Here is a 102,465-nt window from a genome sequence, read left to right as displayed (position 1 = left end):
TCTTGCAGAAATTTTCCTGACAAAAAACAGACATTTCTGCCAGAAATCCGCATGCGTTTTTTTCGCGTTTTTTCATGCGTTTCTGACACGTTTTTGGTGCGTTTTTTATGCGCTTTTTTCCAAATGCATAGAATAGCGGGAAAAACGCAGAAAATCCGCAAAATTAATGAACATGCTGCTTTTTTTTACCGCCATGCGTTTTTTGTGTGGAAAAAAACGCATCATGTGCACAAAAATTGCAGAATGCATTCTAAATGATAGGATGCATATGTCTGCGGCTTCTAATGCGGTTTTATCGCGTTTTTATCGTGAACAAACGCAAAAAAAATGTGAAAAACCTGAACGTGTGCACATACCCTAAAGCTTTGAGACTCCAGCAAACCACAGTGAGAGCGAATATCCACAAACGGAGAAAACATGGAACAGTGGTGAACCTTCCCGGGAGCGGTCAGCCGACAAAAATTGCCCCAAGAGCACAGCGATGACTAATCCAAGAGGTCACAAAAGACCCCACAACAACATCCAAAGAACTCCAGGCCTCCTTTGGTTCAGTTAAGCTCAGTGATCAAGACTTCACAATAAGAAAGAGACTTGGAAAATGGCCTGCATGGCAGAGATCCATGTCAAAAATCACTGCTGAGCAATTACAACTTACAAGCTTGTCTCAGTTTTGCTAAAAAACATCTTGATGATCCCCAAGACTTTTGGGAGAATACTTAGTGGACTGAAAAGACAAAGGTTGAACTTTTGAAGAATTCTGTTGTCTGCCAAAAAATCCTGAAGGAGAATATCTGTCCATCTGTTCATGACCTCAAGCTGAAGTGCACTTGAGTTATGTATCCGGACAATGATCCAAAACACACCAGCAAATCCACCTCTGAATGGCTTAAGAAAAAGAATATTAAGACTTTGGTGTGGCCTAGTAAAAGTCCTGACCTTAATCTGATTGAGATACTATGGCATGACCTTAAAGAGGCGGTTCATGCTCGGAAACCCTCCAATGTGGCTGAATTACAACAATTATGCAAAGATGAGTGGGCCAAAATTCCTCCAGAGCGTTGTAAAATACTCATTGGCAGTTATGCAAATACTTGACTGCAGTTGTTGCTGCTAAGGGTGACCCGACCAGTTATTATGTTTAGGGGGGAATCACTTTTTCCCACAGTCCCTGTAGGTTTGGATTTTCTTTTTCTCTTAATAATAAAGACCTTCATTTAAAAACGGCATTTTGTGATTACTTGTATTTTCTTTGTCTAATATTTAAATTTATTTGGTGATCAGAAACATTTAAGTGTGACAAACATGGAAAAGAATAGGAAATGAGCAAGGGGCAAACACTTTTTCACACACCAGGTTGGGGCCCAGGATAGAGGACATATATACCAGGATGGGGAAAATATATACCAGGACTGGGAACATACATATCAGGGGGAGGTCATATATACCAGGATGGGGAAAATATATACCAGGACTGGGAACATACATATTAGGCTGGAGGTCATATATACCAGGATGGGGAACATATATACCAGGAAGGACCAAGGATGGGGGACATATATACCAGGAAGAAGACCAGGATATACAGTGGATATGGAAAGTATTCAGATCCCATTACATTTTTCACTCTTTGTTTCATTGCAGCCATTTGGTAAATTCAAAAAAGTTAATTTTTTTCTCATTAATGTACACTCTGCACCCCATCTTGATTGAAGAAAAAAACAGAAATGTAGTAATTTTTGCAAATTTATGAAAAAAGAAAAACTTAAATATCACATGGTCATAAGTATTCAGACCCTTTGCTAAGCATTGAGTAGAAGCACCTTTTTAGCTAGTACAGCCATGGGTCTCCTTGGGAATTATGCAATTTCTTTTGTAACCTTGGCCAGATCTGTGCCTTGCCACAATTCTGTCTCTGAGCTCCTTGGCCAGTTCCTTTGACCTCATGATTCTCATTTGGTCTGACATGCACTGTGAGCTGTGAGGTCTTATATTGACAGGTGTGTGCTTTTCTAAATGAAGTCCAATCAGTTTAATTAAACACAGCTGGACTCCAATGAAGAAGTAGAACCGTCTCATGGAGGATCACAAGGAAATGGACAACATGTGACTTAAATATGAGCAAAGGGTCTGAAAACTTATGACCACGTGATATTTCAGTTTTTATTTTTTATTAAATTTGCAAACATTTCTACATTTCTGTTTTTTTTCAGTCAAGATGGAGTGCAGAGTGTATATTAACACTAGAAGTCCCAGAAATTTCGAGCTCCAAAGGTTCCAAAGGTAGAAATGTTAAATGACCCCTCTCTGGGACTTCTAGTGTTAATGAGAAAAAATTAACTTTTTTGAATTTATCAAATGGCTGCAATGAAACAAAGAGTGAAAAATTAAAAGGGGTCTAAGTACTTTCCGTACCAGCTATATATAATAGAATTGGGGACATATATACTACCGTAGGTCTAATAAAGGTCAAATACATTTTCTTATCTTAATAATTGTAATATAGCCATTATAAACATGTGAAATACGGATGGCAACTTGTATGTGATCCATTTTTTACCCAACCATTAAAATATAATGGGAGATTTTGATTCAAAATACGGATCACAGTAGTGCATGTTGCGGTTTTGTTTGTTCATGTGAACTACCATGTTGACTTGCATTCGTCAATGTGCTGTCCATATGTTATCAGTTTTGCATACGCACAGCACGAGGACTCATTCGTCTGAAGAGCCCATACTGTATAGGGCACAAAAGATGGCACATTTGAACTAGAAAAAATGATTTAAAAGGATTATCCGGGAACTTGAGGTTATTTTCTTGCTATGTGACTGACTACCTGCCTGTTCTGCCCTGCGCCCATACACATTAGATGGCTGCCGGCTCAGTGATCGATCAGATGTCAGCTATATATAAGTACACGGGAGCACTGATAGACTCTTCTCCTGGAGAACAAATGGATTGGTGGTTGGAAATGAAAATGCAGAATCCTTCTCTTTCCCAATGTCATCTGTCGTGGTAGAGTTGGGAAGCCCCCCCCCCACGCACTAGAGACTGAAGGACAATCCCACTATGTAGGAAGGTTCGGCTGATTGACGGCTAATGTGTATAGGTGCCTTTAAGGAGGTATTCCCATCTCAGACATTTATGGCATACCACAGGGTGTAGGGGAGGTCTATTGTCAGGATGATCTGTTAGTTCCCCTTAGGCCTCACTCATATGTCAGGTTTTCACGGATGAGTTCTATCTGTTTCTCACAAATAGAATTTGGACCTGTTATAGTCTATGGGGATGTTTACATTTCTGTGTATTTTGTGGTCCAAGTGGTCCGCACCAAAACTCAGATACATATCTGAGTCACTTATCAAACTCATCAATGGAAGTCAATGAGTCTGTGACAAAAAATTGGATCACAGTCGGATGCCATCTATGAGCTGTCCGATTTTCACTGACTATTTGATAAGAGAGGTTTGAGAAACTCTAATGGCAAATACTGACACCTTGATGGAAAACTGATCAAAATCACGGATGAAAATCAGCCAGTTTTTGTGTGTGAGTAAAATGACTGAAGTACTAGACGGAGCCTTCGAGTGTTGTATTCACATGGATTGTAATGGGCGAATACATATTCTTGTCAGTCACGATTGTGGCGTTTGGCCGGTTCCCAAACCTGATTTAAGGAACAGGTTGGATGAGATATTTTTTATGTTGTGTCAGCAATAAATGTTTATCTGGTGGCTGCAGAGCTGATTTCTATTTACATTTACAGCCATTTTTAAGCAAAATGTTAGGTTTAATAAAATTCCTTTATGGACAAGTGCTGGATTATCAAATATTCTGCTCCACATTATATTACGGTTCTGTGTTGGAAAGAAGGGCACTTCAGGTTACTTTATTAAACAGAACCTGGCTTGGACTTTTGCTGCTGATTCGCTCACTTTAAGCAGATACCTGTGTATTCTATCTAAAGGAACCCGTCAGGACGATTTTACTACTAAAACTAGTAGATTGTTCCCTTTCGGTAAATTTTTATCCTGAGTGGCAGGTAATTCTGAAAAAACTCTGCTGTACTCACCCTATGCGGCGACTTTTGCCGCAGCTCCCGAGTATCTGGATTTACAGCTTTGGGACTGCCTTCATGTCGGCAGCCTGACACCCAATCAGTGAGCTCAGCAGCTCTGCCCATGTAGATGGAACGCCCCTCTCAGAGCCGCTGAGTTCACTGTTTGCTTGACATCAGCGCCGCAACCAGTGCCGCCGACCGGGAGAAGCATCAAGACTTCCCAGTTGCCATATGGAAGATGAGTACAGTGCAGTTTGTTCCATGTAACCTGCAGCTAGGGATTAATATTTTATTAAAGGGAACAACCTAGGTGCAGACTGGGACTGATATTCAGCCCTGGCATTTGAAATCACACAGGCCCATGCTGTCACTGTCCCCAAGGACCAGATGGAATATATAACTAATATTACCCTGGATGGGGAAAAGCAAGATCTACTACAAGACCAATATTTCTAATGATACCGGTGGCCTGCTGGGGTAAGTGATGGAGTCAGCGACTTGGTGCTCAGTCACCGCTCTTAACAGCATGAGTGTCTTGAGAACACTGATTCTGTTTAATAATGTAGAATAGCAGGAACGCGGGATGCAGTGACGACCAGGAGGCGGAACAAGAGTTAAAGGGTTTATTACAAGGGATGCTCCTCACAGGGAGAGACGGGGTTAAGAGGGGAGTAAACCTGGGTATAGTGTCAGGGTGAGAACAAATGGTTATGAAACTGGTAAACTTATCAGTCTGATGGTTTGCGGGCTGTGGAAGCTTGAAATCCCACGGTGGCGCCGTAGGTGACGCGTGAAGTCTCTGGCCTGTTCCTGAAGGAAGTTGATGCCTGGCCCCAGAATGACGTATGTGGTGTGTAGCAGTCTCTGACACCACCAGAAAGCGTCTCCGTTCAGTGGTGGTGGCAGGAATAAAGCTACCCGACTCTAGATGATTCACCTGGACAGTTTTAGGCCGCACACTCACGGCAGTCAGCAGAACAATGCGGATCAGACCCTCAGGTGCAGGGGTGAGCGGACACACGAATCCACGTCCCTCACGGTCAGTGTGCGCAAAGGCTGAGGAGCTGCAGCACAGGCCTGTACTATCGCGTACTCCCACGGAGAGTGAGTCAACCTTCTCTTGCTGCACACTGTCTTCCCGCCAAGTGTCTCACTTTCCTGCGCTCTGTGCCTTTTATCCCTGACACTCCCCCTACAGTCGAGTGCAAAGGTCTGTCTGGGTCAGAAAGCTTTCCCCCCAGCAACAATGGTGACAGCCCCGATAGTTCCGGAATCGACATGAGAGAGGCATCACCGTCCTGGTCCATCTTCCTACAATAACATAGCAGACAAGGCATCCCACTACCAGACAGGCCTTTCAGGCATTTGCCAGAATTCCCAGAGGGCCAGTCCAGCCCTGGAACAACCTCTTTAATACTATCAACCAGTGCTGAGAATTTTAGCATTGAAGACACATGCAAATTAACCTGGGAGAGCATTGGGGGGCCTGTCAATACGTTCTGGATACATTTAATTGCCATTTACAGAGGTGTAAATATGCTGGTTGCAGGGTTTGCACTCACACCTGGTCCTCAGGGCCCAGTGAGGCGAGGTGGGGGAAAAAGTCCACTTGACATACGCGAGAAGACCAATACTGGAGACTCATAAAGCTATCTCTTCCAGCAGAGTTCAGACCAATGGCTCTACATTGGTCCAAATAGGCAATCATCAGCAGTTCTCCGCCCTTCAACAAGCAGGAGGCTGCAAGGCAGGGGAGCGGAGTGCTCCCGAAGATTGATCTTGAGAATACTCCAAACTCCTTTAACTTGTTCAGTCTGCATGGCAATGATGTGTGGGGTCAGTTGGTAGTGCTTGTCAGCTCAACTCTACAATATATGTTGCCAATATAATACAGAATAATACCCAGCTTCTTCTGTTTAATTCTTACAAATCCAGCAGAAAAAAACATGTAACATAATCCATTGCACGCTATAAGGCTATTGCACACCGGATAACCCCTTGTTAAAGGCCTTAGGTTGCTCCATAAATAAAAAAAATCTATACTTACCTCCCAGATGGGCACCACTGCTCCACTCTCAGCCCTCACACTTATGTCTGAGCAGAAAACCGTTTCTTCCTTTCAAACTGAAATGTGAACACTGTAGTTGACCAGCGGCCACTGATTGGCTGCAGTGGTCACGTGACATTGTTTATGTAAAGATACTGGCAGTAGACACATCGCTGACAGGAGGAGGGGTGACGGTCCAGAAAGCGAACATAAATTTATTCTCAATTTATGCAGCACCTTGGATTTATTATTAAGGGGTTTTGGACAATTCCTTTAAGATTAGTTAATTTGATGTATCCCTTTACTGCTAGCTTTAGATGAAGTTGTGTCATTCAAAACTACAGCTTATCCCGCAAAGGACAAGCCCTTATAGGGTTATGTTGATGGAAAATAAAAAAGTTATAGCTCTTGGAAGGGGGGAAATAACCCTGAAACCATAAAAATGCCCAGTTCTTCAGGGGTTAATTAGTCAAACGTAGTCTAAAGCATGAATATTTGGACTCTACTAGGTCTTCTTTCTTTTGGTGTCCATTTTTTAAGCCAGATACAGTTGTGAATCTGCGAGGCTTTGTTGATATTCGGACGTTCTAATGCAGAAAAATGCATCCGGTGTCTATGTAACATGTACCTATCTAACTATCCATCTAATCCAGGTGTGGGGAATCTCTGGCCTGTGAGCCATTTGTGGTCCATGATGTCATTGACTCTGACCCCCAGGGAGATTTCCAGCGACCACACTGCTTGGGCCGGCTGATCCCTTTTGCTGGGCCTTTAATTTCTCTTTGTAGTGAGAGCACTACTGCATGCTGCGGCGCATACAGTGAAGGATTAAGTTCTGATGCTGGCCAGTGCCAGTGTCAGAATGTACTTTTGCAGGTGGAGTTAGCACGCTCCTGTCCTGATGATGAAGACAGCTGCCGCAGTGTCTCCTAGGTAATGAATATGCACCAGCGTCGGTGAGTTCTCCTTCAATGGAAGTCTTCAGAGGCTGGACAGACATCTGTCTGAGATGGTTTAGTGAATGCTGCATTGTTCAGAGAGTTGGACACGATGACCTTTGAGATCCCTTAAAACTCTAACATTCTATAATCCTTGGTGATGTGTATACAGCAGCCCGAATGTATCCTATGTGATGTATACAGCAATATGAGTGTCTCCTGTGTGATATATATTCAGCAGTCTTGATGACTCCTATGTGATATATTCAGCTGTCTCAGTGTCTCCTATGTGGTGTGTATACAGGAGTTTCAATGTATTTTACATGATGTGTATACAGCAGCTCTAGTGTCTACTATGTGATGTGTATACAGCAGCCTCAGTATCTCCTATGAGATGTACACACAGTAGTCTTGGTGCCTCCTATATGATGTGTATACAGCTGTCTCTGTGTTTCCTATGTGATGTATACAGCTTGAGTTCTATAAATGTGATAAATTCCCCCTGTGAGGAGTCCTGCAGTGTAATATGCATCAGTGTTTGGAACTACTTACTAATGTGAGCCGTTCTTTACAAGACTTATTGAAAAGTGTCGACTGCGCTCCAGACCGACACAAACCTGGAAAAGAGGTTGCAAGCAGGAACATCAATAATATCAATGCACCAAAAAGTAGCTCCAGCTACTAGGGTGAGTTAAATGTTTGACAAAGTATAGAAGGATAAGTTTCAAGTTGATCATTTTGCAGGGCCCCGAATGATGGTATAAATATCCAAATGGCCCGTGGCAGAAAAAAGGTTCCTCACCTCTGATCTAATCTATAGTATTGAAAAAAATGGTAACTATGGACATATACTATGGTATCATTACTTAGTACCATTTCTTTTTTATTTGCTTGTTTTAACTTTTTCTTCAGGTTCTGTCGATGGCGTGAAAATGATAAAAAGATTTTGTATTTTGTGACTTTTCTGATTTTTCTATTTTTTAAATGATTTGTAAGAAATAGTGCACACATATCGCCATCTAGTGGCAAAAAGACAAATTACATCACAAAAAATATATTCCAAAATAGGTAAATCAAGTGTATAACAAACGAGGAATAATTATTCTGAGTGTTATGCGCATACCTCACTCATACACGGGTAACGAGAATAATATAGCCTACTGCAGAGAAGCCGCACCCACACCCTATTGGTCCTATTGGTCGCTGTAGAGATTAGACAATCTCTAGGCGCACAACTAAAAGCACCACTTCAGACCTGACTCTCTAAAAGATCATGGAGGAGTTTCTTGTTCCTGACGAACCAGAGGGGAGGCCGCTGTGCACAGCTAACCAGTAAAGGGAAAGTGTGCAGAGAGATATGAGGACCCAGGGTGAGAAAATTTAAAGGGGAAATAAGGAGAACTAAGGAAAATAATAAATGAAAGGAAAGGTACTGGGAAGGCAGGCAAACAAACACACAGCAGAAATGCTGACTAGCAGGGAAAATCCCTTCAATGAAGGACTGGAACTCCTTAGCACTAATCCACTTAGAAGTATAGCCAGCAAGGAAGTGTAGAGAAGGGAGAATATATATATATATATATATATATATATATATATATATATATATATATACAGTACATACCAAAAGTTTGGACACACCTTCTCATGCTTTTTTCTTGCCATAATACGAATTCTAACAGACTATTCAGTAGGACTATCAGCTGTGTACCCACCAGACTTCTGCTCAACACAACTGATGGTCCCAACCCCATTTATAAGGCATGAAATCCCACTTATTAAACCTGACAGGGCACACCTGTGAAGTGAAAACCATTCCTGGTGACTACCTCTTGAAGCTCATCAAGAGAATGCCAAGAGTGTGCAAAGCAGACATCAAAGCAAAAGGTGGATACTTTGAAGACCCTAGAATATAAGACATAATTTCAGTTGTTTCACACTTTTTTGTTAGGTATATAATTCCACATGTGATAATTCATAGTTCTGATGCCTTCAGTGTGAATGTACAATTTTCATAGTCATGAAAATACAGAAAAATCTTCAAATGAGAGGGCGTGTCCAAACTTTTGGTCTGTACTGTGTATATATATATATATATATATATATATATATATATATATATATATATATATATATTTAAGAACCATCAGCATAAGGATAGGGAAGAAAAGAGCAATTGCTCAGCAAACAAGATAACCGAGCACAAAGCCATGGTCACCAGATTGAATCCCCAAATCGAGCCATGACATAGATTAATAACTAGTGATGAGCGAATGTGCTCTGATAACGTCTCATCCGAACACGCTAGGGTGTTGTCCGAGCATCAGGAAGTGCTCGTATATTATGTGTGAGTCTCTGCGACTGCATAACAAACAGGCAATCCCTGCATGTGTTCAGGCTGTCTAACAGCCGCAAATCATCCAGCTGGCAGGTACTCGAAAATAATATACGAGCACCCCCAGATGCACGGATAACACGTGAACGTGCCTGGATAACATGTTATCCCAGCACGTTCGCTCATCACTAGTAGTAACTGATAGCTTTACCATTGGTATATTGTGATTTCAGGACCAAGACAGTTATGCACCTCGTTGCTGAAGTCATATTGAGTCACATTGAGTAGCTCGCCACTTCCTGGACAAGCGTAGATCATATTACAAGCCCAATGGGTCTCACATTTGCTCAGGTTTGCATGGGTAAATTTTGGATCTCATACACAGTGGCACATAAAGCCGCTTTAATGGGCCCTTGAGTCGTTTGGGTGGGTCCGGCGGGTGGGTCCGGCGCCCGCCCGGCATCACACTTTCAACCCGTATCTGCTACAGTTGTAAACAATGATGAAGCAGCGAGCCGTCAGCTCCCTCCTCCATCAATCTCCCTGTGAGTCTGATGCTCTGATATCTCAGTGCAACGGGCACAATGATGTCACTACTTCACACACCAGCTATGCAGAGCTGTTTGGAGCTTCAGACCACACACTACAGAGACTGGAGCAGCAGGAGAATGGGGAGAGGTTTTTTTTTTTTAAATCAATGAGTACACGGGGGCATTGTACTGGTAGGATGGCTATGTTGGGGCCTTTATACTGTTTGGAGGGCTGTGTGAGGGCCATTATGCTGTTCTGGGGGCTATGAGGGAGCCATTATAATATTTGGAGGGCTATGTGGGAGCCATTATAATATTTGGAGGGCTATGTGGGAGCCATTATGTTATGTTGTTTGTAGGGCTATAGGGGGGACATTATACTGTGTTAAGTGCCATAATACTGTGTGAAGATGTGTGGGGGTTATTATACTTTATGGAGCATCATTATACTATATGGAAGGCCATAATACTGTATCGAGGGCAGTGGGGGTCATCATACTGTTTGTGGGGGACAGTGGGGCCATCATACTGTGTTGGAGACACTGTGAGGGTATCATACTTTGCTGGGGGGTAATTTGGGGTCAACATACTGTGTGTATGGAAGGTAATGTGAGGAATTCACTGTGGGTGTATCATACCGTGTTTGGGGGAACACTATTGTTGGCATCATAATTTATGGGGGCCATTACAATGGGTATCTTAGTATGTGGAAACACTAAGGGGCTTCAGTGGGAGCAAAATTACTTTTGTGAGGACCGCAAAGTTGTGAGCGAGGGAGGCAATTGGGACTTCTGCTATGATTTTTATATACGCCCCTGATTGTACAGTTTAGTCTATTTTAAACCTAATCATAAGTCTAACCTCTGTAGATATTTCTCTAAAATTCTTAATTTTTGCTCAACATGGTAATGTCTATTAATATTATAATAACTACATTTGTATTGAGATGTGCATAGCTATAATAATAAGTCACTTTTGATTATCTGTTATATTTACAGTTTCTAAGTTACAGTATTGTAATAGATATAGGCACAATTATTGTGATTTCCTAAAAAAAGGAAGATATTCTGAGGATTATTATTTAACTATTAAATCACTAAATCCCCTGATTTTCATGTAATACATACCACCAGACCCTCGGTAGATTCTCAATAAAAATTATGCGTCTCATTTTCCTTATTGAACTACAGTATTAAAGTTCATAGTTACTCTTGAAATATATAGTTGTGCTCAAAAGTTTACATACCAGAATTTTTTGCTTTCTTGGCCTTTTTTCAGAAAATATGAACAATAACACCAAAACTTTTTCTCCACACAAACACAGTAGTTTGACAATAAATGGCTTCACCCAAGCACTAACCATGAGTGGAGAAAAAGTTTTGGTGTTATCATTCATATTCTCTGAATAAAAGGCCAAGAAAGCAAAAATTCTGCCGGGGTATGTAAACTTTTGAGCACAACTGTACTTGAAAAATAAAATGGTCCAGCACTGAAAACTTCTTGTTACCCTCCCATGTGCAGTATTGCTGGTGGTGCCCTTCACGGCTGCAGAATTATGTTTTCCTTCACATTTTGTGGTCATTGGCTTATATAAAATATTGGACGATATAGCAAAGTGGGGCTTCCATTATAGGGCTTTGTTTTGCCACTCAGCACAGATGTGCCAGGAGTCATTTTTCCCTCCCACCCTTTTGCATTGCTTTTTATCCAGTTCGTGGAGAGGTTCCATGTATAGTAGAAAAGAGCATGGTGCCCACCGAGTCAGGGCAGCATGTCTCCGAAGGCCCCATGTCGTGAATGAGCTGACAATAGTTATGTAAATCTTCCCCATGCTGTATCACTGAACACTACTGTGCTAGCAATCAACCAATTTGGATAGTGGTAATTGCTGACAAAACAGTGTGATATTGTGAATATCCCTTCTGTACATGTTAATGGAGGGTAACCTTGGAACCAGGAGGGGTCATGGGAAATTATGATAGGATTGTATCAGAGGATAAGGGAAAAGTTAGTGATTCCTTTGGGTAAGACTTAGGGCACCCACCAATCCCGAGAATGGAGTTACTCAACTGTCTCCGATAGTACCATAGACAATGAATGGCTATCCAGCAGACACACATCCAATGAATGGAGTCACGATGCAAATGTTTGGCCTCCATTTTTTTAAATTAGACTCTACAGGGTCCTAGTCTCAGATTCAGGGGTCAGATTCGCAGTGATCGGAAAGTTATCCAATATTCCATGGATACGGGATAATTTACAATCTTTTGATAATCCCTTTAATACCTTGTTTGCTGAAGAGTGACTAAGAAAGTATATGAGTTTATAAATTATTATTATGTTTGCACAACCACGGATATTGTTGAGAATTTCATTAAATGAAACAAAGTATTGCCAAAACTTAAACAGATCATGTAATGGTTACCACTAAATCGAAAGGTTCTATAACACACATTCATTGGAAATGTCGATCACATACAGCTATGTTTATTAAGCAAATGCAGAACATTTAGACACCACAATCATAAAGGAGACTCGTCAGAAACATTTTTGCTATGAGAAGAGATAGTGCACGGTAGGGCAGTGTGCAACAATGGCTGCCGTACTTATTTTTTACAATGCAATGATCCTTTTCATCAAAATGAAGTTGTCTAAACATCAGCAAATTTCACTACAAGTGCACTGGTGGGGGTGACGGTTCACCTCTTCACTCCCGCCTGCCCAAAGAGGCCTCTGCTGCTTGATTGGCATTGCCAATTTTTGTTTTGCCCATTCTGCCAATTCAGCGCGCCGATCTGGCATCAGTCGAACATGCCTTTGGCGGATATTAGCTACTCACAAATGGCACGCTTACAAAATCCGAGGATGACCCAGATCGGTGAGCTGAATTTGCAGAATGGGCAAACAAAAATTTGAACGGGACCCTCAGTTTACACAGAAGATTATGTTCAGTGATGAGGCAAACTTTTTTGGGTGGGCCATTTATATGGATACACCTAAATAACATGGGAATGGTGACAGTTTTCTTGCATAGGGTGTCTTGCATTGAAATCTGCAATGACCCGGGTACTGCGGTCACCAGACATCAACACAATTTCTATCTGCTCATCACATGTTAACCTGTGCGACATGTCAATGGCTGTTAACAAAGAGAAGCTTGTAAATAACTCATGAAAGAATAAAGTTACGTTAAAACCAAGCACACCATTGTTTTTCTTGTGAAATTCTCAATAAGTTTGATGTCACATGACCCTCTTCCCTTTGGAAAAAATAAAGTTGGATCCAAAATGGCCAACTTGAAAATGGCCGCCATGGTCACCACCCATCTTGAAAAGTTTTCCCCTCCCATATACTAATGTGCCTCAAACAGGAAGTTGATCTCACCAACCATTTCCATTTTATTTAGGTGTATCCATATATATGGCCCACCCTGTAGATTCTGTGATGGAACGTTAATACATGGAACACGTCTGGTTGCCGTATGTGGAGTCGGGAAGAAATTTTTCTCCTAGTGTGTGGCAAGTGGCATCTGCCTTATGGGGCTTTTGTCTTTCTCTTGATCAACATGTCAGGTTGATGGTGGAACTTGATGGTCTTCTCTCAACCTCAAACCTATAAAACTATGAACAGTTCCTCCTTACAAACATGTACGCCTTTGTATGATACGGACTCCTTCAACGGAGGTTCCTTGCTGTAAGCAGATATTTAGAGTACTACAGAGACTAACAAAATAGCAATGTTCAGCCTTTAGATTTTCTTCCAACCATGCTTTCCCCACATTGCCGTCTTTAAATACAATGAAAGATAACACATTCTCCTCCGTATTAAACATATTCTTTCTTATGTTCCAGATACTTGATCAAAACATAATTTGGAATTTTCAGTAATTTGATAAATGCAATATTATAAGAAAAATGCCTGAGTACTATAACCCTCAACATTGTGGATGAATAGACAGTTTACAGAATAGGGATGTAGTTATTAATTTTTGTTCTGTGCCTTTGAGAAATACACTCAGCAATCCACACGACATTACGGCATTCCTGCTCCTTCAACTTAATGTAGGCGTAAAAGACCCCGAAGTGGAACTGATTGTTAAATGCCAGCACGTTCATCTTCACCTGGGAACAAAGAACAAAACAAACTAATTACTCTGTGTGACATCTGATAATTAGAACTTGTCACTGATCAAGTAGATAGGTGATAAGTGCCTGGTCACCGAGGGTCCCATCTATTCTTGGCTACCTTCATCAGTCCCATCGTCAGTGAATGGAGCATCCGTGCACGGGTGCGACAGCTGCTTCAATCAAATGGGGGACGTATTGGGGTGGGATCCCTGCGATCACTTATACAGTGGATAGTTGATACATTGTAATTATGGTTTAACCACTTCAAATAAATGATTTTAAAGGGGTTTTAAATTAATGTCCATCTATTAAATATACAAACTGCTTTTTGTTCACCAGAATATTAGCTCTTTAGAGACATTAAAGGGAACTGGAGAGTTGCTACATGCTGCCTGAACCACGGGTAGCACGTAACAGACACTGACTGCATAATCTCAGCCACTAATGTTTTACTCTGCATAGTTTCAGAGAAAACATAGATGTAGGAGCCGGTGGCTTCAGTGACTGGTCCAAGAGGCCGGCTTCTATGTGTTAATCACCCCTTGAGTGACTGGTTTCTCTGCATGTCTATGTATAAGGAGAATTAACATAAGGATAATTGACCTCGGGGAGATCAAAACATCCAACAACGCGGAGACACCATCACGTGTTTCTCAACACAGAGATCCAGAACACTGCTCCCATCCCTTATGGGAAATATGCAAATGCATGTAGAAAAGCCGCGGAGACACTATCACGCGTTTCTCAACGCAAGCAATAAATAGCCTGGTCTTTCACCGGGAAGGAACAACCACGGGAAGGGCAGCATCCATAAAGGAAAACCACCTATGCAAAAACATGGTATCCATCCACAGACAGCTGTTTCGGGGTATTTGCCCCTCATCAGTGTGGAGTAGGAAACTTGCTATTAGGAGCAGTGCCTAGTAAAAGGACTATAAACATAAGGATGAATGACCTCGGGGAGATCAAAACATCCAACACCGCGGAGACACCATCACGTGTTTCTCAACGCAGTGATAATAATCTTTATTTTTAATAATCTTTATTTTTATATCCAGAACACTGCCCCCATCCCTTATGGGAAATATGCAAATGCATGTAGAAAAGCCGCGGAGACACCATCCTGCGTTTTTCAATGCAAGGAATAAATTGCCAGGTCTTTCACCGGGAAGGAACAACCACGGGAAGGGCAGCATCCATAAAGGAAAACCACCTATGCCAAAACATGGTATCCATCCACAGACAGCTGTTTCGGGGTATTTGCCCCTCATCAGTGTGGAGTAGGAAACTTGCTATTAGGAGCAGTGCCTAGTAAAAGGACTATAAACATAAGGATGAATGACCTCGGGGAGATCAAAACATCCAACACCGCGGAGACACCATCACGTGTTTCTCAACGCAGTGATAATAATCTTTATTTTTAATAATCTTTATTTTTATATCCAGAACACTGCCCCCATCCCTTATGGGAAATATGCAAATGCATGTAGAAAAGCCGCGGAGACACCATCCTGCGTTTTTCAATGCAAGGAATAAATTGCCAGGTCTTTCACCGGGAAGGAACAACCACGGGAAGGGCAGCATCCATAAAGGAAAACCACCTATGCCAAAACATGGTATCCATCCACAGACAGCTGTTTCGGGGTATTTGCCCCTCATCAGTGTGGAGTAGGAAACTGGCTATCAGGAGCAGTGCCTAGTAAAAGGACTATAAACATAAACATTTCCTTTTTGGATGCTGCCCTTCTCGTGGTTGTTCCTTCCCGGTGAAAGACCTGGCTATTTATTGCTTGCGTTGACAAACACGTGAAGGTGTCTCCGCGGCTTTTCTACATGCATTTGCATATTTCCCATAAGGGATGGGGGCAGTGTTCTGGATCACTGTGCTGAGAAACACGTGATGGTGTCTCCGCGGTGTTGGATGTTTTGATCTCCCCGAGGTCATTCATCCTTATGTTTATAGTCCTTTTACTAGGCAATGCTCCTAATAGCCAGTTTCCTACTCCACACTGATGAGGGGCAAATACCCCGAAACAGCTGTCTGTGGATGGATACCATGTTTTGGCATAGGTGGTTTTCCTTTATGGATGCTGCCCTTCCCGTGGTTGTTCCTTCCCGGTGAAAGACCTGGCTATTTATTGCTTGAGTTGAGAAACACATGATGGTGTCTCCGCGGCTTTTCTACATGCATATGTATAAGGAGAGACCTGTCACTCAAGGGGAGCAGGGCAGTAGACATCGCGGGAGACTATGATCTGGATCTGGTCACCTGGGCAGCTTATATCAACGGTCAGGTCCCATTTCACAGGATGCCAAATCTTGACTAAGAGCACATTTTTACTTTATGCCCTACCTCATGTTCAAAAAACTTGTCTTCTAAAGTCTTTTCTCCAGTTCCGCTTCCAACTCCTTCAAACAGTGCTCTGTACTCCTGCAAAAAGACAAACCAGACTGTAGTCAGATCAACTGCTCTACCATAACTGAACACTATTCAGGCCTGGCTACAAAGACAGGAGAGGTATGAGGTCTTTCTTAAAACTTTTCTTTTCTCATGTTGCCTTGACATAACCAAACCCCTTAGACTCAGGTCAGGATCATGTTATTTGCCCTTGTTCCACAGTTTTCCTATCTATAAACTCTACCGGCATATCATTATATGAGGTGGTACTTCTGTCTTGAGATTGGAAGTTCTTTGGAAAGAAGATCTTACACGATTACTGTAAGTGCACAATGACCGGCATTTGATCCTGAGTTTTCCATATTTTCTGATATTGATAATAAACCATCATTTTCATTATGTTTCTTTAAAACTATTTATAATATAGTATAAAAATATTCTCAATGTTTTGATAAAAAATGATGTCTATCTAAAGCCCGCACGCATGCTATTGAGATTGTACATACAGCGTAGAATTCTGCTGTGTTCTTCACTTGATCGTAGTCATCTGCGCTGGCAAGTAGTCGTAGTCCCTCTGGATACAGTTTGCCACATGTTGGGTACAAAGTCTCCCGGTCTTCTTTGTTAAGCTCAGTGCCAAATGAATTGATAGTGATGATAAATGCTCGTCTATCGGCTTCAAACTGCGAGAGAGAGAATTATATATGGCGGCCATTTATTTAAAGTGGTTTTCTTAAGAACAAAATTACATTTTAAACAATACATCTTTGAATAAAAATAAACTCCACAATTGGATGTGTTTTAAAAAAAATGTTCCTGTGCTGAGATAATCTTATAAATGTGTCCCTGCTGTGTTCTGGGCAATAGCTGTATCTGACTATGCAGGAACATGGTCTGATCATACCACAGCTCCTGGGCAGGGGAGGAAGCAAAAGAGTATACAGATATTACAGCATAGGATCACAGCGGATTCTTTTTGTGAGTAAAACATTTCCCTGCCTGTTTTTAAGCAATATTTTACTTAAGCAGCATAGGCCATCTATAACCGAGTACCACAGGGGTCATCATGAACATTTCCCTTATTCCTTTCAAACATTCCCTCCTCCCCTTTTGTTGAGTGCCCAGGGTCACGGACCAGGTCACTGCTGCCATGACTACCCCTTTAAGAACCGTCCAACCCGGTTCTGAGTACACCACGGCCCTAGCGGGTGTAGCACATACCTATTCAGTGCAGTTCGATGTGGGCTCCATTTGTTGACCTACACACATCAAAACGATAGTGAAGTTCTTGCCACACACGGGTAAGGACGTCTGGTCTAACAGAGTGAATAACATCTATGATTCTCTGTTTTAAGTGATTAATGTCGTTGATATGTTCAATGTACACATGTTGCTTCACATAACCCCAAAAGTAAAAGTCTAAGGTGTCAGATCCGGGGATCATGGTGGACATGGCTTGATAGAACCCCTGCCTATCCACCGCCGGGGGAATGTTCTATCTAGAAACTCATGAACAATGGTAGCGTAGTGTGGAGGAGCGCCATCCTGTTGAAAGATGATACCTTCTGGAAATTGTGACACTGCATACAGTTCCAACATGTCAAGATACGTGTTTGCCGTCACAGACTGCTTCGCGACAAAAAATGGGCCTATCACCTTATCATGCATCAGGCCACACCACACGTTCACTTTAGGGGTATTACGTTCGTACTTAACGTAATCATGAGGATGTTCAGCAGCCCATATTCGGACGCTATGTAGATGAACATGTCCACAGATATGGAAGGTCGCCTCATTGCTAAACACAATCTTCTGCAAAAATCTTGTATCATTGTCGATCTCATGAAGCATATCTGTAGCAAACGCGCATCGTTTGGGTCTATCCGCCGGTTTCATAGCGTGCAACAGACGCAACTTGTACCCCGTAAATAGAGTGGTTTCTTTAACACCTTAAGAAGGTAGTCTTGTCTAGTGTAATTGTTGAGCACACGCACGCACAGATTTCTTAGGGCTCTTTAGGTAGCCAGCCCGTATAGCCTCTACAGACTCGTCACTGACTGATGGCCTAACAGAACGGGGTTTCTCCACCAAACTGCCGGTTTCCTTCAACTGCTTATCCCACCGAGTAATGTTATTCTTATATGGTGGCGTTTCGTTATAAACACGCTGATATTCACGTAGCACTTTGGTCCCGGATTCAAATTTAGCGAGCCACAGAACACACTGAACTTTCCTCTGTACCATCCACATCTCAACTGGCATGGAAAATCACACAGCTGACGTAAGCTTGTGGCTGCATGATGTCACAGACCTGGCAGTGTATTAATCAGAGTTCAGTTTATCAGGGGCTAATCTGACTGGGGCTCAGCAACAGCCTAAATGAGTTTGTGTTGTTTGATTGGTTCTTGTTATCTCTCCTCATGAACAGGTCTGATATATAATAATATAATAATAATTTTTATTTATTTTTTAACGCCAACATATTCCGCAGCACTTTACAATTAAGCGGGGACATGTACAGACAATAAATTTAATACAAGTTAAGACAATTTAAACAGTGACATTAGGAGTGAGGTCCCTGCTCGCAAGCTTACAATCTACAAGGAAATTATGGCAATTATCTACTATATAATTGTCTTAGGGTCACTTCCGTCTGTCTGTCTTTCTGTCTGTCTGTCTTTCTGTCACGTATATTCATTGGTCGCGGCCGCTGTCTGTCATGGAAATCCAAGTCGCTGATTGGTCGCGTCAAAACAGCCACGACCAATCAACGACCGGCACAGTCCGGCAGAAAAATGGCCACTCCTTCCTCCCCGCAGTCAGTGCCCGCTCTGTACTCCCCTCCAGCACTCACACAGGGTTAATGCCAGCGTTAATGGATCGCGGTGTAATGCACTCCATTAATGCAGCTATTAACCCTGTGTGACCAACTTTTTACTATTGATGATGCGTATGCGGCATCAATAGTAAAAAGATCTAATGTTACAAATAATAATAATAATAATAATAATAAAAAAAGGTTATTCTCACCCTCCGTCGTCGCGTCCTCTCCTCGGCAGTGCAAGCGGCAGGTACCGGGGCCAAGGATGGTATGCGAGAAGGACCTTCAATGACGTCAAGGTCATGTGACCGCGACGTCATCATCACAGGTCCTGCGCTCATCCAACCCTGGGACCGGAAGCTTCCGCCTGCACCGCACACAGGCAACAGGACTACAAGGGCTCCCTCGGAAGGTGAGTATATGTTTATTTTTTATTTTAACTCTTTTTTAACCTGTTACATATGTGTCTGGGCAATATACTACATGGCTGGGCAATATACTACGTGACTGGGCAATATACTACGTGGCTGTGCTGTATACTACGTGGCTCTGTGCTTGTATACTACGTCGCTGGGCAATATACTACGTCGCTGGGCAATATACTACGTGGCTGGGCAACATACTACGTGGCTGGGCAATATACTACGTGGCTGGGCAATAAACTACGTGGGCTGTGCAATACACTACGTGGACATGCATAATCTAGAATACCCGATGCGTTAGAATCGGGCCACGATCTAATAATAAATAGGGATTTTCATATAAAGCTGCATGATTCGGTCATCAGCCCGTGTGTTTAAGTGAAATAGTCAAGTATCAAGTGCAGTTATCATGTGCATGGAGGGTGTGGAGACAGATGAATAGTAGGGTGCAGATTCAGAATAGTATTTGGAAGGAGGGAACAAGGCAAAGTTAGTTTACTGAGTAGTTGATGTGGTAGGCTTGTTTGAAGAGATGGGTTTTCAAAGCGTGCTTGAATAGGTCGGGGCTAAAGGTACCGTCACACTAGACGATATCGCTAGCGATCCGTGACGTTGCAGCGTCCTCGCTAGCGATATCGTCCAGTGTGACAGGCAGCAGCGATCAGGCCCCTGCTGTGCTGTCGCTGGTCGGGGAAGAAAGTCCAGAACTTTATTTCGTCGCTGGACTCCCTGCAGACATCGCTGAATCGGCGTGTGTGACACCGATTCAGCGATGTCTTCGCTGGTAACCAGGGTAAACATCGGGTAACTAAGCGCAGGGCCGCGCTTAGTAACCCGATGTTTTCCCTGGTTACCATCCTAAAAGTAAAAAAACAAACGCTGCATACTTACCTACCGCTGTCTGTCTTCCGCGCTCTGCTTCTCTGGTCTGGCTGTGAGCACAGCGGCCGGAAAGCAGAGAGGTGACGTCACCGCTCTGCTTTCCAGCTGCCCGGCGCTCACAGCCAGACCAGAGAAGCAGAGCGCCGAGGACAGATAGCGGTAGGTAAGTATGTAGCGTTTGTTTTTTTACTTTTAGGATGGTAACCAGGGTAAACATCGGGTTACTAAGCGCGGCCCTGCGCTTAGTTACCCGATGTTTACCCTGGTTACCGGGGACCTCGGGATCGTTGGTCGCTGGAGAGCTGTCTGTGTGACAGCTCTCCAGCGACCAAACAGCGACGCTGCAGCGATCCGGATCGTTGTCGGTATCGCTGCAGCGTCGCTTAGTGTGACGGTACCTTAAGTATCAGTCTGATCGTCTGGGGAAGTGCATTCCAGAGAGCTGGCAGTCTTGGAGACAGAGGTGCAAGGTTCGAATTACGGGGGATGTTAGTATTAGGTCATTTGTAGAATAGAGGGCACGTGTATAGCGATAGAGATGAGAGAGGAGATATAAGGCGGTGCAGAACTGTGGAGAGCTTTGTGGGTGAGAGAGATGAGTTTATTCTGGACCCTGTAGCGAATGGGTAGCCGGTGTAATGACTGGCACAAAATGGAGACATCGATGCAGCAGCTGGACAGAAATATGACCCTGGCTGCCACATTCAAGATGGATTGGAGAGGAGAAAGTTTAGTAAGAGGGAGACCGATCAGAAGAGAGTTGCAGTAGTCCAGTTGCAGGTGACAAGAGCGAGTGAGTGAACGGGTATAGGGAGTAAAGGAAAGTTCGGTGTCAAATATGACCCCAAGACAGCGGGCATGCTTCTTGGGAGTTATGGTTGAACCCTCCAGGGAAATTTCGATGTTAGGTAGAGTGAGGTTAGTAGAAGGGAGAAACACAAGTAGTTCCGTTTTGGAGAGATTTAGTTTCAGATGGAGGGAGGACATGATGTTAGAGACAGCAGACAGACAATCCTTGGTATTTTGAATTAGGGTAGGGGTGATGTCAGGGGAAGAAGAGTATAATTGGGTGTCGTCAGAATAGAGATGATACTGGAACCCAAATCTGCTGATTGTTTGTCCAATAGAGGCAGTGTATAGAGAGAAGAGGAGGGGGCCTAGGACTGAACCCTGCGGAACCCCGATAGTAAAGGGATGAGGAGAGGAAAAGGAGCCTGCAAAAGATACAGTGAAGGAGTGCTCAGAGAGGTAGGAGGAGAACCAGGAGAGGGCTGTTTCCTTGAGGCCTATAGAGCGGAGCATAGTGAGTAGGAGCTGGTGATCCACAGTGTGAGAGCAGTTTCGGTGGAGTGTAAAGAGCGGAAACCAGATTGTAAGGGGTCGATAAGAGAGTTATCCGAGAGATAGCAGGTTAGACGGGAGTGGACCAAGCGTTCCAGGAGTTTAGAGATGAAGGAAAGGTTAGAGACAGGTCTGTAGTTAGCAGTGCAGTTCTGGTCCAGGGATGGCTTTTTAAGTAAAGGGGTTATGATGGCATGTTTAAATGAGGAGGGAAAGATACCTGAAGAAAGAGAGAGGTTAAATACTTTAGTCAGGTAAGTGGTGACCACTGGTGAGAGAGACGGCAGGAGATGTGAAGGAATGAGGGTCACTGTTGCAGGTTGTATTCCGAGCAGAAGCGAGGAGCTTGGAAACTTCTTCTTAAGCAGGCTCAATGATGTCTAGTGAGCTTGAGGTGCGGCAGGGAAGGGGACCCAGGCACTGAGAAGATTGGGCTGAGATATCCTGATGGATGTGGTTGATTCATTCTAGGAAATTAGTGGCCAGATCCTCACCGCTGAGGTTGATGATGGGGGCCTGTACTTTAGGTTTCAGGAGGGAGTTTAAGGTTTCAAAAAGTCATTTTGGGTTGTTGGATAGTGAGGTGATGAGGGTGGTGAAGTAGGATTGTTTGGCCAGATAAAGGGCAGAGTTATAAGTTTTGAGCATGAACTTATAGTGCATGAAGTCTTCTGCTAAGAGTGATTTTCTCCACTGCCGCTCTGCACACCTTGAGCAGCGCTGAAGAAACCGTGTTTGCATTGTGTGCCAGGACTGCCGTTGTCTGTGTCGGGTCTTTCTGAATGGTCTTTCTTAATGGTACGTGTATTCCGATAAGTGTAGTAAGTGGGGGTGTCCCGGGTGAGGAGACAATTCTTTACAGAGAAGGAAAGAAGGTTGTGGTTCGAGAGCGGGAGAGGGGAGTTAGTAAAGTCGTGCAGCGAGCTGGGACGGGAGAAAACCAGGTCCAGAGTATTCCCATCCTCATGCGTAGGAGAATTAGTAAAATGTGAGAGGCCGAATGAAGAAGTTAGAGAAAGAAGATGAGGGGCAGTTTGGGAGAGGGGATCATTGATGGAGATGTTAAAGTCTCCCATGATGTGGGTGGGGATATCACAGGATAGAAAGTGAGTAAGCCAGGTGGCAAAGTGATCTAGAAACTGGCGGGAGGAGCCTGGAGAGCAATAAACAACCGCCACTCGCAAGGAGAAGGGCTTAAAGAGTCTGACAGCATGGACTTCAAAGGAAGGAAATGTAAGTGAGAGTACCGGATGGATGACCTGGAAAGCACATTGTGATGAAAGGAGCAAACCAACACCTCCACCCTGTCTGTTCTCAGGTATGGCGGTATGTGAAAATTTCAGTCCACCAAATGAGAAAGCGGCAGCGGCGGTGGTGTCTGAATGCTGGATCCAGGTTTCTGTAATAGCCACGAGGAAAAAATCTTGAATATAAGTTAGTTTTGTTACACACAGACCGTGTGTAAGAGAGCACAGTGGAAAGCGATAGGAGAAGGCATACACTGAATGTTAATAAGATTAGCAGGGTTTCTATATGCAGCTGGAGGAGAGTAATGTATGTTGGTGGAGGGAGGCCCAGGGTTGGGGGAGATGTCGCCTGCAACTAGTAAAAAGAGAAAAAACAGGAAGAGCAGGTGGTGAGATGATTTGTATGAATGTTTTGAGTGCTCCATGGAGGTAGTGGATGGTTTGCAGTGGGTAAGAAATGTCAGTAGAGCCTCAGAGATATACATGGGAGCAGGGAGAAGGGAGAGTGCACAGAATGTGTTAAAGGTCAGGCAAGTTCTGAGAAAGCAGAAGTGAAAACAAATAAGAAGCAGATTGATATGATCAATGCATAATGTAGTATGACTGACCAAGAAGCATGTTTGTATGAAAAACTTATGCACCTTACCTGTCTCCTTCCCTGTCCAACTGCCATTGTCTAACTGCCAAGCACTTTATTTTTGGGCCAGAGAAAGGGCGCCAAAATGTAAACTATAAAGAGATCCTGTGACTGGTCAAAAGTGCACCATGACTTTACGGACACACTGTATAAAAAATGTGTCCTTATCTGATATACGACACAGATACTGCCCAAGATCACATATACAAGTATTTTAACTACTGTTCCTCTTTTTCTGACTTGTCCTCTACATAGAACATACTGATAAGCTCGGCAATTAATAAACTGCATGCTTACTCAAAGAGTGTTTTGATTCTTTTCAATAAAAAATTACAACTTTATTAACGCAAACAGATACAAACAAATACAAAAATTTAAAACAATGCCTCAGAACCAAACAAATATATGTAATGGCAGGTAGGCGTGAAGCAAAATCTGATAGCGAGGGAGCACGAGATGATGAATTAAATTTTTAGATAACAAAGCATGCTAAGAAAATACCTCCACTAAACACAATCTTATGAAGGATTTCAATGTTAAAGTCAGTAATTAATAATTAGAACAATTTCTACCAAATGAAGAAATGCAGGCTCCAACCGCATGCTCTGTTGCAATTAGCCAGAATAAATACTGAGCACAAATACTATCAAATTTATGCACCAGATAAAAATTAAACAACCGTACATGTGATAATAAATATCCTTAACAGAACACGTGATTTTATTGTACAGACATTGTTCAACAACAGAGCATGCTGAGAAAATATCTCCCCCAATCGTCCCTTTGTAAAGAATTTCAACATTGAAATCAACTACTGTTGATATTATATAGACATGATAAATTATACCAACTCCAACGAAACGAGAAGGTGGAGATTCCAAACCGTATGCTCTGTTAAATACTGCTAAGATTTATATCAATAAAGGGGCCCTCTACAAAATGTAGTCTAATACACAGTAGTGGATTAAGCACAGCCGCATCAACTACTACAAGCAATATATCAACCCCATTATATTGATCCAAATTTGAATCATATACCGGTAAGCACTGCTATATTGACCCAATAGGATCTAGGTGCTACCAAAACGGTCTACACCAAGCCTACATACTAATCTAGTGTCAAAGAGTGTGACAGGTGCAGCAAAAAAAGATTTTTTATATATACAAACAGCCACCTAGCAATCTAGATAAAGACCCTGTGAAATATTGCACCTAACTCTGCATGCACCTGTCAATGTCATTTTACAGGATAAAAAACTTAGCGATACATATCACCTTTAGAAAGCGGTGCTCCCCGCTGACCACCACACGTGGCACGCCGATTCCTGCCAAACCCCGACGCGCGTTTCGCGATAGCTTCCTCCTGGGGGCGTGTCTACAGGGAGGCATCATAGAGCTTTTAAAAGGCCAAGAACCAATGCGATTCATAGTAGGCGGAGCTTAGCCACTCGTCATTCTGACAGAGTCTGCCTACTGCGCTTGCCAAACACAGCACAGCAGTAATCAAATGCTAAATGGAGAACTGCATTGCTGGCAAAGCACAAACAGACCCTTCACATGTATGCCGAACTCGCCTGCTGGAATAGATCACACTACGGCACCAGCAGCCAGATACAAAATGCCGGCAAAGATGTTTATATATCAATTGGAAAAAGCGGGCAGAGTTGCCATAGAGTTCATATTTGGTAAGATCAGTGTTGGGGCATAAAAAAGCCGGGAGCGAGCACTAAAACCATATAAGAATTAAATGACCGCAACATTCACAAGACAGGTGGCTGTCAATCCATACAGATAGATCATGGTCCTAAATTAAAAACTATATATCATGTTTTTTTAAAAAAGACTAAACCAAAGTCACTGATTACATAATAAAAATCCAAATACCAGGTCTCAAACGTGACTCGGCTAAAAGTCACATGTGTATTGATGTATATGGCAAATATTAAATACATGCAGTTTATTGTGGATAAATGGAGGTTGAATTTGATATCAACTTTATGCTAGTGCAAAAAAATCCACAATGTTGCAAATAACATACTTGCAGTCACAATCCCGCTGTTCCTAGTGCCGGAACCAGAGAATCTTCACAATGCACAGCACTTGCAATCTGAGGAATCACAAGCCTTCAGTCACATAGAGTGACTGCAGACTTGTAGCCTAAGACCAAACAATCCCTATAATGAGTAGGAGAATTTTGTAGGTATTTTTTTTAATATGAGAAAAATGGATGCCACATTGCATCTTTACGACTGGATGGTGCCCTGTCACCAGTTTTAGCTACCATGTCTTTGAGTCCTTCTATTCATGAGCTGTGTGCACTCTTCCTCCCTCGCTGCTTAACAGTGTTTTCCCCATACTGTGTATTCGGAGATAGCTGTTGGTCGGTATGTGCAGTAGCTCCCGCCATAAATATTTAGGTCTCCCTGGTGTGCACAGCTAATGGGGAGGACCCTCAGCTCACAATCGCTGAAGAAGAAAAGCAAGGATTTTATCAGAACTACCACACACTCCACAGTAAGGAATAGATTGCTATGTATAGGGGCTTTGTAACAAGTTGTATTCTGTCCTCAGATTGGAAAGCATAAAAATGGCTTCCAGATTCCTTTTACCAAGTGCCTTTAATTACAATTCTACACAAAAATGGTGAATCCGGATGCATTCTGCATTTTTTTACCTCAAGAATAGGGCACATTATTTCTTGTGTCGTTCCTCCGAGAGCTTTGCAGAAGTTGTAGAAAGCCTCTAGATATGACTGATAGAGAAAACAGACATAATCAATAGAGTATAGGGAATGTTTCTTATAATATCGTAAAAAAGCATTTTGTATTTTTTTTTTTTAAAACATCGAGCACTTTACAAGAAATCTCATAATTTATAGCTGTTCCAAGGCCATCAATCTAACTTATCATGGTATTACATTGTCTTATTTGTTGCTTTTCCCTGGTCAGATGGAATTCTTTGGAAATATTCCATTAATGTCCTGTCCTGACCTCAGGACTCCCACTGAAGGGGCAACAGCACTCATTCACTGGAATAGGCTAGGCCCCTCATTGGCATTTTGACTGTCTGTATTGTAAGGTGCCATATTTACTTTTTCAGATCCAGAAAACGTTTGACATGACATAGTGACACGTCAGAAGCTTAGCCTGGGAAGATCCGAATGCCAAGACCCTCACCAGTTACTAAGACGAGGAGAGAAGCCCTGAAACACTGAGCCAGTATGGCGGTGTTGGTCTCTGCCCTCCTCAGTGGTGGGGTCAGGCTTATAGATAGTACATGAGCTTCTGCACACCACTCGATATAGCCCGGGGGTCAATGTGCTCAGTTCTGCTCATTCATTTCAGCAAATAGTAGGGGTTTCTTTATCTGGTACCCAGCTGATCAAATCTTAAGAAATATTATCATGGGATGTCAAAAGGTTACTGAAATTGGAGGTACACAATAACCTCTTCCCGACGTTGGATGTTCACTCCATACTCCTTACACGGCATGTGCCATATGTGCTAGAGCTACTCTAACACTAGCATCTGGAACTAATTACAATTGATGCGGTTTAACCAGTTAACTGCAGCTATCAATATCAGGCAGCCTTTGCCTGATGGGACATCCCATTAAGTGCGCTTTGTCCTACCCCACTGTGATTACAATGAGCTGATGGTTTTCTATGGCAGCCAGTGACCTGCTGATGGATCCCATCATTGCCACCTTTGTACTCATATGAAGCCCAGCCTGTAGCTGGGCTTCATTGTCAATCATGATTTTCACTATATACTACAATACTATCGCGTGCTCTGTTCCTCTAAGTTAAAAGTAATAAAAAAAGTTTTAAAAAATATTACAAAATAGAAAACATAAAAGTTTGTATCGCCCCCCACTTTCCAAATTAACAAAATAATAAAAACAAAGATATATAATATTGCCATGTCTGTAAAAGATATAAGTAAAACACAGTTCGATGGCAAAAAAAATATATAAAATTAATGTAGTAAAAGATGTAAACAAAAAAAATTGAAATGCGAGAATAACCTTTATTAAGCACCTCACTCCCTTCCAAAAATACAACAAAAATCTTTCAAAACATTGCATGTACCACAAATTGAGGTAGTAACCAAACTGACAACTGTCCAAGGAAAAAACAAGCCCTCGAAGGGAAAATAAAAAAAGTTAAGGATCACAGAAAAATAACTTTTTAACCAATATGAAAAAATACTTTAGTTTGGTGTCATTATAATTGTAATGACCTGAAAAATCATGTTGCCAGGTTATTTGTACCGCACCATGAATGCTCTAACAATAAAACCCAAACAACATTTCTGGAATTGCAATTTTTTTCACCATTTCTAATCATTTGGATTTTTTTCAGAACTACAACTCATCCAGTAGAAAACAAGCCCTCATACAACTATGTCTACGGAAAAAAATAAAAAAGCTGATATGGCTCTCGGAAGAAGGGGAGGGAAAAAAAGAACAGCAATGCAAAAGTACAGACTTGAATGTTAAACATGCCTCAGCCAGGTATGAAATCAGTGTCTAGCTGTCAATGTCCAGTAGACCGTACCTTGTACAGCTTGTTTCGCATAATTTCAATATTCATCTCATCCATATCATTTTCTGACAGGCAATCTTGAAAAAAGTCAGCTAGAAATGAAAAAAACAAACAAACAGAACTTTACAATGCTGTTATTCCTGGGATGAGCAATGATAAGACTTTATTAATCATCTTCAAACAAGTAATTTCCAAACAGGAGTGGAAGTCCACAGAGATATCATCATGGATGTTCCCTTACCGAGGCCACATTCATGAGTGTATTATGGCGTCTGAGGAGCAAAAGGAATATATTTGATTACCATTTCTCTGCAATGAAAGTTTCAATGAATTGTCAGTGTCAAAAAGTCAATGTTTAGGACAGCATCTTATTGGAGGGCACTTTTTTCACCTTCGGAAGGCTGCTGGAACACATCGGGATCCAAGCCTCATTGGAGGTATGAACATCATGTTCATATATTGGTATACTTTTGTTTAGAAAGTTCTCATGCCTCATTTTTGTGTGTTATCTTACTAGCAGAGCCATTTGTGTTGTGTGTGGTTCGACCACTCAGAACCCACTGATGACAAGAATGGGGCACCTTTATTCTACGGTAGTGTACATGATTGGCTGCCACTCTATGAATTTTCTATTGGGCAGATTTTGTGGCACTTAATATGTAAGTATTATAAATTCTAGAGATGAAATAATCAGTTTTACTAATAATTCAGATTGGTGTGTACTCAGCTTGGGTTACTGCAGCTCCCCATCTGTTATTTTGGGGCATTCCTTCGTCTCTAGTCTCTTCTGGTTTTCACTCACTCTGCACCGGCCCTTCCTACACTGAGTATGCTTCAGACAACACACGTTTGCTCAGTTATCTCTTCAAGCGAGGCCCCTTATAATGTCCTGATGTTGTGTCATCATGTTGGGTGTCACTCGAGGCCTACTCAGAACAGGAAGCTCAAGTGCAGAGTTATGGAAGACAAAAAGGTACCAGAGCAGGTGAGTTGTAAAGGAGGTTATACCATTCTTTTTCTTTTTTAACCATTTTGTTTAACATGCTCTGGGTATTGGGAAAGCCTGTAATACGTACACTCGTGGTCAAAATTGTTGGTAACCCTCGTTTAATGACAGAAAAACCCACAATGGTCACAGAAGTAACTTGAATCTGACAAAAGTAATAATAAATAAAAAATCTATGAAAATGAACAAATGAAAGTCTGACATTGCTTTTCAACCATGCTTTCACAAAATTTAAAAAAATAAACCTGGACAGAAATGATGGTACCCCTAGCTTAATATTTTGTTGCACAACCTTTTGAGGTAATCACTGCAATCAAATGATTCCTGTAACTGTCAATGAGACTTCTGCGCCTCTCGACAGGTATTTTGGCCCACTCCTCAAGAGCAAACTGCTCCAGTTGTTTCAAGTTTGAAGGTTGCCTTTTCCAGAAGGCATGTTTCAGCTCTTTCCAAAGATGCTCAATAGGATTTAGGTCAGGGCTCATAGAAGGCCACTTCAGAATAGTCCAATGTTTTTCTCTTAGCCATTCTTGGGTGTTTTTAGCTGTGTGTTTTGGGTCATTATCCTGTTGCAAGACCCATGACCTGTAACTGAGACAAAGCTTTCTGACACTGGGCAGCACATTTCTCTCTAGAATCCCTTGATAGTCTTGAGATTTCATTGCACCCTGCACAGATTCTAGACACCCTGTGCCAGATGCAGCAAAGCAGCCCCAGAACATAACAGAGCCTCCTCCATGTTTCACAGTAGGTAGTGTTCTTTTCTTGATATGCTTCATTTTTCCATCTGTGAACATATAGCTGATGTGTCTTGCCAAAAATTTCAACTTTTGTCTCATCTGTCCAGAGGACATTCTCTCTGAACCTTTGTGGCTTGTCAACATGTAGTTTGGCAAATTCCAGTCTGGATTTTTAAAGATTTTTTTCAACAATGGTGTCCTCCTTGGTCGTCTCCCATGAAGTCCACTTTGGCTCAAACAACGACGGATGGTGCGATCTGACAATGATGTTCCTTGAGCATGAAGTTCACCTTTAATCTGTTTAGAAGTTTTTCTGGACTCTTTTGATACCATTCGTATTCGTCTCTTTGATTTGTCATCAATTTTCCTCCTGCGGCCACATCCAGGGAGGTTGGATACAGTGCCATGGATCTTAAATTTCTGAATAATATGTGCAACTGTATTCACAGGAACATCAAGCTGCTTGGAGATGGTCTTATAACTTTTATCCTTTAACATGTTTGTCTATAATTTTCTTTCTAATCTCCTGAGATGACTCTTTCCTTCGCTTCCTCTGGTCCATGTTGAGTGTGATACACACTAGGTCACCAAGCAGCACAGTGAGTTTCTGTACCCCTATATAAAGGCCCACTCACTGATTCCAAGATTGTTGCCACCTGTGATGCTAGTTAGTGGACACACCATGATTTAACATGTCCCTTTTGTCACATTATTTTTCAGGGGTACCATCATTTTTGTCCAGGCCTATTTCATGATTTTTTTTTTTTTTTAATTCTGTGGAAGCATAATTGAAAAGCAATGTCTGACTTTCATTTGTTAATTTTCATAGATTTTTTATTAAGTTATCAACTCCTTGCTTCAGCCAATTGGAAAGCATCACAGCCCACTATAGCTTCCAGCTTACTGCTGGAAGCTGCCAGATGTACTTGTGTGCTCCTCTGGTTAAGGTCTGTGTTCTCATAGTGTATGTGTTCCATGTTTTGACCTCAGCCTCTTTACCAAAGTTTCTCCTACCATGACTAAAGGTGCTTGACGCACAAGAAACGCATAAGTGTTTTTTATTGCTCTAAGCCAATATGGATGTTATTTGGCATTTTAATATGTAACAATAAAGAAGATTTTTATGTTTGTGGTGCTGGATTTCTCCTCTTTGCTTCCATACTATAAATTCTACATTGAATGTCACCTGCTTAACCCAGCAGGAAGTATATTGTCGCCTCAAAAACACTAATGGCATACACCTGCGAGCTCTTCAGGATTAAGTAGCATGGTAGACAGACAATTAGTTCTAATATTCACAGATTCTATAATAGCAGAGTCTGTACCAGAGGACTGGCGCATAGCAAATGAGGTGTCAAAATTCAAAGAAGGGGGCAAAAACTGAGCTTGGAAATTAAAGGCTGGAATGCTTAATCTCTACTGTGGGCAAAATCTTTGAAGGTTTTCTCATAGATGCTATTTTTAAGTGTCTGACTAAAAATAACCTCATGACCCAAAATCAATATAAAGGATCGATCCTGAAACTAATCTAAAATGCTTCTATAAGAAGATAAGTTCAAGACTGAACTAGGATAAGGGTGTGAATGTCCTCTATCTGGACTTTTCAATGGCATTCAATATGGTGCCATATAAAATGTTGATACCAAAAATGAGAACGATTGGACAAAGGTAAAATATGTATAATCAGGATAGCAACTGGTTACATGATAGGAAACAGATGGAACACACTCTGAGTGGATCACAGCTAACAAGAGGTAGCCCAGGGGTCAGTATTGGGCCTTCTTTAAAAAAAAAAAAAATTATTAATGACCTTGAAAGAGGGCATATAGAGTAAAATGTTAATATATGCAGATGATACTAAACACTGCAAATTACTCAGCACAGAAGAATAACTTAATATTACAGTGAGATTTACTGTATATAAGCTGGAGGTTTGGAATGGAGAAATGGTAATTGTAGTTTAATATAGATAAATGTAAGGTCATGAATTTGAACTGAGGAGATAAAATGTACATTTAATTGCTAAATGTAAAATTCTGTGTAAAACTGTCACTGAAAGAAGACTTTGGTGTATGGGTGAGAGCAAACTATAATTTAGAGACCAGTGCCAGGCAGCTGCTGCCAAGGCACATAAAATCATTAGCTGCATTAAAAAGACTTAGATGCCTATGACAAGAACGGAATTTTGCCTTTATAAATGTCACTAGTCAGGCCACGCTGCTTTCGTTTTTGGGCTCTCTAGTGTGTAAGAAAGATATAGCTGAACAACAGTGAGTGCAGAGACGAGCGACCAGGGGTACTAAGGGAATGGGTGAACTGCAGTACCAAAAGAGGATATTAAACTTGTTATTTAGTATGGAAAAAAGAAGGTTTAGGGGTCATCTTATCGCAATGTACAGATATATGAAAGGACAGTAGAGAGATCTTTTTAATGATCTTTTTACAACTAGGCCAACAATGGGGACACGGAGGTATCTTTTATGTCTAAAGGAACTAGGGTTTAATTATAATGACAGACAGCTGTGAAAGTAATGAGACTATGGATTCTTTATTATACGAGCAGTAAGATTATGGAAGTCAATACTGCAAGATGTTGTAATGGTTAATTCACTAAAAAAAGTACAAGGAGTGTTTGGATGCCATTTTTGATAAACATATTACAGGTTATGGGCACTGAATTCCGCGATGGTGCGTTGATACACTAAACTAGTCTGATTGCCGTTTCTGGAGTCGGGCAGGAATTTTTCCCCTAAAATGTGTCAATTGGCATCTTCCTCATGGGACTTTTGCCTTGCTCTGGATCAACATGTTAGGTCATAGGTTGAATTCGATGGACTAATGTCTACTTTCACCTTAAAAGCTAGGACTAGCTTATCCTATTTCTGCTCTCTTCCCGTAATGGGAGACGAGGAAATCAAATTTTCAAAAAATTATAAAATATTACATGCGTCTGTGATGAATATGTTAAAATGGTTTTAGTTGCAGAGTATTATATATTATAAACAAGGTAATAAGTTGCACAAACCAAGAGGAGTGTCCACAATGATCGCATTGAATAGGTCCGCAGGAGTCTGGGCAATGTTGACTGCTTCCATCTGGTCAAAGCTGCCCAGGGGATGGCACTTAGGAACCAGTTCAGAAATAGGTCTCTGGTGTAAAGTTCCTGTGATGAGTAGGATGATGTTATCAATCATGTAGCTGTACCTACAGATAATAATGAGAAAAGGTCAATGTTCATCAGAGCCAAACCGATTTACCTCGTGTCACTTTGTAAAGGAAGCGAGTTATTCATCTTGTCTATGATATTCCTATATTACAACATAGTCCATAGAATTTACTTATGCTTTTCAGACATCAAGGGTCATTAACCCAAGAAAAGGTTCCCTAGACACACAACAATAGATACATTTATATTCCATTTCATGAAACGTCTTGGCTATTGGACATTATAAGAACACAGTTTTGCCATTTCTGTAGGTTAAGAATTTTGCACATTTGAACCTATAAATGTATCACAAATCCAACAGTCTATAAAAAATTGAGCTACACATTTATTAGGAAGAAGTGGATGCACAAAGTGCTTGTCTACTGAAATGTATGAATATTTTGGCGACAACTGATCCAGTAAGTCCAAAAGAAGTTAACACTTTTGGTTCCCTTGATGTAATATTATCTATGGAGCTTGCTCAGCAGCTGAGCCTGCACCACAGAAGTTAGATGTTGGCTACTGCCTCTGACAGCAGTGACTGCAACAAGACAACAAGCTACGATTACTGCTCAGCATTAGGGCCAGATGGCCGGTGACTTAACGCGCGCCGACGCCGTCCCCGTGACTAAAACTCGAGCGCTGCTGGGGGGAAATAAAGTTCATAATTTCCTCAAAGCAGTGGGGCTCTAAGTGTGGGCACTGGGCAGATTCAGAACACTATTAACCTGCAGATTAACCCCATATCTGCTGGTTAATAGTGTTTCTTCACGTGACAGGTTCCCTTTAAGTGAAGCAATCCTGGTGGGGTATCTGTTCTGGCACCAATTTCCTCTCTGCCGCCCAATCATGGATTAACATGGCTGCTGGGGGTCTAAAGTTTTGCATTGTATAGTACAAATGATCAAACTATTTTAGTTTCATATCCTCTAGGGAGACTAGAAAATAAAGTGAAAAGTTAAAAAAAATGATTAAAAAAAAGATTAACAAGAAACATAAACAAAAACTCCAAGGAAAACATAAACGCTAAAACCATTCCCTATTTTTTCATTTAAAAGTAAATGAAAAAAAGGCAAAAGTAAGCCATTGTAGAGCTCCTTAGATAGAAAAATAAAAAATGTTATACTCGTCCATCGTAATCATACTCACCTGAAGGATTGTGTTGCCGGGTTCCGTGAAAACAAAACCCAAAAATCAATGGCATTGCTTGTTTTCACCATTTCACCCTGCTTGGAATTTTATTAACCATTTTTCAGTACATTATATGATAAAATAAATATTGTTTTTCAAAACTACAACTCGTCTCACAAAAAACAAACCCTTATGTGGCTATGTCAACGGAATAACTTAAAAAGTTATGGCTCTTATGAAAAGAGAAAGAAAAAAATGTAAATACAAAAATGTTAATTGGCTGAATTATTAAGGAGTTAAAAAAGAAGGCACATGCAGGTTAGGCCACTGAACAGCTATTAGAGGCTTTGGGGGTGAATGATGGAGGCCCAAGGGCATCTGACACATGTGCTTTCACTATAATCGGATCCTGCTTAAATGTAATCTGTCACCAAGTTTTTAGTACTTCATTTGAGAGCACAATAATGTAGGGGCAGATACCCTGATTCCAGCGATTTGTCACTTGCTGGTCTGCATGCTGTCATTTTGATGCAATCAGTGTTTTCTCTGCTGCACATGTACCAATTCTCTCTGTATAACCCCGACCACACCACTGATTGGTTGCTTTCTGTGTACACTGTGCATAGGCAGAAAGTTGACAATCACTGGTGGGGGCGGGGTTATTTGGAGCTTATGAATATGGAGGACTACATGGCAGCAGGTTTATTAGTCCTGTAGAGATAATTTTCTGCTGATAAAACAGTGATTTCATCAAAACTACAGCAAGCAGCCCAGTAAGTGACACATGGCTGGAATCAGTGTCTTTGTCCCTACATTATGTTGCTTTCAGATTAGGGAGCAAAAACCTGGTGACAGATTCCCTTTCATGTACTTTTTAAACTACTGGAAATCTATAATTTTAAGACTATTTGGATCTACTACTTACGTGATAAAATCTAGAAATGTTGCAAGTGGTTCAAAAGCGTGGTTTCTGAAGTAGTGGAATTCAATCATAAGCTTTTCTTTCAGCTTTTCATCAACTGTAGATACTGTCAGTTGTCCAGTCTCATTTGCCAAGAAGTTTCCATAGTCTGTGGACTGTAAATGCAGCTTCAGGTCTAAAATAGTAGAATACAGAGATAAGTGAGATGCCACACGCCAGAAAATAGCATACTGATACTAATACTGAGAAAACCACCAAAGATTTATTTGGTGGGGAGGAATAGTTCCCTGGTGAAGACTATTATTTGTGACATTCTTTATCTGATATGTGGAATATTATTACCAAGCCCCATTACTCAGATTTTTTGTAAATATGAAATTGAGGTTTCCTACGCTTCATATATTTCTTTCTGCTTTTATTTCTGATTGATTGCATATTACACGACACTGTACAGAGATTGCAGCCATTCCCATGACTGTGGAAGTTCACAATCTAATTTCTCTACCAAAGACATACACATTCAATGGCATGTAAAAGTCTTGCACCCTGGGTCAATATTACTGTTAATGTGAACAGTTAACCCTGCTGTTCTGTTCGGTCTGGGGAGACCTATTTTGAAGTTTGGTATTTTTTGGGGTGTTCAAGATGCGGTTCTGAAACTTGTGGTTGATTGACTTAAATGAGGATGGGTCGGTCGGCCACGGGTTTCAGAGCCGCATCTTGAATATTTTAAAGAATATTGAAGTTCAAAGTCGGTCATTTTTGACCAACAGAACAGCAGGGTTAAACAAGTTGAAGATGAAATACTCTCTAAAAGGCTTAAAGTTAAAGATGACATATTTCCTTTGTGCTGTATTTTAGTCAAAAGCAAAAATTATATATATTTTTTTCATTTTAAAAACTACAAAAAAGAAAATAGGCTGATGCAAAAGTTTGGGCACCCTTGAAGACTTGAAGATAGCAAAGTGTTTTCAAGTTTCCCTTTCCTCAGTTTGAAATGTAATTACATAATGTTAGTTAACTGGAACAGTGGAGGTCAAGATAAGGTCTGAAAGACCAAGCAAAATTTTAGAGAGAGCTGCTTGTAAGATTGCTAGAGAGGCCAATCAGAAACCCAGTTTGACTGCAAAAGACCTTCAGAAACATTTAGCAGAGTCTGGAGTTGTGGTACATTGCTCTACTGCTCAGAGACACTTGCACAAATATGGCCTTCACAGATGAGTCATCAAAAGAAAATCTCTCCTGCGTCCTCACTGTAACATTCAGCGTCAGAAATATGCAAAAGAACATCTAAACAATCCTGATGCATTTTGGAAACAAATCCTTTTGACCGATGAGGTTAAAACAAAACTCTTTGGTCACACTGATCAAAGGTATGTGTGGAGAAAACACAGGCACACAAAAGAACATCTCGCCAACCATTAAGCAAGGAAGTGGATCAAGCATGTTTTGGGGTTGTGTTCCAGCCAATGGCACTTGGAACATTTTGCAATTAGAGGGAAGAATGGATTCAATGATATGTCAACAAATTCTTGATGCAAACATAACACCATCTGTAAAAAAGCTGAAGTTGAGATGAGGATGGCTTTTACAAATGCATAATGATCCTAAACACATGTCAAAATCCACAAAAGATTAACTCAAAAGGCACAAGCTGAAGGTTTTACTATGGCCCTCACAGTCCCCTCATCTGAAAATCATTGAAAATTTGGGGGTTGACCTCAAAATACTGCATACATGATGACCCAGGAATCTGACAGAACTGGAAGACTTTTCCAAGGAAGAACAGATGAAATTCCCTCAAACAAGAATTGATTGACTCTTGTCTGGCTGCAATCAGGAAAATGGGCCAATGGAAAAGTTTGGGCACCCTGCATGGTTAGTAACTAGTAGCAGGCTTGGACTGGCCCACAGGAGAACAGGAGAATCCGCCGGTGAGCCCCTTTGCAGGAGTGGACCACTACCCTCTTATATGAGCAGTGCTTGGCACAATATACTTGAATCACTATGTACAGACATAGGCAGCATCTTATTCATTTTACAATCTGCTGCATTGTTATATAAATTTGTGATTGAGGATAATGTCACTTTTGCATGTAGCTGAAAAGGGGTGCCTTTAATGGTTATTGGTGGACCCTTGGCACCCAAGTCCGATACTGCCTAGTAGAACTCCCTTTTGCAAGTATCACAGTTTGCAACAGTTTTTGTAGCCAGACAATGTGCAAATTGTCTCTTCAGAGAGGAAGAGGACTAGAACTCTAGTGCCACCTATTGGAAGTAGCAATCCTAGAAGTCAGTGTTGACCGTTTAACGAGCCTTGTCACATGACTTAGGATAAAAGTCAAAACCACAATCTCAATTTGCAGACACTGTGTTTTGGGGTACTGCCCCTCGTCAGTGCAAAGTGTGAGATCTGGTTTGGCTGATTGAGAGGCGTCTGACCGGGATCCAAGAAGTATTGTGAGTGACATGTTAAGCATGTCGAGATGAGGAGACTTAAAGCCGCAATGCTAAGAGGAGGCTGTCCAAGTACCCTTTAATTATCTAATTACCATATACAAAAATCTAACTGGCACCTCACCTGGGTCCATGATGCCTGTGACTGAAACATCACAGAGTCCCAGTGTGCTTGCAATAGATGAGGCTCGTTCACCACTCTTGTCCTTGCACACTTGGTTCAGCCCTTCACAACGTTGTAGCAATGCAGAGAAAGGAACCAATAGAAGGATATCTCTCTTATTCTATAGCTTGATAAATGCCCAGCGTAGCCGAAACTACCAAAGGAGAACGTCTGGTGCCCTGGTTCCTGGAATTCTTTACAGAGCCTAAATTCATCACGAATCACGATGTGATCAATAAATATTTTTAAATAAATTTTATTGTAAAGAAAGGCTGGGGGGCCCCATAGGTGTACAAGCCACATGACAATACAGAGGGGGGGAGTAAAGGGTTAAGAATTTTAATGGTATAGTAGGTGTATGTGTGGGGGTTTGTGATTGTAGGGGACAGTTTGGGGGCAGGGATAAGAGGGGACAAAAGGAGGTGAATGGGACAGTTACCTCCTCTTGCTTCCGGGGACAAAGGTGTCCACCCACCTGTGATTAAATAAAAACAAAAAAGTGAATTTAGTATTACAGCGGCAGGAGGATAGATCTGATTTAGAGGCTGGTTTATTGGTAATGTACGTTTTTTGGTGGGACGTCACTAGTGGGGAATAGGGGCTTGTGTTACATGCCAAGGTAACTTGCTGGCATAGGTCCTGCGGGGTTGGGGTATTAATTATGGGATATTGATACCTCATCCCTGGGCTGGTGTGTTGGGATACCCGTTGAGATTTGTTTCTGTGCCAGACTTATCAATTGTTATTATATATGTAATATTTACATTGCTATTGCTTATAATGTTCTGGTTGCCATTGTTGTGGTTGCCTCAGTTTGTGTCTGATATTTAATAAAAGTCTGCTGTGGCCATTTAACCCAAGTTTCAAGCAGTCGTGTGCTCATTTAAATGGGTTGGTAAGAAAATATTTTTTTTTTAGGTGGGAATGGTACGACAAAATCCCTTCTTGGATTGTAAAGATTATGTGAGTGTCAAAATACATACCTGGCCTATCAATAGTGGATTTTAGTAATTAGCATTTATATAAAAACATGTATTGCTTGTCCCAGGAAAGTGCCTCATTCAGACATACTTATGTTTTTTTATGGAAATGAATAGAACTGGATAGTTTTAGATCCGATTTTCATCCATTTATTGTTCATCTTTTCATTTTTACCATCAGTGGGGCATCCATCTTTTAATATGCAAAAAAAAAAAATTACAAGCTTCTTCAACACATTAAACAGTAAAAACAGAGCACTCAGACGACACAGACAGCACTCAGACGACACAGACAGCACTCAGACGGCACAGACAGCACTCAGACGGCACAGACAGCACTCAGACATAACAGACAGCACTCAGACAACATAGAGAGCACTCAGATGACACAGACAGCACTCAGACCACACAGACAGCACTCAGATGACACAGACAGCACTAAGACCACACAAACAGCACTCAGGCGGCACAGAGAGCACTCAGACCACACAGACAGCACTCAGACCACACAGACAGCACTCAGACCACACAGACAGCACTCAGACGGCACAGACAGCACTCAGACGACACAGAGAGCACTCAGACCATACAGACAGCACTCAGAGCACACAGATAGCACTCAGACTGCACAGACAGCACTCAGACAGCACATACAGCACTCAGACCACACAGAGAGCACTCAGACGGCACAGAGAGCACTCAGACGACACAGACAGCACCCAGACGGCACAGACAGCACTCAGACGGCAAAGACAGCACTCAGACGACACAGACAGCACTAAGACCACACAAACAGCACTCAGGCAGCACAGAGGGCACTCAGACCACACAGACAGCATTCAGACCACACAGACAGCACTCAGACGACACAGAGAGCACTCAGACCACACAGACAGCACTCAGACAGCACAGACAGCATTCAGACGGCACAGACAGCACTCAGACGACACAGAGAGCACTCAGACCACACAGACAGCACTCAGAGCACACAGATAGCACTCAGACTGCACAGACAGCACTCAGACCACACAGACAGCACTCAGACCACACAGACAGCACTCAGACAGCACAGATAGCATTCAGACGGCACAGACAGCACTCAGACGACACAGACAGCACTCAGACGACACGCAGACGACTCCTGTGTTCTACACGTTTGATCTGTGACTAGGATAAAAAAAATCGGACATATCTGTTTTCTTTTTTTTGCATATAAAGCATTTGGACAGAGGTTTGATTAAAAAATATAACAGAGTGGAAATCTAAAAATGTGATGTGATAATATCAATAAAATGATCAGTGTGGTTTGTGCTGATGAAGAAGTGTGTTACTTTGAAACGCAATGACTAAAGCTGCATCCTTGGGTAACTGATTTCTGTTCATCATTGATCTTCTGTCAGCGTAGATATTAACCCATTTTATTTCCAGCCTTTGTTGTTCTATTAGAACTTAAAACTAACCATAAAACAAGCAGCAAACTTAAAGAGGTTGTGCATTACTAGGACGACGCCTTCTTAAGCTATGTGTTTTGCCCTGATAAAATGATAAAGCCTATACTCACCTACTGTGCCGGCGCCATTCCCGCGGTGTTAGCACTCGCTCTCCCCGGGGCTGTGATGTGGTGTTGTGACACAAGACGCCGGGGCCCAATCAGCCCTGTCGTCACTGTCTCCTCCTTCTTACAAACTGAACATGAAGAGGGCTACAGCTCATCACGGACTTCTTCATGTTCAGGGTGTACGAAGGCACAGTCAGTGACACCACCGCTGATTGGGCACCTGGCGTCACGTGTCATTCCTGTTGTGAATTCTGCGGCAGAGCTCCCTCCTGCGGTCACAAGTGGTACTTCGGCTGATTCTCTCTGGGAGTTTCCGTTTGTGGAGGAAAGCTCGGCCGGCGACCTGCACGCTGCTTCTGGCGGCTACAGAGTTCCCACGTCTCAGAGCTCGTTCTATTATTTTGGGTTATTGTCAGATCACTGTATGTGCTCTGATCGCTATGTCCATTGTGATACTGAATTGCCTATCACAACAGTACAGGAAGTCAAAAGTGCTAATGATTCTCAATAGAGGGAAAAAAGAAGTTCTGAGACCATTTTCTTTTCTTTGCACTGTGTTTTGCCTTTTTTTTCCCCTAGACATTTGGGTGGTTCAGGACACAGGTGTAGCAATGGACATTAAAGGTCTGTCTTCATGTGTGGATCAGCTCACGGCAAGAGTTCAAAATATTCAAGATTTTGTGGTTCAGAATTCTTTGTTAGAAACGAGAATTCCTATTCCAGATTTGTTTTTTGGAGATAGAACTAAATTTCTGAGTTTCAAAAATAATTGTAAATTATTTCTGGCTTTGAAACCTCGCTCCTCTGGTGACCCAGTTCAACAGGTTAGGATCGTCATTTCTTTTTTGCGTGGCGACCCTCAAGATTGGGCATTTTCTCTTGCGTCAGGAGATCCTGCATTAAGTAATATCGATGCGTTTTTCCTGGCGCTTGGATTGCTGTACGATGAGCCTAATTCAGTGGATCAGGCAGAAAAAAATTTGCTGGCTCTTTGTCAGGCTCAGGATGAGATAGAGGTATATTGCCAGAAATTTAGAAAGTGGTCCGTGCTCACTCAATGGAATGAATCTGCGCTGGCAGCTATATTCAGAAAGGGTCTCTCTGAAGCCCTTAAGGATGTCATGGTGGGATTTCCTATGCCTGCTGGTTTGAATGAGTCTATGTCTTTGGCCATTCAGATCGGTCGACGCTTGCGTGAGCGTAAATCTGTGCACCATTTGGCGGTATTACCTGAGATTAAACCTGAGCCTATGCAGTGCGATAGGACTATGACCAGAGTTGAACGGCAAGAACACAGACGTCTGAATGGGCTGTGTTTCTACTGTGGTGATTCCACTCATGCTATCTCTGATTGTCCTAAGCGCACTAAGCGGTTCGCTAGGTCTGCCACCATTGGTACAGTACAGTCAAAGTTCCTTCTGTCTGTTACCTTGATCTGCTCTTTGTCATCGTATTCTGTCATGGCGTTTGTGGATTCAGGCGCTGCCCTGAATTTGATGGACTTGGAATATGCTAAGCGTTGTGGGTTTTTCTTGGAGCCCTTGCAGTGTCCTATTCCATTGAGAGGAATTGATGCTACGCCTTTGGCCAAGAATAAGCCTCAATACTGGACCCAGCTGACCATGTGCATGGCTCCTGCACATCAGGAGGTTATTCGCTTTCTGGTGTTGCATAATCTGCATGATGTGGTCGTGTTGGGGTTGCCATGGCTACAAGCCCATAATCCAGTATTGGATTGGAAATCCATGTCGGTGTCCAGCTGGGGTTGTCAGGGGGTACATGGTGATGTTCCATTTCTGTCAATTTCGTCATCCACCCCTTCTGAGGTTCCAGAGTTCTTGTCTGATTACCGGGATGTATTTGATGAGCCCAAGTCCGATACCCTACCTCCGCATAGGGATTGTGATTGTGCTATCAATTTGATTCCTGGTAGTAAATTCCCAAAAGGTCGACTGTTTAATTTATCCGTGCCTGAGCACACCGCTATGCGCAGTTATGTGAAGGAATCCCTGGAGAAGGGGCATATTCGCCCGTCATCGTCGCCATTAGGAGCAGGGTTCTTTTTTGTAGCCAAGAAGGATGGTTCGCTGAGACCTTGTATAGATTACCGCCTTCTTAATAAGGTCACTGTTAAATTCCAGTACCCCTTGCCATTGTTATCTGATTTGTTTGCTCGGATTAAGGGGGCTAGTTGGTTCACCAAGATAGATCTTCGTGGTGCGTATAATCTGGTGCGAATCAGGCGAGGCGATGAATGGAAAACTGCATTTAATACGCCCGAGGGTCATTTTGAGTATCTAGTGATGCCATTCGGACTTGCCAATGCTCCATCAGTGTTTCAGTCCTTTATGCATGACATCTTCCGAGATTACCTGGATAAATTCCTGATTGTGTACTTGGATGACATTTTGATCTTCTCGGATGATTGGGAGTCTCATGTGAAGCAGGTCAGAACGGTTTTTCAGGTCCTGCGTGCTAATTCTTTGTTTGTGAAGGGATCAAAGTGTCTCTTTGGTGTGCAGAAGGTTTCATTTTTGGGGTTCATCTTTTCCCCTTCTACTATCGAGATGGATCCTGTTAAGGATTGGGACTCAGCCGACATCTCTGAAAAGTCTGCAAAAGTTCCTGGGCTTTGCTAATTTTTATCGTCTCTTCATCTGCAATTTTTCTAGTATTGCCAAACCATTGACCGATTTGACCAAGAAGGGTGCTGATTTGGTCAATTGGTCTTCTGTTGCTGTGGAAGCTTTTCAAGAGTTGAAGCGTCGTTTTTCTTCTGCTCCTGTGTTGTGTCAACCAGATGTTTCTCTTCCGTTCCAGGTCGAGGTTGATGCTTCTGAGATTGGAGCAGGGGCTGTTTTGTCGCAAAGAGGTTCTGATTGCTCAGCGATGAAACCATGCGCTTTTTTTTCCAGGAAGTTTTCGCCTGCTGAGCGAAATTATGATGTGGGCAACCGAGAGTTGCTGGCCATGAAGTGGGCATTCGAGGAGTGGCGTCATTGGCTTGAAGGAGCTAAGCATCGCGTGGTGGTATTGACTGATCATAAGAACTTGACTTATCTCGAGTCTGCTAAGCGTTTGAATCCTAGACAGGCTCGTTGGTCGCTGTTTTTTGCCCGTTTTGACTTTGTGATTTCGTACCTTCCGGGCTCTAAAAATGTGAAGGCAGATGCTCTGTCTAGGAGTTTTGTGCCCGACTCTCCGGGTTTATCTGAGCCGGCGGGTATCCTCAAGGAAGGAGTAATTGTGTCTGCCATCTCCCCTGATTTGCGGCGGGTGCTGCAAAAATTTCAGGCTAATAAACCTGATCGTTGGCCAGCGGAGAAACTGTTTGTCCCTGATAGGTGGACGAATAAAGTTATTTCTGAGGTTCATTGTTCGGTGTTGGCTGGTCATCCTGGAATCTTTGGTACCAGAGAGTTAGTGGCTAGATCCTTTTGGTGGGCATCTCTGTCACGGGATGTGCGTACTTTCGTGCAGTCCTGTGGGATTTGTGCTCGGGCTAAGCCCTGCTGTTCTCGTGCCAGTGGGTTGCTTTTGCCCTTGCCGATCCCGAAGAGGCCTTGGACACATATCTCTATGGATTTTATTTCAGATCTTCCCGTTTCTCAAAAGATGTCAGTCATTTGGGTGGTCTGTGATCGCTTTTCTAACATGGTCCATCTGGTACCCTTGTCTAAATTGCCTTCCTCCTCTGATTTGGTGCCATTGTTCTTCCAGCATGTGGTTCGTTTGCATGGCATTCCAGAGAATATCGTTTCTGACAGAGGTTCCCAGTTTGTTTCGAGGTTTTGGCGAGCCTTTTGTGGTAGGATGGGCATTGACTTGTCTTTTTCCTCGGCTTTCCATCCTCAGACTAATGGCCAGACCGAACGAACCAATCAGACCTTGGAAACCTATCTGAGATGCTTTGTTTCTGCCGATCAGGATGACTGGGTGTCCTTTTTGCCTTTGGCTGAGTTCGCCCTTAATAATCGGGCCAGCTCGGCTACCTTGGTTTCGCCATTTTTCTGCAATTCTGGGTTCCATCCTCGTTTCTCTTCAGGACAGGTTGAGTCCTCGGACTGTCCTGGTGTGGATACTGTGGTGGACAGGTTGCAGCAGATTTGGACTCATGTAGTGGACAATTTGACCTTGTCCCAGGAGAAGGCTCAACGTTTCGCTAATCGCAGACGCCGTGTGGGTCCCCGACTTCGTGTTGGGGATCTGGTTTGGTTATCTTCTCGTCATATTCCTATGAAGGTTTCCTCTCCTAAGTTTAAACCTCGTTTCATTGGTCCGTATAGGATTTCTGAGGTTCTTAATCCTGTGTCTTTTCGTCTGACCCTCCCAGATTCTTTTTCCATACATAACGTATTCCATAGGTCATTGTTGCGGAGATACGTGGCACCTATGGTTCCATCTGTTGATCCTCCTGCCCCGGTTTTGGTGGAGGGGGAATTGGAGTATATTGTGGAGAAGATTTTGGATTCTCGTGTTTCAAGACGGAAACTCCAGTATCTGGTTAAATGGAAGGGGTATGCTCAGGAAGATAATTCCTGGGTTTTTGCCTCTGATGTCCATGCTCCCGATCTTGTTCGTACCTTTCATGTGGCTCATCCTGGTCGGCCTGGGGGCTCTGGTGAGGGTTCGGTGACCCCTCCTCAAGGGGGGGTACTGTTGTGAATTCTGTGGCAGAGCTCCCTCCTGTGGTCACAAGTGGTACTTCGGCTGATTCTCTCTGGGAGCTTCCGTTTGTGGAGGAAAGTGGTACTGCGGCTTCTGAGTTTCCTCCCTCAGGTGATCTGGTGAGGTCGTTAGGTGCTTCTCTACTTAACTCCACCTAATGCTTTGATCCATGCTTCCTGTCAATGTTCCAGTGTTGGACTTGTTTTTCCCTGGATCATTCCTGTGGCCTGCTGCTCTGCATAGCTAAGTTCTTCTTTGCTATTTGTTTGCTATTTTTTCTGTCCAGCTTGTCTTATTGTTTTGCTGGAAGCTCTGGGACGCAAAGGGTGTACCTCCGTGCCGTTAGTTCGGTACGGAGGGTCTTTTTGCCCCCTTTGCGTGGTTTTCTTTAGGGTTTTGTGTAGACCGCAAAGTTATCTTTCCTATCCTCGCTCTGTTAAGAAAGTCGGGCCTCACTTTGCTGAATCTGTTTCATCCCTACGTTTGTCTTGTCATCTTAACTCACAGTCATTATATGTGGGGGGCTGCCTTTTCCTTTGGGGTATTTCTCTGAGGCAAGGTAGGCTTATTTTCTATCTTCAGGCTAGTTAGTTTCTCAGGCTGTGCCAAGTTGCATAGGCAGAGTTAGGCGCAATCCACGGCTGCCTCTAGTGTTGTTTGGAGAGGATTAGGGATTGCGGTCTACAGAGTTCCCACGTCTCAGAGCTCGTTCTATTATTTTGGGTTATTGTCAGATCACTGTATGTGCTCTGATCGCTATGTCCATTGTGATACTGAATTGCCTATCACAACACATTCCATCGCATCACAGCCCCAGGACCCTGAGTGCTGACACTGCTGGAAAAAGGTCTGCACGGGAGTTGAGTATGAGCGTTATTATTTTATCGGGGCCGAACATTCAGTTTAAGAAGAGGTTGTCTTAATATTGGACAACCCATTGAGTTTTCTCAAGTTTGGAAGTTAATCCATATCCTCAAGATAGGAGATAGCAGCCAGATCTTTGGGGGTACTACCGTTAGAATCCCCACTGATCCCAAGAAACCTGGCACTGAAGAGCTCTGTGCGAATGGAGTGGTTCTCGATCATGTCACACCATTCATTAAATGGAGCCAGCTCCGAAGACAGGCTGAGCGCAGAACTAGGCATTCTCTGTCTGTTCCATTAAGAATGAATGCAATGGCAGAGCACATGATCAACAAACGTTTCCATTCACAGAGTGCTCTTCAGAGTCTCAGTCATCGGTATTGGTGTGTGCCTCAGTGGTCAGACCCCAGCAATCGAGAAGTTATCTCCTATCCCATGGACAGGGGATATCTTCTAATCTTGAGAATATCTCTTTAAGAAATAAGGAGACCAATGCTATAATTTCCAGTTAATGAATGTTTCATGAAAGACGTCTTTTTACTAATCTTAGTGACCACAAGACAGGGACAATGAGTTATTGACTCATTTGTTTCTTGAACCTGGAAATTAACGCTCTGAGATCTAGTTCCCAGTTGTTTGGTTGACTTATTCCGAGTGATCGCTTTAGGCTATAAATACTAGACGATTATCACTGGAAATATTTATTATTTTTCCCTATAGTTAACCTTAGTCATAAAAAGAACAGCTTAAGACACTTTCTTTTTCAAATGTAAAGGAAAAAACTGCTAAGCTAAATACTGAATTTCTGTAGAGTTTAAAGAAGCGCCTCCCCTGCGATCAAAGTTTTTAGCCTCTTAATATATTGCAATCATCATATTATACAGCACTGTGTACTTACAATTGCTCATTTTGCCTTTCTACCCAGATAAATCTTCTCTTTTCTCTGCTCTATGTAGAAACAGAAAATTTCTTGTCCCTGCAGTTATCATTCCCCTCTTCAACTCCTGGCCAAGCTGCTCCCACAAGCCAGGGACTTTTGCAGTGACTTATCACTCAAGCAGGGGAAATGTACCTCCCTTTTGTACATAGAGCTTAGGAGTCAGATACTCTGTGTTTAATCGTGATGTCATAGACCTAATGGAAAACAGAATTATTTGGGTAGAAAGGCAAAATGAGCAATTGTAAGTACGTATATAATATGATGACTGCAATTAAGAGGATAAAAACTTTATATGGGAGAAGGAAGAGTGCTTCTTTAATGTTTAATCTATATATATAATTGTTTAAGGGGTACTTCCGTCTTTCTGTCTGTCCGTCACGGATATTCATTCGCTATTTGGCCTCGCCAGCTGCCTGTCATGGCTGCTGTGACCAATCAGCGACAGGCACAGTCCAATTAGTCCCTCCCTACTCCCCTGCAGTCACTGCCCGGCGCCCGCTCCATACTCCCCGCAGTCACGGCTCACACAGGGTTAATGCCAGCGGTAACGGACCGCGTTATGCCGCGGGTAACTCACTCCGTTACCGCCACTATTAACCCTGTGTGACCAAGTTTTTAATATTGATGCTGCCTATGCAGCCTCAATAGTAAAAACATCTAATGTTAAAAATAAAAAAAAAATAACAAATCATTATATACTCACCTTCCGCCGCCTTTCCGATGCTCCGGTGACCGATCCATGCAAGCGGCAGGTTCCGGTGCTAAGGTTGGTGTGCGACAAGGACCTGCCATGATGTCACAGTCATGTGACCACGATGTCATCACAGGCCCTGCGCGCCTGCGCGAGAAGGACCTGCCGTGACATCACGGTCATGTGACCGCGACGTCATCACACCCTTGGACCGGAAGCCGCCACCGCCAACCGAACACAGGCGACAGAACTACAAGGGGCCCCTCAGAAGGTGAGTATATGTTTATTTTTTATTTTTTAACCTGTGACATACGTCGCTGGGCAATATACTACGTGGCTGGGCAATATACTACGTGGCTCTGTGCTGTATACTACGTCACTGGGCAATATACTACGTCACTGGGCAATATACTAAGTAACTGGGCAATATACTACGTGGCTGGGCAATATACTACGTCACTGGGCAATATACAACGTAACTGGGCAATATACTACATAACTGGGCAATATACTACGTAACTGGGCAATATACTACGTCACTGAGCAATATACTACTTCACTGGGCAATATACTACGCCACTGGGCAATATACTACGTGGACATGCATATTCTAGAATACCCAATGCGTTAGAATTGGGCCACTATCTAGTATATATATATATATATATATATATATATATATATATACTAGCTGAAGAGCCCGGCGTTGCCTGGGCATAGTAAATATCTGTGGTTAGTTATAGCACTGTTATGTTTGCTAATGACAGGTGTTATGGAGGCAATCCAGAAACACAGTGTGCTTAGCGATCAGAGCGCACACAGTGATCTGACAAATACCCAAAAATACAAGAACGAGCTCTGAGACGTGGAAACTCTGTAGACTGCACACCTGATCCTATCCTAAACACAACTAAAAGCGGCTGTGGATTGCGCCTAACAACTACCTAGGCAACTCGGCACAGCCTAAGAAACTAGCTAGCCTTAAGATAGAAAAATAGGCCTGACTTGCCCCAGAGAAATTCCCCAAAGGAAAAGGCAGCCCCCCACATATAATGACTGTGAGTAAGATGAAAAGACAAAACGTAGGGATGAAATAGATTCAGCAAAGTGGGGCCCGATATTCTAGGACAGAGCGAGGACAGTAAAGCGAACTTTGCAGTCTACAAAAAACCCTAAAGCAAAACCACGCAAAGGGGGCAAAAAAAACCCACCGTGCCGAACTAACGGTACGGCGGTACACCCTTTGCGTCTCAGAGCTTCCAGCAAAACAAAAGACAAGCTGGACAGAAAAAAAGCAACAAAAAAGCAAAAAGCACTTAGCTATACAGAGCAGCAAGTCACAGGAACAATCAGGAGAAGCTCAGATCCAACACTGAAACATTGACAAGGAGCAAGGATAGCAGCATCAGGCGGAGTTAAGTAATGAAGCAGTCAACGAGCTCACCAGAACACCTGAAGGAGGAAGCTCAGAAGCTGCAGTACCACTTGTGACCACAGGAGTGAATTCAGCCACAGAATTCACAACATAGCACCTAACTTCTCTTATTTTCCCATCACGCCTCTCATTTTCCCCTTCACATCTCTCATTTTCTCCCTTACACCTCTCATTTTCCCCCTCACTCCTCTTATTTTCCCCCTCACTCCTCTCATTCCCCCCTAACACTTGTCATTTCAACCTCACATCTGTCATTTTCCGATCACTCCACTATTTTCCCTCACTCCTCATTTTGCACTCACACCTTTTCATTTTCACGTCACACCTCTCATTTTCACCCCACACCCCTCATTTTCTCCTCAGTATATACATGTTTGTTATCTCCCTTATATATAGTATACACCTGTATATCATCTCCTGTATATAGTATATACCTGTATGTCATCTCCCCTGTAAATAGTATATACCTGCTGTATGTCATCTCCTCCTGTATATTGTATATACCTGTGTCATCTTCTCCTGTATATAGTATATACCTGTATGTCATCTCTTCTGTATATACTATATACCTGTATGTCATCTCCTCCTATATATAGTATTTACCTGTATGTCATCTCCTGTATATAGTATATACCTGTATGTCATCTCCCCTGTATATAGTATATACCAGCTGTATGTCATCTCCTCCTCTAAATACCTATGTCTCATCTCCTCCTGTATATAGTATATACGTGTGTCATCTCCTCCTGTATATAGTATATACCTGTGTGCCATCTGCTCCTGTATATAGTATATACCTGTGTGTCATCTCCTCCTGTACATAGTATATACCTGTGTGTCATCTCCTCCTGTATATAGTATATACCCGTGTGTCATCTCCCCTGTATATAGTATATACATGTGTGTCATCTCGCCTGTATATAGTATATACCTGTGTGTCATCTCCCCTGTATATAGTATGTACCTGTATGTCATCTCCCCTGTATATAGTATATACCAGTGTGTCATCTCCTCCTGTATATAGTATATACATGTGTGTCATCTCGCCTGTATATAGTATATACCTGTGTGTCATCTCCCCTGTATATAGTATGTACCTGTATGTCATCTCCCCTGTATATAGTATATACCAGTGTGTCATCTCCTCCTGTATATAGTATATACCTGTGTGTCATCTCCCCTGTATATAGTATATATGTGTGTGTCATCTCCTCCTGTATATAGTATATACCTGTGTGTCATCTCCTGTATATAGTATATACAGTGGGGCAAAAAAGTATTTAGTCAGTCAGCAATAGTGCAAGTTCCACCACTTAAAAAGATGAGAGGCGTCTGTAATTTACATCATAGGTAGACCTCAACTATGGGAGACAAACTGAGAAAAAAAAAATCCAGAAAATCACATTGTCTGTTTTTTTAATCATTTTTTTTGCATATTATGGTGGAAAATAAGTATTTCGTCAGAAACAAACAATCAAGATTTCTGGCTCTAACAGACCTGTAACTTCTTCTTTAAGAGTCTCCTCTTTCCTCCACTCATTACCTGTAGTAATGGCACCTGTTTAAACTTGTTATCAGTATAAAAAGACACCTGTGCACACCCTCAAACAGTCTGACTCCAAACTCCACTATGGTGAAGACCAAAGAGCTGTCAAAGGACACCAGAAACAAAATTGTAGCCCTGCACCAGGCTGGGAAGCCTGAATCTGCAATAGCCAACCAGCTTGGAGTGAAGAAATCAACAGTGGGAGCAATAATTAGAAAATGGAAGACATGCAAGACAACTGATAATCTCCCTCGATCTGGGGCTCCACGCAAAATCCCACCCCGTGGGGTCAGAATGATCACAAGAACGGTGAGCAAAAATCCCAGAACCACGCGGGGGGACCTAGTGAATGAACTGCAGAGAGCTGGGACCAATGTAACAAGGCCTACCATAAGTAACACACTACGCCACCATGGACTCAGATCCTGCAGTGCCAGACGTGTCCCACTGCTTAAGCCAGTACATGTCCGGGCCCGTCTGAAGTTTGCTAGAGAGCATTTGGATGATCCAGAGGAGTTTTGGGAGAATGTCCTATGGTCTGATGAAACCAAACTGGAACTGTTTGGTAGAAACACAACTTGTCGTGTTTGGAGGAAAAAGAATACTGAGTTGCATCCATCAAACACCATACCTACTGTAAAGCATGGTGGTGGAAACATCATGCTTTGGGGCTGTTTCTCTGCAAAGGGGCCAGGACGACTGATCCGGGTACATGAAAGAATGAATGGGGTCATGTATCGTGAGATTTTGAGTGCAAACCTCCTTCCATCAGCAAGGGCATTGAAGATGAAACGTGGCTGGGTCTTTCAACATGACAATGATCCAAAGCACACCGCCATGGCAACGAAGAAGTGGCTTCATAAGAAGCATTTCAAGGTCCTGGAGTGGCCTAGCCAGTCTCCAGATCTCAACCCTATAGAAAACCTTTGGAGGGAGTTGAAAGTCCGTGTTGCCAAGCGAAAAGCCAAAAACATCACTGCTCTAGAGGAGATCTGCATGGAGGAATGGGCCAACATACCAACAACAGTGTGTGGCAACCTTGTGAAGACTTACAGAAAACGTTTAACCTCTGTCATTGCCAACAAAGGATATATTACAAAGTATTGAGATGAAATTTTGTTTCTGACCAAATACTTATTTTCCACCATAATATGCAAATAAAATGTTAAAAAAACAGACAATGTGATTTTCTGGATTTTTTTTTTTCTCAGTTTGTCTCCCATAGTTGAGGTCTACCTATGATGTAAATTACAGACGCCTCTCATCTTTTTAAGTGGTGGAACTTGCACTATTGCTGACTGACTAAATACTTTTTTGCCCCACTGTATCTGTGTGTCATCTCCCCTGTGTATAGTATATACCAGCGTGTCATCTCCTCCTGTATATAGCATATAACTGTGTGTCGTCTCCCCTTTGTATAGTTTATATGTGTGTGTCATCTCCTCCTGTATTTACCTCTGTGTCATCTCCTCCTGTATATAGTATATATCTGTGTGTCATCTCCCCTGTATATAGTATATACATGTGTGTCATCTCCTCCTGTATATAGTATATACCTGTGTGTCATCTCCCCTGTATATAGTATATATGTGTGTCATCTCCCCTGTATATAGTATATACCTGTGTGTCATCTCCTCCTGTACATAGTATATACCTGTGTGTCATCTCCTCCTGTATATAGTATATACCTGTGTGTCATCTCCCCTGTATATAGTATATATGTGTGTCATCTCCCCTGTATATAGTATATACCTGTGTGTCATCTCCTCCTGTACATAGTATATACCTGTGTGTCATCTCCTCCTGTATATAGTATATACCTGTGTGTCATCTCCCCTGTATATAGTATATATGTGTGTCATCTCCCCTGTATATAGTATATACCTGTGTGTCATCTCCTCCTGTATATAGTATATACCTGTGTGTCATCTCCCCTGTATATAGTATATATGTGTGTCATCTCCCCTGTATATAGTATATACCTGTGTGTCATCTCCCCTGTATATAGTATGTACCTGTATGTCTTCTCCTCCTGTATTAGACCTCGTTCACACGTTATTTGCTCAGTATTTTTATCTCAGTATTTGTAAGCTAAATTGGCAGCCTGATAAATCCCCAGCCAACAGGAAGCCCTCCCCCCTGGCAGTATATATTAGCTCACACATACACATAATAGACAGGCCATGTGACTGACAGCTGTCGTATTTCCTATATGGTACATTTGTTGCTCTTGTAGTTTGTCTGCTTATTAATCAGATTTTTATTTTTGAAGGATAATACCAGACTTGTGTGTGTTTTAGGGCCAGTTTCATGTGTCAAGTTGTGTGTGTTCAGTGGCGTGTGGCGACATGTATGTAGCGACTTTTGTGAGATGAGTTTTGTGTGGTGACATGCGTGTAGAAACTTTTTGTGTGTCGAGTTGCATGTGACAGGTTAGTGTAGCAAGTTGTGTGCAGCAAGTTTTGCGCATGGCGAGTTTTATGTGTGGTGCGTTTTGAGTATGTGCAAGTTTTGTGTCAGGCAACTTTTGCATGTGTTGCAACTTTTGAGCATGTGGCAATTTTTCCGCTGTGCAAGTTTTGCGTGTGGCGAGTTTTCCATGTGGCGAGTTTTGTGTGAGCCTAGTTTTGCATGTGGCGAGTTTTGCACGTGGTGAGTTTTGAGCGGCGACTTTTGTGTTTCGACTTTTATGTGGCGAGGTTGGTGTATGTGTGGTGAAATGTGTGCTGAGGGTGATATATGTGTTTAAGCACGTGGTAGTGTGTGGCGCATTTTGTGTGTGTGTTCATATCCCCGTGTGTGGTGAGTATCCCAAGTCGGGGCCCCACCTTAGCAACTGTACTGTATATACTATTTGGCGCCATCGCTCTCACTCTTTAAGTCCCCCTTGTTCACCTCTGGCAGCTGTCAATTTGCCTCCAACACTTTTCCTTTCACTTTTTCCCCATTATGTAGATAGGGGCAAAATTGTTTGGTGAATTGGAACACGCGGGGTTAAAATTTCGCCTCACAACATAGCCTATGACGCTCTCGGGGTCCAGACGTGTGACTGTGCAAAATTTTGTGGCTGTAGCTGCGACGGTGCAGATGCCAATCCAGGACATACACACACACATACACACATACACACACACATTCAGCTTTATATATTTGATATATATACAGTGCAGAGCAAAAGTTTGGGCACATCTTCTCATTTAAAATTTTTTCTGCATTTTCATGACTATGAAAATTGTAAATTCACACTGAAGGCATCAAAACTATGAATTAACACATGTGGAATTATATACTTAACAAAAAAGCATGAAACACCTGAAAATATGTCTTATATTCTAGGTTCTTCAAAGTAGCCACCTTTTGCTTCGATGACTGCTTTGCACACTCTTGGCTTTTTCTTGATGAGCTTCAAGAAGTAGTCACCGGGAATGGTTTTCACTTCACAGGTGTGCCCTGTCAGGTTTAATAAGTGGGATTTTTTGCCTTATAAATGGGGTTGGGACTATCAGTTGTGTTGAGCAGAAGTCTGGTGGATACACAGCTGATAGTCCTACTGAATAGACTGTTAGAATTTGTATTATGGCAAGAAAAAAGCAGCTAAGTAAAGAAAAATGAGTGGCCATCATTACTTTTAGAAATGAAGGTCAGTCAGTCCGAAAGATTGGGCAAACTTTGAAAGTGTCCAAAAGTGCAGTTGCAAAAACCAATCAAGCGCTACAAAGAAACTGGCTCACATGAGGACCGCCCCAGGAAAGGAAGACCAAGAGTCACCTCTGTTTCTGAGGATAAGTTTATCCGAGTCACCAGCCTCAGAAATCGCAGGTTAACAGCAGCTCAGATTAGAGACCAGGTCAATGCCACACAGAGTTCTAGCAGCAGACACATCTCTACAACAACTGTTAAGAGGAGACTTTGTGCAGCAGGCCTTGATGGTAAAATAGCTGCCAGGAAACCACTGCTAAGGACAGGCAACAAGCAGAAGAGACTTGTTTGGGCTAAAGAACAGAAGGAATGGACATTAGACCAGTGCAAATCTGTGCTTTGGTCTGATGAGTCCAAATTTGAGATCTTTGGTTCCAACCACCGTGTCTTTGTGCGACGCAGAAAAGGTGAACGGATGGACTCTACATGCCTGGTTCCCACCGTGAAGCATGGAGGAGGAGGTGTGATGGTGTTGGGGTGCTTTGCTGGTGACACTGTTGGGGATTTATTCAAAATTGAAGGCATGCTGAACCAGCATGGCTACCACAACAACTTGCAACGGCATGCTATTCCTTCTCGTTTATATTTAGTTGGACCATCATTTATTTTTCAACAGGACAATGACCCCAAACACACCTCCAGGCTGTGTAAGGGCTATTTGACCAAGAAGCAGAGTGATGGGGTGCTACGCCAGATGACCTGGCCTCCACAGTCACCAGACCTGAACCCAATCGAGATGGTTTGGGGTGAGCTGGACCGAAGACTGAAGGCAAAAGGGCCATCAAGTGCTAAGCATCTCTGGGAACTCCTTCAAGATTGTTGGAAGACCATTCCCGGTGACTACCTCTTGAAGCTCATCAAGAGAATGCCAAGAGTGTGCAAAGCAGTCATCAAAGCAAAAGGTGGCTACTTTGAAGAACCTAGAATATAAGACATAATTTCAGTTGTTTCACAATTTTGTTGTTAAGTATATAATTCCACATGTGTTAATTCATAGTTTTGATGCCTTCAGTGTGAATTTACAATTTTAAATGAGAAGGTGTGTCCAAACTTTTGGTATATATATATATATATATATATATATATATATATATATATATATATATATATAAACAACCTGAGGGAATGAAGAGATTATTGAAGGACTGTATGGATCACTGGAAGTTTACAATGTGGGATTCAACATGCAGTCTTAAAATAGTAGAAATAAAAGTATAGGTTACGTATTTGCAGCTGTAATATTTGTAATAAATTGTTGTTGCTGTCAGTTATTTTGCGATGCTGCATTAAGTGACATAAAATCAGAGAACTGTACAAAACACCAACTTCTATTAGCCAGATAAGAGAGCCACCAACAAAGAGAAGCAGGCCTGGACGTGAATGAAATGGCCAACGTTTCATTCAGTTGGCCAGCTTGTAATACTACAATGCTCCTGTAGAGGCGCTATAGGAAAATATATTGCCAAAACTTATCTCACAATATGAGCTGTTCTAAGAACTTCAAAGGCAATGCAAACATTTCCAAGCTTTTCTACAACTTTTAGGTCTGGATTCGATAAGAACATTTTTTGTACAAGTGCTGTCTGACAGGAAAAAAAATTGCAACATGCAATAGTTTTTTCTGTATTTTGGATGACACTCTCTTATTCAAGTCTACAGATATGCAAAACAAATTGGATCCTATACTGATCATCGATTACATCCGATTTCCATAGATATATTGCAATTCTTAAAGGGTTGGTCCAAAACTAAATTATATTTTTAATCGTAAATCTCTATATATTTAATGTCATAATCTTATTTTTTTCAAATTTGCTTTCACTAAAATTTCCCTATCTTTCCCTCACCTATCTGCATTTTTTTTTTTTTACTTCTTCTGTTGTGATGATGCTTTGAGAATCCCAGTGCATGCTGGGATACTCAAACGAGTCTTTATCAGGGGGCAGATACTGCAGTCACTGCCTGTGGGTGGCGCTGGTCTCTGCTCGCTTGTTTTCTTCTTACAATCTACAGTGACAGTGCGCTCTGTTGTGGGCTTATCACTACTGATCAGAGCCTGCGAGAGAGAGCATTGTCACTGTGCACTGAGAAAAACAGTTCACAGTGACAAGCTCTTACTGAACATCCATCAGAATTGACAACCGAAGCATGCAGGGACTAGTCCAGCCCCTAAAAGGGACATTACAGAAATTAGCAATGGAGCTCAATCTGGCAATCTGTGGGGGATGTAAACCTCAACTCATACTACATTCTAATATGTTTAATGTGTACCTATAATTATTGGCTTTAATGAACGGAATAATAACAAGGCTTTTAGTAGTTGGACTCAGCTGACACTCCCATACACATGAGTGCTTGTTCGGCCGAGTGCTCCTGTGTTTTCTATGAGTAAGTCATCGGATGACACGTCAGACGAACAATGTGATCGGCAGTCTGAAATCGGACATGTCTGACATCTCTCCGACCATCAGTCGGCCGGTGCCCCCATACACATTAGATATTACACGTCGATATTAGTGGGGTTAGCAGAGATTAGGCTAATGTGTATAGGGGTCTTAAAAATAAATTGAAGGACAACTTTTGATTTTAGATATAATGATCTCAAGAAGTCAAGAAAAGTTAACAAGAAGGTGAGAGTTGAGTGTCTGGCAAAGACTTCTCAGCCAAATAAATGTCATTCATCTCAGCAGGGTAAGATGAGCTTCTTAAGATATTACTACATCATACCGAATAGTACCAGCGCAAACTGCTTCAGCTGTAAGAAATGTTTATCCTCTAATCAAGGACTGCACGCCGCCAGTTTAGGACTCTGTTGCCAAAACACAGCAAAGGTCGCACTGCTTGAGATGCCTGGGAGTAGTGACCGAGCTGATGCACAAGGTTCTGTGTCATTAAGCTGAGACATTAAATGACAAATGAAGAAATACATGGATATGAGATGTAACTTGGTAGATAGCAGATAGATCTATGGCTAGTCTGTCTGTTTCATATTTGCTTTAAAAGGGTTGTCTAGGCTAAAGTGAAAAGTCTGCAGTCGCTCTGTGTGACTGCGGACTATTGAATCCCCCCAGCGCAAGCACTGTGTTTTGCGAGGATTCGACAGTTTCTGCCCCAAGGGAGGCTGATGTATGCGTTATGCATACTCCCGGGCAGAAGGCGTCTAGTAGACATGGCCTCACCCCATACAAGTGTATGGAGCAAGCACGCAGTCTTCTACTGGGTGTGGCTATCCAGTGGATGCGGCCATTAAATGGGCACAACCTCATTCCATACACTATATGGATCAAGGTTGTGTCCACTAGATGACTTCTGCCCGGGAGTATGCATATCACATACATCACCACTGCTCCTGGGGCAGAAACTGGCGAATCCTAACAGTACACAGTGCATTCGATGGCGGGATTGAAATGTCTGCAGTCACACAGAGTTTAAGACATTTAAAACAGGACAAATAATATTGGGTCGAAGTCAAATTTAAAGCAATTTTGTTTTGTATTTATGAGTGATCAAGATAAAGTATTGGTAGACATATCTTATTTCTTGAATTCATGTTTTCCATTCAGTTCTGCATGCAAGCTTTACATCACCAAGCGCAATGTCGTAGCGCATCATCACTAGACTCTGGGTTAGGGGAAATGTCTTCTGTTGAATAACAACTTACGCTTCTCTATCTAGCAATCTAATGGAAAAGTGTGGGTTTGGTGAGTGCCAGGGGAATGTTACCTTCTTGACTGCATTGTGCCAACTGTAAAATTTGCTTTAGGAGGGATAATTCTACTGAGTTGTTTTTCATGGGTTGGCCAAGGCTCCTTAGTTTCAGTGAAGGGAAATCTTAATGCTTTAGCAGAAAAGACATTTAGGGTTTGCAATCATCTGTATAAATAAAATCGCTCCAATGTTGTTCCTGAAGACTACCATGAGTGGCATGCGAGTGCAATGCAATGTTTCTCAAGTAACATCTGTATGACATCCGTAAGACATACGTTTGACATCGGTATGCAATGCGTTTTAGCATCATCTTTTACATGCAGTAATTCACTGTCATTTCAAGCTAGTTTTCTAACTTATAAAACAATCGTATACACAGATATTGATAAATAGCTTATAGATAGGTAGGTAGGTAGATACAGTAGATAGATAGATGTCAGTGATATATGTAATCAGTGGTTTGCGTGTGTAGTTTTCTGTACTTATTTATAATTAATAAATAAAAGAAAAAAATGGCTTGGGTTCCCCCTTATTTTTAATAACCAGCTGAGGGAAAGCAGACAACTGGAGTTAATAGTATGGGAAGGGGACAATATCCATGCATCTTCAAAACCAATTAATATCAGCATACTGGTGGTGGCTGCTTAGCCTCTACTGGTTATTATAAATGGGACCCCCAAAAAATTATGTGGGGTCACCCCATTTTTTAAAAACCAGCAAAGGCTAAGCAGACAGTGGTGGGCAGATATTAATAGGCTGGTATGAGGCTATGGATATTGATAATAGCACCAGCCGACCAGGAAAGGTTGCATCCATTAGATGCGAGAATTCTGGCGCTTAGTCTCGGCTCTTCCTGATTGCCCTGGTATGGTGGAAATCGGGGTAATGGTTTTGGGTTTATGTCAGCTGTGTAATGTACGCTGACATCAAGCCCAGGAGTTAGTAATGGAGAAGCGACTGTTAGACACCCCCATTACTAACCCCGTATTCAAAATAAATAAACACATACAAAGAAATGTCTTTTAATTGAAAAAACACTCCCCAACAGTTACCCCTCTTTTACCCATTTATTACTAAAAATAAAAGTAATCCACAAGGGTCCGCCATAAATCCATAATAAGAAGGTACCACCACCACAGCCGCTGGAATACAATGCGAGTAGCATGAGAACCCGCTGCACTGTCGAGTGGTGACGTAATTAAGGTTACTGCAGGTCACAGCCAGCGGTTCTCACTGTAAACTCTGTATGATCCGCCAGCTGTGAACTGCTTTAACCTTACTGACATCACTGCTCAAAGTGTGAGGACTTTCTGAGAAAAAAATTGCAAATGAACACAGAATCGTTCAATAACATTAGTCAGAGTGCAATTCGATTTTTTATCTGATTCAACTTGTCCGATTTATACACAGATGAGTATGAGACCTTAGGACAATTGTAGTCTCCAACTTTGTGGGAAGACTCTGAGGCCTTCTACTTTCCAGCATTATTATTGTACATCTCAAAGTAAGGTCAACGTGGTTAGGTGAGTTTGGATTGTGTCACAGTTCCACCCCTCAGTATGTCTGGAATGCAGTTACTGACCACTCAGCCATCCAATCTGGTATAGGGGTGTGCTGAAGCTGTCAGCACTTTGATTGACAGATTGGCCATCAAATCTTGTACAGGGGCATGCTGAGCTGTCAATGTGTTGATCTACAGCTCAGCTATGAAATCTGAGACTGTGAGGTGTCGGCTGTCTCCATGTGTTTGTGGCACCCCTAGAGGTATTTGCCACAAATATAGTTACTGACACTGAATACAAATACTAAAATAGCAAGACTGCACTACCTCCTCCGGCCAGAAGGGGGAGCTCCAGAGACTCCCCTTGATCCATTCTGGTCTGAGGGAAGAACTGGCAGTTGGGCAGTTGGGCTAAGGAGCTGAAAGTGAGAGGTCATACAGCTGAATTTCTAACAGCCCTATGACGGTTTCCAGGCCCAAATCACCGGCCTGAGGAGAAGAGGGATAGAGAAAAAGGACATTGTGAGAACCGGGTAGCATTAATCACTACCCAGAACAGGCGCAAAGACGGATACCGGATCCGTGGCTGTATTCATTACATATAATACAGCAACCGGAAAAACGTGAGGTGATATCAGCTTCACTAGGGTCGGACGCAGCAACAGACACAGAGTTCAGCGGTACTCCCGGAGGGGGTAAGCCGATAAAAGGACTCGGGTTGCCCGTCGAACCAGGACCCGGAGGGGACAGATTGGGCCGGCAGCCAGTTCACATACAGCAGCAGGGCCACACAAATATTGCGCACAATAAGAGGCGAAGACCCCGGCAGGGTCAAAGTAGCTCAGAGTTCCCATACAGACTCCGGTGACAGGACTGGTTGTAAATCCTTTTTTGTTAAAGTAAACTGGTTAAACGTTTCAGTGCCTCAGTCTTTCATTTGGACAATAGCCATCTATCCAGGATTGGGATCATCACCGCTGGGAGAACCTGGTGCTGATCAAGTAAGTGCCTGTTCCCTCACGATACCCTTTACGCTGTGCATTGCCTGAGGCCACAGCACCGGGTCAAGCCACCCGTGACATCCCCCTCAAGAGACAGACCCCATTGGTCCGGTGCTGGGTACCCCGGTCTCTCGGGCGTCACAATTGGCGTCACGAACAGGATCGAGCCAGCCCATATAACGGGTATTGTGTGCCGTGATTGGAGCCCAAAACTTTGAAAACTTGGATGAAAAATCGTGAAAATTGACTTTATTAAAGAAAATTCCATTTCCCATTAAAAACTATTGAAAGTGACTTTTCCCCATTGGTTATAATGGAGTAAAGATGGCCGCCATCCCCTGAGGTAATCACCTCATAACCGTTAGGCGCGAGACTGTTAATTGAGCTACGCCATTACCTGAGCCCCAGTCTAACTGAAAAACTTCAGAATCCGCCATTACAGAGCGCGCGGCGGGCGGGAGCAGCAGGGGGCGTGTCATTGTGGGCGGCACCAAGCTGAGCGCTCTGACGTCAGAGCAAGGGGAAAACCAATCCTGCTGCACAGCAGAACGAATCTACACTATCCCGACGGAAGCAGAGGACCGGAAGGGTCCGGATTAACTAAGGGGGCACAGTATGTCGCAGCACGGAGACGCCGCAGCGCCCGGCGGCGCTAATGCAGCTGAAAGACAGAGTGTCGATAGAGCGTCTGGTAGCGCAGCGGTGCAAGGAGTGGCGCCCATCATGCCGGTGCTGCTGCCATATACCCCAGGTGGCCCGTGGCTTCCAATGTATGAAGGTGAGCCTAATACCCTTGACGATTTCAGAGAAAAGATGCTGGCCCATTTTAACATGTTCCCCGTGGGTGAAGTTCAGCGTGTTAGTCTCCTGATGATGCAGTTAAGTGGCCATGCTAAGCGAGAAGTCACAGCATGGGCAGCTGATCTAAAAGGCACTGTTGAACGCATATTTGCTGGATTAAAAGCTACGTTTGAAACCACTGCCAGCAGCAAAGCTAAAATACGATTCTTTAATTGCAAACAAAAAGCTAATGAGGGCGTGAGAGACTTTGCCTTAAACCTGCAGGAAGCCCTTAAATCACTTACACTGGCTGAACCCATTTTTAACACCGGAGCGGATAAACTGCTAAGAGATCAATTTATGGAGGGACTCTACACCCCTTCTCACCGGGGACATGTGAGCATGCTTGTTTTTAAGAACCCTGAATTGACATTTGCTCAATTAAAGGAGAGCGCTATACGTCTCCAGCTGGCTGAGGCACCTCGGGATCAGGATCCTGCGCAACCTATGGCAGAGGCACCTCAACAACAGGGAGTGCCAGTGACATCAGCTATGTCCGGGGCCATTGCTAAGCCCCTGGGGCCCAGTACTAATGAGGCTCTTCAACAAAAGCTTGACTCTTTAACTGATGTTTTTGCTTCAATGGCTAAAACCATGCAGGAGATGAGAGGACCCAAGATAGAGTTCGCAAACCGTAGAGAGGATGTTCCATGGAGAGGACGACCCCGCGACCGCTACCAACCGGATGGACAGCCCATTTGCCGCCGTTGCCAGTAGCCAGGCCACTTTGCACGAGATTGTGATTTAAACGGGAATCCCCTGTGAATGCGGGCCGCTTCGCAGGAATGAACTTTCAAGGCCCAACACCCTGGCACGACAGGTACATCGGAGGACGACCCATTATCCCTATCGTGCTGGACGGAATTCCCCTCAATGCTTTGCTGGACACAGGTTCCCAGATTTCATCTATACCGTATATCCTTTATAAGAGGTACTGGGCTGATGCAGATATTGATAAAGGGCCCTCTGATGTTGAACTAGATATATGGGCCAGTAATGGTAAGTTGGTACCGAAACTAGGATTCAGGGAGATGACCATAAAGATTGGTAAAGTAGAATTGAAGAAACAGGGTATAATTGTTGTTGATGTTGACCGGCGGAACTGTGAACCAACTGTATTGATAGGAATGAATGTGTTAGAGAACTGCTTTTCCGAAGTTATTTCTGTCTTACAGCAAATTGCTGAAACTGCCCAATCCTGCCAGCAGAGAGTTCTCCAAAGGGAAATAAAAGTATTGATGTTAAAGCAACAGGTAGAAGTTGCAGGTGGAGAAATCGGCAGTGTGAGGGTAAGTGATCCAACATCTATTGTAATCCCACCAAAAACAGAAATGCTGGTATGGTGTAGAGCAGCCATTGGTGCTAAGGGACGAGATTATCAAGCCTTAATAGAACCAGTGTACACCGACAGCAGGCCCACTATACTCACAGCACGAGGGGTAGTCGAGGTACACCGGGGACGAGTGCCGGTACGACTTTTGAACTGTGGAGAGGAAGAGGTCACTTTGCCAAGGTATGCTACAGTGGCAAAGCTATATACTGTTGACAACAATGCCATCACAACCATTGAGCCCTTAGAACCAACCTGTCAGGTGGAAGGCAACGGCTCAGACGGAGAATTGGAGGATTGGTGTCAACAGCTACACGTGGGCATAAATTCAACACCTACCCATCAAAAACAAGGGGTGTATAGGCTAGTGACGGAATATGAACAAGTCTTCAGTAAACACCCATTGGACTTCGGACGGATAGAAGGGGTAGAACACACAATCCCCACCAGTGACCATCCCCCAATAAAAGAAAGATATAGACCCATACCGCCCGCTCACTATCAATGTGCAAAAGATATGCTGAGGGAGATGAAACAGGCCGGGGTAATAAGAGACAGCTGTAGCCCCTGGGCGGCCCCTCTAGTGCTTGTCAAAAAAAAGGACGGAACCATGAGCATGTGCGTAGACTACCGGCGGATTAATAACATCACCCATAAAGACGCCTACCCCTTGCCTAGGATAGAAGAGTCCTTGACTGCTTTGAAATCTGCTAATTATTTTTCCACCTTAGACTTAACAAGCGGGTATTGGCAAGTCCCTGTGGCTGAGAGAGATAAGGAAAAGACGGCATTCACCACACCAATGGGTCTATGTGAATTCAATCGCATGCCATTCGGACTCTGCAACGCATCCGGTACCTTCCAGCGGCTGATGGAATGCTGCCTCGGACACAAGAACTTCGAAACCGTCCTCCTGTACCTAGATGATGTGATCGTCTACTCAAAGACTTACGAACAACACTTAATAGACCTGGCAGAAGTGTTCGAAGCCTTATCCAGGTATGGCATGAAAATCAAGCCATCCAAATGTCACCTTCTCAAGCCAAAGGTACAGTACCTGGGACACATCGTGAGTTCGGAGGGAGTAGCACCGGATCCCGAGAAAATAAGCGCCATAAGGGATTGGCCAAGACCTACCAACGCAAAAGAAGTGAGGCAATTCCTGGGATTGGTGGGTTACTATCGCAGATTTATAAAAGGATTTACCAAATTGGCAGCACCCTTGCAAGACGCCTTGGTAGGGCAGACGAAGAAACCTTCAAACCGAAACCCTCCTTTTCAGTGGAAAGATGAAAGGGAAGACTCCTTTGAACAACTAAAGAAGGCACTAACCGGAGAAGAGGTTCTGGCATACCCAGATTACCATCAACCTTTCATCCTCTACACCGATGCCAGTAATGTGGGACTAGGAGCGGTGCTGTCACAAAAGCAAGAAGGTCGGGAGAAAGTCATCGCCTTTGCAAGTAGAAAGCTCCGGCCTACTGAAAGAAATCCAGAAAATTATAGCTCCTTCAAATTGGAACTACTGGCAGTAGTTTGGGCTGTGACTGAACGTTTCAAACACTATCTGGCTGCTGCAGAATTTATTGTCTATACTGACAACAATCCGTTGACCCACCTGGACACAGCCAAATTAGGCGCGTTAGAACAGCGATGGATAGCCCGGTTATCTAATTACAACTTCAAGATCAAGTATCGAGCAGGTCGCAAGAATGGAAATGCCGATGCCCTATCCCGGATGCCACACTTGAGAGATGTAGAAGAAGAAACGGGGGAGCTTGAAGAAATTGAACTACCAGCCTTCCATCATCCCAAGGCAAAACATCATCAGTCAAGTACCTATCAGAAACAACAAGAGGTGAATTTTAATCCGTTAGCACACCATAGATGGGCTGACACCCAAGACAGCAATCCGGCTGTGAAGTTGGTGAAGGAACTGTTAACTGAGCAAAGTGCATATCCCGATGAGGATGCCCCAGAAGAGACGCATCAACTCTGGAAAGAGAGAGGCAAAATGTTCCTATATCAAGGGAAGCTCTGTAGAAGGTACACCAATCCGAAAACACATGAATTGGTTTGGCAGATTATCGTGCCTAAACAAGATGTCAAGATGGTCTTCGAAGCTTACCATAATGGTGCTGGTCACTTCGGTTGGAAAAAGTTAGAAGTACTTCTAAGAGAAAGATTTTATTGGGTCGGGATGAGAAAATCAATCGAACAGTGGTGCAGAAATTGTGGCCCGTGCAACCTCAGAAGAAACGATCAAAAGAACCAAAGAGCACCACTGCAGCCCATAATCACCAAACAACCACTTGAACTTGTAGCCATGGACCACGTGAAGTTGACACCAAGCCGGTCCGGCTATGTCTATGCCTTGACCATCGTGGACCATTATTCACGCTTCTTGGTAGTAGTACCGGTAAAAGATCTGACAGCAAAAACAGCAGCCAAAGCGTTCCAAACGTACTTTTGTAGACCCCATGGATATCCGGAACAGGTTCTCACCACCAAGGTACAGCCTTTGAATCAGAGATCTTCAGAGAATTCTGTGATATGTATGGTTGCAAAAAGATCCGGACGGCGGCCTATCATCCACAAACAAACGGCTTATGCGAGAAGATGAACCATATTGTAATAGAACTACTAAAGACTTTACCTGAGGCAGAAAGGAATCAATGGCCAGAGAAATTGCCTGACTTGGTGGATCTGTATAATCATGTCCCGGTGAGTTCCACCAATTGCACCCCAGCTTACCTTATGCGTGCAAGACCCGGCCAATTACCAATCGATCTAGAAATGGGAATTCTGAAACCAGACGCAGAAGTCCAAGACTCCAATTGGGATATCATACGGCAAAAGCAGTATCGCCAAGTGCAAGAGAGTGTGGAAAGAAGCCTTCAGCAAACTAGAGAAAGACAAGAGCGAACTTTCAACCAGAATGCTCTAGCGACCCCATTAAGACCGGGTGACCAAGTGCTCAAGAGAAATCGTCGAACCAATAAACTAGACAATCAGTGGGAAGCCGTACCCTACACAGTTTTACCAACAAGAATGGATAATCCTAAAATGTGTCTCATTAGCAAAAACGGGGGCTTATCATCTGTACTAGTGTCAAGAGACAATCTTAAATTATGTTCGGAAGCATTGAAAGAGACAGAAGTTGTCCAGCCAGAACCAGAAGTTATTCAACCCATGCAGGTCCAACCAGTAAAGGAAAAAGAAGAGGAAATGTATCACACCTGTATAGGAGACTTTCCCAAAACCCAACTAACATACCTTGGTGCAGTAGTGGTTCCCATGGTGGCCTTTTACCCAACACCGAACCCAATACCAGAAGTCCCAAGACAGGAAGAGGCTGACCCCGTACTACAGGAGATTCCAGGCCAGGAAGAACAGATTCCTGATCAGAGTAATCCCATTCACGGTGGACTTGCCAACTCCATAGTCGTGGAATTATCTTTAGCAGAGCGGGCAGATACTACATCCGCAGTAGACAGTAGTACACCACATGGAGAGATACCGCTGTTACGTAGATCACAGCGTAGTACCCAGGGTCAATTACCAGCCAGGTATGCAGATTACCAACTATAAAACTATAGTCATTGTTATCATTCTGCAACGTTTAAGCCCAGTACCTACAGAGACTTGTCTGTATGAACTTCTTGCATATTCTTGAACTTTTTATCAGCCCGGAGGCACTAAATCAAAGCTCCGGAAAGACTGCTTTTTGAACTTTGCTTTTTGCTCTTTTTGAACTTTCTTTAGACATTATATTGATAACTCCGTTGGAAAAATGGAACTAAATTCTTGGACACAAAGTGCAGTGCCTTTCCTAGTACCTTCAAGGATAGAACTGTATTAATGGACGCTATTTGAAGTGACTTTTTACAGAACTCTATTTTTGTTTCCTTGAGTGGTTTTTGTAACTTTTCATTTTTAAGACTCTGTACATATTAATTGTTATTTCAAAATGTTATCGTCCCACAGTCCCGGAGTACTGTTCTTAACTAAGGGGGAATGTGGCACCCCTAGAGGTATTTGCCACAAATATAGTTACTGACACTGAATACAAATACTAAAATAGCAAGACTGCACTACCTCCTCCGGCCAGAAGGGGGAGCTCCAGAGACTCCCCTTGATCCATTCTGGTCTGAGGGAAGAACTGGCAGTTGGGCAGTTGGGCTAAGGAGCTGAAAGTGAGAGGTCATACAGCTGAATTTCTAACAGCCCTATGACGGTTTCCAGGCCCAAATCACCGGCCTGAGGAGAAGAGGGATAGAGAAAAAGGACATTGTGAGAACCGGGTAGCATTAATCACTACCCAGAACAGGCGCAAAGACGGATACCGGATCCGTGGCTGTATTCATTACATATAATACAGCAACCGGAAAAACGTGAGGTGATATCAGCTTCACTAGGGTCGGACGCAGCAACAGACACAGAGTTCAGCGGTACTCCCGGAGGGGGTAAGCCGATAAAAGGACTCGGGTTGCCCGTCGAACCAGGACCCGGAGGGGACAGATTGGGCCGGCAGCCAGTTCACATACAGCAGCAGGGCCACACAGATATTGCGTACAATAAGAGGCGAAGACCCCGGCAGGGTCAAAGTAACTCAGAGTTCCCATACAGACTCCGGTGACAGGACTGGTTGTAAATCCTTTTTTGTTAAAGTAAACTGGTTAAACGTTTCAGTGCCTCAGTCTTTCATTTGGACAATAGCCATCTATCCAGGATTGGGATCATCACCGCTGGGAGAACCTGGTGCTGATCAAGTAAGTGCCTGTTCCCTCACGATACCCTTTACACTGTGCATTGCCTGAGGCCACAGCACCGGGTCAAGCCACCCGTGACATCCCCCTCAAGAGACAGACCCCATTGGTCCGGTGCTGGGTACCCCGGTCTCTCGGGCGTCACATGTTCATTGTTCCAGTTAATTGCCATGCTTCTTAAGTGAGCTGTGTTTCCCCGAACTCTACCAGACATACATTCAGCTTTTGAGGTTTGTGCTTTCCTGTGCCTTGAGTTCGGTTTGCTTGATCTGTTACCTAACCTTGGACTTCGTTCTGACCATCCGCCTGTTTAACCCCTTCTGCTCTGATCCGTTATCCTCCTGGTACTCTGACCTCGGGACGTTACCTGACCTTGCTTTAGTCTATTCCTTCCATTTATGACGTACCCTCATGGCGTCTGACCTTGAACTCCTTGACCACTCTGACTCATGGCTTGGCCGTGAGAAGTGACTAGCATCACAGATTGGAGGATCAATGGATTGGCCATCACAGCACTATAATCTTAACTCCAACCAATCTCTTTGGGATGAACAAAAATGGAAGTTGTGAGCCTGGTCCTCCCATCCAACATCAGATCTCACAAATGCTCTTCTGGACGAATGGGCAAAAATTCACCCGTCCTCACACACACAACTCTAAAATCTTGTACAAAAGCCTACCCACGATAGGGGAAAATGGTCCATATTAATGCCTTTAGATTTAGAATGGGAGGTCATAAAAGCTCCTGTAGATGTAATGTCTGGGTGTTTATATCCCAATACTTTTGTCCAAATAGTGTATATTAAAACCCCTTCACGACTGATGACGTATATTTACGTCATCGTCATGTCCCTGCCCATTAAAAATAAAACAATTTAAAAAAAATAAAAAATACACATATTAGGTATCGCCAAGTTCGAAAATGTCCAATCTATCAAAATATAAAATAAATTACGATAATCCATGTAAAAAAAAATAAAAATACCAGAATTACATTTTTTGGGGGCACCGCCGCATTTCAATAAAGTGCAATGAAAGGTAATGAAAACATCGTATTTACTCCAAAATGGCATGAATAAAAATGTCAACTAATGGCGCAAACAATAAGCCATTGACACAGCGCCAAATCCTGAAAAATAAGAAAGTTACGGGTCTCGGCAAATGGCAACAAAAGAAAATTATTCTTTTTTTTTTTTTTTTTTTTTTACAAGCTTCTGAATTTTTTTTCACCACTTAAAAAAAACAAACAAAAAACTATACATGTTTGGTGTCTGTGTACTTGTACTGACATGGGGAATGATATCACCAGCTCAGATTTATCAAATAACTGGCATGGTAAATACCACCCCCCCCCCCACAAAAAAAAAAAAAAAAATTCTGTGAATTGCACTTTTTTTTTGCAATTTCACTGCACTCTGAATTTTTTCCCCATTTTTACAGTACACTATGTGGCAGAATGAATGTTATCATTCAAAAGTACAACTTGTCTCACATTAAAAAAAAGCCCTCACAGCGATATGAATGGAAAAATGAAAAAATGGAAGAAGTGGAGGAAAAAAAAAACGGAAAATCATCCTGGGGTGAAGGGGTTAAACAATCTTACAAATATATCGGGAGATACTTGTAAATACCCAGGTGTTTTTCAGTTTATCTGTTGTTTCATTCAGACTGATCCCAAATGACTTAGTTTTAATATTGAAACACTGCTCAATGTTATGCCCTGCACATGGTAATAAACCCATGGGACGATGATTCATCCCGTCTTCCTGTTTTAGTGCGCTTCCTTATTCAAGTTAAAGCCTCAATTTGAGCCTATTATATGATACAAAAATACAGGACTGCACAGGGCCCAGCAGGTTGACCATTATACAAAGGATCCAGTATATTTTTATGAAATCCGGTATGAATACTTGAGCGAATAAAGTCCACTGTATATACACAAGAGCCCAGATGCAAAATTTGGACTGGTTCCCCCATCAACATGTTGGTTAGATCTATGGGCCACTGTAATTTATGTTCTTCATCCGGTCCCCTATCCTGCGATAATGCCCCTTGTCCTGGTCCCAATCCTGTAGTAATATACCATATTCTGAATTAATGTCCCCATCCTGTAATAATGCCCCTTGTCCTGGGGCCAATCCTGTAGTAATATCCCCTATACTGTGCCCCATCCTGTAATAATGTTCCCTGTTTTTTAGTAAAGCCACCCATCCTGGCCCCATCCTGTAACAATGGCTCCTGTACTGGCCTCTTTAATACTGTACCCCATTCTGACCCCTTCCTATAGTACAGTCCTCCTTTTTGGGCCCTTTCCTGTAGTAATGACTTCTGTCCTGGTACCTTCCTGTAATGATGTTCCCTATCCTGGCTCCTTTATTTAATAATGTCCACCATTCCTGTCTCTTCCTGTAAAAATATCCTCCATTCTGTGCCCCATCCTGTAATAATGCCCCCCATCCTGTATTAATGCCACCTGCCCTGGGTCACTTATGAAATAATGTCTCCCATCCTAGCCCCTAATGTTGAATAATGTCCCCTATTCTGTAATAACGTCCCCCATCATAGCCCCATCCTGGAATAATGTCCCCCATTTTATGGCCTTTGTTTGATACTGGCTCCCATCATGTAATAATGATCCCCCTCCCAGCGCTTGCATGAGACATAATTACACGTAAAACAAATTATAATTCTTACCTTTCCTCGCTTCTGCGTCCATCTGCATCCTTTTCCTCCTCAATTACTGGCACAGGAAGTGGGGGGGCGGTAAATGGAAGTGACATCATGCGAAAGGCTCGCTGACATCAGCTGCCAGACTCTGATAAGACGGCAGCCACTTAAGATATTCTGCCGCAGCGAGCGGGTGGTTTTATTAGTGTTTTTATTATTACTATTTCATTTTTTTCTCATATGACATGAAAAAAAAAATCCAAAGCTTCTCCCACCCATTACAGAGTACTTGCAATCAGTCTGGGGGTGCCCTTATTTAATAAGAGAGTGGGGAACCTCAGACTGGTGATTTCATGATGTATTTGTATTTATTTATATATACACGTAGAAGTTGGTGTGAAAACTTTTGATAAGTTCTCCTAATCACTCCTGAAAGCACTCAACTTTATACCAAAGTGGGACCCAATCTGCCGCCATGTTGTACAAGTATATCGGACGACGCACTACAATGCCAGCCAACTGGTTCGAGAAAAAAAACCAGATAGCACAAGGACCATGCATATCCCATCTGATTTTTATGCACACATCTCAAAGGAAATGCTAAATTTCATCAGCCAGAAACTGTATAGGAAGTTCACAGCCAGAAACTTGAGAATAGAAAGATAGATACTGTATATAGATAGATCGATAGATAGATACTGTAGATAGATAGATCGATAGATAGATAGATAGATAGATAGATAGATAGATAAATAGATAGATATCTTGTAGATATATAATTTCACGACCCCCTACATATTATAAACTTGCACCCTTTAGTGTCTTTCATGTTCAGTTTATTCTACAGTGTTTAGGCTCGTTTAACCAAATGAATAAAATGACCCCCTTCTCTTTTATGCAACCAGAAAAGCTAAAGCAGACAGCTGTGAACTATTATCAGACTGAGGAAGGGCACGGTTAGTGGGCTCTTCCCAGCCTAAATCAGCTCGCAGTTACCCCAGAAGTGGGTCTCACAGAAGGCAGCATGACTCGGTGACTGTGATGAGATGTATCATTAATGTCACTTATCTACAGAACCTCCGGGTCTCGTGGAGCGCAGCGTGGACTTGGAGTGGTTGCTGCTAAAAGCCTATGAAGACTCAGAACGAGTCTCCATAGGCTTTAAGTGATGGAATCAGGAAATGTCATGGGAAGTGCTGGACAGTGTTGGACCTGTGTGGGACCCTTATTTTGTAATAAATTGCTGAAAGAGGGACAGTGGTTTCTTTTTATTTCTCTTTTTATATTTTTCAGGTATCCTTTTGTGGACTACATTGGATTCCCTGCACTACATTGGACCTGCTTGCTTTTTTTTATATACATTGGTGAACCAGGGAAAGTATAGGGGAGTGTTTATTCAAATAAAGTATTTGTGTGTGTGCGCATGTGTTTTTTTTTATTACTGTGTTAGTAAAGAGGGTGTCTGATAGACACCTCTCCATTACTCACCCCAGGGTTTGATATCAGCTGTGATTTTGGACAAATCACAACTGACATCAACCCCAAGCCCCATAATCCCGAATGTCACTGCACCAGGGGAATCGGGAAGAGAAAAGTTGAAGCACCAGAATTCGCATATCTAATATAATGCACCACTTCTGGGGCAGCTGTGGGCTGGTATTTTTAGGCTGGGAGGAGTCCACTAACCAGGGACTTTCCCAGCCTGATAATGTCAGCTCTCAACTGTCTGCTTTACGTTTGCTAGTTTCATAAAATAGGGATCACCCCACATCATTTTTTTTCATTTATTTATCTACAGTATAAGGTTAGACAAGCCTAAACATTCTTTATTGCCACATGAAAGACATTAAACGGGGCAACTTTATAATATTTAGGGGGCTGTGAAATTATATATCTGCAGGATATCTGTTTATTCTATCTCTTCTATCTACCTATTTATTATTTATCTGTTAAATATCTAATATCTTTCTATTATATACTTATATCTTTTCTTGTAGTTCAATTCATGTGGTGGTATGCAGAGGTAGAAAATATAAACACCAACTCTTTAAATCTTCAGTTGTTTTATTGTATAGTGGCATAGGCTACTTTCACACTAGCGTTTTTCTGCAGACGTCTAAATGCGTCGTTTTGTAGAAAAAACGGATGCGTCAAAAATAGTGAAAAACGGATGCAACGCATACAGCATTTCGACGGATCTGTCGCAAATCCGCTAAACGGTTCCGTCGAAATACTGTATGCGTTGCGTCCGTTGCATCCGTTTTTACCATCCGTTGCATCCGTTTTTATGACAGATTCGTTTTTAAAATGGGAGTCTCCCAAATGTGATTGGCTACTGGAAAATAGGGAAAACTATATACTGACTATATTTACACCCCATCTTTGAAAGGGTTTAGAGAAAGTGGCAGAGATGGAAGGAGTACTTGGGAGGATTGCGAGTGTGGTAAATGATGTTATTTTTGAGACAAATTGGCTGGATATTATAGTGCGGGAGAAGGAGGAAGCAGCAAGATGTAGGATTCTTCTACTGAGTCTTGCTGGAGGCTTCTTGTATGTAGGCTTCTTGCTGGCATATGTGGGGTTGAAGGCCCAGGCCAGGTTTATATAGATTTGGGGATGTCTGGTGAATTGGCTACAAAATCCTGAATCTGAACATGCTCAGTGTAAAAAAACGTATTGCAGCGCTGCATTGCGTTGTACGACGTGTCTCGACGGATCCTGCATCCATAGGCTTCCATTGTAGCCAATGATGCATGCCGCAGGATGCGTCGCGACACTTTTTTAGGCGGAGACAGGTGGCACCCCGCTCTGGAGCAATACAGGTACAGACTCTCGTCAGGACACCAAACCACTTTAGAATCCTCTCTCCAGTCTAGCTGAACCAAGACTGCCTCTAGAGCCCATTTATTTAAACCCCAGACCATGTGACTCTTTCAATCATGTGACTGACCACATGATCATCACACAGTCTTGGCAGCTCTGCAGGTGGAGATAAAGTGGACCTCCTCTCTCCTGCTCTATGAAAGTCCACATGAAACCAGCCCATTATGCAACTTTAACTTAACCATCACAACGCATAGTGTGCTGGAGGAAAATACTCTGTTTTAATATCACTGACGCCATTAAGCGCAGTGACACATATCCCCTTCTATAAGCCAGGGGTTTTGGCACCTTCACTCGCTAAGCAGTGGAGTCTGGACAGGGCAACTGCATTCCCACGTGACTTTCCTGGCCTATGCTCGACGTGAAAAGGGAAATCTTGGAGGCATAAGAACCATCTAGTTACTCGCTCGAGCATTTTACCCTTCTTTTCCCTCAACCACCTCAGAGGGTCATGGTCAGACACCGGCTTAAACCTAGGGCCTAGCAGGTAGTTCTTCAGGGTATTTTATGTCTAAGCACTCTTTCTCAACAATGGCATAGTTTGTCTCTCATGAGAGCTTCCGGCTCAGGATGGGATGCTTCTCCCCATTCCCTTCCAGAGACAGCATAGCTCCCAAGTCGACTTCTGACACTTCTGTCTGGGATGCAGCCTCCTTCCTGAAGTCTGGTGCTACCAGAGCTGGATGTTTACACAAAGCCTGCTTGTTCTTCTTGAAAGCCATCTCAGTCTCAGCAGCCCATTTAATCAACGATGATCTTGTGTCTTGAAGAAGGTCTGTCTACGGTGCAGCAATCATGGCAAACCTTGGGATAAACTGCCGGGAGTAACCCACAATTCCAAGAAACACCCTCACTTGCTTCTTGGAAAGCGTTTGTGGCCTTTTATGGATTGCCTCAATCTTGTTCATCTGGGGCTTGATTTTTCCCCTCCCAATGACATAGCCTAGGTATTTGGCCTCCTCCTTCCCTATGGCACATTGTTTGGGGCTTATAGTGAACCCTACTGTTATGAAAGGTAATTCAGTACCACAATGGACATAGAGGTCAGCGCACATACAGTGACCTGGCTATAACCCAAAAAACAAGAACGAGCTCTGAGACGTGGGAACTCTGTTGACCGGAATCCCTAATCCTCTCCAACCACACTAAAGGCAGCCGTGGATTGCGCCTAACGCTCCCTATGCAACTCGGCACGGCCTGAGAAACTAGCTAGCCTGAAGATAGAAAATAAGCCTACCTTGCCTCAGAGAAATACCCCAAAGGAAAAGGCAGCCCCCACATATAATGACTGTGAGTTAAGATGAAAAGACAAACGTAGAGATGAAATAGATTTAGCAAAGTGAGGCCCAACTTTCTGAACAGAGCGAGGATAGGAAAGGTAACTTTGCGGTCAACACAAAACCCTACAAAAACCACTCAAAGGGGGCAAAAAGACCCTCCGTACCGAACTGATGGCACGGAGGTACACCCTCTGCGTCCCAGAGCTTCCAGCAAGCAGGAAAAAACAAATTGACAAGCTGGACAGAAAAAAACAGCAAACAAATAGCAAAGAGGAACTTAGCTATGCAAAGCAGCAGGCCACAGGAACGATCCAGGAGGAAACAGGTCCAATACTAGAACATTGACTGGAGGCCAGGATCAAAGCACTAGGTGGAGTTAAATAGAGCAGCACCTAACGACTTCACCACATCACCTGAGGAAGGAAACTCAGAAGCCGCAGTACCACTTTCCTCCACCAACGGAAGCTCACAGAGAGAATCAGCCGAAGTACCACTTGTGACCACAGGAGGGAGCTCTGCCACAGAATTCACAACAGTACCCCCCCTTGAGGAGGGGTCACCGAACCCTCACCAGAGCTCCCAGGACGACCAGGATGAGCCATATGAAAGGCACGAACAAGATCGGGAGCATGGACATCAGAGGCAAAGACCCAGGAATTATCTTCCTGAGCATAACTCTTCCACTTAACCAGATACTGGAGTTTCTGCCTCGAAATACGAGAATCCAAAATCTTCTCCACAATATACTCCAACTCCCCCTCCACCAAAACCGGGGCAGGAGGATCAACAGATGGAACTATAGGTGCCACGTATCTCCGCAACAATGACCTATGGAATACGTTATGTATGGAAAAAGAATCTGGAAGGGTCAGACGAAAAGACACAGGATTAAGAACCTCAGAAATCCTATACGGACCAATAAAATGAGGTTTAAACTTAGGAGATGAAACCTTCATAGGAATATGACGAGAAGATAACCAAACCAAGTCCCCAACCCGAAGTCGGGGACCCACACAGCGTCTGCGATTAGCGAAACGTTGAGCCTTCTCCTGGGACAAAGTCAAATTGTCCACTACATGAGTCCAAATCCGCTGCAACCTGTCCACCACAGTATCCACACCAGGACTGTCCGAAGACTCAACCTGCCCTGAAGAGAAACGAGGATGGAACCCAGAGTTGCAGAAAAATGGTGAAACCAAGGTAGCCGAGCTGGCCCGATTATTAAGGGCGAACTCAGCCAAAGGCAAAAAGGACACCCAGTCATCCTGATCAGCAGAAACAAAGCATCTCAGATATGTTTCCAAGGTCTGATTGGTTCGTTCGGTCTGGCCATTAGTCTGAGGATGGAAAGCCGAGGAAAAAGACAAGTCAATGCCCATCCTAGCACAAAAGGCTCGCCAAAACCTCGAAACAAACTGGGAACCTCTGTCAGAAACGATATTCTCTGGAATGCCATGTAAACGAACCACATGCTGGAAAAACAATGGCACCAAATCAGAGGAGGAAGGCAATTTAGACAAGGGTACCAAATGGACCATCTTAGAGAAGCGATCACAGACCACCCAAATGACTGACATCCTTTGAGAGACGGGAAGATCTGAAATAAAATCCATAGAGATATGTGTCCAAGGCCTCATCGGGACTGGCAAGGGCAAAAGCAACCCACTGGCACGAGAACAGCAGGGCTTAGCCCGAGCACAAATCCCACAGGACTGCACAAAAGTACGCACATCCCGCGACAGAGATGGCCACCAAAAGGATCTAGCCACTAACTCTCTGGTACCAAAGATTCCAGGATGACCAGCCAACACCGAACAATGAACCTCAGAGATAACTTTATTCGTCCACCTATCAGGGACAAACAGTTTCTCCGCTGGGCAACGATCAGGTTTATTAGCCTGAAATTATTGCAGCACCCGCCGCAAATCAGGGGAGATGGCAGACACAATTACTCCCTCTTTGAGATACACCCGGAGAGTCGGGCACAAAACTCCTAGACAGAGCATCCGCCTTCACATTTTTAGAGCCCGGAAGGTATGAAATCACAAAGTCAAAACGGGCAAAAAACAACGACCAACGAGCTTGTCTAGGATTCAACCGCTTGGCGGACTCGAGATAAGTCAAGTTCTTATGATCAGTCAAGACCACCACGCGATGCTTAGCTCCTTCAAGCCAATGACGCCACTCCTCGAATGCCCACTTCATGGCCAGCAACTCTCGATTGCCCACATCATAATTTCGCTCAGCAGGCGAAAACTTCCTGGAAAAGAAGGCGCATGGTTTCATCACCGAGCAATCAGAACTTCTCTGCGACAAAACAGCCCCTGCTCCAATCTCAGAAGCATCAACCTCGACCTGGAACGGAAGCGAAACATCTGGTTGACACAACACAGGGGCAAAAGAAAAACGACGCTTCAACTCTTGAAAAGCTTCCACAGCAGCAGAAGACCAATTGACCACATCAGCACCTTTCTTGGTCAAATCGGTCAATGGTTTAGCAATACTAGAAAAATTGCAGATGAAGCGACGATAAAAATTAGCAAAGCCCAGGAACTTTTGCAGACTTTTCAGAGATGTCGGCTGAGTCCAATTATGGATGGCTTGGACCTTAACAGGGTCCATCTCGATAGTAGAAGGGGAAAAGATGAACCCCAAAAATGAAACCTTCTGAACACCAAAGAGACACTTTGATCCCTTCACAAACAAAGAATTAGCACGCAGGACATGAAACACCGTTCTGACCTGCTTCACATGAGACTCCCAATCATCCAAGAAGATCAAAATGTCATCTAAGTACACAATCAGGAATTTATCCAGGTACTCTCAGAAGATGTCATGCATAAAGGACTGAAACACTGATGGAGCATTGGCAAGTCCGAATGGCATTACTAGATACTCAAAATTGCCCTCGGGCGTATTAAATGCAGTTTTCCACTCATCGCCTTGCTTAATACGCACAAGATTATACGCACCACGAAGATCTATCTTGGTGAACCAACTAGCCCCCTTAATCCGAGCAAACAAATCAGATAACAATGGCAAGGGGTACTGAAATTTAACCGTGATCTTATTTAGAAGGCGGTAATCTATACAAGGTCTCAGTGAACCATCCTTCTTGGCTACAAAAAAGAACCCTGCTCATAGTGGCGACGATGACGGGCGAATATGCCCCTTCTCCAAAGACTCCTTCACATAACTCCACATAGCGGCGTGCTCAGGCACAGATAAATTAAACAGTCGACCTTTTGGGAATTTACTACCAGGAATCAAATCGATAGCACAATCACAATCCCTATGCGGAGGTAGGGTATCGGACTTGGGCTCATCAAATAAATCCCGGTAATCAGACAAGAACTCAGGAACCTCAGAAGGGGTGGATGACAAAATAGTCAGAAATGGGACATCACCATGTACCCCCTGACAACCCCAGCTGGACACAGACATGGATTTCCAATCTAATACTGGATTATGGACTTGTAGCCATGGCAACCCCAACACGACCACATCATGCAGATTATGCAACACCAGAAAGCGAATAACCTCCTGATGTGCAGGAGCCATGCACATGGTCAGCTGGGTCCAGTACTGAGGCTTATTCTTGGCCAAAGGCGTAGCATCAATTCCTCTCAATGGAATAGGACACTGCAAGGGCTCCAAGAAAAACCCACAACGCCTAGCATACTCCAAGTCCATCAAATTCAGAGCAGCGCCTGAGTCCACAAATGCCATGACAGAATACGATGACAAAGAGCAGATCAAGGTAACAGACAGAAGAAATTTTGACTGTACCGTACCAATGGTGGCAGACCTAGCGAACCGCTTAGTGCGCTTAGGACAATCAGAGATAGCATGAGTGGAATCACCACAGTAGAAACACAGCCCATTCAGACGTCTGTGTTCTTGCCGTTCAACTCTGGTCAAAGTCCTATCGCACTGCATAGGCTCAGGTTTAAGCTCAGGTAATACCGCCAAATGGTGCACAGATTTACGCTCGCGCAAGCGTCGACCGATCTGAATGGCCAAAGACATAGACTCATTCAGACCAGCAGGCATAGGAAATCCCACCATGACATCCTTAAGGGCTTCAGAGAGACGTTTTCTGAAAATAGCTGCGAGCGCACCTTCATTCCACAGAGTGAGTACGGACCACTTTCTAAATTTCTGACAATATACCTCTATTTCATCCTGACCCTGACACAGAGCCAGCAAATTCTTCTCTGCCTGATCCACAGAATTAGGCTCATCGTACAGCAATCTGAGCGCCAGGAAAAACGCATCGATATTACTTATTGCAGGATCTCCTGATGCAAGAGAAAATGCCCAGTCCTGAGGGTCGCCACGCAAAAAAGAAATAATGATCCTAACTTGTTGAACTGGGTCACCAGAGGAACGAGGTTTCAAAGCCAGAAATAGTTTACAATTATTTTTGAAACTCAGAAATTTAGTTCTATCTCCAAAAAACAAATCAGGAATAGGAATTCTCGGTTCTAACATAGAATTCTGAACCACAAAGTCTTGAATACTTTGTACTCTTGCCGTGAGCTGATCCACACATGAAGACAGACCTTTAATGTCCATTGCTACACCTGTGTCCTGAACCACCCAAATGTCTAGGGGAAAAAAAAGGCAAAACACAGTGCAGAGAAAAAAAAATGGTCTCAGAACTTCTTTTTTCCCTCTATTGAGAATCATTAGTACTTTTGGCCTCCAGTACTGTTATGAAAGGTAATTCAGTACCACAATGGACATAGAGGTCAGCGCACATACAGTGACCTGGCTATAACCCAAAAAACAAGAACGAGCTCTGAGACGTGGGAACTCTGTTGACCGCAATCCCTAATCCTCTTCAACCACACTAAAGGCAGCCGTGGATTGCGCCTAACGCTCCCTATGCAACTCGGCACGGCCTGAGAAACTAGCTAGCCTGAAGATAGAAAATAAGCCTACCTTGCCTCAGAGAAATACCCCAAAGGAAAAGGCAGCCCCCACATATAATGACTGTGAGTTAAGATGAAAAGACAAACGTAGAGATGAAATAGATTTAGCAAAGTGAGGCCCAACTTTCTGAACAGAGCGAGGATAGGAAAGGTAACTTTGCGGTCAACACAAAACCCTACAAAAACCACGCAAAGGGGGCAAAAAGACCCTCCGTACCGAACTATCGGCACGGAGGTACACCCTCTGCGTCCCAGAGCTTCCAGCAAGCAGGAAAAAACAAATTGACAAGCTGGACAGAAAAAAACAGCAAACAAATAGCAAAGAAGAACTTAGCTATGCAGAGCAGCAGGCCACAGGAACGATCCAGGAGGAAACAGGTCCAATACTAGAACATTGACTGGAGGCCAGGATCAAAGCACTAGGTGGAGTTAAATAGAGCAGCACCTAACGACTTCACCACATCACCTGAGGAAGGAAACTCAGAAGCCGCAGTACCACTTTCCTCCACCAACGGAAGCTCACAGAGAGAATCAGCCGAAGTACCACTTGTGACCACAGGAGCAGTGGCGTAGGAAGGGGGGTGCGGGGGGGTGCGGTCCGCCCCGGGCGGCACAATGCGGGGGGCGGCCGGCGCTGCAGGAGAAGAAGAAAAAAAAAAAGACGCCCCTTTAAATCTTCGGGCGGCGCCGTCCGCCGCCACGACCAGGGCCAGCTCCCCCCACCACCGGGCCCCGCCCCCGCCCCCCGCTCTAATACTCACTTCTCCTGGTTCCTGCGGCTTCAGCGTCCTCTGACTCTGCGACGTCTCAGGGCAGAGGGCGCGATGACGTCACTACTGTGCGCGCCGCTCTGCCTCTCTGTCCTGAGCGTCGCAGAGCCGGAGAGACGCTGACTGGCTGCACCGCACCGGACCTGCGCTAGGAACGGGAGAGGAGAGGATTTTACTTTTTTTTTTTTTCTTTATGTCTGACTGTCTGGGGCTGGGGCAATGCTGGACACACTGGGGCAATACTGGAGACCATGGGGCAGATTGCTGGACACACTGGGGCAGTACTGGAGACCATGGGGCAGAATGCTGGACACACTGGGGCAGTACAGGAGACTATGGGGCAGATTGCTGGACACACTGGGGCAATACAGGAGACCATGGGGCAGATTGCTGGACACACTGGGGCAATACAGGAGACTATGGGGCAGATTGCTGGACACACTGGGGTAATACTGGAGACCATGGGGCAGAATGCTAGACACACTGGGGCAATACAGGAGACCATGTGGCAGAATGCTGGACACACTGGGGCAATACAGGAGACCATGGGGCAGATTGCTGGACACACTGGGGCAATACTTGAGACTATGGGGCAGATTGCTGGGCAATACTGGAGACCATGGGGCAGAATGCTGGACACACTGGGGCAGTACAGGAGACTATGGGGCAGATTGCTGGACACACTGAATACTGGAGACCATGGGGCAGATTTCAGGACACATTGAGGCAATGCTGGAGACCCTGGGGCAGACTTCTGGACATACTGGGGCAATACTGGAGACCATGGGGCAGATTGCTGGACACACCGGGGCAATACTGGAGACCATGGGGCAGATTGCTGGACACACCGGGGCAATACTGGAGACCATGGGGCAGAATGCTGGACACACTGGGGCAATACAGGAGACCATGGGGCAGATTGCTGGACACACTGGGGCAATACTGGAGACCCTGGGGCAGATTTCTGGACACATTGAGGCAATGCTGGAGACCCTGAGGCAGACTTCTGGACACACTGGGGCAATGCTGGACACTGGGGCAGATTGCTGGACACACTGGGGGTAATATGCTGGACACACTGGGGCAAAGCTGGACACACTGGGGAAAGGCTGGACACACTGGGGCAGATTGCTGGACACACTGGGGCAGATTGCTGGACACACTGGGGGTAATATGCTGGACACACTGGGGCAGACTGCTGGACACACTGGGGAAAGGCTGGACACTGGGGCAGATTGCTGGACACACTGGGGGCAGTGCTGGACATACTGGGGCAGATTGCTGGACACACTGGGGGTAATATGCTGGACACACTGGGGCAGATTGCTGGACAACATTGGGGTAATATGCTGGACACACTGGGGCAGATTGCTGGACAACATGGGGGTAATATGCTGGACACACTGGGGGCAGGACTTGAGGCATGGGCAGAATGTAGATACGGGGCATGATTGGAGACACGGGGCAGGATTGGATCATGGGGCAGGACGGATACGATGGAGGCTGGTGGGGCAGGATGGGGAGATCATATGGGGTAGAATGGATACTCATGAGGGCAGGATGCGAGAACATATGGCTGGAGCCAGGAATGAGATAAACGGGGCCAGGGTGGGGAATAGTGTTACCATAGGGGATAATTAAGGGATATTATTACTGCAGTGATGTATTTATTTTATTTTTTGAGTATACTGTTTTAAATGGGGGGCAGGCCTGTTACTGTGCAGAGTGACACTATATCGCCTTTTTTTTCTTCATGTGATGTAATGTAGAAGTTGTGAAAAATTAAGTAATGTGTTCTGCAAGCGGAGCTCGAGATAACTGTGTTATTTCCTGCAGAAACGAGTCCTGGCTGGAAGGAATGATGGCGGTCTGTGCTGGATGAAAGATAAAGGACTTCACCTAGAGACGTCACTGGTGAGTCAGTGTTACCTATACACTGACACTATACACTGTATACTATATAGAGGTCCTGTGTATAATGTCACCAGTGATCTCTGTATTACCTCTACACAGACACTGCATACTAAGTACAGATCTCCTGTGAATACTGGCACTTATGGTGATAGTATTGTGGTTTTTTTTTTATTACTGATCAGTATTGTAGTATTCAGTCACTATGTGGTGGTAATATTTGGTCTGGAAATGGTGCGGTGGTATTTGTCCCTTGTATGTAGTATTATTCGGTCACTATGTGGCCTGGTCATGGTGTGGTGGTATTAAGTCACAGGTGTGGCATTTGGGGGTGACACCATTAGGCCCAGTTTAAGTTCTACAAAACAGGAAAACCATTTTGGTAACCTTTGTGTGTATTGAGCCGGGGGGGGGCGCCAAACTCGGGAACAGCCCCGGGCGGCAAAAGCTCTAGCTACGCCTCTGCACAGGAGGGAGCTCTGCCACAGAATTCACAACACCCTACATTCCTCAACTCATCCAGAACTGCCTGTAGCTTTGGTAGATGACTACCCCAGTTAGGGCTGAAAACCACAATGTCTTCTAGGTAGGCTGCGGTATACTTCTTATGGGGAGCCAGGGCCTGATCCATTGCCCTCTGGAAGGTTGCTGGGGCCTCCTGCAGTCCAAAGGACATTGTGGTGTATTGAAAACACCCATCAGGTGTCGATAAGGCAGTCTTCTCCTTGGCACTCTGGTACATGGGGATCAGCCCTTTGTCAGGTCGAGGGTTGTAATATACCTCACAGTTCCCAGTCTCTCAATGAGTTCGTCCCCATGGGGCATCGGATATGCATCACATTTGAATACCTCATTTAGCTTGCGGAAATCATTGCAAAATCGCCACTCACTGTTGGGCTTCGGCACGAGGACGATGGGATTCGGCCATCCACTTTTTGACTCCTCAATCACCCCAAGGTCTAACATCCTCTTTACCTCATTGGCTATTACCTCCCGACGTGCTTTGGGAAATCTATAGGGCCTGAGGTTCACCCTTACGTGTGGATCTGTCAACATGGCATGCTCGACCACCTGCATGTGTACTGGCAACTCCGAGAACAGGTCATGGTTCTGCCGCAGTAGACTGTGGTATCTGGGCCAGAGTTAAAGTCTCTGCAACAGTGACATCATCCACTGTTTCTTTTCGATTGGCTCCCAGGCAAGGGGTTTCCAGCGACTCCCGATCTTGCCATGGCTTGAGCAAATTCTCATGGTACATTTGGTGCGGCTTCCTTCAGCCTGGCTGGTGTACCTTGTAACTCACCTTGCTCAGTTTTTCCACCACCTCATATGGGCCTTTCTACTTGACTAAGAACTTGCTCTCCACCATGGGAATAAGCACTAGCACGCGGTCCCCAGTCTGGGACTGCCTCATTCTTGCTGAACAGTTATGCACCCTTGCCTGTGCCTCCTGTGCATGGAGAAGATGCTCCTTCATGAAGGGCATTACTTTCGCCATCCTCTCCTGTAACTGGGCAACATGCTCTATGACGCTCTAGTGTGGCGTGACCTCAGCTTACAGGTTTCTTTGGAGATGTCCAGGAGCCCTCGCAGATGTCGACCATACAGGGGCTCGAACAGCGAGAAGTCAGTAGAGGCTTTTGGAACTGCTCTGATTGAAAAGATCAGAAACAGAAGCACGTAGTCCCAGTCTCAACCGTCCTTTTCAATTACCTTCTTGAGCATCACCTTCAAGGTTTTATTGAAACGCTCTACTAGGCCGTCTGTCTGCAGATGGTAGACTGAGGTTCGCAGCTGGGCAATCTGAAGGATCTTACACAACTCCCTCACTACCTTACTCATGAAAGTTGTTCCCTGGTCTGTCAAAATTTCCTTCGGCAGACCTGTCTGTGAGAAAATATTATTATACATAAATCTAAATAAATCTAAATAAATATTATTAATATCGCTAATACAAGTGTATGGGCAAAAAACTCATCCTGCAAGCACATTTGCAGGATCCATTTTTTGCCCATAACGACGGATTGCGACGGAGGACAAAAGACGGAAGTGTGAAAGTAGCCTAAGATGTATTGGTGCCCTCGTGCAGATTTAACTAGAGGACCCACTCGATCCATGGCTATCCTCTCAAATGGGACCTCTATCACAGGTAATGGAACTAGGGGACTTCGGATGTGAGTAGAGGGAGTGATTATCTGGCAGGTGGGGCAGGACCTACAAAAATTTAGGATCTCCCGGTAACACCCAATTACATTACTAGTGACTTTGTCACACTTTATAGATGATTTCTTTATTATTTTTTCCAACTAGCTTTAAGTTTACATAGAGCATTATAGTACGTAAACTATGATGTCAAACGCAGTGCATACGGATGTTATACTGTTGCAAGCCGGGAAAAAGAAATGCACACTCGCATAACAAAAACTTGGAATTTTGTGGTATGAATATCGGATCAATTTTTAATATGCTGATGTGAGTGAACCCTTAGGAGGATTTCATAAATCTTCAATAAATTTGTCATGTGTGATAAAGGTGCAAGTCTAAATGAAATCTATCTCATCTTATGGATGAATGTAGCCTCAAAGTGTAGTCTGGTGATAACATATTTCTGAAAATAAAGGGAGAGATGAGACATAACCACTGCTGTTGTTACTTATCTCTGGGTTTTGTGTTTGGATGCACAATAATATTTCAATATATTTTGATAGAAATATGGAGTACAGTCCCACTAGCCGGTTACAATGACCTGATATATGACGCTTACATTGTATAGCAGTAATAGGAGGAACTAGCGTGGATACACAGAAGTGTGGGCAAGCAGGCATGGTGACATGGCAATGTGCAGTATGCAGCATAACTTCTCATGGTTGGAGCACTGCTGAGTGCTGAATGTTATAGTAAAGAAATATTGATCCCGTTTATTATATTCTGAACATTCATTTCTTGGGTAACACACTAATGCCCAAATGGTCAGTTTATGCTTGTATGAAAGGAAGCTAAGGTCCCTGTACCTAGTATTATACTCATCACCTGCCGTCTTCAGCTGTTCCCAATGCTACTCCGCCATCTTATGACCACAACTTCAGAGTGACCAGAAATTAAAGGTAACGGTCACCAGATCTCAATGCAAGTCTATGGGAGCCGAATGTGGCTCTCATAGACCTTCATTGAAAAGTGACCTTCGGTTCGCACCAGCAAACACTGGAGTGATCCGCCAGGTCACAAACTGCTGGAGACCGACAGCAGGGGCACAGATAAAAAAAGAAGACGGCGACAAGTAAGTTTAAGACTAAGTGCAGGGACCTTACATTAGTAGCACCACTCCACGACATAATAAAAAACCCCGCTGGAGTGGTGCTTTAAACATCATATGAACAACTGCACAAATAGGTTGGGCATGCAACATTGCAGCGTAGAACAGTGAGGTTGTACACATAACATTGCTTACCGTAACTGTACTGGCTGCAATTTTGGGTGTACTATTATAAAGGTCAACTAGTCCGGTAAAAATAAGTTATCACCTAGGTTGAGGTGCAACAGCTGGGACCCACGCGAATAGGCAGAATAGGGCACTTTTAAACTCATTAAAATTAACAGCAGTGCGTATGCTTGACCGCTGCTCCATTCTTTCGCTTGGCTTTTTTCTGGAAGCCCCATAGAGAAAGAATGGAGTGATGGCTGGGTTGTCAACCATCCAGATATTCCTGGATAGCCTCTAAAAATGGGGCACTTATTGCCTCTGTCCATAAAAAAATGGAGGTGTACGTGATTTTTTATCATAATTTTAAAGTTCACAGTGAATGCAGCTAATACCTTCATATCAGAACTATGGGCTGTAGACATGTCTCGCTTATAATCTTATTGATTAATTATGGTTTTCCAATATGTACATAAAAAATGTTGGGTGTCCGTGATTTTTCGTAACGAGAATAACTAGAAAAAAGTAAAATCAGATTGACAACCCTCAGCAGTTGTCGGGCATCCAATCTGTAATGGGGATAAAAGTGCCCGTCAAGAATAAAAAGGCTTGGTTATGAGGATCAATGCGGGTCCCAAAGGTTAGACATGTAAGTGATAACTTGTTTTCACCAGAGAATAGGAACTGAATCATTGCTTCAATTTGTTGCCAGGCCTAACAATATGGGTAGGTGCACACAGCAGTTTTCTCTCCATCCGAGAAAAATGCTTGGATTATTCTGATCAAACTTTGATCACAACAGGGTCAGAGTTTGATCACATATGCATCAGTTTTTCTAGGAGGTGGAAAGAAAAAAAGAATTTTCGACCCTCTCCGTTCTGTCAGTCTGTGAAAATTGCACCACATTTGGATGTAATCTGAGTGCAGTCTGATGTTTTTCACTGACCCATAGATTTGCATTGTTGATTTTGATTTGACTCTTTGATCAAAATAGGACGTCTCCGACTTTTTCCTTGGACCACTTGGTCCAATGAAAAAATCAGATATATGCTCAACCTAATAGAATATCAAAGATATGAATGCTATACGTGAAGACAACGGATAGCACTCCCCGATATAATCGATCGTGTGTACAAGCCCTATGAGTGAGCGAGAATCTATACACTCTTTGTCTCTCACCGTATATATATGTACATAATAATAATTAATACTAATTATACTAGAACCTGAAGACCCACCTCTTCCGACAAGCCTACAACCTGCCATAACCACCGATCAACCAAACCGCTGCACGACCAGCTCTATCCTCGCCTACTGTATCCTCACCCATCCCTTGTAGATTGTGAGCTTCGCGGGCAGGGTCCTCATTCCTCCTGTACCAGTTATGACTTATATTGTTTAAGATTATTGTACTTGTTTTTATCATGTATACCCCTCCTCAATAAATAATAATAAATAATAATAATAATAAGTGTTACTACTAATAAACTCAGAGGCAAATTGGCACAAAATATATAATGGCAAAACAATAAGTAATAAAATAGTTCATAGCAAACAGAATCAGGTAATTTATATTTTACATGTCAAAGTTAGTTCATTGTAATTCTCAACGGCAATAAAATAAAATAATAATAATTTACCCTCAAGGGTTTCACATTGTGCCAGGTTGACGTAGTCCCCGGACTTCAGGATTCCACCCTTAAATCCTCGGACTAATCCCTCCAAATAGCCGCTGTCCACATTGAAATAAAACTCGGACCCAGACATGGTGGAGCTGACCTTGTCCTTCTTCCTACTTTGGTGGGTCACACACACTGACTGTACTCTTCCAGGCTGTAATTTCCAGTGTGACACATAATAACCACTGTGTTCCTGTTTCACTACAGTTAAAGCCGTTCCCCGTTGTTTATTGTGCAAACATCAGGCTTAGATCTGCAGCTAACCAGCTGGAGTTACTTCTAGAACAGTACGAAAAGGGACTATTCAATAAAATAAAATACGGGCAGGTGCCCAATAGATCTCCATAAGGAACAACATAAGAACGTACACAGTGCAACAAATCAGTCACAAATAAAACATATACAAAAAAAAGCAAGACTATTCGTAAAGCCATCTCATCCGATATGCAGAAAATGGAAAAGGCATCAGTTCACCAAGTGCAGGAAAATGCCTTGACTAGGACCCTCGACCGACTTCTGGGTAATGAGTATTGCAGGAAAAGGAAGAATCCAGCATCTGCAGGAAGAATTGTATGTATATTAAAACATGAATTTATTTGCGATCAATAAAAATTCACATGGGAGACATACAGGGACAGTGAAAAATTGACACAGGTCTACGCATTTCAAGCCTAACCACTCTTAGTCCAGAAACGCGTAGACCTGTGTCTGTTTTTCACTATCCTACATATCTCTCGTGTGAATTTTTATTGTCTGTTTTTAATGGTCACAAATAAAGTCATGTGCTGATATTCTTTTTATTTATTTTATTTACATATGTAGCACCATTAATTCATCAGTGTCCCTATTGAGGACTCACAATCTACATTCCCTATCAGTATGTTGGCATGTGGGAGGAAACCGGAGTACCAGGAGGAACCCCACGCAAGCATGCAGAGAACATATACCTATTTTTCCCGCGTATGTTGGATTTTTCCTTTTCCTGTAGTCAAATCTGCCAGATTTGAAAATGTCCATACAGTGGTGATATGGTCATCGGCAGAAAAATGGTGTCCTGGCGGTCCATGTGCTCAAATTTGAGCTTGTGACATAACCAATAAAGATGGAAGATTGGTGCATAAATGAGGAAGGCTATAAATGTATTATGGGATAACCCATTAATGGAGATAGTTAGCGACAGTGTTGGTAAGTTGACAATCATCAACTTGTCACTTTCATCTTTGTTGTACTTTTTTGCTATCATAGTAACATAGTAACATAGTTAGTAAGGCCGAAAAAAGACATTTGTCCATCCAGTTCAGCCTATATTCCATCATAATAAATCCCCAGATCTACGTCCTTCTACAGAACCTAATAATTGTATGATACAATATTGTTCTGCTCCAGGAAGACATCCAGGCCTCTCTTGAACCCCTCGACTGAGTTCGCCATCACCACCTCCTCAGGCAAGCAATTCCAGATTCTCACCGCCCTAACAGTAAAGAATCCTCTTCTATGTTGGTGGAAAAACCTTCTCTCCTCCAGACGCAAAGAATGCCCCCTTGTGCCCGTCACCTTCCTTGGTATAAACAGATCCTCAGCGAGATATTTGTATTGTCCCCTTATATACTTATACATGGTTATTAGATCGCCCCTCAGTCGTCTTTTTTCTAGACTAAATAATCCTAATTTCGCTAATCTATCTGGGTATTGTAGTTCTCCCATCCCCTTTATTAATTTTGTTGCCCTCCTTTGTACTCTCTCTAGTTCCATTATATCCTTCATGAGCACCGGTGCCCAAAACTGGACACAGTACTCCATGTGCGGTCTAACTAGGGATTTGTACAGAGGCAGTATAATGCTCTCATCATGTGTATCCAGACCTCTTTTAATGCACCCCATGATCCTGTTTGCCTTGGCAGCTGCTGCTTGGCACTGGCTGCTCCAGGTAAGTTTATCATTAACTAGGATCCCCAAGTCCTTCTCCCTGTCAGATTTACCCAGTGGTTTCCCATTAAGTGTGTAATGGTGATATTGATTCCTTCTTCCCATGTGTATAACCTTACATTTATCATTGTTAAACCTCATCTGCCACCTTTCAGCCCAAGTTTCCAACTTATCCAGATCCATCTGTAGCAGAATACTATCTTCTCTTGTATTAACTGCTTTACATAGTTTTGTATCATCTGCAAATATCAATATTTTACTGTGTAAACCTTCTACCAGATCATTAATGAAATGACCTGAAATAGTCAGATTAACCATCCAAATTGTCAATTCTAATCATATTCCATGAGTAAGAATTTTAAGATTTTCCTGTATATAAGATAAGGATGACAATTGGTAATACCGGTAGAGAGATATTGTTTCTGTTTATTGTATCAGTGTAATAAGACAAAAACAATGATTATGTAATAAACCAAAATAAAATAACCTAGAATCATCTTCCGGAGGATGGGGCACTAGTAGTACAGGTGTATGTTCGGGTAATCCTTCTGAGTCAGTATGGCAGCTGACGTTATTGGGGAAGGTTGTTTTTGGCTCCACCGATTGTTTTTCAATGAGTGGTTCCATTGGGGAATGCTTTATCGCCTAGTTTTTTACATTCCAAAAAAACTAAAAATCATGCAGATTGGTTGTCCATCACAGGCTGTTTCAAGTGCGGTTCACACTCCTGTAAAACTTGTGCTTACATGAAAAAAAACGCATTTTTTAATTGCTCACAAAATTTAACCACTTTTCCCATAAAAAAAATTCTTAATTGCAACTCTGATCATGTGGTTTACATTGTTGAATGTACTGAATGTAAATTGTTCTATGTTGGATCTACTATTAGGAAGTCAGGCAAACTATGCATCTTAAGACATTTGCCATTGAGCAAATACATAAAGATATACGCGGTGGTGATCTGGAAAAAAAACTGCGTGATAGGGAGGCTTTCTGGATTTTCAGACTCAATACCAGAGCCCCTTCATTTTTTCTATGTAATCGCACGTTCTTTATTTATATATTTTTCTGTCAACCTTTTCGTCAAGTAGTTTTAATTTGTTCACTATGTTGAGTTTATCACGATTGTATTTATCTCACATGTCCATTTTAATTGTACTCACCTGCTGTGAACATACTTATTGCAACCTGTGTTTCTAGCAGCACACTGAGGACTAAGGGCACATTTGTTGCTCGAAACGCGTCCAGTCGGGTGCTGGTTGCTCTCCTTTACCCACTATGCCGGTCATGTCTCAGCAGCATTTTAATGTGAACTAATAAAGTTTTTACATTTTATTCTTGGAGCTGGATCCATATTTCCTTTCTCTACACGTTGACCAGTGTTGTGGCAGCAACACTTTGTTTCCGTGCTCGGATGGATACTTACCACATCGGACAGATGAACTAAGGGTGAGCTGAAATATACTCTTTTTTTTTTTGTGTTCAGCTTTCTGCCTTTTCGTGCTCCCCTTGCATATATATTGCAATGATTTTTTCCATTATTTACCGTGTGGTTTAAGCTGCTTTCCACAAAATATTTTTGAACATTCATGACCGTTCATAATTATATGGAGAGATTCCATTGATTTTATTGCTTTTCAGTGGTGTTCACTATTTAAGTGTTTTTTCTTATACGATTTGGTTGGCTTTTTGCAAACATGGATTTCTTAATTGATCCCTTGAGAAGGGAACGTGCAGCACAAGTTTTCCAATCAGTTGGTCCATGTTCAGACACATCTTCTGACACATTAAATCTCATGTCTTCAATAGAGAAAGCATCATTAAATGAAATGCGCATCTGGTGGGATCAAACCACCTTAACGCATTATTTGGAACAAAATATTATTCCTAGAGGACTGAGAATTAAAAAAATTCCAACTACTGTTTATAACAGTGATTTTGTCAAGGATTGGAATTTTATACTATCCACTTGTTCCACACAACTGATTCAGCTCATTGTGAAACATGAGAATGAAGAGTTATTAAAATTAAAATCTGACTTGGACAAAGAACTGACATCATACAAGTCGATAGTCACCAATCTGGAATATGAGGACTTTCAAAAAAATCTTAAAACCAAGTTACAATCTCTGCAGGAATCCATAATTTTGGTAAAGAAAAGAAAATTTAACAGAGATTTATTTGATTATACCAATGACCAGGTTTATGAATGGGGCAGGTGGGAGAGACAACCAGTCACACCCAGATCTATTCTCAAAAAACGCAATCGTGAATCATCATTCACACGTCGTAGTCAAGTCACATTCTCGTCTTCGGATCCTGAATCGTCTGACACATCGGTGGGCCCATCCAGTCGAGACATTGATCCACCTGCATTCAATGAGAACTTTAAAACTCAATCACGTTATTATCGGAAAAATAAATCCAAGTCGTATTCTTCAAAAAACGGATCAAGAAACGCTCCAGGAGGGGCGGAAGAAAACATTCCAAGCGCTCCCACCATCTTTCAGAATCGTCTCAGGAGCCAGAACAGAACCTTTCATTAAATGTCCTCAATCTGTCATCTACTGTTTTTTCTGATGCTGATATCAAATTGTTATCCCGCGGTTTGAATTTTGCACCTACCAATAAGGAACTGGATGTTTTTGCAACTCTAAAGGACATCAATAAATTTGTTTGAGATTTAACAGTCAAAAGACATTTTTATGAAGAGCATGATAAGGAAATTAATCCTACAAATATTTTTCTTCCCAATGATTTTTCCAAAAAAGATTTTTGTGAACAGTTCACACTTACCATGCTTTTGGACATGGACTCTGAAAAATCGCTAGTGAAGGACATAAATTCTATTCCATCCTTCAGGATAAAAAATCCCACTTTTTATCCTATCCAGTCCAGAACGGAGGCCATGGATCGTTTTCAGGAGTCAGTGGAAAGAGACATTCGTCATCTAGTCAATGAAACAGCCTGTTTCTCAGATAAATCCAATTTGTCCAGAAGTGAACGGGATTCTCTTGTGAAAATTAGAGCTAATTCAGACATAGTGATCAAAATGTCCGATAAAGGAGGGTCGGTGGTCATTTTGGATAAAGTTGATTACTTTAAAGCCATTCATGACATGCTTGCAGAAAGTGAAATATATAGTGTGTTGAAATCAGATCCCACTTCTGCATTCATGTTATTGATCAAGGAGCTTATTGATAATGGTTTTGAATTGGGTTTTCTTACCAGACAACAATCTGAACATCTTTTTGTTGATAACCCTATCATTCCTATATTGCATGCGCTACCGAAAACCCACAAAGGTGTCTATCCATCTCCCATGCGACCTATCGTTTCGGGCATAGGCTCATACAGTGAACACCTTGGGGAATGGTTGGATACCATTTTACAACCATTGGCACAACGTGTCCCAGGCTATCTTAAAGATTCTAGAGACGTTTTGAATATGTTTAAAGGGGTTTTATGGAATCAGCAATGGTCTTGGCTAACTTCTGATGTTTCTTCTTTGTACACTTCCATTCCACACAAGGTTGCACTGACAGCGGTTGAATTTCATTTGTTCAAGTACAGTAATTTTTCTCATGATTTTCAGTCTATTATTTTATCAGTATTATCTTTTTTGTTATCACATAATTATTTTCTATTTGATGGCAAATTTTTCATTCAAACCAGTGGCGTGTCAATGGGTGCTAAATTTTCCCCTTCAGTCGCCAATCTAACAATGTCATGGTGGGAAGAACATTATATTTCTTCCCACAATAATCCTTTTTTGGACAACATCAAATGGTATTCTAGATACATTGATGATTTATTGCTTGTGTGGGAAGGTGATCAGGAATCCATATCTAATTTTATTTTTTATATCAATAACAATCCGTTTAATCTAAAATTCACTTATTTATGGAATAAAAATCGTATTAATTTTCTGGACCTTTGCCTTGAGGGTATTCCTTCTGAAAACATCAGAAGTCACACATATCGAAAAGAAACTGCAGGTAACACCATTTTACATGCTAAAAGTTTCCATCCCCCACATACCATTCAGTCGATTCCTTTAGGTGAAGCCTTGAGAGCACGTAGAAATTGCAGTCTTGAATCCTCATTCAGCCGTGAAAAAACAATTATCAAACAGCGGCTTCACTACAGAAAATATCCTAATTGGACTTTGAACAGAGCCTTTAACATTGCTGATTCCAGACAGAGGTCAGAACTCATTGAACCTACAGTAATTGATAGTCGCACTCAAATAAATACTGTGTCCAACATAAATTCCCTTCCAATGCGCATTCAGCACAGCCTGTGCTGGTTCTTACTTATAGTACTTTTTTCAAATCTGTCTCCCAAATTGTTACACGTAATCTAAATTTACTCAGAGATGACCATATCATGGATTCTATCTTGAAAGACGGCATCAGAATCGTATCAAGACGAGCCCCAACATTGGGGAATGCTTTATCGCCTAGTTTTTTACATTCCAAAAAAACTAAAAATCATGCAGATTGGTTGTCCATCACAGGCTGTTTCAAGTGCGGTTCGCACTCCTGTAAAACTTGTGCTTACATGAAAAAAACCGCATTTTTTAATTGCTCACAAAATTTAACCACTTTTCCCATAAAAAAATTTCTTAATTGTAACTCTCATCATGTGGTTTACATTGTTGAATGTACTGAATGTAAATTGTTCTATGTTGGATCTACTATTAGGAAGTTCAGAGAAAGATTCAGAGAACATCTTTATGATATAGTGCATCCTACACTTCGACATGTATCCAATGTACCTAGCCACTTTATTAATAATCATAACAGGCAAACTATGCATCTCAAGACATTTGCCATTGAGCAAATACATAAAGATATACGCGGTGGTGATCGGGAAAAAAAACTGCGTGATAGGGAGGCTTTCTGGATCTTCAGACTCAATACCAGAGCCCCTTCGGGGTTAAATCTTAGAAAGGAGATTATGCTCCATTACTAACGAATCTTGTGGTTTTTTTTTTTTTTTTTCTTTCCTTATTATCATTTTCATTTTTTCTATGTAATCGCACGTTCTTTATTTATATATTTTTCTGTCAACCTTTTCGTCAAGTAGTTTTAATTTGTTCACTATGTTGAGTTTATCACGATTGTATTTATCTCACATGTCCATTTTAATTGTACTCACCTGCTGTGAACATACTTATTGCAACCTGTGTTTCTATCAGCACACTGAGGACTAAGGGCACATTTGTTGCTCGAAACGCGTCCAGTCGGGTGCTGGTTGCTCTCCTTTACCCACTATGCCGGTCATGTCTCAGCAGCATTTTAATGTGAACTAATAAAGTTTTTACATATTATTCCTGGAGCTGGATCCATATTTAGTTTCTCTACACGGTTCCATTTTTCGCCTATTTTGTTTTGGTTGATTGTTACGAACAACGTGCAGCTATAAAGTTTTGTGTCTTTTTGGGCAAAAAAAAAGCATATAAATGGTTGCAACATGCAAACCAGAGCAATTAGAAATAAGTGTATTTATTTGTACATTTTGAAGCTTCAACCTCCTTCAGTTTACTCTCCATTCGCATGCAGGCGATTGTCTCTGTGCTCATGGGTCAGCAGGTGAGGCATGAATTCTGCTGCAACTCATTTCATGTCCAATTCCTCCATTAAAATCCACTTATAGTAATTTCCCGAAATCACAGTCAAATCCACAAGTTCATTCATGGCAGAATTGCTTGACAAATTTTCACACATTATTCATCAGTTCGGGCGGTCAATTGTAATAAGAATAAAAAAATAATAAAATAGGCAAAAATTTTAAAAACTCATAAAAAAAAGACTTGTTGGAGCCAAACGCAATCTCCCCTAACAAAGTAGGCAGGCATAATATCTCAGAAGAGTTCTGTGGCCATTCGCTTAGCGGTGGAAGCCTGTACAATAAGCAAATATCGGCACTGACTGACAGCCGGCTGTTTTCTCCCAAGTGTCGCACTTTCAATACAGCGCCCAAGCACCTTTATAAAGTATAAACCTGCAGATTAACCCTGTATCTGTAAAGGTACCTTCACATTAAAAGCGACGCTGCAGCGATACCGACAACGATCCGGATCGCTGCAGCGTCGCTGTTTGGTCGCTGGAGAGCTGTCACACAGACCGCTCTCCAGCGACCAACGATGCCGGTAACCAGGGTAAACATCGGGTAACTAAGCGCAGGGCCGCGCTTAGTAACCCGATGTTTACCCTGGTTACCTTCCTAAAAGTAAAAAAAAACAAACACTACATACTTACCTACCGCTGTCTGTCCTCCAGCGCTGTGCTCTGCACTCCTCCTGTACTGTCTGTGTGAGCACAGCGGCCGGAAAGCAGAGCGGTGACGTCACCGCTCTGCTTTCCGGCTGACCGACGCTCACAGCCAGTACAGGAGGAGTGCAGAGCACAGCGCTGGAGGACAGACAGCGGTAGGTAAGTATGTAGTGTTTGTTTTTTTTTACTTTTAGGATGGTAACCAGGGTAAACATCGGGTTACTAAGCGCGGCCCTGCGCTTAGTTACCCGATGTTTACCCTGGTTACCAGTGAAGACATCGCTGGATCGGTGTCACACACGCCGATCCAGCGATTTCCGCGGGAGATCCAGCGACGAAATAAAGTTCTGGACTTTGTTCAGCGACCAACGATCTCCCAGCAGGGGCCTGATCGTTGGTCGCTGTCACACATAACGATTTTATTAACGATATCGTTGCTACGTCACAAAAAGCAACGGTATCGTTAACAATATCGTTATGTGTGAAGGTACCTTAAGTTAAGAGAGTTCGCAGACCTGATAGGTTCCCTTTAATTTTTTTTTTGATTCTTTTTTAAGATTTGAATAAAATGCTTACACTTACTTTAATTTGCCCGACTGATTAACCTATGTTTGTATGTCGTAAAGATGAGAAGTTCCAAAAAATATACCTTCTGTCGAGAAAATGGATTAAAAAAACTACGTTGTGTAATTGAAACCATCAAGACTGTAGAATAGAAACTTGAGAAAAAAGGAGCGAAAAACAATAGTGAAACCAGACGATCCGGCTCTGTTGATATTCATGCGTCCTGTTTGTTGATGATGCAGGTAGTGTGAATAATAGACATGTGAACTGGGCCCTGTACCTGGTCGGGGGAGTCTTTAAATTCTATAGGAGGAAGCTATGGCTTCCCTTCATGCTAACAGCTGTATATGAAGGTGCAATGGGCAGCGAGGTATGGATTTAATGTCATAGAGACCGCAAGATAACTGCATGTATGCAAGGAAAAAGTGGTAATTGAGAGTAAGAAAAGGGATTACAAATGTGCCCCACACATTCGGCTTCCTACTAATTATCACTTATCCGTGAGTCTACACTGCTATGTGTTTGCTAAGTCAAGAAGTGAGACAGCATGTAGTGAGCCATCAACTCTATAGAGAAAATCCCAAACTATTCCTAGTGGAATCAAGACAATGCCATTTTTCAGTTTCAGCTATTTCTTTATACAATGGTTTCTTTTATTGTACAATTCCGGTTCTCTTCCACACACCGACCACATACTCTGAACTGGTCCTGGAGCTCATACGGTCCTAATAGAGGCAAACAAATGTCCATTTCCAATCTGACAAAGAGATTTTTATTTTTTTTGGACGTTATAGGAAAATGCTCTTTATTATACAGTTTGCCACATTTTTGTTGTTCTTTTAACCATATAGTCTATGGTTGTGTACGTCAGGGCTTTACATTCAACATGTACATAGAGTGTACACAGGAAACACAAATCATAATGTAATCAGAGCTGTGGTTGATTTTATGATATTTGTTTTATCTAGGTTTTTATTTTTACAGTTTTCGCCAAACATTGTTCCATAGTGGTGATATATTTCTAAAAACTAATGAAAAGGAAAAATTGAAGAATTTTCCAAAGCTACCAAGTCATCCTGTACATTTGGCCTTCCATAGAAAAACCAGAGGTGTATCTACTTGATTTCTATGAAGCGCAGCATTGTTTTCTCTTGCACTAATTATCACCAACCAGTGTTCCCTTAGTCATTGTGTGCTCACATGTTTACATGCACCATACAACCCCTCCCCATTATTTATTCCTCCTGATGAGTCTGGTTTGTTTGTGGTCTGGAATCAGGTTTAGAAGAAGTGTAATCTAATGCAGAGGTGTCAAACTGCATTCCTCAAGGGCCGCAAACAGGTCATGTTTTCAGGATTTCTTTGTATTGCACAGGTGATAATTTAATCACCTGCACAGAATGATTCCAGCACCGTGTGCAATACAAGGAAATCCTGAAAACATGACCTGTTTGCGGCCCTCGAGGAATGCAGTTTGACACCTCTGATCTAATGTATTAGGTGTTTAGCAGACATTCATTCCATATATATGTGCATATCAATCTCATTCCATCAGTTACAACAGTGGTCTGTGGCTGCTGCACAGGGAGGGAATACCGCCTCTTAAAATGGATGCTTAGTCAAGTCACAAGAGTATCAACGTAGGAAAATAAGGTTCAAAACCTACGAGTTTTAAAATCCGTAGGTTTTGAACCTCATTTTTCTACAATTTTACTCTTCTGGAACATGTTTCATTACTACAAGTAAAGATTATATTTGCTTTATCATTGTGATTCAACTAAGGATTTATTTCATATTTTCCATTGGAACGCTAAATAGAAGTGTGGTCTCTTCCTTGGATTAAGGATATCAGCACCTGGTAAGCTGGTTTCCTTTTTTACCTCTGGAGCACTGCCTCTTACCTTCCATGGCTCCTCCTTTGATTAGTTAAGCTGGCGCTGGGCGCGTTGCACCACGCTGGCTATTCAAAAGAAAAGCCAGGTAAATGATGGTGCTCTGTCTCCAATCCAGTGGATGGAATGGGATGTGTGAATAAATACACACCAACTTTGTCAGGGAAAACAGGCATTGGACATGTTAAGCTGCAACAAGCCTGACTTTTTTGTTCTCAGGGGATATAACCTGCAGCCAAAGTGCCTGCCACATAAACCCCCATCTCTATGGAAAACACATGAACACTAAGCCAAAATAAGTGTGCATGTATATAGAGAAGGCAATGGATTGATCTGGATGGAAGCTATTGAAAGTATATGGCCACCTTTTGGTCATTTTTAATCCTAAGTGTATGACTTCCAGATTCACAGCAAATTTAATAAAATTTGGCTGATTCAGCCAATGGTTTGCAGATAAATATTGTGTTTAGCAGAGGCGTAGCTAGGGTTTTGGTTCAGGGGGGAAAAACTCCTGAGTGGGTCCCTAACCAGGTAACCTTGATTACAACTCGATGACACACCCTAATAGCGGAGGAGAACCTCAGCACGATGATGATAATCTCTATTTCAAGACCAACATAGATATTACCGCCATATGGTCAGTGGTAGATATCAGCCCTCCAGAACATATAAGGGATCACTGCACAGTTACAAATAATGACTACTGACGTCCTTTCTGAAGGAATCGGTCACTTTTCCTGCCTTTTCCATCTGGCCCAGACCGACATGATAACATCTTCCAGCTAGGACTCGTCTGCAGAGAATACAACAAAGTCACATTTCACATCTCATATTCCAGCCCCATCACCATCTATTCCCAACGTGCACAAACTCCTCATCCTGCTGATACCCCAATACTGAGCCGCTGCCGCCGTATGTGTCCCTATAACTGCACCTGATACCCCAATACTGAGCCGCTGCTGCCGTATGTGTCCCTAATACTGCACCTGATACCCCAATACTGAGCCGCTGCTGCGTATGTGTCCCTATTACTGCACCTGATACCCCAATACTCAGCCACTGCTGCCGTATGTGTCCCTATTACTGCACCTGATACCCCAATACTGAGCCGCTGCTGCGTATGTGTCCCTATTACTGCACCTGATATCTCAATACTGAGCCGCTGCTGCCGTATGTGTCCGAAAAACAGCTAGAAGAGCATTGACCCAATAGGATAAAACATAACTTTTACTTTTTATATTAAAAAAGTGGACAAGACAGTACAACATATACACAAAGTGCTCACGCCCTTGGGAGGCGCTATATCACATCTTACACGGTGGAGGGGTGTCCATAGTGGGGCCTATTTGGGCCTGTCCTTGTTAGGACAGGAGTCATTGCTGGGGCATGACAGGGGATATAGGACAGAAATCCCCCGTTCCTTCATTACCCCATAACTACTGGACCCTCCCTGGGACCCTCTTGCATCGGTTTGGGTTCCCATCGTCCATAATTGGTGAGATCAAACCAGTTTTTTAATATGAGCACGGTTTTCGGCGTGAGCACTTTGTGTATATGTTGTACTGTCTTGTCCACTTTTTTAATATAAAAAGTAAAAGTTATGTTTTATCCTATTGGGTCAATGCTCTTCTAGCTGTTTTTCTGTCATTTACCCTAAGAGTAGTGCAACGGTTGGGTACTTCTAGCCGCAGCTGTTTCATCATGCCGTATGTGTCCCTATTACTGCACCTGATACCCCAATACTGAGCCGCTGCTGCGTATGTGTCCCTATTACTGCACCTGATACCCCAATACTGAGCCGCTGCTGCTTTATGTGTCCCTATTACTGCACCTGATACCCCAATACTGAGCCGCTGCTGCCGTATGTGTCCATATTACTGCACCTGCTGTGTGGTTCTCTGCGCCTTCAAAAATCTAAAGCACCCCTCTATAATATAGTAATGCCGGGTGCAAGTGCCCTAAAAAACAGTGCCCACATTTTGAACCCTAGAAAGTAATATTGCCCTGTGTGCCCCTTTAATAGTTGCAGTAACCTGAGTTCCCCTATAACAATAAGTGCCCACTTCACATTGAATAATGTCCCAAGTCTGCCCCCTGTACAGCTTCCCTATACACAGTATGATGCTCTCTTATACATACCATGATGCCTCCTCACTGTAATGCTCTTCCACACAGTATACTGACCCCGTAGTAGCCCCCAAACTGTTTGATGGCTCCAGCACTGTATGATAGACCCTTCAATGTAATCCCCACACTGTACGATGGCCCCCTCACTGTAATCTCCACACTGTACGATGACCCACTAGATGGCCTCCATATAGTATAATGCACCAGATAGTCCTCAATATAGTATAATGCACTCCCCATAGGCAGACTCTATAGCACAAGGCAGCACCCATAGGCAGACTCTATAGCACAAGCCAGCACCCCATAGGCAGACTCTGTAGTATAACACAGCACCCCATAGTCAGACTCTAGTATAAGGCAGCACCCCATAAGCAGACCCTATAGTATAAGACAGCACCCCATAGAGAGACCCTGTAATAAATGACAGCAACCCATAGTCAGACCCTGTAGTATAAGACAGCACCCCATAGGCCAGTGTTTCTCAACTCCAGTCCTCAAGACCCCACAACAGGTCATGTTTTCAGGATTTCCTTAGTATTGCATAAGCGATGGAATTAATAATTGAGCAGGTGATGAAATTATCACCTGTGCAATACTAAGGAAATCCTGAAAACATGACCTGTTGTGGGGTCTTGAGGACTGGAGTTAAGAAACACTGCCATAGGCAGACCCTGTAGTATAAGGCAGCACCCACATAGGCAGACCCTGTAGTATAAGGCAGCACCCCCATAGGCAGACCCTGTGGTATAAGGCAGCACCCCCATAGGCAGATTCTGTAGTATAAGGAAGCACCCAATAGGCAGACCCTGTAGTATAAGGCAGCACCCCATAGTCAGATCCTGTAGTATAAGGCAATATCCCATAGGCAGACCCTGTAGTATAAGACAGCACTCCCATAGGCACATCCTGTAGTATAAGGCAGCACCCCATAGGCAGACCCTGTAGTATAAGACAGTACCCCATAGGCAGACCCTGTAATATAAGGCAGCACCCCATAGGCAGACCCTGTAGTATAAGGCAGCACCCCATAGGCAGATCCTGTAGTATAAGGCAGTACCCCCATAGGCAGATCCTGTAGTATAAGGCAGCACCCCCATAGGCAGATGCTGTAGTATAAGGCAGCACCCCTTAGGCAGACCCTTTATTATAAGGGAGCACCCCATAGGCAGACCCTATAGTCTAAGGCAGAACCCCATATGCAGACCCTGTATTATAAGGCAGCACCCCATAGGCAGACCCTGTAGTATAAGGCAGCACCCCATAGGCAGATCCTGTAGTATAAGGCAGTACCCCCATAGGCAGATCCTGTAGTATAAGGCAGCACCCTCATAGGCAGATCCTGTAGTATAAGGCAGCACCCCCATAGGCAAATCCTGTAGTATAAGGCAGCACCCCGATAAGCAGATCCTGTAGCATAGGACAGCACCCCCATAGGCAGATCTGTAGTACAAGACAGTACCCCTATAGGCAGACCCTGTACGTATAAGACAGTACCCCCATAGGCAGACCCTATAGTATAAGACAGCACTCCTATAGGCAGACCCAGTAGTATAATACAGTACCCCTATAGGCAGACCCTGTAAGTCTAAGACAGTACCCACATAGGCAGACCCTGTACGTATAAGACAGTACCCCCATAGGCAGACCCTATAGTATAAGACAGCACTCCTATAGGCAGACCCAGTAGTATAATACAGTACCCCTATAGGCAGACCCTGTAAGTCTAAGACAGTACCCACATAGGCAGACCCTGTACGTATAAGACAGTACCCCCATAGGCAGACCCTATAGTATAAGACAGCACTCCTATAGGCAGACCCAGTAGTATAATACAGTACCCCTATAGGCAGACCCTGTAAGTCTAAGACAGTACCCACATAGGCAGACCCTGTAGTATAAGACAGCACCCCCATAGGCAGACCCTGTAGTATAAGGCAGCACCCCAGAGGCAGACCCTGTAAGTATAAGACAATACCCCCATAGCCAGACCCTGTAGTATAAGACAGCACCCCCATAGGCAGACCCTGAAGTATAAGGCAGCCCCCATAAAAATAAATACCCACCTCTCTTCCTCCTTGTTCCAGTGGTGCTCCGAGCTCCTGCTCATCTCCTGACTGGGCTCCAGGTGGTAATGTCACCGCGCCCACTGTCAGTGTAGGCATCGGTGATGTAAGAAGCTGACAGGGGGGTGATGGGAGAAGGAACGCTGCACGCTCCTTCCCTCATCAATGCGGTCAGCTGTATTGGCTAAATGCCGATACAGCTGACCCTGCGGTGATGGGCGGGGACCCACTGCTGGCACCGGGCCCCCCGCTTGCTCAGGGGCCCATGGCGGCCAGGTGGCAGAGCAGAGAGACCGATTCTCCCTGCTCTGCCACAGAATGCAACTGCATCAGCGCACTGCGTGCGCCGATACAGTTACAGTAGCGTAGCTCCGGGTGGGCCCCCTCTGAGCTCCAGGCCCAGGGCACGCGCACCATCTGCCCCCCCGGTAGCTACGCTACTGGTGTTTAGCCAAGACTCAAGCAGACACTTCCTCTGATGGGTCTTGGGGTATTTTCTTTGAACATTACCCTTATTCAAGCCATTGCAGATACTTTCATAATGAGCATGGATTGCATCTTGAGTGGTAGAACCGACTGCTA

General features: G+C 43.1%; 1 protein-coding gene across 1 annotated transcript; it reads right to left on the bottom strand.

Moving 5' to 3' along the window:
• Nucleotides 1-12,381: 12,381 nt before the first annotated feature.
• On the bottom strand, nucleotides 12,382-87,211 carry LOC138642939 (V-type proton ATPase subunit d 2). The gene is made up of 8 exons (XM_069731569.1): nucleotides 86,992-87,211; nucleotides 35,339-35,510; nucleotides 33,103-33,281; nucleotides 28,344-28,423; nucleotides 26,460-26,537; nucleotides 16,942-17,118; nucleotides 16,391-16,468; nucleotides 12,382-14,031 (listed from the first exon to the last, which is right to left on the bottom strand). The coding sequence occupies exons 1-8, from the start codon at nucleotides 87,116-87,118 to the stop codon at nucleotides 13,870-13,872; spliced, it is 1,053 nt and encodes a 350-aa protein (XP_069587670.1). The 5' UTR covers nucleotides 87,119-87,211; the 3' UTR covers nucleotides 12,382-13,869.
• Nucleotides 87,212-102,465: the final 15,254 nt, after the last annotated feature.

Source organism: Ranitomeya imitator, chromosome 6, assembly GCF_032444005.1.
Source record: "Ranitomeya imitator isolate aRanImi1 chromosome 6, aRanImi1.pri, whole genome shotgun sequence".
Taxonomy (NCBI): Eukaryota; Metazoa; Chordata; class Amphibia; order Anura; family Dendrobatidae; genus Ranitomeya; species Ranitomeya imitator.
This window is presented reverse-complemented; position numbering and strand designations above follow the sequence as displayed.

What these genes read in the sequence shown, in the direction of transcription:
- LOC138642939 (XM_069731569.1), bottom strand. Translation starts at nt 87,118, where the DNA reads ATGTCTGGGTCCGAGTTTTATTTCAATGTGGACAGCGGCTATTTGGAG. An exon ending in TGCGAAACAAGCTGTACAAG is followed by an intron (nt 26,538 to 28,343) that starts GTACGGTCTACT and finishes TTTCTCTATCAG; the next exon opens with TCATATCTAGAGGCTTTCTA. An exon ending in ACACAGCAGAATTCTACGCT is followed by an intron (nt 16,469 to 16,941) that starts GTATGTACAATC and finishes GTCTTTTTGCAG; the next exon opens with GAGTACAGAGCACTGTTTGA.